General features: G+C 41.9%; 8 protein-coding genes and 1 long non-coding RNA gene across 21 annotated transcripts in view; 6 read left to right on the forward strand and 3 right to left on the reverse strand.

Annotated features, from left to right (window-relative positions):
- gbp (glycogen synthase kinase binding protein) overlaps positions 1-1,537 on the forward strand; it is a 2,137-nt gene extending 600 nt beyond the window's left edge. Inside the window, exon 1 of the mRNA XM_066683073.1 lies at positions 1-1,537. This exon is cut by the window's left edge and continues 600 nt beyond it. Coding sequence (XP_066539170.1) covers positions 1-96 — 96 coding nt within the window. The 3' untranslated portion in view covers positions 97-1,537.
- A 28,652-nt stretch (positions 1,538-30,189) lies between these two features.
- On the reverse strand, positions 30,190-47,156 carry kcnv1 (potassium voltage-gated channel modifier subfamily V member 1). Its single transcript, XM_066684033.1, has 3 exons — positions 47,012-47,156; positions 41,703-42,667; positions 30,190-30,739 (listed from the first exon to the last, which is right to left on the reverse strand). The coding sequence occupies exons 2-3, from the start codon at positions 42,643-42,645 to the stop codon at positions 30,225-30,227; spliced, it is 1,458 nt and encodes a 485-aa protein (XP_066540130.1). The 5' UTR covers positions 42,646-42,667; positions 47,012-47,156; the 3' UTR covers positions 30,190-30,224.
- A 5,314-nt stretch (positions 47,157-52,470) lies between these two features.
- Positions 52,471-63,028, forward strand: dek (DEK proto-oncogene). Of its 3 annotated transcripts, none has more exons than XM_066683091.1 (11): positions 52,471-52,530; positions 54,910-55,041; positions 55,148-55,359; positions 56,032-56,126; positions 56,443-56,563; positions 56,673-56,981; positions 58,729-58,851; positions 58,938-59,052; positions 59,425-59,570; positions 59,651-59,719; positions 62,221-63,028. In XM_066683091.1, the coding sequence occupies exons 1-11, from the start codon at positions 52,512-52,514 to the stop codon at positions 62,230-62,232; spliced, it is 1,353 nt and encodes a 450-aa protein (XP_066539188.1). In that variant the 5' UTR covers positions 52,471-52,511; the 3' UTR covers positions 62,233-63,028. The 3 variants fall into 3 exon arrangements, with proteins under 3 accessions (XP_066539188.1, XP_066539189.1, XP_066539190.1); XM_066683092.1 differs by lacking the exon at positions 52,471-52,530 and adding an exon at positions 53,833-53,973; XM_066683093.1 differs by lacking the exon at positions 52,471-52,530 and adding an exon at positions 54,061-54,184.
- Positions 63,029-64,641: 1,613 nt separating this feature from the next.
- On the forward strand, positions 64,642-75,467 carry aldh5a1 (aldehyde dehydrogenase 5 family, member A1 (succinate-semialdehyde dehydrogenase)). Its single transcript, XM_066682520.1, has 10 exons — positions 64,642-65,131; positions 65,657-65,740; positions 67,498-67,668; positions 67,781-67,897; positions 68,095-68,238; positions 68,572-68,715; positions 70,668-70,826; positions 70,941-71,104; positions 72,049-72,107; positions 72,821-75,467. Exons 1-10 carry the CDS (start codon positions 64,856-64,858, stop codon positions 73,030-73,032), a joined length of 1,530 nt encoding a protein of 509 aa, XP_066538617.1. The 5' UTR covers positions 64,642-64,855; the 3' UTR covers positions 73,033-75,467.
- Positions 75,468-75,505: 38 nt separating this feature from the next.
- kiaa0319 (KIAA0319 ortholog) lies at positions 75,506-97,478 on the reverse strand. Of its 3 annotated transcripts, none has more exons than XM_066682519.1 (22): positions 92,887-92,919; positions 92,266-92,445; positions 91,814-91,918; positions 89,464-90,146; positions 88,358-88,520; positions 87,724-87,819; positions 84,158-84,255; positions 83,974-84,061; positions 83,781-83,876; positions 83,304-83,436; positions 82,295-82,523; positions 81,737-81,860; positions 81,491-81,620; positions 81,087-81,235; positions 79,477-79,628; positions 79,250-79,388; positions 78,771-78,930; positions 77,684-77,820; positions 77,453-77,575; positions 77,264-77,345; positions 77,002-77,093; positions 75,506-76,448 (listed from the first exon to the last, which is right to left on the reverse strand). In XM_066682519.1, exons 3-22 carry the CDS (start codon positions 91,863-91,865, stop codon positions 76,276-76,278), a joined length of 3,099 nt encoding a protein of 1,032 aa, XP_066538616.1. In that variant the 5' UTR covers positions 91,866-91,918; positions 92,266-92,445; positions 92,887-92,919; the 3' UTR covers positions 75,506-76,275. The 3 variants fall into 3 exon arrangements, with proteins under 3 accessions (XP_066538616.1, XP_066538613.1, XP_066538615.1); XM_066682516.1 differs by having other exon boundaries at positions 87,724-87,822; XM_066682518.1 differs by lacking the exons at positions 92,266-92,445; positions 92,887-92,919 and adding an exon at positions 97,372-97,478 and having other exon boundaries at positions 87,724-87,822.
- Positions 96,873-99,703, forward strand: LOC136708048 (uncharacterized). Its single transcript, XM_066682309.1, has 6 exons — positions 96,873-96,893; positions 98,195-98,293; positions 98,528-98,572; positions 98,693-98,785; positions 99,115-99,403; positions 99,511-99,703. Exons 1-6 carry the CDS (start codon positions 96,873-96,875, stop codon positions 99,621-99,623), a joined length of 660 nt encoding a protein of 219 aa, XP_066538406.1. The 3' UTR covers positions 99,624-99,703.
- Positions 99,704-102,681: 2,978 nt separating this feature from the next.
- LOC136708760 (serine/threonine-protein kinase pim-1-like) lies at positions 102,682-109,334 on the forward strand. Of its 4 annotated transcripts, none has more exons than XM_066683538.1 (7): positions 102,682-102,772; positions 103,860-104,164; positions 104,604-104,714; positions 105,218-105,593; positions 107,284-107,460; positions 107,602-107,697; positions 107,897-109,334. In XM_066683538.1, exons 2-6 carry the CDS (start codon positions 104,096-104,098, stop codon positions 107,691-107,693), a joined length of 825 nt encoding a protein of 274 aa, XP_066539635.1. In that variant the 5' UTR covers positions 102,682-102,772; positions 103,860-104,095; the 3' UTR covers positions 107,694-107,697; positions 107,897-109,334. The 4 variants fall into 4 exon arrangements, 3 of the variants coding, with proteins under 3 accessions (XP_066539635.1, XP_066539634.1, XP_066539636.1); XM_066683537.1 differs by lacking the exon at positions 102,682-102,772 and adding an exon at positions 102,956-103,181; XR_010804379.1 differs by lacking the exons at positions 102,682-102,772; positions 107,602-107,697; positions 107,897-109,334 and adding exons at positions 102,956-103,181; positions 106,421-106,747 and having other exon boundaries at positions 107,284-107,394.
- On the reverse strand, positions 105,477-110,343 carry LOC136708761 (uncharacterized). Its single transcript, XR_010804380.1, has 3 exons — positions 110,241-110,343; positions 107,613-107,726; positions 105,477-105,559 (listed from the first exon to the last, which is right to left on the reverse strand). It is a non-coding gene; the product is annotated as an uncharacterized lncRNA (long non-coding RNA).
- On the forward strand, positions 109,810-120,988 carry LOC136708759 (uncharacterized). Of its 6 annotated transcripts, XM_066683535.1 has the most exons (7): positions 111,292-113,211; positions 113,508-113,604; positions 115,367-115,443; positions 116,700-117,686; positions 117,772-117,930; positions 118,476-118,568; positions 119,770-120,988. In XM_066683535.1, the coding sequence occupies exons 3-7, from the start codon at positions 115,411-115,413 to the stop codon at positions 120,091-120,093; spliced, it is 1,596 nt and encodes a 531-aa protein (XP_066539632.1). In that variant the 5' UTR covers positions 111,292-113,211; positions 113,508-113,604; positions 115,367-115,410; the 3' UTR covers positions 120,094-120,988. The 6 variants fall into 6 exon arrangements, with proteins under 6 accessions (XP_066539629.1, XP_066539633.1, XP_066539632.1 ...); XM_066683532.1 differs by lacking the exon at positions 111,292-113,211 and adding an exon at positions 109,810-111,279 and having other exon boundaries at positions 113,508-115,443; XM_066683536.1 differs by lacking the exons at positions 111,292-113,211; positions 113,508-113,604 and adding an exon at positions 109,810-111,279.
- Positions 120,989-121,896: the final 908 nt, after the last annotated feature.

The following is a 121,896-nucleotide window of genomic DNA, read 5'->3' on the forward strand; positions in this document are numbered from 1 at the left end:
CAGGAACTCATATTGTCTGGAAATCTGATCAAAGAAGCAGTCAGACGACTTCAGTTCTCGGAGTCGGAACACGACCTCTCCAAACAGATCGACTGATTTAGGAGAGCGTCCTCGCTGCTCTCCTGTTGGATTAAGCTGCCTGGCTCATTAATACAAATGGGGGGGGGGGTGTACGACGGCGTTAGCCGATGGCTAACGTGTTCACCAGCTAAGACTGTGACAGTGAAACGCTGTTTTTGTTTTCTGGAGGCTTGTAAAAAGAGAAAACGAACTGCTTTAAAAGGAAAACCAGTTTTTTTTGTATGGTGTCGGGTAGAAAAGGGACATTTGTATTTAGACCGTTGGACACCGCTTTGGGTTTTTTTTTTTCCGAAGATGTGGGGCGTTCTAAATCGCTTAAAAACATTAAGGCTCAGGTTAAAGATAATTACATTTCCACATTACTGGTCGACAGCATTTTAAATGACCAAAAACAGTGACCTGTAGTGTAAAATGTAAACACAACTCCATTTTGAAGCCGTTAGGCTCTAAAGAAAATGCTTAATGTTGCATCATGTTTTGAAAAAAAGAAAACACCGAGACAAAACCACTTAATTTCCAGAAAAACAACATGTAACTCTTATAATATCATAAGAGTGCACACGAGCAGCAATGTGGAATGTGAGAAAAGTTGGTATATATCCATATCGTGTTAATTTTGTGTCACGTTCATTAGGTTCCAACGGAAATGGTATCCTATGTGAAAATACATATTTCCTCAAGTTTAAATTACAGGCTCTTGTACTGGGAGTAGCGAGTACCTGTGGTAGTGATATGTGGGAATATATTTCTTAATACTAGGTCGCTATTTTAGTAGCCATAAAGCCGTTAAGCGTTTTAGAACGTCCCTTGAAATGTGAGTGAAATTCTGGGTCACCGCACGTTAAAACGTTAGCTCCGAGCAGTGTCCTCTCTGAATGAAACTGATAAAGAAGGACAAGAAAAGGGTTTGTCTTTAACTCCACACACTCAGCGTGGTCATTTTGTAGATTTGTAACAGTGTTACTGTCTAGAAGGTTGTATTACCAAACTTGTGGTGCAGTAGCAAGCCAGTTTTAACCGTCGTTTTGCCCTCAGTAGCGGAGTGTACAACGCTGGCTCACTATGGCGATGGGCCGTCAACTGGTACTTAACATTGGGTTATAGTCAGTCTTGCTGGGCGATGCTGTGTGTCTGTTGTCTTTCTGTGAACACCTCGAGGAATTTATTATTTTTTAAACACTTCATATGGACATTTTATTTCCTCCAACGGGATTTCATCGTGGAACTACACGGACACGCTTGGGGTATTTTTGAGCATAAGCCCAGCGTTTGTTATTTAAAGGCGGGGGACGTGGAGACTATCACAACAGAGACACTGGTGCTTTTAGGATTCCTGCGCGGAGTTCGCTTGTTTCTCTGCTTTTCACTCTGTACACCGTTTGTATGCTTCGTAACGAAGTATTTTTTTAACCGTCCTGATTTATTTTCAGGCTGTTTGGTGGCTACAATAAAACACGGTGTTTTTTTTTCATTGTGTCTTCTCGAGTCTGTTACATATCTCTGAAGCTGAGTGGTTTACAGCTATGGAGCCAAAGGGGAGGGGGGTGAGAGATTAGTCTCAAAATACTTTACCAATGCGTAAATGTTTCACTATTCACAAATGAATACATCCCACCCTGTGTCTCACTGAGGTAAAAATACAGTTAAATTCGTAAATACTTTTCTTTAAATTGGATATCAATTTTATGCGAAAATAAACACACTAGTTTAAATTTACATTGCATATATTTGTAAAGTCGAAGTCTTAAATTTAAAATGTATTTGTAAATTGTTAAATCTGCATTTGTGGATCAAGTCACCTGCGTGTTTTCCGTGATGTGTATTTGTTCATTTCCTCTCGCAGGTTTTTGGATTATGAGACATTTCCTTTCGTATTTCATTCATTCATTCATTGTCTGTAACCCATATCCAGTTCAGGGTCGCGGTGGGTCCAGAGCCTACCTGGAATCATTGGGCGCAAGGCGGGAATACACCCTAGAGGGGTCGCCAGTCCTTCATATGGCCACACAGACACAACACATCCACTCACACACTTCACACCTACGGACACTTTTGAGTCACCAATCCACCTACCAACGTTGGACTGTGGGAGGAAACCAGAGCACCCGAAGGAAACCCACGCAGACACAGAGAGAACACACCACACTCCTCACAGACAGTCACCCGGAGGAAACCCACGCAGACACAGGGAGAACACACCACACTCCTCACAGACAGTCACCCGGAGGAAACCCACGCAGACACAGGGAGAACACACCACACTCCTCACAGACTGTCAACCGGAGGAAACCCACGCAGACACAGGGAGAACACACCACACTCCTCACAGACAGTCACCCGGAGGAAACCCACGCTGACACAGGAAGAACACACCACACTCCTCACAGATGGTCACCCGGAGCGGGAATCGAACCCACAACCTCCAGGCCCCTGGAGCTGTGTGACTGTGACACTACCTGCTGCACCACCGTGCCACCCTTTTCGTATTTCACCTGATCCAAATGCAAATGCAGCCTCGTCCACAAATGTGGCCAGCAGGCGAACAAGCCACCGCTAGGGGGCACTGTTTTTTTTAGGACGTTTAATGTGGAAGTTCGAACAAAAAGCCCAAGTTCGCCCAAGCCGCTGATTTCAGCTTCATATCACAGACAGGAGCAGGTGATCACTGTAGAACACTTTTAGATAGACAGATAGATAGATACGTTATTGATCCCCAGGGGAAATTCAAGAAGGTTTGAAGGTTCCCCAAATTCAATGACGTTAAATCCAGAAGAACTTCCCTAATTTCGCTTCAGATTAAGGGTGTCAACAAAAATACTTTAATATCATCCCATATTTGGACGCTAAACGCCATGTTGTGTATTGGACTGATACGGGATGCGTTGTGTTCCGTATTTTTGAGATTGGAATGCACTTCTCGTTGGCCATCCTTATATTTAGCCAATCCGCAGCCAGTGTTAGCTGTCCATCATTTACTGCGGCAGCCAATGGAGCAACCGGTTAGTCCTGAAACACTGGGAAAACAAGTGTCTTGTTCGCCTGCTGGCCACAATTATGGATCAGGCTGCGTTTGTTATTGGGATCGGGTGAAATGTGAGAAGAAAGTCTCAAAATACAGAGAGGAGATGAACGAATACACGTCATGGAAAACACACGAGTGACTTGATCCACGAAGGCAAAGTTAACAAATTACAAATGTGCAACGTCAATGTAAAATCTATGAAAACCAAAAATATGTTTATCGAATTTAACTGTATTTGTACAAATTGCAGACCGCGAGACACCGATTGGGATGTATTCATTTGTGAACAGTGAAACATTTTTGTGATTTGTGGATTAACGTTTACGCATTTGTAAAGTATTTTGAGACTAATCTCTCTCCACAGGGTGAGGGGGGTGTACAACGAAGCAGAAGTTCTCGGTTAAACCAGAGAACTCAAGTCAAGCCTGTCCAACAGGAAATAATCAGAGGAATTTTCCTATTAGACCCAATATGTTTGATATCACTGTATGAGATGTAGGACGCAGCAGGTAGTGTCGCAGTCACACAGCTCCAGGGACCTGGAGGTTGTGAGTTCGATTCCCGCTCCGGGTTACTGTCTGTGAGGAGTGTGGTGTGTTCTCCCTGTGTCAGCGTGGGTTTCCTCCGGGTGACTGTGAGGAGTGTGGTGTGTTCTCTCTGTGTCTGTGTGGGTTTCCTCCTGGTGACTGTCTGTGAGGAGTGTGGTGTGTTCTCCCTGTGTCTGCGTGGGTTTCCTCCGGGTGCTCTGGTTTCCTCCCACAGTCCCAAAACACACGTTGGTAGGTGGATTGGCGACTCAAAAGTGTCTGTGTGTGTGTGTGTGTGTTTTCCTGTGAAGGACTGGCGCCCCCTCCAGGGTGTATTCCCACCTTGCGCCCAATGATTCCAGGTAGGGTCTGGACCCACCGCGACCCTGAACTGGATAAGGGTTACAGATAATGGACATTGCAGGTTTGAAATAAAATACCACATCCTTAAATCCAATCCTTCTAGGCACAACAGAACCAAGAGAAACCACATCAGTATTAAATACAAAACACTTGTATGACACCTGGTCATTTTAGAGTGTAAAAAAAGTTTATGTATGCACTGCAGATACTGTGAACCCTATGTTCCTACCACCAGCGCTTTATAAAAGACAAATCAGGGTTGATAAGTGTCTACAGTGAGCCATGTTTCACCAAACAACTGAAGACATTTAAAGGGAAATATCCCTTTAAAGGAATAATTATTTAATGAATGTTTTCATCACTGTGGTTGGAGTGAGTGTGGAGTTTGAATAATGCAGATTGGCACATGTTCACTTATCTTCAGCCTGTGTCCGGTATGTGCTGTGTAGGTAGGCCTTAAATATGAACAAGTGTTTGGATTCGCTCAAGTCATGCTCGGCAGATCCTGTGATCTGAAAATGTATGTGCAAAGCCTATCTGTGAAATAACGTGTTTGAAGATAAGAGGGGGTTGGTTTTGACACATGATCAGCACATGTACATGACCCAAGTTCACATGTTGCCAATGCTTGTCCATAAAAGAAAAAGCATCTGCTGTAACCTTCATGTTTTCAAAACTATCAGAATCTCACAGCTGGAAAATACAGATGATTTATGGCTAGTTCCGCTCCCTCTAACGTTCTGCTTTTACCTGTGGCTAATCAGTCGTTCTTACATAATTGATTAGTGCTTTAAAATGGTGGAACTAAAGTCTCAAAACAAACCCCAGGGGTGCAGTAAAAATCACATGTTCAGGTGCAGGTCTATTTTAGACTGTAGTCAGGATTCACTTTTGTTTTTTTTAAATTTCACATACAAAATGTCTTAACCCTAAAGTGATCCAGTAAACCACACAGACACTGGGAGGACACACCGGACTCTTCACAGACAGCCACCTGGAGCAGGGCCTGAGCCCACAACCCCAGGACCCTGTATAAAAAAGGATTGCAAACTGGCACATGCTTATAATCAACGATTGATCTTATTAAAGCTGGAAATGAAATGTGTGTTTAAAGCGTGAAAGCGGGGACAGTGTCACTCCTCATTAAAACTGAAAGTGAATACATTTAAACATTTGTGTTTATGAAAATGAAAAGTAAATATTTCAACAGGATGTTTTCTTTTTCACCAGCGTGATACAGTGACAGTTGAGCAGCAGCGCTCACACTCACTTCACACAAATATGAAGCTGGATGGATGTTTATAAAAACAAAAACATGCAAATTAGTGTTTGACAAGAGAATAATGTAAGAACAAGAGAGGTATCAGCACTGTCTCACTGCATCAGGGACGTGGAGTCCTGGGTTCTCTCTGTAGGTGGGTTTCATCCAGGGCCCTACAGTCTTCACCCACAGTCCAAAAACACACTGGTAAGTCCGTTATAAAAGCCCTGTCCTGGACTGGTGCTCTGTCCACAGGATAAAACACTTGCAGGTGTAGTAGTACTTTAAATGTCTACATATATATTTACTCTTTGGTTTAATCCAGAGTGGCATTTACCATTTTTCTAAATATAGGTTAATGTGTCATTATCTATACATTTCTACAAGGGACAGCAAATTTGTTATTTATTGGAAGTTGTTTTACATTGGAATGAAATTATTAAGGGCAGCACGGTGGCACAGCAGGTAGGTGTTGCAGTCACACAGCTCCAAGGACCTGGAGGTTGTGGGTTCAATTCCCGTTCCGGGTGACTGTCTGTGAGGAGTGTGGTGTGTTCTCCCTGTGTCTGCTTGGGTTTCCTCCGGGTGACTGTCTGTGAGGAGTGTGGTGTGTTCTCTGTGTTCGCGTGGGTTTCCTCCGGGTGACTGTAAGTGAGGAGTGTGGTGTGTTCTCTCTGTGTCTGCGTGGGTTTCCTCCGGGTGACTGTCTGTGAGGAGTGTGGTGTGTTCTCCCTGTGTCTGTGTGGGTTTCCTCCGGGTGCTCCAGTTTCCTCCCACAGTCCAAAACCACACTTTGGTAGGTGGATTGGCGACTCAAAAGTGTGTGTCTGTGTTGCCCTGTGAAGGACTGGTGCCCCCTCCAGGGTGTATTCCCCTCTTGCGCCCAATGATTCCAGGTAGGCTCTGGACCCACTGCGACCCTGAACTGGATAAGGGTTACAGATAATGAATGAATGAAATTGTTAAACCTTTAGGAAGTGCTTTGTAATTTTATATAGTAAATTCTTGGTTCTTCATATTTAATATGAGACTATGAGAGAGTGATACATCAGTCCCCGAGGTCCTAACATTCACATCTTAAACGCTATGAGGTATTCATTTATAAATGCTACAGAATACACAGCTAGTCCAAGGAAGATGTCCACACCTTGCTCAAGTTCAAGACCAGTTTCAGCTGTCCAAATATTACCTGAATTTACAGTTATAAGGGAAAGCTCCACAGTGCCATTAGCTTCATTTATGTGTTTTTTTTTTTTGGTTTTTTTTATTATATTATTACTATTTTTTTTTTGTATTTTTGCTCAGGCAAGCTCAGTGGGCATATGGATATTTGGAAAACCCAGTTTTGAGGCCTGTTCAGTAGAAATGTCCCTCAGCTCTTTTTTTTATTGCACACTTTTGGCTAAACTGAGAAATCATGTGTTATGGAAAGCCCTTCAGTTCTCCTGCTTCTTCCTTTTGAAACTCTTTGTGAAGGCGTTTCAAAAATACATTTAAGGCCAATAACTTCCCTAAAAACAAACATGTTTAGTGTAGAGTTTCATACAATTTTTCAGGCCCTTAGATGTCTGATTTTATTTTTTCCTGCTCTGAAATGTCCTCTAAAATGGGGGATATAGATTTAAACCACTCCCGACGCCTTGGTTTACATCTTGATGACCGAGCCATTGCAGATATTTTGACCACTCTGGACTTTTCTTTGAATTAATCCTGTCTTCTAGTCTGAAAGCGTTGATGTGAGCTGTCCAGAAGAGGGCAGTGTAACATAAACGCTCAACCGTCACGTACTGCTAGAGTAGGCACTGGCCTCGGGAACACAGCGCTACTGAGGTAAATATTCAGTGCTAACAGCACGTTGACGAATTTAGCACTGACTGCAGAACTGCTAGTGGGTGTGCCATCTCACACTTTAGCATTGTGTCCCATTGTCTTATTATATTTAACTCATTCATATAATTTATTTAAAAGTGACACACAGTTTCAGAAATACTTACTAAGAAAGTGAAAACGACGGGTCTAAATGGTTTAAAATACGTGTTTTATTGTCCTTTAAAAGATAAACATAGAACTGACTAATGTCTAAAAGCTAAAAAATGTCTTTTGGCCCAAACAGAGGGATCTCCACTGAGAGTGGACACTCACCCAGGTGTTGGTCAGGAGATGATCACATGCTGTGAGATTGTGAAAAGCAAAACCATAATTAATGAGAAAGAAAAAGGAGAATGGAGAAAGGTTAAATAACCTTGGGAACACACCCCACTCCTCACAGACAGTCACCCGACGGAAACCCACACAGACACAGGGAGAACACACCACACTCCTCATAGTCACCTGGAGGAAACCCACGCAGACACAGAGAGAACACACCAACTCCTCACAGACAGTCACCCGGAGGAAACCCACGCAGACACAGGGAGAACACACCACACTCCTCACAGACAGTCACCCGGAGTGGGAATCGAACCCACAACCTCCAGGTCCCTGGAACTGTGTGACTGCAACACTACCTGCTGCGCCACCGCCCCCTTGAAATATAAATAAGGGAAAAAAATTATTTTGAACTAATAGTGTCTGGTAAACAACATTTGAAGAACCAAACGGAAACAGAAGTCCTTATATGTGTATGGGGGAATAAGCTGCCATTTGGTTGTAATGGGATCCAACATTACACAGGAGTGATGTTCATACTGTCCCTGAAAACATAAAAATGTGAGCTCCATGAATGCTTTTCGTATGTCGCCCTAGACCTACCCAGGTTAATGTGTCTATACCTTAAACTGCTTTAATCACGAATGGAACCTGTTCTCTTTTAACCTGTAACGAGTTTCTTTTAAAGAAGTTTTATTGTTTTTTTTTCAAATCGAAAAAATCTCCAAAATACTGTTTAAAAATGTGCCCTATTCACCATTCCCTACATTGATATATAAATAACTACCGTGTGCACAGTTTTAGTGAAGCAGTGTTTGTGAAAGCAGTGACACAGGTTCGCTCCTCACTGTGCCACGCTGTGTTGCAAAAACAGCATAAATGTCATGAGAGGTTGTGTGAGAACAGTGAAACTTAACAAAGCAATGCATTGTGTGTATTCTGTGTCCACTTTTGATACCTACACTATGCATTGTGGGATTCCACTGAATAATCCACACCATGTATTTGGACACCACCAAATAAATTGAACTAAATAGTGGTCATTAAAATGAAAGATTCAGGGGAAAATCTTGTAGATTTCCACCTGACCCAGAGGTAGACAATCAGGCAAGACATGTTTGCTGTCGAAAGTTTCCCTCCTTGCTTCAAAACTTTTGTTTTTTCTTTTTTTGAAGTAATTCTGTGTGGTTTAAGGTTTAATGGTTGCCAGAAGCTCTGGAAGTTTTTGTGAAAATGATCTGGTGACTGCATGTTTACTTCTTGTGTTTTTTTCTTTAAAGGAAAAGTAATAGATGCAGTGCTAATTCTAAACAGTAAAACAGGGACACTAAGCTTGTCTTGTCTGACTGACTACATCTGAGGCAGGTTGAAAACATTGTAAGTTTGAGTTTTCCTTAAATAACTGTTTAATATCTTGACTAATTTGGGGCAGTTGTGGAACCAAACGTTCAATGAACCCAACTGGTAAGAGGATTTGGCTGTGTCCCTTCACATGGACAACTGGAGTGTCACTGAGCAAAGCACCTAACCCCCAAGTGCTCCCCGGGTGCTGGGATTGCTGCCCACCGCTCGGGGTCTGTGCATGCCAAATGCCTCTAGTGCACTAGTGTGTGTGTTCAATGGCACGTAAATTGGAGGCCAATTTTTTAGCATATATTGTAATGACAAATAAAACAAATTTAAATTATTTTGGCCGCTGTGCTTGCACACAAGGGAATTTGTTCTCCGCATTTAACCCAATCTGTGCAGCGAAACACACATTCTCAGAGCGGTGGGTGGCCCTAGCCATGGCGCCCAGGGAGCAGTTGGGGGTTAGGTACCTTGCTCAAGGGCACTTCAGTCATTACCTGCCTGCTCTGAAAATCGAAGCGCACTTGTTCAGTGTCACGGTGAATCCACATCTGCCAGGAGCACACCCTGCAGGGGGGCACCAGTCCAGCACAAGGCACCACACACTCACACATTCACTCACACCTATAAGCACTTTTGAGTCGCCAATCCACCTACCAACGTTTTTGGACTGTGGGAGGAAAACCATGCAGACACACGGAGAACACACCAAACTCCTCACAGATAGTCACGTGGAGGAAACCCACGCAGACACAGGGAGAACACACCACACTCCTCACAGACAGTCACCCGGAGGAAACCCACGCAGACACAGGGAGAACACACCACACTCCTCACAGACATTCACCCGGAGGAAACCCACGCAGACACAGGGAGAAAACACCAAACTCCTCACAGACAGTCACCCGGAGGAAACCCACGCAGACACAGGGAGAACACACCAAACTCCTCACAGACAGTCACCCGGAGGAAACCCACGCAGACACAGGGAGAACACACCACACTCCTCACAGACTGTGGAGCTTGAACCCAAAACCCCAGGACCCTAAAACAGTGTGAGAGCAACACTACCTGTCGTGCCACCTTGCCATCCACCATACACAACATGTTCAAACTATATAACTGCAGAACAACTTTAACTTGCTCTGGAGCAGCTGGACATGAGCTTAAATGTCACCATGCCCAATACCTAGAATCAGTTAATGAGGTAGAAAATGGCCCACAACCTCACACCTGTGGACAGTTTCACACACACAACTGTGGGCAACACTGGTCACACAGCCAATCCATCTACCAACATGCATTTTTGCACTGTGGAAGGAAGCAGAAGCAAACAGAAGGAACCCATGCAGACACAGGGCAAAAACACTAGTCTTCACTGACTTTTATGCATGAAGTCTTCACCAGACCATTGTCTCAGTACAGGCCTTTAGCCCAGCTGAGAAATCCTGGTGTAGCCCACAGAGCACTTTTTATAGTTTTGTTTCCATTCTGCTTCTCTGCAAACTATCTATAAAAATCACTGTATGTTCAAGTGATTTGATGCAGCTTGTGTTTTTGCTGCCTCTGTGAAAAGCTGCTGCCGCTGAAGATTTGTAGCCTGGAGCTCCAGTAGGAGTAGGAGCGGTAAACTTTTTCACACCCCCCTCACATTCCATGATGCCAAGGGCTGTTCCTTTAAATGTCACAAACAAGTAAGTCGCAATAATTTCATACACGAGTCTTACGTAAGTGTAGCGTTTTTTAAAATCTGTCCTACATTCTGACCTAAATCACAAAATAATGTTGATAAAAATAGTCGGGGATACAAGCTGTAGGAACGGAGCTGACGTTATTGTTCTGCGGGAGACGCTGTCCCTCTGTTACTTTCTTCTGAGGACAGATTTGTGATCATGCAGGATGCCGTCTTGATTCTGAAGTGTACGAAGATTGATGCTACAATTCAATGGGAGGTGGAGGAAGTCGTAGCCTAAAAGTTTGAGAAGGAAGTTTGGGATTAGAAGGTCACTGATTTTGATCCCCTACAACAACAGGAAAAATTGGGTAGGGGAGTAAACACTGTGCGTAAAATGGGGCTAATACCAACAGATGGACTACAATCTGTAATTGTAGAACTACAAATTGCACCTATATGGTCAGCGCCGCTGAGGAAATGGACATTGAGTGTATACACAAGGTGGTTTTAATGCTATGGCTGATCAGTGTACTGGACAACAGAGAGTAGCATGCTGAGCTCTAGATTTAGACCAGGATCCCCCTCAGGCTGTTTTCACTGCCAACAGTGCTCAGCACTCAGCTTGAAATTAGCTTGTGGCTTGATTTTGCCTAAAGCTGGAGCTTGCTATGACCAATTCTTTTAACCTTTCAGGGGGGTTTTGCAAATCACAGCTTTACATTTGTATGAAACAAATCAAAAATGAGTTTATATAGTGCTGCTTTTCTTAGTCGGATTCTTATAGGTGACTTACTACTCCCATCCCACTCTGAGATATTTCTGACAGCACTAAACTGAGAGATTTCTGAGTGGAATATAGTTGTGTAAGCACCGTCCTCGCCTAGACAACACATAAACACATGGTTGGCCGAGACTAATTAGTGGCCATTGTGTGATGTCTGTGGCTCTGATCAGATGGCCAGCTTGGGAGGGCACTCGAGAGTGCACCTGCAGGCCATACAAACACACAGGGCGCTAATGTGGCGCTAACAGACATGCTAATTAGCCTCAAACCCCAAGAACAATGCTGGATGAACCACTGAAGCAGGCATAATAGAACTCCCAGAGTATCTATTAATATTGCATTGTGGTATGTGGGTCCAGCTGCAGCACTCCAGCGCCACACCAGCGCATCAGAGACTTGTTAATTATCCACAGCACTGTCCTGCTTTACGGGGACCTGCTATGGATGGCAGGGAGATAGAGAGTGTGTCTGCAAAGTTTTGGCAAGGTGTTCAAACAACAGCAGGCTGTGAATAATTAGGTTGAATGTCAACCTCAGAGTTAAAGGATTGGAAGCTCTCAGAACAAGCTCTTCCCAGGGGAAGAAGACATTGTGTGCTTGATTTCCACACGTGTCTGTCTCTCTGCAGTCTGTACGTTTCTACGTTTGCCTTCTCCAGGCAAGGACTAGATACATCTTCATTCATTTCTTGCGAATCCATAGAACAAAGGAGCCCTATGACTCAGTGCAGCATTTTGGCAGATATGTTAAAGTTAGTCATATGGCCTCGTATCGAGTGTTGTGCAGGATTAGCAATTAGTGTCAGTAGTGGCTGCAGAGGCGTACATACTTAAACCAGCAAACACAGATAAATTCAGAGGGGATGGGGGTGGACGTGAGTCTATACCTTGGCATGTGTAGGTTCATTGAGGATTATGATTAATAGGAGCACCAAGCTTTCCAGTAGATAGTACAGTTTATGTGTAAATTAGCCCAGGTACAGTTAGCACCAGTGTATACACATACACTATGTTTCCCATTTTAAGAGTCCTATAAAATACAGGAGAAATTAACTTAAAGAAAACTGCTAATAAGTGCTGTTCTCTCTGGTTTGTTTACATTCAGAAGCTCTGTGTCTTTTAAGGTGGAATGGTATGTTTGAGGGGGAAAAAGGACTTGTTTGTTCAGGGTTGAAGTTTAACTTGTCTGTATTTTTTATTCACTATTTTAATTACCACAGAAACACATTTATAACTGGAATTGTTTAGTTTTATAGCACTTTCTATCTGTGTTTACTTTCATCTGATATGATAGGCTTTCTCTCTCTGTTCACGTCAGAGAAAAGGCATCTAGAGTTATTTAGACAATGAATAGACGTCAAAATGCTGAAAAGCTCTAACCAAGATAAGGATATTGCTTTATTCTGGCTTCAAAGGTGGGTAATACTGACTTATTTTTGCTGTTTCAGATCATTTAGGCTGGAATTGACTCTATATTCGGGCGAAGGCTAACTCATTTCATTTTTAATTAAAGTTTGTTTCTGATTAAAATTGTGAACGTAGCCTTTAAGGTTGCACTGAACTTAGGCACACATGACCTTGATGTAGTTCATTGGTTGTCCTTTTATGGACCGCATTTGGTAGGTACTAACCACTGTGGTTTTGGAAATGCTCTGACCAAAACATTGTATCCATCACAATTAGGTTTGTCAAAGTACATGCTCTGTACATGCTCAACTATTTCCTCTGCTTCCATCATCTCAATCTTTACCTGAAATTAATGATGCTTCACAGGCTTCTGCACAGGCCATGTATATTTTTTATGTTAAATAAACAAATTAAACAGTATTTATGCATTGTGTGCTTACTTTAATTTGGTTTCTTCTGAAATCTAGTATAGCATTTTTACTCATTATTTACAGCTTCAAAATCATTGTGATAGTTTACTGATATGTAATGGAGAAAAGAGCCTCTGTTGCAGCTTTTCCAGGGTCAGCACTGCAGAAACAACACTATGTAAATTTGGACGTTGGCAGAAAAGCTCAATACTGTTTGTTCCACTGCTTCTGAGACAAACACCGAAGGGTTTATACCCCTCTAGTCAAAACAGGAAACTCATTGATGGCTGAAATTAGAGATAGCCAATAACTAAAGGGAAATTTCATCAGACAACACCTTGTGGATAAACTTTTTGTTTTCATTCATTGTCTGTGACTGCTTATCCAGTTCATAGTCACGGTGGGTCAGGAGCCTACTCGGAGTCACTGGGTGCAATGTGAGAACACACCTTCACATATTCATTTACACTTATGGACACTTTTGAGTCACCACGTCATCTACCAACATGTGGGAGGAAACCTACACAGACACAGGGAAAACACACCAAACTCCTCACAGAGAGTCACCCGGAGCAGGGCTCAAAACCACAACCCAAGGCCCCTGGAGCTGTGTGACAGCAACTCTACCTGATGAACAAAATAATTTAAAATATATTCATTCATTCATTTATTATCTGTAAGCGCTTAACTGCTCACAGCCAGTCACCCGGAGGAAACCCACGCAGACACAGGGAGAACACACCAAACTCCTCACAGACAGTCACCCAGAGGAAACCCACGTAGACACAGGGAGAACACACCAAACTCCTCACAGACAGTCACCCGGAGGAAACCCACGCAGACACAGGGAGAACACAGCACACTCCTCACAGACAGTCACCCGGAGGAAACCCACACGGACACTGAGAAAACACACCACACTCCTCACAGACAGTCACCCGGAGGAAACCCACACTGACACAGGGAGAACACACCACACTCCTCACAGACAGTCACCCGGAGTAGGGCTCAAACCCACAACCCAAGGCCCCTGGAGCTGTGTGACAGCAACTCTACCTGATGAACAAAATAATTTAAAATATATTAATAAACAAAAACGTAGCTGAATTTCCTAGTTACAAAGAATCTCTGGATACTTTTGACCATAAAGAGTATCTTTAGTCAGTTTTATAAACATGATTAATGTTTGCTGGCCGCTGTCCCTTTGTGCTAGCACAAATATGAAAGCAACAGAGAAAGCTAAAGGCAGCATAAATCTCCAGTGGAGCTGTCAGGGGCAAACTGGCTCATTATAGGGTTTCTTTGTGGGTAATATCTTTAACCTAAGTCTGCTCTAAAATGGACTTCCAGTGAAGTCTTTCAAGGTCAGAGCAGCACAGAGGCCATGAAGGAACCAAGAAAAGCCAATAACCGCCCTTTGTTAGACACAGGTAGAAGACTGTGAGGGATACATGGTGGACGCTACCAATTTATTACAAAATGCTGCTTGTAAATTGGCATCGCTTGCTTCCATTTATTCAAGTCCAAAGGCCAGACAGTGCTGCCTTCCTTCCTCAGAGAATTGGGAAGGCTCCAGCCATCATCATGTAAAGGATAAGTGTGAAATATAGCCAAATTTACCCGGACCGTGCATTTAAAACCGGCTCTGAATGTGTGTGCCACTGAATCCCAATCAGGGGCTTAACCCAACGCTATTCATACAAGGGAAATTTCCTTTAGGACAGCAGCATGGCCCCCTGATGTTTGAAGTTGGAGATGAAAGCTTTTTCCATGTCATATGGGAAGCCGAGTCATAATTTAAACATGCCTGAGTTTCAGTTCAACAGGGGGAGACTAAACATTATCAAGAAAAAAAAGAAAATGCAGCCCTGAGAGCTATATGCACCACTAAGGAAGTGTAAAGCAGCTGGAGATGTTGAGGATATGCCGGGAGGAGGATGTTTATCTAAAGCAGTGGTATTCACTTAAAATGATTTGAAGTCCACGCACTAAAATTTCTTCAAAGCAAAAGTTTAAACTACACAAAGTGTAGTGTCATCTACATACATCAGTTAAAATCAACGATTTATATTGTTTTAACATTATTTATTTATTATTATTTTCCTAGTATAGGAAAGTCTAACAAACACCCTGAATTATATACAGCACTTAAACACACAGCTGTATTCAGCAGTTAACGCCTCCCAGCTGAAGGAACTTAAAGCGGAATAATAAAATAAATAAAATGTGCCTTTAAAAAAAAAATAAAAATTATCACAATGTGTGGCAAAAGGCTTTTAATGGCTACTTTTCCCTGGCTGCTTTTTTTATTTAAATATTTCTGATACTGATATTGCTTATTTTGGAGGAAGCTATGCTCTCCTCACTGTCATGTCCCTCTCACTCAGTGAACTGCCTGAGCAGGGCGAAGAAACAATTGATTGCCTTAATTCAGTGAGGCTACTGCCGTATTAACAACTTATCTGTGCACACTGTTTATTGCCATGACCATCCATCCATTCATTACCTGCAAGCGCTTATCCAGTTCAGGGTCACGATGGGTCCAGAGCCTACCTGGAATCATTGGGCCAATCCACCTACCAACATGTGTTTTTGGACCGCGGGAGGAAACCGAAGCACCCGGAGGAAACCCACGTGGACACAAGGAAAACACACCACACTCCTCACAGACAGTCACCCGGAGGAAACCCACGCAGACACAAGGAGAACACGCCACACTCCTCACAGATAATCACCCAGAGGAAACCCACGCAGACACAGGGAGAACACATCACAGACAGTCACCCGGAGGAAACCCACGCAGACACAGGGAGAACACACCACACTCCTCACAGACAGTCACCCGGAGGAAACCCACGCAGACACAGGGAGAACACACCACACTCCTCACAGACAGTCACCCGGAGGAAACCTACGCAGACACAGGGAGAACACACCACACTCCTCACAGACAGTCACCCGGAGGAAACCTACGCAAACACAGGGAGAACACACCACACTCCTCACAGACAGTCACCCGGAGCGTGACTCGAACCCACAACCTCCAGGTCCCTGGAGCTGTGTGACTGCGACACCTACCTGCTGCACCACCGTGCCGCCCTTTGCCATGACCAATAAAGAGTAAAAGATTATTATGAGTGTCTCCCAGTGAAGAGGATGGTTTAAGCCTCAAAAAATCTCCAAGGATCACAGCTGGAGAATATCAAACAGACACTACCTACACGACAAGACATTCTGGGAGGGTTTGGAAATAAAAGCTTCTCCTGTAAAAAAAATAAAAATAAAAAACAACACATTCAAGGACCTACAGTCTGCAAAACATTATTTAATGGTGGGAAGATTTTCTGTGGTGAGTTAAGAACAAATAACAGCTTTCTGGCGACAAACAATCATGGGGCAGACACACTGTGGTAAAGTATGGTGGTGGAAGTGTGATGTTTTGGGGCAAGGTTTAATCCAAAAACCCAATAAAACATGTCCAGATACATGGTAACATCAAGTACCAGCAGACTTTAAATCACCACATGATTCCCTCAACTAGGAAGATGAACCTGAGTTGTGGTTGGACCTTCCAGCTGCACAATTATCCAAAGGATACTTTCAAATCAACACAAAAATGGTTCATTTCCCACACAGAGTGAATTAAGGTTTTTTTGTGTTAGCTTTTGATATAAAACCCATTGAAAACCTGACAGATGAGTCCAGTAGCATGAGGCTTTTGAATCTGAAGGATCTGGAGAGTGTCTGTCTGAAGGAATGCTTTCAGATACCTGCTCATGTGTTCTTTGGTCCCATTAAGCTTTAAGAAGAGGAGAAGAAGACTCAGAGCTGTTGTCTTTGCAAAGGAAGGCTGCATAAAATATTCAAAGATGGCAAGTGTTGAGGGCACTCTAAATGATGTTTTTAGAAAAACTGTTACAAATCCAGCCCTAAAGGCTTTCTTTGCCTTGTATGCCCCAGCTGTTATTTTCTGGCACTTTGGACGTTAGCTTCTTTTCCCCACAGCACACTGTACTTTCCGCTCTCCTTTGAGGCAATCACCTGGCCTCCATTTTGACTTTGCTGCTGTCTTGATGCAAAGAAGCCAGAAGCCTTTTCACACCACTGTGGAGCAAATGAAGCAGAAAGAGTTCGCATGTACCCGACATACTTCTCAAAACGTGTGACAGAGGGCTGACAGTGCTGCATTCTCATGCCTCTCCTCAAAGGGCACCTCTGTTGTTTTGCCCCAGCCGAGTTCCTTTGACATCTCAAATGGCCTACAGACTTTTACATTAAAACTAGAGACGATGGCTAAATGAATATCAGGAGTCTGTATCCTTAAATCACAAAACTGTTTTGATTTGAGTACCTTGCCATTGTTAGAATGCTGCTGTAGCCTGTGATGAGGTCAGGGAATTGACCCCATCACCAAGACTGCGGAATATAAATTAAGGAATGTATGCTGGTATTATTATACCTTGTGTTTCAGGTCCTGTTCCTGTCTCTCAGGCGAATTTCCTGTCTCTCTTTGCGCTAGCCGAAGGGCCCACGGTGAAGTATAGAGGGGGGGCGGAGCTGGATCCAGGAACCTGTGAAAGGGGAAAAGCTTAAAAAACTATGTACGTAGATAAATACTCACCGGTGAAGTCGGAATAAGATGTGCTGGGGATATCTGTTAATGGTTATATTGTAGGGAGTAAATATCTTCCTGTAAGTAACTTTGTTACCCCCTTTGCCAGAGTTGGGTTAGTCCAATTAGGAGAGGGGTGGGGCTAAGTTACTAAAAGGAGGGGGATTTGGCTGCAGTAGCCAGTGAATGTAGATGGGACTGCGGTACAGACAAATTAGGTCTGTTTAGTTCTAACTTGCTGTTTTTAATTCTTTTCTTTTCTTTCCCGGTTCCTCTCTTATCGTGACGTCATCATGTGTGCTACGTTTGAATAAATTATCACGGAATGAGTTATTTTGAGTCCTGCCTGCTCCTTGCTGAGTGAACCCTCACTTCTTCAGCCGTGCCCTCCACACTTCAATCCAAACATCCTTCCACATAGCCCAATGTCCTCGGCCTTGGTGAGTCAGAAGTTAGAACGCTTTAGAAATGACTGCTGAGCAGGATCCTGTCGAAGGATTCAAGGTCTAAAACTTAAAAGAATCAAAAGAATTTCTGACTTTGATTCACTTAGATATTACCTTTTATTCAGTTATGGAACGTCATGTTTGACGATTTCCCTGAACTACACTAAACTAGATACAGGTTTAGATGGATGCTGCGCAGACAGTTTTAAAGTCAATTGTATGCCATTCTGTATTATATAACAGATTCAGATCAGTCTGACTGACTGAGCCAAGTTGGAAGCCAAAATACACAACACTTATTTATTCACTGTCTGTAATCGCTTATCCAGATATATCAGTCCATTACCGGGCAACACACAAGCTCACACCCATGGACACTTTTGAGTAGCCTATCCTCCTACCAAAGTGTGCTTTTGTGCTGTGGAATGAAACTGCTCCAACCCTGGACCCTGGAGCTTGGGTTATCAAAAGGCCCAAGGCCAGGCATTAGCTAGAGAGGTATAACACTCCTCTAGTATTGGCTGGAGCAGTGCCACTATTTTCTCTAGAGTGACTGAGCTCCACTAAATAACTGAGACAGTGCCAAAAATGCAGCTAGTTCTAACTCAATTAAAAAAATAAAACAACAAGAAAAATATCCAATACAATGAAAACCCCATACAATATAATTAAAACACCACACAGTACAAATAAAAACACACCCAATACAAACAAATTCACCCAATTTAATCAGGAACCCTGCAAAACACAACTAAAACCCCCACCCTATAAAACTCCAAACATTACCCCACTCAGTACAATCCAAACACCACCCAATGCCAATCAAAATCCACAGCCAGTACAACCAAAACTCCACCCTACACAACACAAACACCTCTTAAATACAAACAAAACCATACCCAACACAACGAAAATCCCATTCTACGCTTACAAACTCAGCTATGTTCAACCAAATTCCTAACAACATACAACCAATACCCTGCCCTATATGAGAGGTAATCCACATAGAGCAACAAAATTCCCACCATATACAATGGAAACACCACCCAGTAAAAGCAACACTCCATCAACTACAACCCAAATCCTGTCTAGTAAAAACAATAACCTGTATTATAACAGGGCGGCACGGTGGCGCAGCAGGTAGTGCCGCAGTCACACAGCTCCAGGGACCTCTAGGTTGTGGGTGACTGCTCCGGGTGACTGTATGTGAGGAGTGTGGTGTGCTCTCCCTGTGTCTGCGTGGGTTTCCTCCGGGTGACTGTCTGTGAGGAGTGTGGTGTGTTCTCTCTGTGTCTGTGTGGGTTTTCTCCAGGTGACTGTCTGTGAGGAGTGTGGTGTGTTCTCCCTGTGTCTGCGTGGGTTTCCTCCAGGTGACTGTCTGTGAGGAGTGTGGTGTGTTCTCCCTTTGTCTGTGTGGGTTTCCTCCGAGTGACTGTCTGTGAGGAGTGTGGTGTGTTCTCCCTGTGTCTGCGTGGGTTTCCTCCAGGTGACTGTCTGTGAGGAGTGTGGTGTGTTCTCCCTGTGTCTGTGTGGGTTTCCTCCGGGTGACTGTCTGTGAGGAGTGTGGTGTGTTCTCCCTGTGTCTGCGTGGGTTTCCTCCGGGTGACTGTCTGTGAGGAGTGTGGTGTGTTCTCCCTGTGTCTGCGTGGGTTTCCTCTGGGTGCTCCGGTTTCCTCCCACAGTCCAAAAACACACGTTGGTAGGTGGATTGGTGACTCAAAAGTGTTCCGTAGGTGTGAATGTGTGTGTGTGTGTGTGTGTGTTGCCCTGTGAAGGACTGGCGCCCCCTCCAGTGTGTATTCCTGCCTTGCGCCCAATGATTCCAGGTAGGCTCTGGACCCACCACGACCCTGAACTGGACAAGCGCTTACATAATGAATGAATGTATTATAACACTAAAACCACACACATTTCAACCAAACCTTTGCTGTAAACAACTAAAACTCCACCCAGCACAACAAAAATCCGGGCCAGGACAACAACCCCCCGTACACAGGCAAAACCCTGCCCAATAAAGTATGTCATTAACATACATGATTTATGGGCCAATCATGGCACACTATTAATCCCTGGATGAAACTAAGAGTTGATTTGCATATTACACACCACACTCTGACTTCAAAGTGACAACCTGGAGATGCTTTTGACCACCAGGTGAAAATGGATGTGGTACGAATCTCATTAGGAGGCAGTCCACACAGTAGATTCAAGACCTGACCAGCTGTAAGTGAGGTCACACTGTGTGAAAGGTGTGAATGATGCACTTCTGACCGTAACACTCTATAAACAGGCTGTCCTAGACTCAGCTGATGCTGGGAGAGTCTCTGGGCTCTACACTTTGCTGCGTGGCCCTTTGCCTCTCTGGCCTATTTGTGAGAGACCACCTTGTTTCACAGGTCGCTTTAGCACTCGTTTCTCACCTTCACTCACAGCAGTCTCTGGAGTAAGGAGAACAGCTTGAGCAATGCCCTTCACTTACCAGCGGGAGGAAATCCTTATATAAACGCAAAAGTAGGCCATGGTATAGACACTGACATACACTAAATTGCCAAATGTGTGTGGACAACTGCTCATCTAACACTTCATCTCCAATTAATGTTACTAATAGCGAGTTTGTTGCCACAGTACGAGATTCTACTTCAACACTGGGTCGAGAGGAAGGCTTCAACTCAATGTTGGAACATTTCTGTTCGTCTACAAGGATATGAATTAGGTCAAGTGCTGATGCTGATGATAAGTCCTAGTTCACAGATGAAAACTCCAGCATGTCTCAAAGATATTGAATCTTTGCACTGGGGGTGATTAATACTTCACCAATCCACATTGTCACTGAACATAACAACCGTAAGCTCATGGCCATCTGCTTCAGAACAGTGTCCCATTCGATTTCATGCTTTTCTAAAGAGATTATAAAAGCTGCGTGTGCACAATGGAAGTGCCTTAAAGGCGATGTTCATGAATTGAATCAAAAAACACTTTTTATAAAAGTTTCCTCACCACTGGCTGTTTTTTGCGTGCCCCAAACAAGTCTAATGTGTTTACGAAGCCCAGTGTCTATAAATGGCAAAAAAAAAACTGTCTCAGTCTGGTATGCTAGGCTTTTTCCTCTCTCTGCCCATGGCACAGAAAAGGCAATTAGAGTTTTTTAAACACTAAAGGAAACTTTTAAAAGCAGGAACTGAGATGAGTATATTGCTAGCCCATGTTGTTTTATATAGCGCCTTTCTAGATACCCAAGGACGCTTTACGATCTACGCTGCTCAGAACGTTCAATTCACACACACACTGGCGATAAGCAGCAGCCAAACGCACACAGCGTACTTTCGACCAGGAACGACCATCCACCTGGAGGACTGCATCGGGCACTAGGATTTCACCCAGGACAGAGCGCCAATCCATATCTGGGCACACACACATTCACACTCATTAACTCACAAACCAGGACAGTTATTACAGAAGCCAATTCACCTACCCTCCATGTTTTTTGGACTGTGGGAGGAAACCGGAGACTCTGGAGGAAACACGGGGAGAACATGGAAACTCCACCCAGATGGGACTTGAACCCAAGATCCCAGCGCTGGGAGGCGAACGTGCTAACCACCAAGCCACCGTGCCGCCTCTTGTTGTCTTGTTCTGGTTGACCAGAAGTCCTCTTTTACCCGGACATGTCCTCATTTTTAGACTTAAAAAAATGTCCGGGCGGAATTTCACAAACATTTTGTTTTTCTAGAACTTACATAGAATTTCAAAAAGTGTTTCGTTCACAAACTAGTCCCGCCCTCCTCTACTCCGTTTGGTTCGCTTGAGTGAGAAGGGGGCATGGTGAAGTAGCCTAAAATCTTCTGATTGGACGGTCTGACTGTAGAGCTACCGTTATTGGTCGATAACCTTCTCTGTAAACATTTAATTGGTCAGTCTGCACGTCAGTAGTCCTTGTTTACGTCAGGCAAAGCTCATGTACCTACCCTCATCTCAAGCAGCTATGCCGAAACGTAAATGTAAGTTCTCTAATGAATTAAAAAAGAAATTCCCCTGTTTTCCCATGCTAGCCCATGTTGTTTTTACTCTTGTTCCTGTTTTGTAGCGTTATATAGCGTTATTTGTTCCTCTTGTTTTGTTTGATTGTCTTTGCATGATTGTCTTTACGTGTACACCTCATTGTAAACAGCGTGTTTGGGATACTGAAAAGAGCTTTATAAATGCCATTTATTACTTTTATTATTTATTTACTCAGTACTTATCTTATCTTATGGCTTACTAAACAGGTACTTACCCTGTACTTACCCAGTAACTAGAGGGCTGTAATTTAGATTGTTACCGTATTCTTCCATAAACAGATATGTTTGCACACAACATCATCGTCAACTAGCCAATCAGGCTTCAGTGTGATCAGTCGCCACCTGTCAGTTTGACTGATATGCTAAACTACCAGTAGCGTATCACCATTTTAGTCCGTAGTGTAAAGGTAAACAAGGCAGTGGAAAAGAGAAACAAACCATGGACTTAAAAGAGTTCTTATATATTATTACTGTTATAGCATATATTCATATAAATATCATATCAAAAGTGTTGTGTTATAAAGATAAGATTAGAGTTAAGTCTAATTGAATTAAAATGTGTTTGGGTCACACAAGTGTCTGGTTTTTAAATGTCACAACCCTATTCCAAAGCCAGCCTCAGTGGATTTTGTTTTAGAGGTTCCCACTGGCTCTGCCACTGATGCCACAGTGTTTACACTGCTATGCTAATGCCATTATTAATCTGTGATTTGAGCTAACCATGATATCCATGTTGTGTGTGATACGTGACATCAGAAAAATGACAAGCTCAAAATCAGGTGGGTTTTATTTTAACATTTATGCAATAAATCAAACAATTTTAAACAAACTTCCACTGTCTTTGAAGTGAAATATTGTATAGCACTCTGTGGAGTGATTCCTCAACATTAGAGTGGGTGAGTGAGTGAGTGAGTGAGTGAGTGAGTGAATATAAGCCATTTCCATGAGGTGCTTCACGTCTAAATCCTGAGATTTGGTTTTATATAACATGCACTTTTAAAACAGTAGGACTCGGACACTCCTGTGTCTCTCTGAGACTGCTGTGTACTGACTTGCTGCTGCCCAGTTCCTCAGCAGTGTTCTGTTTAGAATAAGGTGGACTGGCCAGCCGGCTCGTCTTCCTGACATTATTCACCGTACGGTCAACACAGCTGCTGGCCTCGGGATGTGCCTGGGTGATTTAAAGGTTGCACACCGAAGACTTTGGCATGGGGAGGAAAACAGTGAGCTAAGTACTCCAAGGCTCTGCCACAACTAAAGAGCCCCTCCGTCTGGCACTGTGCCTCTGTTCTCTTTGGATGCAGTTGTTTACGTCTCATCGCAGTGTTGAAGAGTAAAGGTATGGTGCTTGTCATTTGGGGGCTTGGTGTCAGACTGTTATTGTTTGAAATGACAGGGGGAATACAATGAGCTGCTCTGTTTTATTTCTTATGGGGAAAAACAAAGCCATACGTTAGAGACTGCCAGCTCATTTAACTCCATTTTTCACCAGGCAAAGCCATTAAGAACAACTTCTTATTTACAATGGCAGCCAGGCAAAAGGCAAAGACATATACAACAAAAAGCAACAACTAGAGAAACCAACAAACAGAATTAAGACATCCACTGCTGAGATGAGGATGAGAAATGACATCAGTGAGCATCCACGTAACAGATACATTTATCAGCTAAAGAAGCAGCAGCAGAATTCCTTTGAAATAAAGTTGACCGATCTTATTGTTTTTTGAAGCGAGGTCCAGTCCTTGGCTGCAGCTGACTGCAAAGAGGACAGACCCAAAACTGTATTTGTTTTCAGGACTCTCAGCGTGATGAGCTGGGCAGAACGAGTGTTATGACTGGAGGGCAGAGACTGCAATAACTGACACAGATAAGGGGGAGGCCATGAACGCGTTAGCACAGGAATATGTCGATAAAGGTAGAGAGAGAGGCCTTTAAAATTAAAGAACACACGTTCTTCCTCTAAGCATGCTGTCTCTCTCTCTTTAATGGATAAATACATGCACCCCCAAACAAATGTACGAATGCATAGAGCCAAAAGCATCTAACTCTCTATCAGACATGCTCTTGGTATTTTCGGTGTTTCTGGTGCTTGGATGACAGGTTGGAGGATGCTGGTCAGCTGGGGAATAGATCAGGCCCTCATCTCCCTGTACATCAAACACATTCAGATGCATTCTATTTATAACTCGAAGCAGGGCGCACTGCCTGGCTCACCCTCATATGTTTGGGTTGCATCCGTAGATTGTGTTTTATGAATGTAAGCTGAAGAGCAGGACCGCAGAACGGGAACGAGGATTAGGAGGAAGGTTTGTTCTGTGTGTGTTGCTCGTGCCTTGCAATGGTAGTTCCAAATTCGTCCTATCATGTCTAGACATGCATAATGAAATAAATATGACAGTGAAATCTAGGGCAGTCTCCGAAATTTAAGCAGAGTGCTTTGCAACATTGGAGCAATTTTGGAGCAGGTTTATTTCACTGAAAATATCACAAAGAGATCTGGGTCCCCCTTTACATTCATTCATTCATCCATTATCTGTAAGCGCTTATCCAGTTCAGGGTCATGGTGGGCCCGGAGCCTACCTAGAATCAATCGAGGGACTCCAGTCCTTCACAGGGCGACACACACTCACACCTACGGAGACTTTTGAGTCACCAATCCACCTACCAACGTGTGTTTTTGGACTGTGGGAGGAAACCGGAGCACCCGGAGGAAACCCACGCAGACACAGGGAGAACACACCACACTCCACGCAGACACAGGGAGAACACACCACACTCCTCACAGAGAGTCACCCGGAGGAAACCCATGCGAACACAGGGAGAACACACCACACTCCTCACAGACGGTCACCCAGAGGAAACCCACACAGACACAGGGAGAACACACCAACTCCTCACAGACAGTCACCCGGAGGAAACCCACGCAGACACAGGGAGAACACATCAAGTCCTCACAGACGGTCACCTGGAGGAAACCCACGCAGACACAGGGAGAACACACCACACTCCTCACAGACAGTCACCCGGAGGAAACCCACACAGACACAGGGAGAACACACCACACTCCTCACAGACAGTCACCCGGAGGAAACCCACGCAGACACAGGGAGAACACACCACACTCCTCACAGACAGTCACCCAGAGCGGGACTCAAACCCACAACCTCCAGGTCCCTGGAGCTGTGTGATTGCGACACCTACCTACTCCACCACCTTGCCGCCATGAGTAAGTGAGGGAGTGAGTATATGTGTGTTCGTGATTAAGTGTGTGAGTCGATAATTGAGCACACAGTAAGTAAGGGAGTTGAGTGCATATATGTGTGTGAGTGAGTGAGTAAGTGAATGAGTGAGTGTATATGTATGCATGTGAGTGAGTATATATGTGAGTATGAGTGAATGAATATGTTTGAGTGGAGGGGTATTAGAGTGAGTGAATGAGTGAGTGACCTTGGACCTTGTCGTATTTAAAAAAATCCCTGTTTAAGTATAAAATTTGCAAAACAATGTATCTGACGTAAAACTGTTTGTAGGAGAACACAACTTGATATTTACAATGCAGTTCACCTCCTCTGTAGTCATCACAGAGCACAGCGCACAAACACCGTGTTTATGCAACCGTCTTGTAATTCACTCACTCACAGACGTATTCAACAGACCCTTCTAATACCGTCATGCTACAAAACCCAGCTATGAAGTCTCTATTTTGGATTCATCAGCCTTTAGCATTGAAACAGAATTTACTAAGGCCATATGTTCTTCTCTGCTTCTCAGCAGCTTTGTCACTGAGTTCAAATCTGGGAGAGCTTTAGTCTGCCTCCCTTAAATGTCCAGGGAATAAGTCGAGCAATCTGCAAAGAGGGGAAGCCAAACAACCATTTAAGGGCATCTCACTCATGGTATGATTGGAAACAAGAAATTCTTGGGAGCCTTTGGAATGGCTAAAATGGGAAGACTGTGAAGACAATGTCTTGGTGATGTAGGAAGCTGGATTGTTGGGATATTTTGATACGGCCAAAGACCATATTTACAGTGCCCGGGCACAGTGACCTCTGAGGTACTTGATATATTCAGAAAATAAAAACAAATCCACAGGACACGGATAAGGGGAGAAAAAAAAAAAACAGATTTAATTCCAAAATGGCTTCCCGTATTCTTTTTTCATAGTTATAAAAAATGTGGAAACATTTCTACAGATGTACCCTTCAAAAGGAAAGACAATATTATCAATAAATAAGAAAATACATCTCATACACAAACACAATAAGACTTTTTTGACTCACCTTTGTTCACATTACAGGGTTGAAGTGGCAGAAATCTGATTTTTTAAGAATCACATGAACAGATAGAAGCGTATCCAAACACAAGCTTTAGGGCAGTTTAGCCTGAAGCCCCGCCGCTAGCACACTGTGTGTTTCTATAAAATTAATTATCATTGTAGACCTGTTATTCCAATACAGCATTTCAGTGTGTTGCCCAAACAATTTCTTCCGATTTGATTGTGGTTAACTCCCTCTCATTGGTGAGGAGCTCTATCAAACAAAGCTACCAAGCTAGGTGGGTGTAAGCTAGCATGTGCTCCAAGAAAAGTGCACCTGCGTATCTTTTCATGCTAACTCAATGTCACTGGTCCACTCGTTTGGAGAGAACTTATGGCCAGTTCTGTCACAGCACACACATTGGCTAGCATCGTGCTAAGAACTGGAAGAGGAAGGGCCAGAGAAACCGAGGCTTTTCTGGACTCCTTTCTACTTTCCTTCAGAAAACATTTTTGGACTGGATAGTCAGTACACATGGGAGACCTATGGACAAATCAATGAGCAGCAAACTAACAAAAGCAATAGCAAAGAAGAAAGGTCTGATTCCCCGCACAAGCCTTCACTGTAAAAAAACCCACAAGCTGTATGAAAGAGAGTGAGAGGCTATAGTTACGGAGGAGTAGAGTTACTAAGCTCTTTTGGGGGACGATAAATAACAGTAGTTGTGGGCAGAGTGTTAAATGTAGTGTCTGTGTTGTCACGGTTACCACACGCCTAAACAGGAGGTGACCGTGAAAATGTGTGTGTGCCAAGGAAACACAGCTAGTTTTCAATGCATTTTCTGCATTATGTAATAATAAGGTAAAATTTTAAGCTACTTAATGATACACTCTTTAAAAGCACCACATGCTGTAGCAGAACCACATTTAATTCCCTCTTGAAAACCAATGTTTTAATAAGAGATATGTGAGGGCTATATATTTTTCAGATTCTGCTTAGCACCTTTACATTATGTGGAGGTCTTTAAACCCTTATTAAGGGCCATCAGACTTGTACATTTCATTTACAAATAGTTTGTTAAAGAAATATCTTTTAAGAAGTTCACTTTTTGGTGCTGTCCAAAAACACACATTTGTAGGTGGATATGCTACTCTGAAGTGTCCCAAGGTGTGAGTTTGTGAGTGAATGTGTGAGTGCGTGTCACCCTGCGAAGGACTGGCGGCCCCTCCAGGCTTTGTTCCCGCCTAACGCCCAATGATTCCGGGTAGGCTCCGGATCCACCGCGACCCTAAACTGGATAAGCGCTTACAGACGATGAATAAATGAATGAAAACTTGTTTGGTGCCAGTTTGTTTAAGCGTACAAACTGTTGCTTGACACACGTCATGTACACATGTCCATGTGTTTCAAAATGTCCAGAAGATTCTCAGCTCTCTGTGTAAAAAGGCCTTATATGACCCAGGGATCATTTAGTTTTAGAAATTCTTCATATCCCTTGTGAAAACATAACTTTACTCATGAGTGCCCATTGGTCAGTTTCACACAAAATGTAGTCGGACACACAAATCCACCAATTACACATGGCAAGAGGTAGACAAAATTGTGTATTTCAGTGCCTCTTCATAGCCCCATAATTCCAGATGTGAGTCATGTTTGATGCAGGCCAGACTCAGAAAATGTTTGGAAATATTTGAACCATTTTTCTGCACTGTTTTATCACAAGACATTAATAACCACTTCAATAAACACTTCATTTGGTGCACAAGTGCATTTGTAGGCTCCAGAGTGTTAATGTGAATCCTGGCCTGAGATATGTTCTTAAAATTAAGCCATTTTCATGTGCTCTAATTCATGCAAACAATGGACTCTGTGATAATCGTAATAATATTAGTGAGTTACTAAAAAAAATAAATAAATAAAAGTTGCTCATTAGTAAATTCACTGCATTTTAGACATCAAGCATCTAATTGAAATTGTAACTCACTCACTCGCTCAAACACATTTACCAAAATGCACCACATGGGGTGCTGTTCAGTGTTTTAAATCAATGACAGTGTCCTTGTTAAAAAAAAAAAAGTCAAATATAATATATCACAAGTCATCATTTTTTAATTTCTTTCACAACACTTGTGCCCTTCGGCTGAGTGCACACTTCAGTGCATGTGCTGATATCGCTGTCAACATCCACTGTCCGGGGCTGAAGTGTGTTCACACTAAAGTCACATATGGGTCACTTACAAGTGTGAACCATCAAAGCAGAAAGACTGGACCTAAGCACAAAGTCAGAACTGAGCACAAAGGCTTGTGATGCGATCATAGTCCAGTAATCATATTTCTGATATGTTCAAATACAGCTGTATGCAAAAGTCTGGAAACACTGGTCAAATGATATGTTGTGTTGGTTTTCTTATAAAAATAAGTTTAAGGATAATAAGACATTTTACCATCAATATGTGAAAAAAAAACATACGAGATGATTTTTTGTGTTAAATGGAGCTCACATTGCTTTGCAGTCCCTGAATGAACAAGTAGGTCACCCACACAGTGGTGGGCCATATTTAAATTCGATTTAGTACAGAATTTATGTAGCAAATTAAACCAGCCATAAACATTGGTGACCAGGAGCTCCAAAACATTTTGCATACACTGTATATCATCATGGTGGCTCAGCAGGTAGTGTCGCAGTCACACAGCTCCAGGGACCTGGAGGTTGTGGGTTTAAGTCCCGCTCCGGGTGACTGTCTGTGAGGAGTGTGGTGTGTTCTCCCTGTAAAAAAAATTTTACATTGCCACATTCCTATTGACCGTGACCCTGAAATGGATAAGACAATATGATGATGACAATGATGACAATTCTATTGGTTGAATCATCATGAAATTATCACACGATGTGAATGACAGCTTCTGTGTTCAAAAGATGCAGTAAACTAGTAAAGTACAATAGACAAAAATGGAGATACATGTGTTTAATTGGGGGTGGCACGGTGGCGCAGCAGGTAGTGTCGCAGTCACACAGCTCCGGGTGACTGTCTGTGAGGAGTTGGTGTGTTCTCCCTGTGTCTGCGTGGGTTTCCTCCGGGTGACTGTCTGTGAGGAGTGTGGTGTGTTCTCCCTGTGTCTGCGTGGGTTTCCTCCGGGTGACTGACTGTGAGGAGTGTGGTGTGTTCTCCCTGTGTCTGCGTGGGTTTCCTCCGGGTGACTGTCTGTGAGGAGTGTGGTGTGTTCTCCCTGTGTCTGCGTGGGTTTCCTCCGGGTGACTGTCTGTGAGGAGTGTGGTGTGTTCTCCCTGTGTCTGCGTGGGTTTCCTCTGGGTGACTGTCTGTGAGGAGTGTGGTGTGTTCTCCCTGTGTCCGCGTGGGTTTCCTCCGGGTGACTGTCTGTGAGGAGTGTGGTGTGTTCTCCCTGTGTCTGCGTGGGTTTCCTCTGGGTGACTGTCTATGAGGAGTGTGGTGTGTTCTCCCTGTGTCCGCGTGGGTTTCCTCCGGGTGCTCCGGTTTCCTCTCACAATCCAAAAACACACGTTGCAGGTGGATTGGCGACTTAAAAAGTGTCCGTAGGTGTGAGTGTGTGAGTGAATGTGTGTGTGTGTCTGTGTTGCCCTGTGAAGGACTGGCGCCCCCTCCAGGGTGTGTTCCCGCCTTGCGCCCAATGATTCCAGGTAGGCTCTGGTCCCACCGCGACCCTGAATTGGATAAGCAGTTACAGATAATGAATGAATGAATGAATGTGTTTAATTGGACAGCGACAATAGGTTTGTATGTTTGCTGTCCATCCATGCTCACTCCTTCCATCAGCTATCTTTTTTCTAAGGTGCATCCACATCCTCTACCACCACACGTCATCCCCAGCACTGCTGCGAGTGCTGGCTCTCTCTCGGCTCTGTAGCCTCAGCATTTCCAGCACGCTCCGGGCGTATGCGTCCCGCAGGTTCACTCCCACCGCTGCCGCATCAGCAGATGAGCTGCGAGTCAGCCGCTTCAGAGCCTCCCCGTGCCGCAGAGCCGCCTCCTTCATCTTCAGCGTCAGGTAGCAAGCAGAGAAGCGGTCGTTGATTATGGCGATGGGGAGAGCGAGGATGAGGATGCCTGAGAGGATGCAGATGAAGGCCATGACCTTGCCAACCGCTGTATCTGGACGGATGTCCCCGTAACCCACCGTGGTCATGGAGGTGGTGGCCCACCACCAGGCGCAGGGCACGGTGGTGAAGGTGGTCTCAGGCATGTCGTGCTCAATGGCATACTCCACTGTGGCAAAAATGGAGATGCCCACAGAGAGGAAGAGCATCAGCAGGCCCACCTCCTCATAGCACTGAGCGATGGTCATGCCCAAGGACTTCAGACCTGAGGAGATAAAAGAGCTAGGAGTCAACCTCAGGGTGTATTCTCAAACACACAGACAGTACAGATCACCATGCCCAGGGCCAAGAGCCTACCACAGGGGTATAAAGCCCATCAGGCACTGGGTTGCAGAGGAGAGTTTTTGTGAGCTCCATCCAATATATTTAAAATGACTTGGAGAGGCTTTTTTGATCCAGAACTAAGCCTCACAAATGCTCTCATTATGGAATTACAATCAAATCCTCACAGCAATGTGTATCTCAAGTAAATCTCAAGGGAGACAAGACCCCTCATTTTAGAAGATATCATGAATAAGCAAGTGTCCACAAACACATGACCATGTAGTGTATTCATTTAGGGGTACAGTGGCCCTGGAAGGACATTTCTTTGTTTGATTATGTATTTGTATAAGTTTCAAACGTTGAAATGTGCAGGTCTACACTTAAAAATTGTGTTTTTTTCAAGGGTTCTTAGTTCACTGGGGTGTAGTTCACCATTGTAATAAAAAAACACTTTTTATAAAATCCAGAAGATGTCTGTTTGTTTGCTCCAAACTGGCGTTATGTGTTTACAAAGCCCCTGTTTCTGTAAAAGAGTAAAAAAACCTATCTTGGTCCTATAGGTTAGTCTCTCTCTCTCTCTCTCTCTCTCTCTCTCTCTCTCTCTCTCTCTCTCTCTCTCTCTCTTTCTTTCTCTCTCTCCCTTTCTCCCTCTCTCTCTCTCTCTCTCTCTCTCTCTCTCTCTCCCTTTCTCTATCTCTGCTCATGGAAGAGGCATCTGGAGTTTATTTTAGACAACGGAGAGAACTCCAAATCGGATCACTTAATGTGGAAATGTTTCCAAACTCAGGAGGCTAACTTCACGGAAAGTGCCACAAAGCTAAACATCTCGAGTCACAAATGAGTTTCTGTGTTAATTCACACAGTGAATAAAAACTTACAAACAAGTTACACTTCATCCACGTACAAACAAGTCAGTTTTTTCCCCTCAAACACACCGTTCCACCTTAAAAGACGCTCAGCTTTGGAATGTAAACAACCAGAGAGTGCTGTGATTGCCCACATTCATGGCATTTCTTTTAAGTAAAGGTTTAACATTAGAACCCTAATATAGAACTAACTTGGCATTCTCCATCAATCTGAAGAACCTCTTCATGATGCAAAGAACCCTTTAAACATACAAATAGCTTATCAAGTGCTCGAGGTTCTACATAGAAGCATTTCCTTTAATAAGTAAAGCCTTGAAGAACCCTCATTTTTAAGAGTGTACCGTAACGGCAATTCCATTGGCTGACACTAGGCAGTGGTTGTTTGTTTGTTCATTGATTAATTTGTTCATTAATTAAATGTTCTGTAACCTCTTCATCCTGTCCAAGATTGTGGTGGGTCCAGAGCACCTGGAAGAAACCCACACAGACACAGGGAGAACACACCACACTCTTCACCCTGGAAGCTGTGTTGATGTGACACCACCTGCCCCACTGTGCTTTAGGTGTTTATATAACGATGAATAGAAAACACTGTAAGATTGTAACTGCGATCTGGCCCAGGTCACACAACAAAAGTAAAACTTCCTCAACACCGAGAGGTCAGTGGGGACGACGAACATGGTCCTGGAGCCTTGAAGAGAGAGAGATGATGCGAGGAGTGCCATGTCAAAAAATGAATGAAGGAGCGCATGGAATTACAAAGGTTATGAATCACTGCATAGAAGAAAATATCACAGCTGAGTCACAGAAACGCAAGCATAAACGCTACACAAACACCAGCAACCTGGAGGCCAAGGGAAAGCAGAGTCTGTTACAGAGCGGTAGCATTAACTGTGGGTTTAAGCACTGACATTAATACCGATCTGCAGCACTGCAGTAGGAGTGTTGCACCAGAGGAACACTCGAATGCGCATGCTGTAATAGTTGTGAAGTTTAAAACTCTGAGTGGAGGACATTTATAGATGTTCCTTGTAGTGGAGGAGAAGGTTTAGATTACACCCTCACAGAAATTGCCTGTATTGAGGCGTGAGGCTTGGGGCGAAGGTTTCTGAAGAAATGATTTAACACCATCTAAGAGATGTCAGTCTAAATATAGGCTCCATTGAACAGCTGTTATCATTTCACACTCTGAAAGGCAGCGACACCATGTGAATTCCTTCATTTGTCTTGTTTTCCGGCCTCGCTGAATACATTGACATTCTCCGGCGCATTCGGAAAAACAGCAGCTTTCCTGTTTAGACCTCGGTATATATTAAACTTCCCTTGCCGCATTAATATATAGTTTATACGACACTTTCCACCTTCCTGAAACATCCAAATGCAGAGGAGCGGCTGACCCAATTTTCCCTGCCTTAAGTCCCTCAGAGGGGTCTGCCAGCATTTTCACAGCAGATTCCACAGGTCCCATCAAGCCACCATGTCCGAAACGACATGACTGGTGATGCTAAGATCCTGCCCGAGTACATATATGCTAAGTATAAGTTTGTGGACACCACTTGGACCAATCTTCTCAGATTAAGAGTATGTTTGTATTCATTCCACTTCTTTTGCTGCAGTTACAGCTTCACTCAGTATGTTTTGGAAGACATTCCTGAGGATTTCATGAGACATAAGACATAAGAAAGTTAGTGATCTCAGTGATGTTGGATGATCACTATCGCTGCTCCATCTTGTTTTGAAGGTATCTGATGGAGCTTCGCCACTGCAGAGAGCACACACAGCTGTATAACTCCACAGTCCAATGCTGGCAGGCTGTATACTACTCTGGCCCACACTTGGCATTGAAAATGACCATAGTGTTATCTGCAGCAGCTCCAAGTGTTCCATAATTTAAATAAACATAGTTTTCTCCTACACAGTCCCAGAGTGATATAATTTTCACTTAATATTATTCTTTGACAGACTAGTCTTAATTTTTCTGACCTCACAACTGCTCCCATAACTACAGCAATGTTCCAATATCCCCCCTAAAAACTACAGGCTATTACTTCAACAATAAAACAACTGACACTGAAAAACATCCCTCTAGACTCCTCTCATAGACTCCTCCAGCTGTAGTCAGGCAGTGTGCTTTTTTTTTATTTGTTTATTTATTTTTTTGAGGGAGTGGCAGGGCTGGAAAAGTGGAGGAGGTATTTCTTTAACTTGACAAACACCTGGACATATAGTGTACATGAGTAGGGTACCTACATAGTGCACAGACTGGAGGCACAGTAAAAGCTAACAAAACCTTGATTCTACTTGATTTGTGAGGCTTCTCTTAAGTCTTGACAGCAGTGTTTGAATAAAGCACTGCCGAAAGACGAGCAGAAATATTGCCATGCAGCCGAGCACGCCAGCCTTAGGCCACCTCCATTCATTTTCACTTGGTGTGTGTTGCTCCGATCAGATTAGCCAGTGCTGGGGACAAACACCTTGGGTGTGAGGCGAGTGCAGGTTGCAGATGTGAGAGACACACGTTATTAAAATGGGATGGAAATAACAACCACACTTCTCCCTCAAAGGGTTATCGTTTCACTTGGTAATAAAATAACACATTCTGATATCCATTCACCAAACACGTCTCACAAAGGCTGCACATACATTTGTTTATCTGAGTCTGAGACTCAGTGAGAGAATGAGAAAATGGATTTTATTATACGCTGTATTAATTCACTCTGTCAAAACAGCTTTGGATGAAGGAGGGATGAAGAAATGCTGCGTAAAAAAGAAAGAAAGTGGATAAATAAAGAGCGGATTGCCGCACCGTCAAAGGACAGAATTATTCATTATGTACCTGCACCAACCTCACAGGCTTTCATCTTTGGAATTTCATTTGGGGATTTGTCACGGAAAGCAAGAAGACATCTCATGATCCTCTTTTTTTTTCTCTTAGACCTCAATGGATATGATATGCGCCGTGCCCCCTCTCCCCTCCCCCGGCCTCTGCTGTCTGCTCTGAAACATCATTTCTTTTAATTATTTACGTCTGTGCTGCATCTCCGGGCTGGATCCTTTATCTCCAAAATTCAAAAGATCAAAGCCAACCGCATTGTGAGCGGAGCATTTTTTCCTCCACGTCTATAGGACTCCTCCTCTCCAGTTCTGTTGTACAATGTCAAAATATGAATGGATGAATAAATTTACTCTCTCTCCCTCTCCCTCTCCCTCTCCCTCTCCGTCTCTCTCCAAAAATAGCCTCTGCCTCAGAAAGTTCATGAATTATGAGTTCTCCTAGACTCCGGGGTCTATTCTCTCCTTCGGAGATTGCACATGTCAACGGCACACTTTCTAATTAAAATTTTAAGTAGTGGCATTTTTATGGAGTCCATGCTGAACGATGGAGAAGGTCCTGTATGTGTTTACATGTGTTTTACATGTGTCTTCTGTTAAAACAAACTAGACATTTTCTCAGTGTCAGAAAAGACCTAACGTGAAGGTGCAGAAGACCCCCATAATCTTGGTGCCTGAAAGCATTCCTTAAATATGCTTCCAGTGAATCATTATTCAGAGAACCATTTTCATTCATGTGAAATGTGTTAAGACCAGAGTTATAAAAAATAGAAAGTTGTGAGTGACTGGGTGAGTGTGTGAAATTGTCCACAGGTGTGAGTGTGTGAGTGACTTGGTAAATGTGTGAAATTGTCCACAGACGAGTGTGTGAGTGACTGGGTGAGTGTGTGAAATTGTCCACAGACGAATGTGTGAGTGACAGGGTGAGTGTGTGAAATTGTCCACAGGTGTGAGTGTGAGAGTGACTTGGTGAGTGTGTGAAATTGTTCACAGACGAGTGTGTGAGTGACAGGGTGAGTGTGTGAAATTGTCCACTGGTGTGTGTGAGTGACTTGGTAAATGTGTGAAATTGTCCACAGATGAGTGTGTGAGTGACTGGGTTAGTGTGTGAAATTGTTCATAGACGAGTGTGTGAGTGACTGGATGAGTGTGTGAAATTGTCCACAGGTGTGAGTGACTGGGTGAGTGTGTGAAATTGTCCACAGGTGTGAGTGACTTGGTGAATGTGTGAAATTGTCCACAGACGAGTGTGTGAGTGACTGGGTGAGTGTGTGAAATTGTCCACAGGTGTGAGTGTGTGAGTGACTTGGTGAATGTGTGAATTTGTCCACAGACGAGTGTGTGAGTGACTGGGTGAGTGTGTGAAATTGTCCACAGGTGTGAGTGTGAGAGTGACTTGGTGAGTGTGTGAAATTGTTCACAGACGAGTGTGTGAGTGACAGGGTGAGTGTGTGAAATTGTCCACAGATGAGTGTGTGAGTGACAGGGTGAGTGTGTGAAATTGTCCACAGGTGTGAGTGTGAGAGTGACTTGGTGAGTGTGTGAAATTGTTCACAGACGAGTGTGTGAGTGACAGGGTGAGTGTGTGAAATTGTCCACTGGTGTGAGTGTGTGAGTGACTTGGTTAATGTGTGAAATTGTCCACAGATGAGTGTGTGAGTGACTGGGTTAGTGTGTGAAATTGTTCATAGACGAGTGTGTGAGTGACTGGGTTAGTGTGTGAAATTGTTCATAGACGAGTGTGTGAGTGACTGGGTGAGTGTGTGAAATTGTCCACAGGTGTGAGTGACTGGGTGAGTGTGTGAAATTGTCCACAGGTGTGAGTGACTTGGTGAATGTGTGAAATTGTCCACAGACGAGTGTGTGAGTGACTGGGTGAGTGTGTGAAATTGTCCACAGGTGTGAGTGTGTGAGTGACTTGGTGAATGTGTGAAATTGTCCACAGACGAGTGTGTGAGTGACTGGGTGAGCGTGTGAAATTGTCCACAGGTGTGAGTGTGTGAGTGACTGGGTGAGTGTGTGAAATTGTTCATAGACGAGTGTGTGAGTGACTGGGTTAGTGTGTGAAATTGTTCATAGACGAGTGTGTGAGTGACTGGGTGAGTGTGTGAAATTGTCCACAGGTGTGAGTGACTGGGTGAGTGTGTGAAATTGTCCACAGGTGTGAGTGTGAGAGTGACTTGGTGAGTGTGTGAAATTGTTTACAAACGAGTGTGTGAGTGACAGGGTGAGTGTGTGAAATTGTCCACTGGTGTGAGTGTGTGAGTGACTTGGTAAATGTATGAAATTGTCCACAGACGAGTGTGTGAGTGACGGGGTGAGTGTGTGAAATTGTTCACAGACGAGTGTGTGAGTGACTGGGTGAATGTGTGAAATTGTCTACAGACGAGTGTGTGAGTGACTGGGTGAGTGTGTGAAACTGTCCACAGACGATGGACTGGCACCCTGTTCAGACGAGTTGCTGACTTGTTCTGTTGTCTCTGTACCAAACAGCTGATGTGTGGCGAATGTACTGGTGTGTATCGTGTGCTGTTGACTCGTCCAGGTGGATGCCACACACTGATGGTGGTTAAGGCGACTCTTTAATGCTCCAAAGAGTGTAAAGCACCGTGAATGGCTAAAGCACTGTATAAGTGTAGGTATGTAAATATGTCATTTTGATGAACAGATGGGTTTAATTCATAGCAAGAGGGGTTTTAAATGAAAGTTCTAAAATGAAAGTTCTTTGAATGCCACAGAAAATACTATATTAGTTCCCTAAAGAGAGTGAATGTGGGTGTGAAGACTCTTTAAAACTTTGAAGAATGGCACTGTTTTTAAAGTGAGTACTTAAAAGAAATAAAGATAAAAATCAAAATAAAGAAAGTATACACTGATCACAAATTTGTTTAAACAAAATTCATTTGATTCGACTACACTCTACGGCCAAAGGTTTGTGGACAGAATTTGCTCCAAAATTTTAGAAGCATAGGAATAGGAAGCTATTAAATTTGAAATATAAAGAAAAAAAAATCACTTGTTCTGTGCATGTGCACATGATCTAGAGCCCACCAACCCCCACACACAAAGACAAATTAACGAAGACCCACCGCAAATTAACGAAGGCCCCCTCATCTCAAGTTGGGGAGAGTTTGTGTATAATCAGAATATGAAGAGAAACTATCCTTCAGGAAATGAAAAGAGGAAAAACAGCACTCTTCTCGAGGTTGGATTGATAATAAATAAAAGTCTACGTACACTGCCGTGTGAATATATTTAGAGGTGGTGTGCACTGCGCAGCTGCTCTCCATGACCTTGTGCCACAGTGTCATGAACCAAACTTTGAAGCTGAAAAGTGAACATGTGTTTTATACGGTCTAGTACTCGTTTAAACTTCCCCTAACACACCAGTACAGTCTAAAAGTTTACTATTTCATACCACCTTAACAAATGCTGTAGTTGTTTCCAAGTGTTGAGTTCTTCAAAATTTCAATTCCACATTAAATGCTGCCGCTATATACACACAATCACACTAACACCGTAAACAGTGAAGCAGTTACAGGCGCCTGGACAAAACTACTGCATCATTTAAGGTGACAAAACCTGCAAGCTTGAAAATAAACAGCTATGTTTGCTTCTTTTTCTTCTGTTCCACCTTAAGGACTGCAGCTGTTACTTAATCAGACAAAGGCATGGGCTGGGTGGGGAGTGGCCAACAACAGCTTATTTGCATAAAAGTGACAGAAAAAAGTGACTTAAACAGCTCATTCTGAAAGGGACTGAAACGGGCAAGAATAGAGCTGGTGATATCTCTTTATGTGTGAGAGTGATTTTGTGCAAAGAACGTGTTTTGTGAACATGTTTTGTATGTCCCATAAACCTATTCTAACTTGTTTAAAAAGAGGTAAAATATGTCCCCTTTAAGTCTTTTGTTTTATTGAGCTCACGTTCCTGTTTTCCTCCTTATTGCTTTGTCTAAGTTTTGTTTGTAAGTTAGCTCTTTGTTTAAGCTCCTTTATCCCTGTGTGTAACGTGTCTAGTTTTGTGTTCTGTTTTGTATTGCTTCCTGCTTGTGCTACGCTTGTCATATGACTGTCCCGCTGTCTTGTGTCTGCTTCCTGCTTGTTCCCCGGTCATGTGAAACCCTTCCCTTGTGTTTCTAGTGTCACAGGTCTTAATTACTCCCCAGTGTTTCTTGTTTGAGTTGTCTGCTTATAGCCCATGTTAGTGTTTCCTGTTTCTGGGTCATTGTGTGTTTGCAGTCTGTGCTTCTTGTCTATGTTTCAAAGTCTTGCTGTGTTATATCTTGTTCTATGTTTAAAGCTTCTTGTTTAGTGTACAGCCTTGTTTAACATTTAGTCTTACTCTGTGTTTAGCCCCTTTGTTCTGTATAGTCCTTGTTTAGTGTTTAGATTTCTTGGTTTGGTGCTCAGCTTTCTTGGTTAGGTGTTCAGCTTTCTTGGTTTAGTGTTCAGCTTTCTTGGTTAGGTGTTCAGCTTTCTTGGTTCAGTGTTCAGCTTTCTTGGTTTGGTGTTCAGCTTTCTTGGTTAGGTGTTCAGCTTTCAGTGCTCAGCTTTCTTGGTTCAGTGTTCAGCTTTCTTGGTTCAGTGTTCAGCTTTCAGTGTTCAGCTTTCAGTGCTCAGCTTTCTTGGTTTGGTGCTCAGCTTTCTTGGTTTGGTGCTCAGCTTTCTTGGTTTGGTGCTCAGCTTTCTTGGTTTAGTGTTCAGCTTTCAGTGTTCAGCTTTCAGTGTTCAGCTTTCTTGGTTAGGTGCTCAGCTTTCTTGGTTTGGTGCTCAGCTTTCTTGGTTTGGTGCTCAGTTTTCTTGGTTTGGTGCTCAGCTTTCTTGGTTTAGTGTTCAGCTTTGTGTTCAACTTTCTTGGTTTGGTGCTCAACTTTTTTGGTTCAGTGCTCAGCTTTCAGTGCTCAGCTTTCAGTGCTCAGCTTTCTTGGTTCAGTGTTCAGCTTTCAGTGTTCAGCTTTCTTGGTTTGGTGCTCAGCTTTCTTGGTTTGGTGCTCAGCTTTCTTGGTTTGGTGCTCAGCTTTCTTGGTTTGGTGCTCAGCTTTCAGTGTTCAGCTTTCTTGGTTTGGTGTTTAGCCCCCTAGCCTTTGTATTTTGCTCCCTAGCTTTTAGTTCTGTGTTTTATTAACATCTACTGCACTTGCCTCCATTTGTGTACTTTGTTCTTCTGACCCTACCAACCCCCACCCCCCCTTTGTACTGGTAGCATTACTTCCTCCTTACATGACTTGTACCTTGACATTTTCAGTAAGTTCTCTGAGTGTGTGATCAAAATCTGTTAAAAATGATTAATTATATTAAAGTGTTTACAACCTAATAAATAGCTATGTAATAAACTGATTTCAAACCATTTCTAAACCTTCATAAGTATAGTCTTATTTTACAGTGGTACTGCTGTGCTCGTATGATGAGTGTATTACAAAACAAAGCTGCTGAATTTGAGACTTGCCACCAACCCAACAAATCAGAACAGTGGCCTTATAGACAGAAACTAACCACTGATTTAGGGCTTCATTTGTATATTGTTAGCTCTTTTTGGCCCTTGGCCCACCATAAACATTTGGACACCAAATGTTGGTGGACATAAAAAGCTATTGTTTCCAACTGTACACTAACAGTGAGCACCAGCAACAAGGTGGGTGTATGTATTAAAGTGGACTGTAAGTGTACTTGGGTTTTAAAAACCCAGGCTCTCTACGGGGGCTGATACACTCCTTCCAACGCAGCTCTCACTATCATGCCTCTCTATCATTCAGTATCAGTGCTGCACTGAGAATGAGCCTCCAGCCCAATTATATCTGGAGTAGTAGTTAATCATAAATCAATGGGTGTGTCTCAGTACCCAGTGTGCTGCCTTGCTCCTTGCTGCCAACATAGGCAGCTGTGTAATGTAAATAACATTTGAACAAAAACTGTTTCACTCTAGTTAAACAACGACTAAGTCAGTGATCATGCCCACCTCCTGCTGACCTTACTAGGCTAATAATGTTCAACAGGAGGACTGTTACTGCTAAGTCCACACTAGTTAGCTACTTAGTTGGCTGGTAATGAAAAGAGTTGATGGTATCACATCATACAAAACATTCCTATACCAAATCTCCAAGGAGGAGGATTTTATTGAGCAGTGGAGAGAACATTGCTAGAAGTGAGAGAGAGAGACCATTTTAAAGCCAGTTGATATGGAAAACAAAACAGGGATATGCCAAATCATGGTGTACAAAAATAAATAAATGTTAAAAAGTGAAAATAGTGAAAAGAGCAGAACAAGTGCTTTTTATTTTAACTTTTTTTTTCCATTGTGTTCAAGTTGCTGAAGGTTATCACCTTTGTTACATTTATGACAAATGAAGATATGTGATCATATAAATAGCAAATACATTTGGACTTAATCTGTGCCAATGTTTGCACTGGCAAATGTTTTATGGGTGTTACCAAAGGTCCACAAAACACCTGATTTCTGACTCCTATAAGATGGACCTATGGCTGAGGTGAGGCCGCCAGACATTTGGGCCTTACATTCATTGCTATCTCGGCTGTTTTTGACAAGGACAGGGGGCAAGGGATATGCAAGGAGCAGACCAAAACCAAAAATACTTCTTATCTGGCCAGATAAGTTAAACCTGACATTGAAGATTATCCAATAGCTTGTTTCTGGTTAGCACTGTTAGCATTACTAGTTGATATCAGTGTATTATGTGATATTTTACGCATCCAAACATAATGTGCATAGGAGTGAAAGAATGAGGCACAAGTAGAAGTGCTAATAAACTGTACAACACCACTTTTACACACTGTTATCTTAGATTCTGAACTCAGGGCTGGTGAGGTTCTTCCAATTTACGAGTTGGAATCTGACTTGTGGGGTGTTCAAGTTTAACTTTCACCTGGAAATTGAAAATTCTGACATCCAAGTTCAAATGGAACACAGCATTAGCTTCTGCCAAATGGTGCCTCTGTGGTCCACAATGCAGGTTTTCTTTATTTAGCCAGATAACTGAAGCCTAAAGTCGAGCTTGTCCAATAGGAAAAGAGGCATTTCTATCAGACAATCCTCAGCTTTGGGCTTAGAGTTATCTATTTAAATGTAAAATCTTTCTTTATGGAATACCCCCCAGATCAGATCTAAACCTTCAGAATATTTTTGTTTATATCCTAATCGTTTAATTTTGCTGCCATTTTGTGAAATGTGTTTCAGCTGTCCTGTTACCTGTAGAATGTCGTCCGAGTTTCAGCATTCGGAGAGACCTCATTAGTCGCAGGACTTGGACAACTCGCCCCACGTTCTCCAGCTCCGTGGACCCTCCGTGCAGATTCTCCACGGCAAGGGTCACGTAAAAAGGCAGGATGGCCAGCAGGTCGATGATGTTCACCACACTTCTGCTGAACTTGCACTTGTCCTTCACACACATGAATCTGAGCAGCAGTTCCCCTGTGAACCACACAATGCAGATGTACTCAAGGACATCTAGGACGGGTGCACCAAGGACAGTGAAGTCCAGCGAGATCAGGGCCATGTTCACAATGGACACCACCACAAAGAACATGGACAAGGTCCCAAACGTCTTTGCCGCCTTCGAGGAGTCCGGCTTCTCCATGAGGTCCCAGAGACGCTGTCGGAGGTCCTGGCACAACACTCCAGCAAAGTCCTCCTCCTCGCTGTCCGTCATCTCTGCATCCTTATGGATATCAAGAGATTCCTTCATCTCTTTCCGGCGGTAGTACTTGTCCCTGCAGCAGTTGTGTATGCGGAGCTCGTCGATGCCCCAGTACTCGATCTCTTGCAGGAAGGAGACCACACAGAGTTCCTCTCGGACGTGCAGATGGCCCGTCTTGTAGAAGTTCATGATATACTGGAAGGTCTGTGAGTTGCGATCAAAAAAGAACTCGTTTTCCAGAAAGTCTGCATCATCACACAGGTCTAATGCGGAATCCCGTGTGGACAGGGCCAGCTTGCCCAGTCTCGTCTCTGGGTGGGAGGCCAGCAGTTCCTGGGAGAGAATATAACGGCTCCCTCCCACGTTAATGATGAAGAAGTCCAGTGGATTCTCGCTTGGTGGGGGAGGTTCGCTGAAGAACACACTGGAATCCAGGGACAAGACTGAGGCACTGTCCCCACAGAACTCCGCTGCACTTGATGCATCACTAATCATAGTGCTCTAAATTGAGTGGGACCTTGACAGAAAGAGCAAAAAATTAGTTCAGATTAGAGCAATAAATAATTCAGTGTATTTTTCTAATCTCAATTTGTGACAAAAAAATTTTATGGAAATATTAATTAATTAATATTAATTAATTAGCGTTTAGTGCGGCATGGTGGTGCAGCAGGTAGTGTCGCAGTCACACAGCTCCATGGATCTGGAGGTTGTGGGCTCGATTCCCACTCCGCGTGACTGTCTGTGAGGAGTGTGGTGTGTTCTCCCTGTGTCTGCGTGGGTTTCCTCCGGGTGACTGTCTGTGAGGAGTGTGGTGTGTTCTCCCTGTGTCTGTGTGGGTTTCCTCCGGGTGATTGTCTGTGAGGAGTGTGGCGTGTTCTCCCTGTGTCTGCGTGGGTTTCCTCCGGGTGACTGTCTGTGAGGAGTGTGGCGTGTTCTCCCTGTGTCTGCGTGGGTTTCCTCCGGGTGACTGTCTGTGAGGAGTGTGGCGTGTTCTCCCTGTGTCTGCGTGGGTTTCCTCCGGGTGACTGTCTGTGAGGAGTGTGGTGTGTTCTCCCTGTGTCTGCGTGGGTTTCCTCCGGGTGACTGTCTGTGAGGAGTGTGGCGTGTTCTCCCTGTGTCTGTGTGGGTTTCCTCCGGGTGACTGTCTGTGAGGAGTGTGGCGTGTTCTCCCTGTGTCTGCGTGGGTTTCCTCCAGGTGACTGTCTGTGAGGAGTGTGGTGTGTTCTCCCTGTGTCTGCGTGGGTTTCCTCCGGGTGCTCCAGTTTCCTCCCATGGTCCAAAAACACACGTTGGTAGGTGGATAGGTGACTCAAAAGTGTCTGTAGGTGTAAGTGTGTGAGTGAATGTGTGTGTTGCCCTGTGAAGGACTGGCGCCCCCTCCAGGGTGTGTTCCCGCCTTGCGCCCAGTGATTCCAGGTAGGCTCTGGACCCACCACGACCCTGAACTGGATAAAGGTTACAGATAATGAATGAATGAATATTTAGCATTTGTTTTATTTCTCTCTCCTTATATCTTGTATACAAACATATTTGTTTTTGTTTTTCAGTTTTTGTTGATGTGTGCTGTCATGATGTGTGATTGTTTGTCATGTATGTTATGTTTAGGACCCCAGGAAGAACAGCTGTTATTGCGATAGCAGATAATGAGGATCCAAATACAAACAAACAAACAAACAAATAAATAGGAAACAATTTTAATGTCATCAGTTCGTGTGCACGCCATAACAATGAAGCCGCTATAAATCAACTATTTATCAGCTCCACTGACCATAGAGGAGCACTTTGTGGTTCTATAATTACCAGCTGTAGTTCTTCAGTTTTTCTGCATACTTTGTTAACCCACTTTCACCCTGTTCTTCAGTCATCAGGACCCCCACAGAGCAGGTATGATTTTAGTGGTGAATCATTGTCAGCGCTGCAGTGGCACTGATGCAGTGGTGGTGTGTTAGTGTGTGTTGCACTGATACGAGTGGATCAGACACTCGTTTTTTAACACTGTGTCCACACACTGTCCACTCTGTTAGTCCACTTTGTAGATATAAAATCAGAGATAGTAGCTCATCTGTTTTGTGTCATCAGTGGACACAGGACGCTTTCGGCTGGATTGTTTTAGCTGGTGGACCATTCATTTAAAAACTCCAGCAGCACTGCTGTGTCTGATCCACACGTACCAGCACAACACACACTAACACACCACCACCACATCAGTGTCTCTGCAGCGCTGAGAATGATCCACCACCTAAATCATACCTGCTCTGTGGGAGTCCTGATCATTGTAGAACAGGGTGAAAGGAGACTAAAAGTCTATAGTCTGTAATTGTAGAACTAAAAATGCACATATATTGTCAGTGGAGCTGATAAAATGGAAATGGGTGTAGAAACAAGGAGGTGGCTTTAATGTTGTGGCTGATAAGTGGATTACATACAGTGTAGAAAGAGTGCTTGGAAAGCTTGCATTTTTACTACACTGGTGAAAGTTTCTCCTCAATGAATGAGTAAAGTCCCTAAATACTTCCTGTTCCATCAGCGCTGACCGATCACACATCAGACGCAAAGGGAAAGAGACCAAGCCTCTGGCAGTGTCCTACTTCTCCAAAGCTGCTCATGGTGATTTAAATATTTTAGCTGGACTGTTTTATTAATTGGTGTAATGATACTATTCTTGTAATCATTAATTCTCTTTGGTAAGTTCCTCTCTATAATATTGTCATGGTCGTAATTTTAAGGCCTACATTTTTAATCAGATCTCACGAAGGAGCATTAAAGGGTCCGAGGGCAAATCCCAGTGCGGTGGAGAGGCACATGGACGTGCTGAAAGCTCCTGCAATAAATGTGTGAAGTAAAGTAGATGTTTTCATATGTTTATCACCACTATTTTCTCTTGGCGTGAGAATCAGGCTTGGGATCAGAAGGGAGGCAGTTCAATCACTTCAATTGGCAGGAAAAGTGGGGTAGATTTGGAAAGAACAGTGCTTTCTCCAGCCATAACATTCATGCCTGAAGTGCCTTTGAGCACAGCACCTAACCAGTGTGTCCCAGTGTATTACGACAGTGTGTCCCACTGCTCCGTGTATGTGTGTGTTCACCGTCCCTTAAATGTATGATTCAGTTCAGTTCCCCCAAGGGAATCAATAAAATATAACTCCTCCTTCTTGAGTAGAACCATCTCCCAGCATCAGACTCTCAGTTCTAAGTAGCTCTAATTATTATACATCTATTTTCAGAGTCTCTTTGTCTATTTTTAAGACATTATTTGAAGTAAGACTGGGCATATTAATAAATTCAGTGCTGAAACAGTGGAAAGGTTCCATGAATAATACATAATACACCCACGTTTCATAGTGTAACGTAAACCAAGAATGAATTTAATGTGTATATCACATAGAGGCAGTTTGACACAGGTGTAAATGAGGATGAATCAGCAGGTGAGAAAGCTGGGGACGACACAAATAATTAAAAAAATAAATAAATAAAATGGAGAAAATGAAGCTGAGTGGTCGGTTAAAAAATAAGCCGCACATTCAAATGATACGTTAAAATGAAAGCTCCAATCCTGCACAGCTACACTCTGAGGCAAAAATATTGGCCAATTTGATAAGGTGATTTTTAATTTTCTGAATGTGTCCTTTAATGGCCCTTCACCTGTGCCCTTTTTTTTCTTCAACTAAATTTATATATTCCATTTACTTTTTAATTTTTCCTCCAAAACTTAAAATAAGAGAAAAGTTATGAATTGTCTTGTTTATCCCTGCCCTTTTCTGTCTTTAACCAATCTTCCGTGTGGGTGCGGACCCCTGTGGATAGATTGGCGTCCTCAACGCTAAACGTAACCACCCAATTAGTCAGTTTGGCTCAATCTGGTAATCAGATCACATCAATGCAGCTTTATTTGAATGAAACTCAAGAGGGAGATAAAACCGCGCTGAGATGTGTGTAATGTCTGTAACCATCTTGTCTTTATTGTGTGATTAAATATTGCCTAAACCCAACAGACGAAGCAGACTGTTGACATCTTGATTGTATTCACTGTTCTGCCTTAAATGGGACTGAAACTGCTTGTTTGGGGTGGAATGGAAATTGGCAAATATGATGCTAATCAGCTAGCAACACATTCACAAACACATCTGTGTTTATTCTACAGACATAAAGAACGAATTGAAAAGACAGACTCCGATTCTAACTCCAGCTGACTGATTTTCCAGTTAACGAATATGCATATTGCTATAGTCCAAATATGTGATGTCATAGGTCATGCCAAGCAAAGTGTAATTCCTAAATGATGGCTAGGGGGCAGTATACAACAGAAATGATAAACTCTGATGTCATCTTAAGCACTCTGCAGTGCCCTATAAATGGACTGAAGCAATAATCATATATGTCACAATCATATAACACTGAGTACAAAGGAAAAATAGTGTGCTGATCCTTTACTCACTAAAACAGGCAATTTTTCTTCACTTTCGAACACAATATTTTATATTTATTTGCTCACAATCGCAAACATGAAAGTGGTGTGTACCTAAACATTTGCCCATGCCATTTTAGAATTACATTAATGTTTATATAAAAACTACTTCATATTTTATCAAAGTGTTTTAAATGTAAAGTCTGTATTTACTTAATAATATTTTTTTTACCAATAAACCAGTATAACATGATTTTAACAGGGGGTGCCTAAACTTTGGAATAGAGGTGTATCTGAAACAAAGCAGGTAGTTTTATATAAATCATACACATCAACAAATAACATGCATTTTCTAGCAGTGACGGAGCATGATAAATGTACAGGAGCTTAAAGCCATCATCACAGTAATGCGCTCTGTGTCCAACAGTGCAATCAGTTTCATAAAGCGGAGCCTACTTCATGAGATAGTGGTGGTCGAGGAAAAAGCATGAAGATCAGAGTTCACACTCCACTGTGCAGTTCCCTTCTCTGTGTCAATCCTGAAGATATCTCCTCTTCGTCGTGTGATAATGACGAAGCTATAGTCCACGGCATGCTGAAGTCTGAGTTGTCTGCTGAGAAGAGAAGAGAAGAGAAGAGAAGAGAAGAGAAGAGAAGAGAAGGAAATTTAAAGAAAAGTGTGTAGAGTAGATTAGAGAAGACAAAAGCCAAGAAGGGAAAGGAGGAGGCTAAAGAGAACAGGAGAGTAGGGACGAAAAGAGAAAAGAACAGAAGAGAGGAAGAGAGAAGCATGGAACAGAAAAGTATGGAGGGTGTGAGGAAAGATGAGTGGAACAGAAGAGAAGAGGAAGCTGGAAGAGAGTAGAGATAAGGAGAGGAGGGAAGACTAGAGAAGAGTAGATGAGAGGCGGGAACAGTGGAGCAGTGGAGAGAAGTGGAGTAGAGAAGAGAAGATGACTGTTGCTGAACTCGTGCCGTTTCTGAGCACTGAGCAGCCCTTGAGCGCCTTCTGAAAAGATCTGCACGCCACCAGCCAATCAGAGAGCTCCCTTGCTGCTAGGCAACAAACTCACACAACGCAGGAGGGTCAAACTACACTGAACGGGATCTGGGTCTTTCGGAGCATCACTGGGTAATAGGTGAATATGTTTTGGACTGCACATCTATTGTGCACCACACCTTGAAGAGGGTCTCTAGCCCACCATTTTAACACGATCATTTTGTGTGGATTTGGATTTAGATGCTAACAAGCAGGCAGAGAAAAGACTGGCATATGCTCACTTCAAGACACATGAACCTGCCACTGCTTCTTTTTGAACTGCCACTAATATGTCATAGGACAAGCTTGTCAGTGTTGCCCAGAGGTGTTACGTCACCTAAAGAGACACCTACGATGTGTGAGGTGGGTGGGAGAGGCAGTCCAGCCCACTAGGAGAGAGAGGTCAGTTACACTGCCTTGGACTCCTGTTACTTTCCTTTTGGGAAATTGTGCTTTTTATAACAATAAACCTGATCTCCATGTTTCGGCACTCACCATCCATTCTCTCAGCACTTCTGACCATATAAATACACTCTGTAGTCCTACAATTACAGACTGTAGTCCGTCTGTTGCACTGCATACCTTGTTAACCCCTTTTCACTATGTTCTTCAATGTCAGGATCATGGGCGGTTCCTTCATTAGGGCGATGGGGTGAGGCATCGCCAAAATAGAAAGGAATTTTGTTTTCTCCTTGTACCACAGTCGTAACCTACAGATCTGTATTAACCAATCTCTGTCAGTTTGTCCCGTCTGTGAGTGTCACTGTCCAATCAAATATGCGTCTCTATGGGTTTCGGAAGTGGCTGCCTTGATATGCTTTCATCATACACAGATGGCCCCTCATCTATTCCCTACATTGCTCACTATGTAGTGAAGTATGCTGTAATTATTTGGCACCGATTAATTTTGGGCACAATGGATAACCAGAGCAGAGCCTTGTAGAGAGAGCAGCTAGTGATGTGGTTAATATGGCTACCGTTAACTTCACAATACTCTATATTCTAGATATCTTGCATCTAAAATAAAATGTTATCTGAAGAGTGAAAAATGTATAGAATTTTATATGAGTAATGATAAAGATGGTCTCATCAAAATAGTTGTGAGGGCGAATAAAAAACATTTTATTTGTTTATGAACACAGTTGATTTTTCAGTCGCTGTAACTTTATTTGAATAGATACTGTGCAGTGTGTAGATTAAGAGAAACTTTATGTTTTAAGCTTTATGAATCTAGCAGTTACTGGTGGTATTTCTGTATGAGGTGACCACAAAAATAAAACTCTTTCGTGTTAGATGACATGTCAGTGTCAAATTACTTTCCCAGTTAATTTGTATAATGCAGTGTGCCAGTTGTCTAGATGGCTGGTTTATCATTTACCCAATCAACAAGCCGTCATTGCAAACATCATTACCCCCCCCCCCCCCACCCCCCAAGGAAGAGATTCAGCCACAGCAGATATCCAGCCAAATGTCTGATCCACACATACACACCACCATGTTAGTTTCACTACCGCACTGAGACTGATCCACCACCCAAATCATACCTGCTCTATGGTGGTCCTGACCATTGACATACAGGGAGAGAGAGTGCTAACAATAAGTATGCAGAGCAACAGATGAACTACAGTGTGTAATTGTAGATTGTAGTACTGCAGAATGTTCCCATATGCTCAGAGGAGCTGAGAGAAATATACTGGCGAATCAGTGTATGTGAGTTAGTTCATTAGGTGCTTTGCAAGCAACTAAAAATGTATTTTAGACATTTGTATATTAGGTTAGGCTCATTACTTTTTACAGCTTATTTCTGAAGTAAATAACAATCCTCACCAGATCATTGTCTTTTCAGGGTAGTCTGTCACCTTATGGTGCCTTAGCGTCTGTATAATAAGGATATTGCAGAGCACTGGGATTTTATTAGAAAGAAGACAGAGAACCAAGTACATTTGAGGAAAGTTGATCACCAGCAAGAGATACTGCCACCTGCTGTTCATCTGGAAGTTCTTTTTCTGTTTCACCTTGGTGTGGAGCAGTGTGCTTTTCAGAGGAGTCACTTTACTGATGTTTTTTAAAGGTCTACTGGCTCTATCCTTCCTCTTTTTTTTGGGATATGCTATGGTTTCTTTTTAGCTACTCCCCATTGTCCCAGGCTCCAGGACTAGGGTTAGTCCTGAGTTCATGAATGTATTAAAACAAAAAATCAGATGTTTTCCCATTATTTGATAGTTCTCAGATCTGTTTGCATGCTCAGAACTGATCTAATGTGTTTACAAACCACCTCTGTCAGTAAATGGCTAAAAAACTGCCTCGATCTGGTATGCTAGGATGTTTCTCTCGGCTCACGCCTGTGAAAGTGTATCTGGAGTCTTTAGACGACAGAGAGAACTCCAAATGCTGAAAAACAGAAGCTGAGATGAAGATATTACTCTATTCCTGCTCCACAGGTGGGTAATATTGACTTATGTTTGCTGTTTTCAATTATTTAAGGTGGAAATGTTTCCAAATTTGAGAAACGGCTGACTGCATTACTGCAAAATGCTGCAAAAAAAACCAACTCAAGTTACAAATGAGTTTCTGTGGTAATTCAAGCAGTGAATAAAAAACCCTAGCTTACTTATTTTTGTCTGACCTATGAAGGTAGATTAGATTAAGATTATTTATTATTGCTGCTGTGGCATTGTCTTTAACTACATTTTAAGAAAAAATGTATTCCAAATTTTGATACAGGTAGTTTGAAATGTGTTCACTAGGCATTTTTACTTTCAACGTGACTGATCAAATAGTCAGTTTTGATTAAGGAGTCTATACAGTTACACACTGCACAACATTGTTTGTGTAAAACATGAATGTAATGAAATTATGCAAAATAATCCAAAATATGGCATTAACCAGGTGTCCACAACAGAAAACGCATTTATAGACACACTAAGTATCCCCCTTAGATATTGTTTAACAACAGCATTGCAGTGGCAGTGTCAGAAGGTGAAGAAAACAGCACATTTGGTCTAAATGCACTTTATTAAGCAGACAGTGACATAATGGCCTTTAGGCTCAAGAAAGCCCTAAGTCTTCAAGAAAAAACACCACAACAAAGTAAACCCCACACACCTATAAATACATCAACACTGACCCCTTCTCTTTCTTACGCCGGGTATTTATCACTCTTTTCTCTCTCACTCCAGCTCTTCTATATCACTCTTTTTTCTAACTCCAGCTCTTCTATATCACTATTTTCTAACTCATTTCAGCTCTGCTTTATCACTCTTTTCTCTCTCGCTCCAGGTCTGCTTTATCACTCTTTTGTCTCACTCCAGCTCCTTCTTGATCTTTTATCTCACTCCAGCTCTTCTATATCACTTTTCCCTCACTCATTCCAGCTCTTCTATATCACTCTTTTCTCGCTCATTTCAGTTCTTCTATATCACCCTTTTATGTCTCACACCAGCTCTGCATTATCATTTTTTTCACTCACTCCATCTCTTCCATGATTTTCTCTCTCGCTCCAACCCTTCTATATCACTCTTTTCTCTCACTCCAGCTCTTCTATATCACTCTTTTCTGTCACGCTTGAGCTCTTCTATATCACTCTTTTCTGTCTCACTGCAGCTCTGCTTTATCACTCTTTTGTCTCATTCCAGCTCCTTCTCGATCTTTTTTCTCTCACTCCAGCTCTTCTCTATCACTCTTTTGTCTCACTCCAGCTCTGCTTTATCACTCTTTTCTGTCTCACTCCAGCTCTTGTATATCACTATTTTCCGTCTCACTCCAGCTCTGCTTTATCAATCTTTTCTGTCTCACTCCAGCTCTTGTATATCACTCTTTTCCGTCTCACTCCAGCTCTGCTTTATCATTCTTTTTCTCACTCCAGCTCTTATATATCACTCTTTTCTCGCTCATTCCAGCTCTTCTATATCACTCTTTTATGTTTCACTCCGGCTCTGCTTTATGACTTTTTCCATGATTCTTTCCTCTCTCACTCCAGCTCTTCTTTATCACTCTTTTCTGTCACGCTTGAGCTCTTCTATATCACTCTTTTCTGTCTCACTGCAGCTCTGCTTTATCACTCTTTTGTCTCATTCCAGCTCCTTCTCGATCTTTTTTCTCTCACTCCAGCTCTTCTCTATCACTCTTTTGTCTCACTCCAGCTCTGCTTTATCACTCTTTTCTGTCTCACTCCAGCTCTTGTATATCACTATTTTCCGTCTCACTCCAGCTCTGCTTTATCAATCTTTTCTGTCTCACTCCAGCTCTTGTATATCACTCTTTTCCGTCTCACTCCAGCTCTGCTTTATCATTCTTTTACTCACTCCAGCTCTTATATATCACTCTTTTCTCGCTCATTCCAGCTCTTCTATATCACTCTTTTCTCGCTCATTCCAGCTCTTCTATATCACTCTTTTATGTTTCACTCCGGCTCTGCTTTATGACTTTTTTCCATGATTCTTTCCTCTCTCACTCCAGCTCTTCTCTATCACTCTTTTGTCTCACTCCAGCTCTGCTTTATCACTCTTTTCTCTCTCACTCCAGCTCTTGTATATCACTATTTTCCGTCTCACTCCAGCTCTGCTTTATCACACTTTTCTGTCTCACTCCAGCTCTTGTATATCACTCTTTTCCGTCTCACTCCAGCTCTGCTTTATCATTCTTTTTCTCACTCCAGCTCTTATATATCACTCTTTTCTCGCTCATTCCAGCTCTTCTATATCACTCTTTTATGTTTCACTCCGGCTCTGCTTTATGACTTTTTCCATGATTCTTTCCTCTCTCACTCCAGCTCTTCTTTATCAGTCTTTTTTTGTCTCACTCCAGCTCATCTTCAATCTACTTTCTGGCGCGTTTTATACTCGTTTGAGTGTGAGAGGTTTGTCCGAGTCACGTGACCACACACCCACACTTTTCAAACGCCATGTTCCACAGTGGATGGTGAGAGTCCCACACAGTGAGTATCTGGTGGCTTTTTAAACAGCGCTTTATATGAACACTTTTTGCATACAGTGTGCGAATGGCACTTCTCCTTTAATTGCTTTAGCTGGTCTGTGGCCTTTATTTGCATCTGTGCCCAGTCTGCGCTGTGAAGCAGTGTTTGTTTTGGTTCGTCCTGAGGGCGGGACATTTCATTCCACTGTTCAGTGAAGTGAATCAGAATCGACTTTGAAACCGATTCCAATGGATTTGCATCGATGTAGTCACACACGAGTCACAGAGCGGTAAAGAGTATTCTTATACAGTTTATATAACCAGCTGCACTGACCATATAGATGCACTTCTGCAGTTACAGAGTTTAATCCACCTGTTGCTCTGCATACTTTGATAGACAAAGCTCACCCTGTTCTTACATGGTCAGGACCCCCACAGGACCACTGCAGAGCAGGCACTATTTGGATGAAGAAAAATTCTTACTGTGTGTTGCAGTTGTACAAGTGGATCAGACACAGCAGTGTTGCTGGAGATTTTTTTTTACACCTCAGTGCCACTGTTGGACTGAGAATAGTCCACCAACCAGAAATATCCAGCCAAAAGCATCCTGTGTTTACTGACTAGAGGTGGACTAACACCAACTGTGCAGCAACAGATGGGCTACTCTCTCTAACTATACATATATAGACTGGACTTGTAGCTGTGTCTAACAGAATGCACAGTGAGTGAACATAGTTAATAAAAGCTCAAGGAATGCTGCTGTGTCTGATCCACTCACACCAGGTCATAACACCACCACCACATGTCATTACGGTGCTGAGAATAATCCACCCCACAAATCATACCTGGGGGGTATTCCATAAATCAGAATTTGAAGTAGAAACACCTTTATTTGTTCTCATTAGAGAAATAGCTTCTCTGCTTTTGACCCATCCGTGGCAGTGAACACACAAACACAAATTAGTCAGCAATTTCTCAAAAACCCAACTGGGTCAAAGGGGCTGCCAACCACCTTGGTGCCAAGGGAGCAGTTTGGGGGCACTTCAGGGGCATTTCAGCTGTGATTTTGTATTCTCTTGTTTGTCCTGGGAATTGAACAGGTGTCCCTCTGGCTTCAAGCTTGTTTCTTTAAGCTGAAGGCCTGGCTACCCCTCATTTCTTGGTTAGCACTTATAAATACTTCCCTTATTTCAGGAGTTATCTATCTAAACAAAGAAACCCTGCTTTATGAAATACCCCACTGAACAGGGTTTATCAGCTCAATTTTAAAAATGTTTCAATAACGAACACTGTGTAGAATAGAGTCAGGCTTCAGAGTCGACACTACTCTCGAACGCCTGGGCTGGGAGAGTCGACTCTTTGTTGTGTTCGACTCGCAGCGTCAGTCCTGTAGCAGCGTTAGCCCCGTTAGCTGTTAGAGCCGCTGGAGCCTTCACTTGGAGCCTCGGAAATTCACAGTGCAGTGGTAAATATTGACATTTAACATGTTGCTCTGGAGCAGAGGAGGGTGGGTTGTTGTTAGACTTTGTTTAATGGCGTTGTGGCCTCGTTCAATCCGACAGCGCTGAAGGTAGCAGCGGAAAGCCAGAGTCTCAGCTACTGGCGCCAAATTAGTTTGAACTGAGGAGGAAAGAGGCTAAGGCTAACCTTAAGAATAGAGACACAGAACAGAGAGAGTAAGGTTTAAAATGCAGACCCGTGTTAAAGAGTAGACTTGTTGAACTGTGGTTCACTTGAAATGTTTTAGTGTTTGAGTGTGTTGGCGTAATAAAGTCAGCGAACTGAACTTAAGTCAGTTCTAACTTTACGTTACTGAGCTTAGTCTAACTGACGTTAATTTCACTTGTCTGTAAAAGAGAGTATGTGCTCTGAGCTTTATTTAAGAGCTGGGTCTTAAGTTTAAACAGACTTTGTTGGCTTAATGTTATTTAAGAAACAGGATAGTACACTATTCTATAGCACAGTACACTGTGGACCTGTTTAAAGGTGCAATATGTGTTTTTATTTAATTTGCTAACTTATGAATTAACTGTCAATATGAAGAACACGATTAAAACCGCCATTTTAAGCAACAACATCAACGCAAGTGCATTCTTCAGGCAAGGTTTGGGTGGAAATAGATATGGGGACAAATGGCACCTTTATAGGTTTTTGTGTTCTGAAAAATAGGTTAGGACCAACGGTCTTTTAAACCTTATTCCTTGAATTAGTAAGAAATATCATGTTTTCTGACTATCAATAAACACAAGTTAGGAACTCAGATTCCACTGTATTTATTTGTTTGACACTTTCATATCGCTGATGCTTAGCCTTTAAAGATGTCCCTACATATATACCCTGAAATGAATGAACTGTTATAGTTGTTTAACGATATGTCCTTTGGATTTGCACCCACCTTTAGAAGCACGTCGTTTGAGCCTGAGAGACCCTACAGACGTTAAAATGGAGTCACAAGAGGAGCACGCAAAAGAAGAAGTCAATGATGGATCAGATAAAGAAGAGTCACTGGAAGATACATCCAAGAGCAGAACATGTATGTTACGCTTTAGAGTTGCATTTCATTTGCATATGATTTGTTTGTCATAATAAGTGAAAATTAGTTTATAAAGTTTGTTTTTGTAATGATTTGTTTCTCGCAGACCAAGACGAAATTGTTGAAGGAAAAAGAGAGAGGAAATCAGTCCAAAGACTTGATATGCAGGGAGCTAAACCAAAAGAAAAGCTCAAAATTGAGAGTATAGGACAAGGGGACAAGCTGGGAGACATTCCCCGTGTCAATCACGCCATTGGACGGCTCAAAGCTCCGCTGCTGAAACCTCTTCACAAGATTCTCTATGATCGCCCAGGGGCTGTAAGCATTTTTTTTTAATATGGGGAAATATGTACAGGGGTTGGACAATGAAAGTGAAACACCTGGTTTTAGATCACAATTTATTAGTATGATGTAGTGCCTCCTTTTGCGGCCAATACAGCGTCAGTTCGTCTTGGGAATGACATACACAAGTCCTGCACAGTGGTCAGAGGGATTTGAAGCCATTCTTCTTACAGGATAGTGGCCAGGTCTCTACGTGATGCTGGTGGAGGAAAACGTTTCCTGACTCGCTCCTCCAAAACACCCCAAAGTGGCTCAATAATATTTAGATCTGGTGACTGTGCAGGCCATGGGAGATGTTCAACTTCACTTTCATGTTCATCAAACCAGTCTTTCACCAGTCTCGCTGTGTGTATTGGTGCATTGTCGTCCTGATACACGGCACCGCCTTCAGGATACAATGTTTGAACCATTGGATGCACATGGTCTTACTGGTGCAATGTGTAATTAATGAAGATTGTCCACCAGGCTGCTCCAATTTAGCCATGAAACCTCCCACACTACAATGACAGTTGTTTCAGTTTCATTGTCCAACCCCCGTATATACCTCAGCAGTACCTACTATTAGTAGGAATCATAATCTAATCATAAGACACCTGTAATTTCATGTCCTTGTAAATTGTTTCCTGGATTTTTTTCAAAACTTTACAGGCAGCTTCACTCCGGAAAAACCTTCGATTATTTAATGGCTTCCAATTTGAGATGGACAGTGACTCTTACCACAAAAAGAAGGAAAAAATGACAAGGTAGTGGCACTCACCTATGTGCTTTCTTAAAATGTGTCCTTACGTATCATTGCTGTCCAATGAATAACCTATTGGTCCATTCCTTGTGAACTTTTCACAATGTGAAGAACGTGCTGTGCTCAAATGAGGAGGTAAACTAAAAAACAAACAAAAAAAAAAAGGCGAAAATGGAGATGCGTGTTTTCCATCGGATTGTGACGATATGCAGCTTATGAAAGAAATGAATGACAACACTGTGAAATAAATATTATTATTGAACCCTGTTAGAAGTCAAGCAATGAATGAATGAATGAATAAATGAATGACTGTCTGTTAGGCTCCACAATGTGGAACTGAGAACCATGTGCCAAATTCTGGATCTTGAGAGGAGTGGAAATCAAGGTGTTCTGGTTGACAGGATAATGCACTTTCTCATTAAACCAACAAACTCGGGCAAGGTGAGTTACTTTACTTTCCCATTTTTAAAAAAAGTAAACATACATTTGTTTAACATCAAGAAAACTATAAAAGTGCATTTTATAAGTTTTACGTTACTCTTTGTCTTAGCCAGTCATTCTGAAAAAGAAAAAAAAGAAGAAAACTACGAAGGATGCCAAAAGAGAGAAGAAATCTACATCCAGGAGCAAGAAACAACAGCCAGAAAGCAGAAAGTCCAAAGCAATTGTTACAGATTTAAGTAGCGATGAGGAGGATGATGATGATGACGAAGGAAAAGTTCAAAATAAAGACGAAAGCACATCAGTATTAGTCAGTGAAGAACATAGTGATGTGGACAGCTCTGAAGAAGAAGAAGAAGAGGTCAAAGAGAAAGACTCAGGTTCTGATGATGCTTCAGAAGAGAGTGATAGTGAAGAGGTAAGTGAAACATTGCTCATTGTTGAGATAAGGCGCATCCAGGAAGGAAAGTCATTTACATACAGAATTTCCTGCAAAAATATGAACGTAACTATGGGACCTGTACAAATACAGTGGGTTTGTTACTAATTAATAATGAAGCCATCAAAGGCTAAAATATATTTCTGACAAATATTACAAATTAAATTGTAAGGGGTTTCTATAATTTAAGGTCTAGTCCTGTTTGGAAATCAGATCATAATTTGAACACTGGATATAGTCGTTTTTTTGTGGGTGTTTTGTACATAGCACAGAATATTCTTGCCTCAAAATGGTATGTTCAGATATAGAACTGAAATATTCCCATTTTAAAGTTTGGAAATTTGGAAAAAGAAAGATAATAAATGGTGTGTGTGTGTGAGGTGTTAAAATAACAGTTTAATAAAAAAATTAAAACCAAATAGCAGGATCCACACTGAAGTCTAATGTGGTGGAGAGCTGAGGTTCCCTATAAAAGTTCACTATATTGTGAGTGATATAAGGAATAGACTCTTATTTTGTGGTTGTTTTGTACACAGAACAGAATTTGCTTGCCTCTAAATGGTATACTCAGTTATAGAAATTAAATATTCACATTTTAAATGAAAATATTCTTCAGAGTTTTGGTTATAAAATTGCAGTTCTTGTGATCAAACACATTTACGGCCTGCTGCTCGTGGTTTTGGAAGTAGAGAGGTAGATTATAATTGGCAGATTGGGGTTTGATGATAATCAGGAAAGAATATATATAGCTGCTTGGAAGAGTTGACTTCAACAAAGAGCAGGATGATTGGTCTGGGGAAATGTATTTAGTTAAGAATATTCTAGCACTGGTAAAAATAAACAACATCTTCTATAACAATTACAATTTCTCCATATTCAGGATATTAATAGTCTGTTATATTGTGTCTTTAATGAGACTGTCAGATTTTTGAGACACTTTGAAAATAAAGAGGTAATATCCGCGGAAGGAAGCTAAACGTTTAGTTTTTCCACGGTATGGAAGTTGTGTTCGTATTTCGCCATTTAGCAGCGACAGAATGCAACTACCGCACCATTTAAGGTGAAAGAGGAAATACTAATGAATCGACTACTTATCTTTTGTATCCCGGATGTGTACTGTGAATTTTTTAACTCGTATTTTGGCACCTGAATTCGGTCTATCGAATTTGAGCAACTTCAAAATATATTGCTTGAATTTTTTTATCTGAATTTATTAACCTTGAATAATAACAGTGAAAAGGTGTTCTTGAAAATTAACGAGTTCAGTTCAAGAGCAGTTATATTCAGATGCATAATTGCGAAATATTTCAAAGTCTGACGAGACAGATTTGCTTCCATACATGGGTCCGTGTACCGATGTATTTGCATCGTTTAAGTCAAAACCGGATATCCGGTTATTTGTTACACCCCTACTGTTCATCCACTTTGGTTGGTTCATGCAAATGTGTGCCCAGAGGACTGAGGATTATCCGTTACCAAAAGGAAGGGATTATGCATCTGCATCATGCATGAAAATAAATATAGTATCTGTGATCTAAAATTGTCAGTTTAGAATTGTTGATGAGTCAAAAAAGAACTGTATTTTCACTTCTGGAATAAGTCGCCAAATTTCATGAGTATTAACAATTAATAAAAGAAAATTATTACTTTCTACTTACAGAATGGTTATTGATATGCAGTTGTGCAGTGCAACTTTTAACGACTTGTCTTTTGAAATTACACACAGAATAAACCGAGTAGTAAAAAGAAATTCACCCCCAAGAAGGCAGTGAAGAAGGTTGAAGACACCTCTGACCAGTCGCTCTCAGATGATGATGACGACTCTGCAGATGAATTTGTTTCAAAAAAGGTTGAATGAAATGTATGCCTTTTCAAATAGGGTTAAGAAAATGTACTATGTCTTTGTGTTAATGAATGATTTTATTCTCTCTCAAGACTAAAAAGAAACCTACTGTGCAGAAAAAAACAGCGCCCAAACCTGTTTCTAAATCCAAGAAAGCTGACAGCAGTAGTAGCAACAGGAAAAGAAATACAGCCAGCAAAAGCAAAGGTAAGAATACTCCACTTGTTTTATGACGTTATTTATGTCTCTAAATAATAGTGTTGTAGATGTAAGGTCACTTTCAGAGCTGAATGAATACATAAAAGGGATCACAGAACATGCCCAAGTTTTTGTTGCATTAGTTAAGATTACAAGGTTTGAGCACAGTGTTTTTTATCAAATGGTCTGTAATGGAAGTGTAACTCATTCTCATGCAGCTTTAATTTAACCCTGCTTTTAGACGAACAGCAAAATTCAGTACCGTGACGGTATAGATATTAACATATAAATGAGATTTAAGATCTAATATGAATAGCTACGGAGACAGAATAAAGTGATTTTAACTGGCAATGTCATTTATTTTTTCCCTTCTTTATTCAGTGAAGAGTGACAGTTCTGATGATGATGTGCCACTAATAAAGATGACCAAAAAGCCACCGAACAATGAGCAGTTACAAGATGCCATTAAAGGTTTACTGAAGAGTGCAAACCTGGAGGTAGTGACAATGAAGAAGATTTGCCAACAGGTAAGGTGTGTGTGTGTGACCAAGATTGTTTAAGACCCATGAATTAATGCAGTGTATATTCCTTTATTTTTTTCTTTTAGGTTTATGATCTGTATCCTGAATTTGATTTGACTGACAAAAAAGATTTTATCAAAGACACAGTGAAAGAGGTGAGAATTTATGGAGATTAAGAACTGCATAAAAATTGCTTGTCGTCTTGTTAATTATATTTTTTGAAAAAATACTGCTTTTCAATTTTTTTTGTTTGTTGTAAAATGTTTCTAGTTAATGATACCTATTGTACCTTAAAGGCTAAGCACCACTTAATGGACCTCCATGAATATTTCACATTATTGTAGTTACTGACAGATATAAGTATGAATTAAAATGAAAATAGCAGCTTAATTTGCTTTAAAACTGACAATTTTATTAAATTGACGGAAAAACCCGAGCTCGCTACGGAAATTCTTGAACACAACCGTGACGTCACTGGTGGACAACAGCTGAACAACGCCGCAGTAAAACACCGTTATGACTGACTGTTATGACAGTATCTAGCTAAATAACCAACATTATTCATGACAATAGCCTAGCAATAAGCTAAACTCAAATGTAGAGGTACCGTTATTCTTGTAAATGTGATCGAAGTCGAACTCGAATTCCTCCGACACTATAAACCTCCGTAATGCAGCTACGTAGCCGAGTATAATCTGAGCACCGAGTTTAGCGAGTCAAGCTAACGTTAACTAACACCAACTAAAACAGGCGAAGTGAGTGTTCTTACCCTGTTTACCTCCATGTTACAGAGGCTCTTGAACACCTTTCGTTGGTGTCCTTACATGCCCATATTGTTGGAAAAGCGCCAGTGAAATGAGCTACAGATAACGGAGTGAGCGGATGGTCCTTTCCAAAGTGCCCGTTTAAAGTGGACAAATTTAGTCCATTTTCTGGATATTTTGGGATCTTTGGGCCATTTGTGCACAGATGTCCCACTGTACATTGAATGATTGCAGCCAAAAACAACACACCTTTTCGTCATTTTGCATTAAATTAAGTGCAGCTTCTAGAGTTGTTGTCCACCATCTACATCACAGGCAAGACGCCTATTAGAGTTTCCCAACACCGTTTGGGGGGGGGACAACGGTCTTTTAAACCTTATTCCTTCAATTAGTAAGAAATAACATGTTTTCTGACTATCAATAAACACAAGTTAGGAACTCAAATTCCACTGTATTTATTTGTTTGACACTTTCGTATCGCTGGTGCTTAGCCTTTAATGTGTTAGTAATTTTAAAGAGGCATTGTGTGCGCCCTCAGCTACAGAGGCACCATGGAGAGATTATGATTTTAAAGTTAGTTTAAAGTGGTACCTATTGTTTTCTCCCTTCTGTGTGTTAGAGAAGTGGTTCTCAAGCTGTGGTATGCCAGATGACTGATGTTTAGAATTTCTAAACGCTTATTTCCCATACGTTTGTGTTCTCGTGAATATATAATTATGTTTAAATTATTCAGTTGGACAAAGTTTTTGTCCAGGTATTTTTATTTTCTGTCATTTTTTAGTAATTATTTTAGAATATTTTTCGGCAAAGCAAGCAAATTTCAAGGGGGAAAAAGAAAAGCAAAAAATATTTAAAATTCCGTCAAGATTTTGCCTTACACTCCAGGAACAGAGGAAGAACCAGGGGCTGATGTTTCTGTGGTAAGACTCATAGGTGCTACTTGGAGGCTTTGGTTTGATAATGGTTCATACTTGGTCTAAACAGTTTGAGAACCACTGTATTAGAGGATTTTTGATCTTACAGAAGCTCTTTCAAGCAGCAGTACAGCTCATCTTTTAAAAATGTTGGTTTCTTACTGTGGCACGTCCAAACTTCTGTGCATTTGTGTTCCTACACAGCATAAATGGTTAAAATAGCAATTAACAAATAACTGTGGAATCCACACTGAAGTCTGAGGCGGTTGGAGCTGAGGTTCTCTATAAAGGTGCAGAGGTGATTGTGAGCTTAGGGAGCTTGAGAGTTCTTAGACAGCTGCCTTTTTCTGACAATGCATAATAAGCCGACTATGAGTTAGGACATGGGGTGGCACGGTGGTGCAGCAGGTAGATGTCGCAGTCACACAGCTCCATGGACCTGGAGGTTGTGGGTTCGATTCCCGCTCCGGGTGACTGTCTGTGAAGAGTGTGGTGTGTTTTCCCTGTGTCCGTGTGGGTTTCCTCAGGGTCCGTGTGGGTTTCCTCAGGGTGCTCCGGTTTCCTCCCACAGTCCAAAAACACACGTTGGTAGGTGGATTGGCGGCTCAAAATGTTTCCGTAGGTGTGAGTGAATGTGTGTGTGTTGCCCTGTGAAGGACTGGCGCCCCCTCCAGGGTGTATTCCCGCCTTGCGCCCAATGATTCCAGGTAGGCTCTGGACCCACCGCGACCCTGAACTGGATAAGCGTTACAGATAATGAATTAGTGAGTTAGGACATACCCATAGATTAGTTAACTAACTGCATATGTGGCCGTCACACTCCATTTAAATGCTTCTGTTGGTTGAACGTGAAGCCCATTCATTTTTGTTTTTCGAGAGCACACAACAGTGAAATGGGATTAACCTTACTTCAGGAATGTAGTCTTCTGATTGTTGGGATCATGTCTCTCAAAGTTGACCTTTTCTCGTTTTCTGCAGTTAATATCCTAAAGGACGGGGGGGGAGAGAGGTGCCATTTTTGAAGAACACAGTGTTGAAACACGGAAGGGCATGTTTTCTTTTTTCATGAAAGCATCTTTTTCATTTTGTCTTTTTATTTTTACTTTGATACAGAACTCTCAAATGGCTTTGCATTCTTTTTGTAGTTTTACATTTGAGAATACATGTATAGTTTTGTATGGTACATGCACTAATATTAGGGCATGTCTAGACTACATAGTTTTACATGTAGACTCTCTAAATAATGAATGTTGTAAAATTTTGCCTTTTTAAACTTCTTATTTGATGGTGGGTTTAAAGGATCGTTTGTACAGGTTTTTCTGATTTTCAGTAATTTTCCCAAATTACATTAGTGTTCGGTTTATATTTTCCAGTTATTTATTGGGTTTCTTGGTAAAACAGTGTGGTCCCACTCGTTATATTTTGTATATGTTTGACTGTGTGCTTTGTGTCTTTTTCTATTTTCTGTTTATTTCTTTTTCTTAGTGTATTATGAATACAATTCTCTTGGCTCTGCAAGCTGCTTTTCCAAACCCAAAAGAGAAATTTAACTCATCATACATTAAGATACCAGTTTATATATATACACACTTTTTTTTCCCTCTTCACTAGCTGACCAAACATATATTGTAATAACCCGCTGTCTACTGACAATGTTGAGTTCTAAATTACATTAGCTTTCTCAGCATTATAATTCAGAGACGCACCTGACTCCTTTTTCAGTCAGGAAATGCACTGTGTAAAAAAATAAATAAATTTAAAAAAACAACAAAAAAATGTAACTGAATCAGTATAATAAAACATTTTATTACTCTTAACTGTGTGCCTTGGTGATTATATACAAACAAATGGTCTGGAGGTGTAATATAAAGGAGCACACGATATTGACGGGTTTTCCTTAAAGTTCATTGTCAAAATGTGTATCACTTTAAACACAACCTGTTAGGATTAATACTACAAAGCATTTAGGAATTTGATGCAACATATTTTACTGATTGAAATAACATCAAAGAATACAGGAGGTCCTCGTGTTACGTCAGTCCCGAGTTACAATGTTTCGTGGTTACGACACATCCCCCATTTACTGTATAAAGCCTTGTTTCGACTTAAGAGGTTTTGCGTCGTAAACGTCGTAACGCGAACTTCGTGTTTGGTGTGCGCGGCGGAAGAATACACGGCTCGGGACCTAGGAGGATATGTGTTAGGATAAGTGCTTACAGTATGTTATTTACGTACAGTATGTAAACAAGGAACGTCCCTGGACGTTCAAAATAGGTCTAAAAGTAGTCTGTCCGTCAAGGACATATTTTAAACGTAAATGGACGTCCAAAATCCATCTTAATAAGTTAGTTAAGTGGTGACTAATCGATAACGTCAGTGGACGTCAAAAATGCGTTTTATACAAGTAATTTATTTCGGGACCAATTAATAACGTCAATGGACGTCTAATAGTCGTCTTTTCAATGTCTGTGTTTGGACGTCTTTTCAACTTTCATTTTCAACCTTAAGAGAACGCTGATTAGACGGCAGTCACTACGTTATTACAACGTTGAATCAACAGCTAAATGTTTACTGGTATGGATGTTCCGACTTACACGCGTTGTAGGAACGAATCAACGTCGTAAGTCGAGGACCCCCTGTATATATAAACCTTAGTTTAATACTGAGCTGTTGAATTGTGTATTTAACTTGTACAACACAAAGCTCAAATATTTGTATGGATTTTAATGTTTAATGACCTTTTATATATTGAATATTTTCTACACTCTTAGAAAAAAGGGTACAATAGAGGTACATTATTGATTAATAAAGGTACTGTTAAAGTGCAGTAGTGTTCTCTAAAGGTACAGTATATTCTCTTCCACAGTAGGAGAGGTAAATATTTGTGATCTTTCATTATAGGACTGTGTAAAATATGTCCTTAATGTGGAATGGTGGTATGAAATCAACAATTTTAAAATCTACAATTAGAATAATGTATAATTATGTTCCCTTGAGGGTACTATCAATATAGCTTTTAAATAAATAGTGGAAATCATACAACAGGAGCAATATCCATTTACGAGGGAAAACAAAAACAATTTTGTTTACACCTTATGGTGCCTGTACTATTATCCAAAGACAAAAAAAAAAAAAAAAGATCTGCTGACTCCATAAAATGGTGACAAACAGATATACAGAGAAACACGCAACAGACGGCACTATTTTAGACCGAACCTGGCCCTGACATCATGACACCGCTGGAGTCGAGACGAGAATCAATTGAGCCGATTCTAAGAGTCAACTCTAGGATTCATACCTATATTTAATGCTTCAGTACATGATGGATGAGTCTAATGGCAACACAGCCACGTTTTTGTGTACTTTATTCTCAGAACTATTGTGTATACTAGAGTGTAACTGTAAGTGTGGAATGGATCCCAAATCTTTGGACCTGACTGTCAAATCCCGAACGTATGGATTTACAGAGTCGACTCCTTGGAATCGAGTCCCTGCTCTAACGTTATTGCTTTCACTCTGGTATTCGGGCCAATGTACGGTGCTGCTCCGCGGCCTAATGCGACTTCTCCACGGTGTGTAGTTTATAACCCAACGGACCTCGGCGTGTTCAGTAATGGTAAGCTGCTGTCTTTCCGGTGGTCTGCGGCTCCTACGCGGTGTAAACAGGATGTTGTCCCGCCGCTACTCATTGGACGTATCCGGAGACCTGCTCCGATCCCAGGCCTTCATTAACGGCCGCTGGGTCTCTGCCCCGGACTCGTTCGCGGTGCTAGACCCGGCTACAGGAGCGGAGTTGTGCAGCGTCTCAGACTGCAGTGTTCCGCAGGCTCAGGAGGCCGTGACTGCCGCGTATACCGCCTTTCAGACATGGAAGACTCACACAGCGAAGGTGAGAGACTGAATCTTTAATAATTCCCTACTCCCTGCTTAGTGAAAGTGATGAAATCCCTCAGAATGAGATGGCGTGCACCTGTCTTTTCACATATGGGTCTACTGTATAGACCTACTATGGTTTGTTTTGGTTCAGGAGCCTTTATTTCAATGCTTGAGTACAGCACTACATGGTGAATAGAGAGCGTTGTATATTCAGCAGGTAAATGGACTTTCTCCTTATTATATGCAACAACCTGAGCCCCAGTCTCTCTCCTTCTGCTCTAATCACCTGTAAACAGTAAAGTCCTTAAACTGAACCATGTCCACAGCCTACAAATCATTACAGTTAATCCCCATGCCAAGGATCAAAGTCGGGGTGGAGATCACAGATCATATTCCTTGTACCTGATTCATGTCCTGGTGTTTCCTTGCATCACACACCTGTGAAATTAGCCCCTCCCAACCCACTTTGTTCCTGTTGTTGTTGTCGAGGCAGAGATCCTAACAGTGCATCTGATATTTGCTTTCTCACCCGTTTCAGGAAAGAAGCGTTCTGCTGAGGAAATGGTTTGATCTGGTCAATCACCACAAGGAGGATCTAGCCAAGATCATTACAGCGGAGTGTGTGAGTCCTGTTTTTCACAGTGGCTTATATAATATACATTTTTATATAGTTTGATCAGACAGACATCTGTAGTAAGGTTAAAGATTTTAAACTGATTGTGAACTCTTTGGTCCAGAATTGCACAGATGTATTGTTTTATATCCTTGCCCTGGTCTATGTTACTCCACGATTTGATCACGGAGGGCCCCAGACCATTCCTTGGACATTCAGACAATTCTGTCCATTCAAACTCCGATCTAAAATGCAACAAATTATACAAGATCTAAAGGGTCAGACTATTTAATGGATTCACTGTAGTTTGAATAGTTCTGCAGCTTTGGCTTTTAAAATCTCTTGCATTTCATCTTTGGCATGCTGAATCTATGGCCACAACTCAGAATGAATTGGATGGTTTTTGATAAATACACATTTAAACTTACTTTCTGGGAAAATGGAAACAGATACATAGGACAGCTAAAGAAGAACAGTAATTTTTCTTACCACAAATAATGTTGCTTTCTATCATATGTTCATATATTCTATCACCTGCTCTACTTGACTCTATGTGGTTCTACTCTGCGGTATTCACTTGGTCCCTGGTTGGTTTTCCACTATTAAAAATGCCCCCTACCTCAAAGTCTAGCCAGTGGCTTTGTAACTTTCTAACGGGATTTGGAAACCACAACAGCAGCTGCGGGTAACGTTAAGCGTGGTTTACTCATTGTGTATCGAGTGTTATGTTGTTGTTTGGGACTGAACACAGCTCCGTGCCCCAGTTGAGATCAGTAGAGTTTTTTTATTTATTGTTTCTCCATCGAGCGGCACGGTGGTGCAGCCGGTAGTGTCACAGTCACAGGGTTGTGGGTTCGAGTCCCGCTCTGGGTGACTGTGTTGTGTGTTCTCCCTGTGTCTGTGTGGGTTTCCTCTGGGTGCTCCGGTTTCCTCTCACAGTCCAAAAACACACGTTGGTAGGTGGATTGACGCCTCAAAAGTGTCCGTAGGTGTGAGTGTGTGTGTCTGTCTGTGTTGCCCTGTGAAGGACTAGCGCCCCCTCCAGGGTGTATTCCCGCCTTGCGCCCAGTGATTCCAGGTAGGCTCTGGACCCACCGCGACCCTGAACTGGATAAGGGTTACAGATAATGAATGAATAAATGTTTCTCCATCTGACTCTCACTGGATTCTTTAGTCAGCCACTTATTCAAGAAGCATTTGACCCTCTTCAAAGCTCCTGGTGTCGTTTTTAAGAGCTGATGTTTTGAGTCGGATAAAAACAAATGTGGTCGCTGCTGTAGCCTGGAGATTTTAAAAAAGGCTGGTTTGTGCTGGAGGTCTGCATTTCTCAGTGAAGTCTCTCTTACCAATCCGTGCTCTACGATGGTAACACATCACGTTTAGGCCCTACATGACTTGGTTGGAACCGCGTGCGTTCAGGTACTAAAAAAGTACCCGCTTCCAGGGACCAGGTACCAGATATGCCTGGTGGAAATGAAAAAGAGCCTGAGCTGAGTCGAGTAGGGACATGTAGCGGAAAAGCACCATATTAAAATTAATAAGAAGTGAGATGTTGGACAAAGAAACATGTGAGACTTGTGTATATCTCACAGAGAGCTCACTATTTCATATAAGTATAATTTTTTTTTATCTGTGATGAACTGGTGCCCTGTCCAGCCCCCAATGATTCTGCAGAGGCTCTGGACCAACTTCAGCCCTGGTCCTTTTGATGCTGTTACAGAAGATGACTGAAGATGAGTGAATTCCTTTACACTACACACTTATAGGGGAAGCCCATGAAGGAGTCTATAGGTGAGATTGCCTACTCTGCGTCCTTTCTGGAGTGGTTCTCAGAGGAGGCCCGGCGTGTCTACGGGGACATCGTTTCTCCAGCTGCTAAGGACCGCAAGATACTACTGATCAAGCAACCAGTGGGCGTGGCTTCTGTCATCACCCCAGTGAGTAGCTCCTCCTACAACTTCATAAAGTAACAATTTACTGGTTAAAGCTGTTTAAATGTTTTGTTAAAATGTCCAAATGTCTAAGAGACTCATGTTGATCCATTGACAGTGGAACTTTCCCAGTGCCATGATAACCAGGAAGGTGGGTGCGGCTCTGGCAGCAGGATGCACTGTGGTGGTGAAGCCAGCTGAGGACACGCCTCTATCTGCTTTAGCGCTTGCAGAGGTCCGGTCTAACAGTTTCTTGTCTGTTTTGTCAGTGGTGTGTGTACTGATAAATCTAGGGGCCTGTCACTGAGCAGGATTTCTTGCTTAGCTAACTTAGGCTAAGGCTTTTGTCAGAAGCCCTGTATAAGCTAAGCTTGTTTTGTGAGAGAGTTTGCAGTGTGTATCAGTCTTAACCTGGAGCGTTTGGGTCCACAGCTGGCAGCTCAGGCTGGGATTCCTCCTGGAGTTTTTAACGTGGTGCCCTGCTCCAGGGAGAAAGCCCCAGCTGTGGGTGAGGTACTCTGCACTGACCCTTTAGTGGCCAAAATCTCCTTCACCGGGTCTACAGCTACTGGCAAGGTATTAACATTCATCCACACAACTGGAGATACGAAGGATGCACATGCAGTATATGCATCTTATGTTGGGTATTAATTAGTCATGATTAAATTTTTCTTCACTTTGAGACAACAGTAATACTGACACTGAGATTCTGCACTTTTAAAATCTCTTGCCCAGTGTTGGGGACAGTGTTCTGTTGACCATACAGTCAGTGTGTTCAGAGACTACAGTACAAATTGCACTTTATAGAATATATGGAAAATTGAATCTAGGATTTCATAAGAATTTTTTGCCAATTTCTTTGTAATCTATGACATGTAATGGTCCTTTCCTGTTTTGCAATCTTTGCAGGCACTTCTGAAACATGCTGCTGGAACAGTCAAGAAGGTCTCGATGGAACTCGGAGGACACGCCCCTTTTATCGTCTTTGACAGCGCAGACGTAGACAAAGCTGTAGCTGGAGCTATGGCCTCCAAATTCAGAAACTCGGGCCAAGTAAGACTCAAGCTTTAGAATTTAACAAGTTGTTCTTGTCACTTTATTTTCAAAGTCACCATAAAAATGATATTGAAACGCCTTTAACTTCCTTTATTTGGCATATAGCTGAGTGAAGCAGGATTACTGAGTGAAAGGTGATATGGATTTGACCGAATCAGAAGTCCAATTCAACAGCTTCAATTTTATTTGGCTCCATTTTGGAGAACTCTTAAGACGTACACTTTTATAAAATTTTAAGGTGTTTTTTTTTTAAAGGCATCTTTCTTACCTGCCTTCAAATGAGGCGCCATCTGTGAACACTGAGGGACTGCTGTATCTGTAACATACAGTCATTCCATATTCACTGAAATTCTAGAATTATCTCAAACATTTGTACATTATACCAACTTCTTTAAAATGTAAAAATGTAGCCCCCGGGATCATAGCCATGGTGTTTTAGGGAAAGGGTCCACTCCTGGTAGTTACCAGGTAGTCTGTGAGGAGTGTGGTGTGTTCTCTCTGTGTCTGCGTGGGTTTCCTCCGGGAGACTGTCTGTGAGGAGTGTGGTGTGTTCTCCCTGTGTCTGTGTGGGTTTCCTCCGGGTGACTGTCTGTGAGGAATGTGGTGTGTTCTCCCTGTGTCTGTGTGGGTTTCCTCCGGGTGACTGTCTGTGAGGAGTGTGGTGTGTTCTCCCTGTGTCTGCGTGGGTTTCCTCCGGGAGACTGTCTGTGAGGAGTGTGGTGTGTTCTCCCTGTGTCTGCGTGGGTTTCCTCCGGGTGACTGTCTGTGAGGAGTGTGGTGTGTTCTTCCTGTGTCTGCGTGGGTTTCCTCCGGGTGACTGTCTGTGAGGAGTGTGGTGTGTTCTCCCTGTGTCTGCGTGGGTTTCCTCCGGGTGACTGTCTGTGAGGAGTGTGGTGTGTTCTCCCTATGTCTGCGTGGGTTTCCTCCGGGTGACTGTCTGTGAGGAGTGTGGTGTGTTCTCCCTGTGTCTGTGTGGGTTTCCTCCGGGTGACTGTCTGTGAGGAGCGTGGTGTGTTCTCCCTGTGTCTGCGTGGGTTTCCTCCAGGTGACTGTCTGTGAGGAGTGTGGTGTGTTCTCCCTGTGTCTGTGTGGGTTTCCTCCGGGTGACTGTCTGTGAGGAGTTTGGTGTGTTCTCCCTGTGTCTGTGTGGGTTTCCTCAGGGTGACTGTCTGTGAGGAGTGTGGTGTGTTCTCCCTGTGTCTGCGTGGGTTTCCTCCGGGTGACTGTCTGTGAGGAGTGTGGTGTGCTCTCCCTGTGTCCGTGTGGGTTTCCTCCGGGTGACTGTCTGTGAGGAGTGTGGTGTGTTCTCCCTGTGTCTGTGTGGGTTTCCTCCGGGTGACTGTCTGTGAGGAGTGTGGTGTGCTCTCCCTGTGTCCGTGTGGGTTTCCTCCGGGTGACTGTCTGTGAGGAGTGTGGTGTGTTCTCCCTGTGTCTGTGTGGGTTTCCTCCGGGTGACTGTCTGTGAGGAGTGTGGTGTGTTCTCCCTGTGTCTGCGTGGGTTTCTTCTGGGTGACTGTCTGTGAGGAGTGTGGTGTGTTCTCCCTGTGTCTGTGTGGGTTTCCTCCGGGTGCTCCGGTTTCCTCCCACAGTCCAAAAACACATGTTGGTAGGTGGATTGGTGACTCAAAAGTGTCCGTAGGTGTGACTGTGTGTGTTGCCCTGTGAAGGACTGGCGCCCCCTCCAGGGTGTATTCCTGACTTGCTCCCAGTGATTCCGGGTGGGTTCTGGACCCACTGCAACCCTGAACTGGACAAGCGCTTACAGACAGTGAATGAATGTTTTCAGCAGCTTAGTTTTAGTATAAATCTTTTATGAACTGCGGATAGACAGTACCTTTTTACAGTATGAAACTTTTACAATGTTTCCATCCTACGTAAAGTTTTCTTTTTTCAGTGGAGATTTTAAGATGTACCTGATGTTTTCTTCTGGTCTCTGCTGTGTGCTGTAGACCTGTGTTTGTTCCAACCGCTTTTTGGTTCAAAGTGGGATCCATGATGTATTTCTGGAGAAATTGGGGAAGGCAATGGATGCGGAGCTGCGAGTGGGTCACGGCTTTGAGCCCACCACCACACAGGGCCCTCTCATCAACACTCGAGCTGCTGAGAAGGTACCTTGCCCATGTATCCCATGTAACCTACAGACAGAAGACAACTTTAAACTCCCTTGCCTTTTAAGAGCAGAAAAATCATGGCAGTGAGTTAAAGGACGTTGTTTCTCTCAGGTGGAGCGTCAGGTTACAGATGCTGTGTCTCAGGGAGCTGTACTGGTGAAGGGTGGGAAGAGGCTGGAAGGGTCTTTCATGCAGCCCACTCTGCTGTCCAACGTCAGCGCCGACATGCTCTGTATGCAGGAGGAGACATTTGGACCTCTCATTCCCATTCTCAAGTGAGTGTACCAGCGTATGGTGCAGCTGTTTAATGTTGTTGTGGTGGATCCCACCAAATAACATCACATTGTGGATTTCATCAGATTCAGCCAGACACAGACAAACGACCAATTTTATAACAATAGCTATTAAAAAATAATTAATTTCAAACCCACCTTGCGAAGGACTGACAGGGTGTGTTCCTGCCTTGCACCCAGTGATTCCGGGATTATAATGAATGAATCATTGTAAACATGGGGTCTACCCGTGTAGAGGGCCTGCTCTGGGGAGCAAAACAGGGTTCATTCAGAGACAAAACAATATGATACTTCACTTCATAAAAGAAAATAAAACTAAAACTAATTAATTTCACAATTAATCACAGAGGTTTTTTTAAGGCTCAGAGCGCCCTTAAACGGTCAAAAGACCCTTGACCCCCAACTGCTCCCAGGGCGCAAACTTGGCTGTCGTGAGTGTGTGAGTGTGTGTGTGTTCAATTCCTGGATCACTAATGTGCTCGTGTGTGTTCACTGCCATTGATGGGTTATATGCAAAGCCCAAATATTATTGGACAGCTGACATTTCATGTTCATATTTTGTGCGTTTTACATGACTTTCATATGTGTCCATATATGTGCAATTTAATAAATATCGTTTTATGAATTTAACACATTAGGAGAAAGGATAGTATATAACATGTGGTCTGTGTAAAAGGTTTCACACCTTATATTTATTAATTTTTAAAATTAATATTAAAAATTCTGTTTTTTTTCCGTTATATTTAAATTTGCGAGTAAACAGTAAACATGCACAAAACCTGAACAAAATGTAACCAGAATTATTTGAAATTTGCTGCTGTATGATGTTCATTTATAGTGACAGACTTGCTTTGACCAGTTTGTTTTAAAGTGTATGATTAAAATTGTGGTCAGAATTGATGCTTGGTTGTGTTTTCTTTATTCAGGTTCAATACAGAGAAGGAGGCCCTTGCCATTGCTAATGCGTCTCAGGTTGGATTAGCAGGTTGGTCCAGCTGCAATCCTCCATTTCCTCCAGTGATATTTTATTCAAATGATCAAACAGCTGTTACATTTACTCCTTATGGCCTGGCCCTATAAGAGCTTCTGTATTAAGCATACTTCAAACATGGCCGCCCTTAAAATAGAGCACTCGCTCAATGGAGCACAAACTGATTCAAAAGTAGAACTATTTTTGTAAAGAAATTTGATTCATCAATAAATGGGAGATACACTTTAGAAAAAAAGGTATTACAAAAAAAGCATAAAATCATACTTGAGGTTCCCGAGTGGCCCGGAGGTCAGAGAAATGGCAGCATCACCTTGAGATCGCCAGTTCAATCCCTTTATCAGAGTTTAAACAAACGCTGGAGCCCAGTTGCCCTTACTCCCTCTGGGTAGGTGGGATGCCCCCCTCCCTTCCCCTCCCCTCCCCTCATCACATAGGATGGTGCTTGAATGTGGGCACATGGGGCTGTCCAGTGATGGAACATTAGCAGCAGTGAAAAAAGTTTCTAGAATCTTTTCTATGAAAAGATTTCCCTTTTAGCTAAAGACATATACAAATATTATAATTATCGTTTATTAATTTGTCTATTCATATTGTTGTAATCCCCGCGACCCTAAATTGGATAAGCGGTTACAGATAATGGATGGATGGATGGATGGATGGATATTGTTGTAATGGCTAATAACGGTCAGTGTTTTCTCTGTTATCAGGCTACTTCTACTCTCAAGACCTCAGTCAGATCTGGCGTGTGGCGGAGCAGCTGGAGGTGGGGATGGTAGGGGTGAACGAAGGTCTCATCTCCACTGCAGAGGCGCCTTTTGGAGGAGTTAAGCAGTCGGGGCTGGGCAGAGAGGGGTCCAAATACGGCGTTGATGAGTACCTGGAGCTGAAGTACGTGTGTATGGGCGGGCTGACACTCTAAGAGTGAAACTGTGAAACTGGGAAAGTGATGATAAAAGCACATTCGTTTAGAGTGCACTGTGAATCAGATGTGTCCATTTAATTCAGACTGAACTGGAAGCAGATTACAGGGACTGATTAGAGAGATTTCATGTAGGGGAGTGTACAAATCGTCATCCAGGTCTATTGTTTCTTATTTCAGTTACTTAAAGCCAGTCTGTCCAGTCTTATCTAAAATAAGAAGCAGAAGTAGGATCAGTTTCTGATTATTTGGACTAAAGCCTGTGGGCACATCTCTCCTCTGGGAAACTTTGAACACCCCAACCCTGAACTGATGATGTGCAGCACATAACAGTGGTAACACATATATGTTTTTTACATGCAGTATGTTTTTTTGTTTTTCATTCTGAGACCAAGATTCACTTTGATTTAAATTCTTTATTACATTTGTTTGTAAAAGTCTAATCTGAAACTATAATAGTTTCTCAAATAGATAAGAGTCTTTAGTATTAATGGCCTATTATTCTACTACAGCAAACAAACCTCTTTCATTCTGATGGGGTAACTTTTTACTCTTCAAGATGCCTTGTTTAAAAAATATTGAGGGGTTTTTAAGGTAAAAAAATCAAGTTCTACAAGACTCCTGAGGCTGAAACTGGAACTACGACAGTCCATTTTATTCATTCATTATCTGTAACCGCTTATCCAGTTCAGGGTCGCTGTCAGTCCATTTTAAGAAGTGTTTAATAGTAGGCAAGAAATGTGTAATACAAGTCAGAGGTACAGTATAAAACTGATCAAACTGAGGTTATTTACAGGTCTTACAAAATATTCCACAGTAGTTAGTAATAATTATTTTTGAAATATATTTACTACTGTACTCAGAAACAGATTAAACATTTTACTTGTGCTGCTGGATGTTTCTCCAAGTTTATAGTTGCCAAAATGTTGTCCTTAAAGTGCCAATGTCCGGTAAAATGACCCCCTTGTGTGTATTTTAATAATTATGATGCATTACCATGTTCTTTATTCAATTTTAGTCTATTACACATATGATCCATTAACAAATAAGCCATTGACAAGGTAGAAAGGTATGCTTACTTTTTAATGGAAAAAAGATCCTGGATACATATGCAAATCATCTGTAAATAAAACCACAATTTTCGACTTTACCAATAGTTTACTGTGTAATGTATTTGCTATTATTACAGACAAAGCAGCACTGAGGAGCTGCAGCAGAAACACATGACCAGACACTTAAGATTTCGCTGTTTCAAATTAGAACCATAGATTGCTTTTGTTTATTTGGTCTGAACAGGAGTACTAATAACTAATGTACAAAGTACCCTTTCAACATTGATCAGCCATAACATTAGACACCTCGCTTCTATCAGCTTCACAGACCATGCACTTCTACAATTAAATGATTGCAGCGGTGGATCACTCTCAGCGCTGCAGTGACGTTGCCATGGTTGTGGTGTTTTAGTGCGTCTTGTACTGGTACGAGTGGATCAGACACAGCAGTGCTGCTGGAGTTTTAAACACCTCAATGTCACTGCAGGACTGAGAATCCAATCAACCGCTGCTTGTGGTCAGTGTCCACTGATGGACTAGAGGACGACCAACACAAACTGCAGCGTACAGATGAGCTATGGTCTCTAACTTTACATCTACAAGGTGGACCAATGACGTAGATGTCTAATCACAGTCCACTCTAATAAAACGGAGGATTGATGACTTTTTAAGAGTGACAGGGCGCTAACAACTGTTCACTGATGAACTACAGTCTGTAGCTGTAACTAGAAAAAAAGGTGGAGTTAATGTTATGGCTGATCAGTGGGAGTCTGAGAATATCTTCAGATGTTCCAGATTCTGAGTACTAGGCTACTTGTTGGTTATGTGTTGATGGAAGCAACCACCGCCATGTTTTTAACAATTTAATCATCTATATTCACTAACTGCCCTCAACTGAATTTTTGAAGCTCCACCCATCTCCATCCTTTTAGGTGGAAGTTGAGTTGTCTTTTGTTTTGTAAAACACAACTGTATTGTAGAGCCATCTCAAATCTAAAATAAAAAAGGCTCCTTATTGCATATTAATGTCAGTGTTTACACTATTAAACAACTCTGGCAAACAGCTCAGTTGAAACATTAAATGCAGACATTTGCACTTTAAATAAACACTTGTTCAATTGTGTGTTCAATTAGAAATATTTAAAAAAAAAAAGTTCACTCACATTCAAATATCCAAGAACAGAAATATGACATGTTTCTTCTGCCCAAATGTCTTGTTTATTCTTAAAGCTGTACTTTGTAAGACTTGTCTGTGAAACTTAAAATATTAGGCAAATGTCTGCTTAAATACAGCGAGATGCCCTCTGACCCTAACCCCAGCGCTCAGGTCAGATTTGCTGGGAGTTCCTCAGACATCTTTACACATTAACATCACATGCACAATCTCACAAAAAAGGTGCTCCTCCTCCAAGGACTGTCTATCTGATTGAAGTTAGGGGGGGTGTGGCTTACAGTGCTGATCAGTACAGCACGGAAAGTGAGTGAACGTAGGCACGGAGTGAGCAAATGAAAGGAGGCTTGTTTGAAATATTCATCTCATTTTTTTCTTTCTTATGATTAAAATATTTCAGTTTAAAAAATGTATCAATTTTGGAAAAAAAAATATAACTCCCATCACTGTTCTCCCTGAATTCTCCTTCAACATGAACATGATCACAATCATTAAAATAATCTCCTCTGAGACATGGAACGTGGCAAACAAAGAAACAAAATGTTTTTTCCATAGGTTTCTTGAAATTATAAATTTCAGCCAGAGAGGTCCCCAGTTTCCCAAAGTCACCAGTGCACCATTTCAAGTGCTTTAACGATTGAAAGGAATCAGTGAATTATCTAATGGTGGATTGTCATATTTTTTTGACCAAGGGCAATAAGTGTCAAAAAGCAGGTATCACTTTTAGGATGCATTTAAAAGCCCAAATGTGTTTAAATAATAAAAAAAAAAAATAACAATCCAAATAAAGTTTTTGGCTGTGACCCACTGGCTGTTGATGCTTATTAATAGGCGAGGGTAAAATCAACAGTAAAATAGCAGCCAGAATACAGTAGCGTGTGTATAGTACACAAAACTATTTACATTCAGAAAGACCTCAGATCAGTCAGTACATTCAGCCAGTCTGTGTAAACTCTCTGTTCCCTGATCTGACTCCACAGCACATCCGTTAAATAAACATTTCATCCGCAGAGAGGAGTCTCAGCCTTCCACAGGGCGCAGGCTGTAGGCGTCCCCGTTGCTCATCGCTCCGTTCATTTGGTTTCTGGCCCTGTCCGTCCTCTCGTAACTGAAGATGGTGTCCTGCTCGCTGTCGAATTCTGACTCTGACATCATCAGGCTGGAGTTGTGCTCGGTGCTCCTGTGCTTGATGTCTGAAAGCGACGACGAATTTAGAAACTCATGGAAATTGCTTGTAACAACAAAAAGTTCCACTAGGGGAGCTCTTTAGTGCTTTGCATCAACCTTACTTTGTGCTTTTGTTTGTTTTATATTTAAATGTGAAGCACCTCACTGAACACATTTAGGAAATGCACTACAGGAGGTCCTCGAGTTACGATGTTTCGTGGTAATGACACATCTCCCATTTACTGTATAAAGCCGTGTTTCGACTTAAGTGGTTTTGCGTCGTAAACATCGTAACGCGAACTTCGTGTTTGGTGTGCGTGGTGGAAGAATACAAGGTTACACGGCTCGGGACTGTGTTAGGATAGGATAAGTGCTTACAGTATGTTATTTACGTACAGTATGTACGTATGTTCCGACTTACACCGAAAATCTGTTTACGACGCGACGTAGGAACGAATCAACGTCGTAAGTCGAGGACCCCCTGTATATAGAAAATTTATTTAATGCTTTGCATTAAAACCGGTGTGTCCTTGTCGTTTTTGCATGTTTTCTTAATTAACCAGATTCTCATTGACTCACTGTATTTTGGTCTCAGTTCCATTCTCTCCTGCTCGTCCACGTTGTCCAGTATCGTGTACTTGGTTTTCTTTCTCACTTTTGTACGTCTCCCTCTGAACACAGCGGAACAAGTATCACTCAAAAAAATAGAGATAAACATAGTTGGCTTCCCTTAAATTTAACTTCACATTTCACTAACAGACAAGGGCTTTTGGGCCAAATGTTAAAATAATTAACAATACTTTGCTGTGTTTTTTTCACAAAGGGAGGTATGATTAATTACCTTTTACACCAGGCCCAGCTTGTAGACACGACAAAAATGACCACCACGATGCAGCAGATTGAGACATACAGCATACTCCAGTCTGCAGGAGAGAGGGCCCAAAACATGACTGTTAGTGATTTATATGACTCAGTATACTACAAATCAAGGCATTGGAGATGTAATTTAATTTGATGAAGAGCCACTAACCACAATTGCTCTCACTGTCATCAAAGAAGCGACGAAAGGGGTTCTCCATCCACAGAGGATCACAGGAACAGCTTCTAGTGATGGGGTCGCACTGACCACGGCCGGAACACAGCAGCAAACACACTGGTCAGGTTTGACACAACAGAGCACAACAAAGGGGATTCGTGAGTAGGCGATACACTGAGGTTTAGGCTGAATGAGACACGCTTTCATTTCAGGGAAGTCACTCACTGACTGTGTCCACTCTGAGGACCTTGAAGAGCAGGAAATCTGTTTTCTCCTTCAGCAGCTGATACCTCAGAAGACGGGCCAGTTTCGGGCCAGGGATCGTCCCGTCAGGACCCTGAACTGAGAATCTGAGCACTGTGCTGTAAACACACACACATTGGTGTGATTTAAACTGTAATCCCAGTCAAAACAGTTAGAGTTCAAACCATTCATTTTTTTTTTACCTACAGTTGTGAGATTCATTTTTACAGCACTGTCCTAAAATCAGAGATGGAGGTGGTTTCCTACCCTTCTCCAAAGGTTACATAGTGCAGTTTCTGCAGTGCTGAGCCTGGACTAGCAAAGTCAGAGTCTATTCTCCCTATTAGAGGTCAGCGGAGCATCTCAATGATTTTAAAGCTGTATTTTTAAGGTAAAAATACTAACAGTGTTCTTCGGCAAAGCTATCAGTGCTATGTTTTTCCACTCTGCTCTTCTGTCCCTTAAAGCATCACCAGTGTTACAATGTTCCCTTTTACAGAAACACTAACATTCACAAAAGCAACAAACCAAACACAACCTCATGCAGTGGAAGACTTTTAAAAGACTTTTTTCTTAATAAAGTGTGACACACTCAGATCTAAAGATACTAGATTCCTCAATTCTCAGGAAACCTGTCACTGTGGTGATACCCTCCAGTGTCCATATTCTTTTAGATGGGGAATGTAATTGTACCACATTCTATATTAATTGTAGATTTTTTAGTTGTTTATTCAAACGGTCCATTTCATCTCTATTTAATTTACTCTATAAAATTTACAAAAAAGAGTACAGTGGAACCTCTACCTACGAACATGATCCGTTCCGTGACCCGGTTCGTAAGTGGAAAAGTTTGTTTCTCGAGTCAATTTTCCCCATTTAAATTAATGGCAATGCAATTAATGCGCCCCATACCGCCCCACTCACTGTCCTCTCTATTAGTCTGTGACTATAGAACTACACTTGTGTTGCTCGTGGAGCTGATAAAACGGACAGGGAGGAAGTCATCTTTAATGTTATAGCTGAGTGGAGTAGGTAAAAATAAATAAAACAAATACAGTATGCACATTACCTGATGTCTGACTGACCATGTAGACCTTTAAGAGCAATGTCTGTGTCCAGCACATGCAGCAGTGCAGCCAACTGTCTCACTACAGTGTCCTTCTGCTGCTGACTGACCTGAGCTACAGTTACCTGCAGCTCCAACTCCACCTCCTCCCGCTCCCGCAGGTCTGTATACACACACACACACACACACAGCACTATACCTGTTTACCCTCATCTATCACAGCCAAAATATTAAACTAATAAATACTACTAACATTGTGTGTAAAAAATTAAAAACAGTCATTTATTACATAAAAGCATCTTGCAACCTGTCTTTTACCTGTAGATTCAAACCCAGTGTTCAATTCTGATATGACATCACAACCACGATTAACGCTCAAACGCTACAGTCTTTACATCTAGATTTCCATACACAGACTGCTGGGATCTTCTGCCATACTACAAGTGTTGCCATATGTAAACAGACAATAAGAAAGACCCTACCAGGACGCACTTCCACAGTAGCTGTTGCAGTGCTGGAGTGGCCAAGGGGTTCAGTAACTCGCAGCTGGAAGAGATAAGTGCCCTCCACTAGATTGGCCAAATAGAGAGAGGCCTGGCGGTCTGAACCATAGAGAACATCCTGCTTCCAGAAGTGAGACAAAGGGAGAAGGAAATATCAGGGAATGGTGGCTAAACTTAGAAATGAAGGTTTTCAGAAGAGCACTCACCCCCGCAGCTGGGCTCTGCTCATCTCTGACCCAGAGGAAGGACACGTTAGCAGAACTGCAGTTGGACACAGAGCCCCTCAGCACCAGAGAGTTGTTTGGTAAAGTGAGTGTGTGGCTGCCACTGGCGTGGGCTATTAGCTGAAGACTATTAGCTGTGGGAAAGGTAAATATGATATTTATATATGATATCACAAGGATTCAGCCAGACATTAATAAGCTACTAAAGAAGACAGTCAGTGGATCTTTAAACTTAATTAATGCCCCCCCTTCTTCAGATTTTTATTCAGATATTAAATGAAATGAAATAATATAATTTAGTTCAATTCTATACATATTTTGGTGCATCAAATGATACATATGATAAATTGGAAGGTTAATAATCATAATACTTGATTAAGTTGTTTTTGTTGTTCTTTACAATGCTAATAAAATGCTAATGTTAAAGGCTAAGCACCAGCTCTATAAAAGTGTTAAACAAATAAATCCAGTGGAATCTGAGTTCCTAACTTGTGTTTATTGAGAGTCAGAAAACATGTTATTTCTTACTAATTGAAGGAATAAGGTTTAAAAGACCGTTGGTCCCCCCTTCCAACGGTGTTCGGAAACTCTAATAGGCGTCTTGCCTGTGACGTAGATGGTGGACAACACTCTAGAAGCTGCACTTAATTTAATGCAAAATGACGAAAAGGTGTGTTGTTTTTGGCTGCAATCATTCAATGTACAGTGGGACATCTGTGCACAAATGGCCCAAAGATCCCAAAATATCCAGAAAATGGACTAAATTTGTCAACTTTAAACGGGCACTTTGGAAAGGACCATCCGCTCACTCCGTTATCTGTAGCTCATTTCACTGGCGCTTTTCCAACAATATGGGCATGTAAGGACACCAACGAAAGGTGTTCAAGAGCCTCTGTAACATGGAGGTAAACAGGGTAAGGACACTCACTTCGCCTGTTTTAGTTGGTGTTAGTTAACGTTAGCTTGACTCGCTAAACTCGGTGGCTCAGATTATACTCGGCTACGTAGCTGCATTACGGAGGTTTATAGTGTCGGATGAATTCGAGTTCGACTTCGATCACATTTACAAGAATAACGGTACCTCTACATTTGAGTTTAGCTTATTGCTAGGCTATTGTCATGAATAATGTTGGTTATTTAGCTAGATACTGTCATAACAGTCAGTCATAACGGTGTTTTACCGCGGCGTTGTTCAGCTGTTGTCCACCAGTGACGTGGACTCCAGAATTTCCGTAGCGAACTCGGGTTTTTCCGTCAATTTAATACAATTGTCGGTTTTAAAGCAAATTAAGCAGCTATTTTCATTTTAATTCATACTTATATATGTCAGTAACTACAATAATGTGAAATATTCATGGAGGTCCATTAAGTGGTGCTTAGCCTTTAAAAGTCAGCTGACAGTTAATTAATGATTGTTTACACTTGGCCGATCTTTTAAAACCTGTAAAAAGGGCTAAACATGTGCTGATAAATCTGATTAAAACAGGAGCTAAGACACGATGAATATAGGCAAGAAAAAGAGAAAGAAAATTAAATCTATGAGCTCCACACAGAGTGAAAAACATGATGCACAGCTCTATGCTTGCTCTCACCCTCTTTGACTGTGACGGTGAGCACAGCGCTGTCTGCTGCCCCCTGCTGGTCCTGCACAGTCAGCTTAAACCCGTGACTCCCAGCTCGGAGGCCCGTCACCATGGCAACGGCTTTGTCTGCATCCTTTATCTTTGAGCCAGGAGGGCCACTTCTCAATCAGACACGTGAACAAAAAAAAAACAATCGTCACACGTAATAAGTGAAGAAGAACAAAGAAGCTATTTCCAAACTTACTGCAGCATTTCGGTACGAGAGAAATGATACTGTTTCTACATATAGACATTGAAAAATACCATCAGTCACTTGTAGTGAAACAGTGACTGCACACAGCCAACAGGATAAGAGCAATACAGTGTGTGGGGCAAAGAATTTCGCCACTAGCCATCCAAGACAAGGATGATACCTGAGGATTTCCCACTGATAGCTGGTGATGGCCTGGTCATCTGAGCTGCCTGTGGCGTTCAGTGTGATGCTGCTGGAAGGGAGAAGCAGCTGTCTGTCTGGTCCTGCTACAGCCACAGGAGCTCTGTTCGCTGTAACAAAACAGTCTGAGTTAAATATTCATATATTATTTATATTCAATCTCTACACCACCAGCATCCTTTTACACGATGTGCTCATTTCATGAACAAGGAGCTGACATATTTACCTGGCAACACAGTGACTGAGGCAGTGTCTGAATCCTGTTGGCCACTGGAGTCAGTGACAGTCAGCTGGAAAGTGTACTGACCCTCCTGGAGGTCAGACAGTTGTAGAGATGGAGACCTTCTACCCTAATATGACCAAAAGAGGAATAAAATCATGGCAAATATTTAGTTATAGGTGTTTCATAAGTTCTCTATCTGTTCATCTGTTATCTAATATACGCTGCTAAATATGAATTGCTGTATCTCAGCATGTCACTGAAGATGATACAGAGCAGTTTATAGTCATTTTCTCACCAAAAAATACCAAAAACCATGTATAAATATATATACGTATAGTGATTTTTTTTGTTTTTTGTTCTAAAAGCGCAGCTCACTTGAGATAAAGAGTCAAACGTCTGTGTAGTCTTGAATTAAACAGTTTATACTATATAGACTGGGTGCCCCAGACGAAGGAGGCCATGTTTAAAACATTTAGATACAACCTGGCCACTAGGTGTCAGTGTAAATGTTGTACGTTTCATAACAGGAATAATAACAATTTAAAAAAACCTGATTGTCACCTGCATGGTTGCTGCTTTGGCTGAGCTGCTGGGATGAATACTCCACAAGTAGCTGGTGATGGCGTGGTCATCTGTGCTCTGATTGGCCCACAGTGTCAGGTGGTTTTGGGGGAGGATAATGACCTGGTCAGTGCCTGCTCTAGCCACCGGGGGATCATCTTTTGGAGTGCTGATCGTCACTGTGGCAGTGGTGGAGTCGGTCAGCCCTTCAGAATCCATCACTGTCAGCCTGAATCAAGAGCACACTAATCAGGGCAGAACACTGAGGGCCTGCCAGCTAATCAGGCCAAACCAAATTAAACCTCTCTCAAAGGAAAGTCATCTACCAGAGAGTGAGGACATGGGTTTAAACAGCTGAGAGAGAGTGGAGTGTGGAAGAGGGCTTAAAAGATAGCAGGAAACCACAAAATGGCATGTTAAAGACAGTCATTTTTATTTATTTTTGTTGAATTACTATGTGGCAACACGGTGGCGCAGAACCTGGAGGTTGTGGGTTGGAGTCCCGCTCCGGGTGACTGTCTGTGAAGAGTGTGGTGTGTTCTCCCTGTGTCTGCGTGGGTTTCCTCCGGGTGACTGTCTGTGAGGAGTGTGGTGTGTTCTCCCTGTGTCTGAGTGGGTTTCCTCCGGGTGACTGTCTGTGAGGAGTGTGGTGTGTTCTCCGTGTCTGCGTGGGTTTCCTCCGGGTGACTGTCTGTGAGGAGTGTGGTGTGTTCTCCCTGTGTCTGCGTGGGTTTCCTCCGGGTGACTGTCTGTGAGGAGTTTGGTGTGTTCTCCCTGTGTCTGAGTGGGTTTCCTCCGGGTTCCTCCCACATTGGTAGGTGGACCGGTGACTCAAAAGTGTCAGTAGGTGTGTGTGTGTGTGTGTGTCACCCTGTGAAAGAGTGGCGCCCCCTGCAGGATGTATTCCTGCCTTGCGCCCATTGATTCCGGATAGGCTCCGGACCCACCACGAACCTGAACTGGATAAGCGCTTACAGACAATAAATGAATGAACGAATAGTGTTCATACCTGAAGGTGTATTCTCCAGGAGAGAAGTTCTGCAGGCGGAGTACAGGTGTGTCCACAGCCTCTTCGCTTTTCCACGGAGGCCCATCCACCTGCTCCCACAGGTAACTCACTACCCCTTTATCATCTGAGCTCTCTGGAAAGACAATAAAGGTGTACCAAAGTATCAGTAACAGCTTCTTCGCTTCACTTGTCTTTATTCTAGTGATATTTAGGCTATCCTCACTTTTAAAAAAAGGCAAAAAATACTTTAATTAACAATAACAAAACATTTCTTTGGATGCTAAAAAATACGTCATATTTCCTCTTCTGTTAGCACTCTCCTCCAAGCGTGTTGAGCTATCCAGTGATGTAGTGTTTCTGTACACTACTAACTGCCCTGTTTTGTTGTCTTAAGGTACCGATTGCTTGTGTTGACTAGTACTAGAGTTGACTAGAGTCCTGAATCTTTCAGTAAATTAACTAGAAAGAGGAACCTACGACTGCCATTAATGAAGATGACAGACACAGCAGAGACAGCCACATCCTGGTGCTTGGGCAGAGCGACGGACTTGGGAGGAATATTCAGGATCAGTTCTGCAAAATGAGAGAAGTTAAGATGTGCGGAACTGAGCTCACTTTATGTGTAAATGAGGTAGTAAAAGTACATGGAAATAAAACAATACAACGTTACCAGGCTTCACTGTGAAGTTTACAACTCTTTCCCCATGGGCCCCGTCCCCTGTCACACTCACTCTGACGATATAAACACCTGCCGACATCTGGAGAACACCAAGGACATGTAGAGTATATGAGAAAACTTTCCTGTATGGTGTGGTTTGACTGAAATGCTGCAAACAAGTCCAGAGAGAACTTACCTCGTTGATTTTCACGGTCCTGCTGTGTTCTCCTTCCATCTTTCCCTGCTGTCCGTTCGGTGAGCTGATAAAGCTCCATTCGTATGTGTAAGGTCTCACTGGGAGTAAATACGAGGGAAATAATATTATGCATTATGCCTTCAGACGTGTTACAAATGAATTATTAGGGCATTAAAAAGAACAATAACACTCTCCTTCAACTTATAAAACCATTACAATGTCACTAGGGGATGTTTTCCCAGACAGGGATTAAGCCTAGTCCTTGAATACACTTCATTTTGAATTGTAATGTTCCAGTGAAAGAAAGATAGAGTCCAGGACTGGGATAAATCCTTTTCTGGAAATCCAGCTCTTAGGCTAATAAAATAATTTTATACATAACTGCCCTTGAGGGGACCCACTCTGTGAAGAATAAACATTATTTCTGAGATTACAAAGCAGAGTTGCACCTAATTAAAAGATAATAACACATTTTCATTAATATTCTTTAAAAAAAATACGTATTGTTCCATTAGGTTTGATTTCTGCTGAAAAAGAGAAAACAAGTACAGCACCAGTCAAATGTTTAGACACGCCAACTTCGAGAGGATTCCCTTTGTTTTGGGGCATTTTCCACACGTTGTGAATGTACAGTAACAGTCAGAAGTTTGGACATCCCTTTCTTTTTCTTTGTTTTTTTTATTACTTTATACATTGTAAATGAATGTGGGAGACGTTAAAACTATGAAGGAACACACATTGAATTATGTAGTGAACAAGGAAGTGTTAAACAAACTATTCATTCATTATCTGTAACCCATATCCAGTTCAGGGTCGCGGTGGGTCAAGAGCCTACCTGGAATCATTGGGCGCAAGGCGGGAATACACCCTGGAGGGGGCGCCAGTCCTTCACAGGGCAACACACACACACGCATTCACTCACACACTCACACCTACGGACACTTTTAAGTCGCCAATCCACCTACCAACATCTGTTTTTGGACTGTGGGAGGAAACCGGAGCACCCGGAAGAAAACCACGCAGACACAGGGAGAACACACCACACTCCTCACAGACAGTCACCCGGAGGAAAACCACGCAGACACAGGGAGAACACACCACACTCCTCACAGACAGTCACCCAGAGAAAACCCACACAGACACAGGGAGAACACACCACACTCCTCACAGACAGTCACCCGGAGGAAACCCACGCAGACACAGGGAGAACACACCAACTCCTCACAGACAGTCACCCGGAGTGGGAATCGAACCCACAACCTCCAGGCCCCTGGAGCTGTGTGACTGCGACACACAGGGACCTGCTCCAGGGACCTGGAGGTTGTGGGTTGGATTCCCACTCCGGGTGACTGTCTGTTAGGAGTTGGTGTGTTCTCCCTGTGTCTGCGTGGGTTTCCTCCGGGTGACTGTCTGTGAGGAGTGTGGTGTGTTCTCCCTGTGTCTACGTGGTTTTCCTCCGGGTGACTGTCTGTGAGGAGTTGGTGTGTTCTCCCTGTGTCTGCGTGGGTTTCCTCCGGGTGACTGTCTGTGAGGAGTTGGTGTGTTCTCCCTGTGTCTGTGTGGGTTTTCTCTGGGTGACTGTCTGTGAGGAGTGTGGTGTGTTCTCCCTGTGTCTGTGTGGGTTTCCTCTGGGTGACTGTCTGTGAGGAGTGTGGTGTGTTCTCTCTGTGTCTGTGTCGGTTTCCTCCGGGTGCTCCGGTTTCCTCCCACAGTCCAAAAACACACGTTGGTAGGTGGATTGGCGATTCCAGGTAGGCTCTGGACCCACCGTGACCCTGAATTGGATAAGCGCTTACAAATAATGGATGGATGGAGATTCTTCAAAGTAGCCCCTTTTGCTTTGACAACAGCTTTGCACACTCTCAGCGTTCTCACAGTCAACTTCATGAGGTCTTCACCTGGAACGGTTTTCAGTGAACAGTTGTGGCCTCATCAAGAGTTAATTTGTAGAACTGTTTGACTTCTTTATGTGTTTGAGACCATAACATGGGTAGGGGCTGGGTAGGAGTGAGTATGAATGAATGACTGAGTATGTATGCATGTGAGTGAATGACTGAGTGAGTAAGTATATGAGTGAATGACTGAGTGAGTAAGTATATGAGTGAATGACTGAGTGAGTATGTATGTGAGCGAATGACTGAGTATGTATGTGAGTGAATGATTGTGAGTATGCATGTGAGTGAATGACTGAGTGAGTATGTATGTGAGTGAATGACTGAGTGAGTATGCATGAGAGTGAATGACTGAGTGAGTATGCATGTGAGTGAATGACTGAGTGAGTATGCATGTGAGTGAATGACTGAGTGAGTATGCATGAGAGTGAATGACTGAGTGAGTATGCATGAGAATAAATGACTGAGCGAGTATGCATGTGAGTGAATGACTGAGTGAGTATGCACGTGAGTGAATGACTGAGTGAATATGCACGTGAGTGAATGACTGAGTGAGTATGCATGTGAGAGAATGCATGTGAGTGAATGACTGAGTGAGTATGCATGAGAGTGAATGACTGAGTGAGTATGCATGAGAGTGAATGACTGAGTGAGTATGCATGAGAGTGAATGACTGAGTGAGTATGTATGTGAGTGAATGACTGAGTGAGTATGTATGTGAGTGAATGACTGAGTGAGTATGCATGCGAGTGAATGACTGAGTATGTATGAGTGAGTGACTGAGTATGTATGAGTGACTGAGTGAGTATGCATGAGAGTGAATGACTGAGTATGTATGAGTGAGTGACTGAGTATGTATGAGTGAGTGACTGAGTGAGTATGCATGAGAGTGAATGACTGAGTGAGTATGCATGAGAGTGAATGACTGAGTGAGTATGCATGCGAGTGAATGACTGAGTGAGTATGAGTGAGTGACTGAGTATGTATGAGTGAGTGACTGAGTGAGTATGCATGAGAGAGAGTGACTGAGTGAGTATGCATGAGAGTGAATGACTGAGTGAGTATGCATGAGAGTGAATGACTAAGTGAGTATGCATGAGAGTGAATGACTGAGTGAGTATGCACGTAAGTGAATGACTGAGTGAGTATTCACGTGAGTGAATGACTGAGTTAGTATGCACGTGAGTGAATGACTGAGTGAGTATGCATGTGAGTGAATGACTGAGTGAGTATGCATGAGAATGAATGACTGAGCGAGTATGCATGTGAGTGAATGACTGAATGAGTATATATGTGAGTGAATGACTGAGTGAGTATGCATGAGAGTGAATGACTGAGTGAGTATGCATGAGAGTGAATGACTGAGTGAGTATGCATGTGAGTGAATGACTGAGTGAGTATGTATGAGAGTGAATGACTGAGTGAGTATGTATGTGAGTGAATGACTGAATGAGTATATATGTGAGTAAATGACTGAGTGAGTATGCATGAGAGTGAATGACTGAGTGAGTATGTATGGGAGTGAATGACTGAGTGAGTATGTATGTGAGTGAATGACTGAATGAGTATATATGTGAGTGAATGACTGAGTGAGTATGTATGTGAGGGAGTTAGTAAGTTTCAAGCCATTTCCATGAGGTGCTTTGCATGTCACAGTGTTCTTTTTCAGCCTACCTCTTTCAGTCTCTGTACTGACTGAGGCAGTCAGTTCTACTGTGCTCTCTGGGAGTATTACTTCATCAATGTTTCCCACAGACACTTCTAGGGTTGCTGCTGATTGAGATAAAGATGGTGCATTAGTCAAAAAGCTTTAGGTGTTCAAAGAAATACACAGGCATTTCAGGTAGGAACGCACAATGCAAAGAACACGACATATAGCTGTACTACTTCTACATATTTCAGTTTCATCACACGCACCACTCTCAGTCAGAGCACAGAAAGGTCGGCACATTCTGTAATCGTAAAGTTATAAAACTACTTTCATGATAACTGGACACGATAAACGAAGTGGACATCACACAACATGTTTTTATTTACAATGGCAGCCTGAAATTGAATGCACGGAAACCAAGTAAGGCATGGGAATGGAATAGTTAACAGAAAGGGATAGTATAGCATTTTGTATAGCTTTTATTTTACATTCTGCTTGGTCTGACACAAAATGAAGTGGATGATAATTACGGTAAAAAATGGATGTGGTTCGTTTGAATAAAGATGATCTAATGGCAGGTACAGGCCTAGAAACCCACACAGACCTATCTGAGCGTGCGGCTTAGCTCTGCTCTAAACGTTGTCTGTATTGTTTCACCTGGCTGTGCAGAGGTGGGCTGGATTGTGGTGCTTGTGTCAGGCTGAACAGAGGGAGCAGAGCCACTGATTGGGCTGAAGTTGGATGGATCTGCACTGAAAAGCTGCAGAATGGAAGTTGGCTCCATGTTTGTGAAGGAGGTGTTGAACTGGTTGTCCTCCTCCTGAAACAGAGAGAGCTCTTCACGTTTAAACTTGCCTTTGTCAGATCGTTTCAACCGCACAAAGCCAAAGCTCACTCTGATTCGATAACTTGTAATATTAGTGATCAACTCTGGGACAAATATCGAGCCGATGTTATCTCTAACGACATCATAAAGGGCCGGAAAGCTACTGTGTTTCCTGATGAGGCCAGCTAATTCCAACATGGTCCCTCTCTGTGAGGAGTTTGGTGTGTTCTCCCTGTGTCTGCATCACTAAAAAGTTAAAGTCTCATAAGTTTAAGAATAAATTAAGAATATTTAGAAGCTTAGAGTGATGTATCACACATCCAGCAATGTTCTGCCCAAACCAGACATTCCTTAAATGATTTCCCTCTGCCAAGACTTCAAGCCTGGTCTCCCATTTGAGTAGAACTATAAACGTTTGTTTTTGGGAATTACACAGACGTTGTACCCCCTGATACCCTGCATTTACAGGTGGTGATGATGGTAGTTTGTTCTGACGTAAATATTGTACAGAACTGATGAAGGGGTATTCAGTTATGGCTTTGATATCCATGTATTTAGGAGGGCAAATCCAGCACTGGGAGCTTGGACAGTGTGTGAGAATGGAGTGGGAGAATGTTCCGGATATTCACCTGTATGCACTGCACAGGCACTGTGCCACTCCTAAAACACGTGTTCCATCTCTTGCTGCCTGAGGCAGACAATCTCTTGCTGTGGCAGTATTTACATTTAAATAGAAGAAATTATGTGTAGTATTTGTTGACAAAGACATGCAAAAGTACATGTACTGAATGTTTTCCTGTGTGACCACCAGGCGACTTTAGCCTTATCACATTGTAATCATGAATTAAGACTTAACTTAGAATAAAAATACCAACAATGAAGCTTCTGTATGAATTGCTTAAATTGTAAACTGAACAATAATGGACATAATGCTTACCCTAATTGTGGGCAGAGTGGCTGAGGTCCTCCATGAAGACTTTGCTGTACTGGGAGATGTTATGCTTCCATTTGTTGCTGCCGGAGGGGAGCTAGGTGTGACCTGGATGCCCTCAGTTGTGTCTGGCTGAGAGAGTTTGCCTGTACCTCCTTCTGACTCTGACAGGTTAAATCCATCTCTTTCTTGCAAAGCAGGCCAATCGAGTAGTCCAGGACTTTCTTCATGTTCCACTTTTGAGCTGGATTTCTCCTCACGCATGGCATCATACTCCATTGCAGAATTATCCAGATCCTGAATCCCCCCTAACAATGCCAGGTCCTTCAGAGGGTCCTCCGGGCCTCTGTGTCTGGGCAGTGGACGCCAGTGACTGGGGAAAGGCTCGCCCCGTACCAGGGACTGTAGCACCAGTGTCTGTGGAGGTCCACGTTGCAGAAAGGCCAGCAGGGACTCGGTGCCAGGCCTCTTTTTTGGCTGACAGTTCTCCTTTCTCTGGCAACTGAGAACATAGCAGCGTCTCTCAAAGAACCAGGCCAGGTCACAGCCTGGAAGATCGCAGCAGGCCGCAGCGCACTGGGTCAGCGTCAGCACCTCTGGGACCCGAAGGATGCTGCTGCTCCTCAGCTCCGGAGACACCACCGTCTCTGAATATGTCGCCCCCTGCCAGCACTGCCCTGCTACTACATCTACAGCACAAAAAATCTAATCATTTTACTGCCAGAAAAATAGCAAACAGCAATTATAAGAGACAATGTATTATGTTTACACGTTTTTGTAAAACTTGCAACAAATTTCTCTGTAGTCCCTGAATGGCATGTTTTATGATCCATGAGGAGGGTGCACCACATATGGGTAACCATGTTTAAAATTGGTTTAGTACAGACACATCTGACACATCCAGACCTCTAGGTGTCAGTAATATATTAGCTTTGTTTGTTAGTGAACAGTGAATCGTTAGCTTTGCTATGCTCATCAACTGTCTGTGTTTTGATTCATTCTTTAGTTATTTGTCAATCTACTGTGTTAAACTGCTTATTTATAAAGGCTAAGCACCACTTAATGGACCTCCATGAATATTTCACATTATTGTAGTTACTGACAGATATAAGTATGAATTAAAATGAAAATAGCAGCTTAATTTGCTTTAAAACTGACAATTTTATTAAATTGACGGAAAAACCCGAGCTCTCTACGGAAATTCTTGAACGCGACCGTGACCTCACTGGTGGACAACAGCTGAACAACGCCGCGGTAAAACACTGTTAAGACTGACTGTTATGACAGTATCTAGCTAAATAACCAACATTATTCATGACAATAGCCTAGCAATAAGCTAAACTCAAATTTAGAGGTACCGTTATTCTTGTAAATGTGATCAAAGTCGAACTCGAATTCATCCGACACTATAAACCTCCGTAATGCAGCTACGTAGCCGAGTATAATCTGAGACACCGAGTTTAGCGAGTCAAGCTAACGTTAACTAACACCAACTAAAACAGGCGAAGTGAGTGTTCTTACCCTGTTTACCTCCATGTTACAGAGGCTCTTGAACACCTTTCGTTGGTGTCCTTACATGCCCATATTGTTGGAAAAGCGCCAGTGAAATGAGCTACAGATAACGGAGTGAGCGGATGGTCCTTTCCAAAGTGCCCGTTTAAAGTGGACAAATTTAGTCCATTTTCTGGATATTTTGGGATCTTTGGGCCATTTGTTCACAGATGTCCCACTGTACATTGAATGATTGCAGCCAAAAACAACACACCTTTTCGTCATTTTGCATTAAATTAAGTGCAACTTCTAGAGTTGTTGTCCACCATCTACGTCGCAGGCACGTAGGGGGGGGGGGGACCAACGGTTTTTTAAACCGTATTCCTTCAATTAGTAAGAAATAACATGTTTTCTGACTATCAATAAACACAAGTTAGGAACACAAATCCCACTGTATTTATTTGTTTGACACTTTCATAGAGCTGCTGCTTAGCCTTTAAAGCATCTGACTGCCTTTTAAGTCATCTCTTACTTATAGTAATATTTGCTATGTAATTCCATATTACATGCAACAGATGTGTTGATTTATCAAAAAAAGCCACCCTAAACTACTAATCCGTGTGTAATTACACTAGGATTCATATTCAATTATGTTCTGAGTGATTCCCACTTGTGTGATTTACACCAGATGAGATTAAATCACTAAAGCGGTAGGGTTCACTGAATATACAATCTCAGAACCAACCAGAGCTAAACCTATTTTAAATTATAATTTATCCCTTTGGAATAATGCTAACTTTAAAAAGGCTCTCCTCTTAACAGCTCTAGCTTTACCATTTGCTAAATGTGGCTTAAAAGATCTTACCTCTCATGCTGTAAATTATCAGTGACAGCGAAAGGAGAGACACGAAGTTCATGATGCTCTGACAGCTTCTGAAAGCATCACCTTTTCAATGTGCCACTTCTAAAACTGTGAAAGAGAACAGCAGTTTTAATACAGCCCGCCACGAAGATGTGCAAAGTGCTCAGATTTACTGAGACCTTGACAGGCAGATTATATCGCAAGACATAGGTTTTCATAAAAAAAACCTGGGTGTATCCCAATTCCTACTAAGCTGCCTTATTAGTTACAGCCTACATAGACAGCTGTCTAAATATTCAGTGTGATAACGACATCCAGCCTCATAAGGGACATCATAGGGACACTATTAAAACAGCAGTAACATATCAAACCCTATCCAAAAGCAACACTACATTGTGTTTTTTACTTTAAAAATGCTTTTTACAACTTCAAAAATAATGTGATTATTCACCAACCTGTAACTCCAGGCAATCCTTGTTGCACCGGGCAGCTTTGAAAATTACGGTGTCATTTATTCAGTACATTGTCCCTTCACTTTTTGGCTTTGGGACCCACACAAACCACAAAGACAGTGACCCATATTGGCCTCAGCAAACCCACTTCAGGCAATCATGGAACATCTGAAAGATCATCTGCTGTGCTTGCAAATAAACAAGATAAGCTGTATACCTACCAAAAATGATTTAAAGTTATATCATATTAGGTCATTATTGTCATCGTTATTTCTCTCACTTAGGAATAGAATAAGGTGGAACACACAGGCAGAGGATTAAATCATTGTTATATGAGGCGACTGAAATGATTAAACAATACAGCCACCATTTTAATATGGAAAAGTAAACAGCGTGAAGTTGCTCCTCCTCGGAGCTCTCCAACAGACGCTGGAGGCCTAGGAGGGTTAATGCTGACACAGCAGCGACTGGAAAACGATTTTCAGGGCATCAGAAAGACATTTTCACTACCTACAGTCTATAAAAACACGGGTATTTAAAAACAGCGCGGACTACAGCGGGCGGCGGAGATACATTCATTTGAAAGGGTGTGATACAATATCAACAACAACAGCAGCATCTTACCGCGGAGTCTGAGGAGAGTCAACGGAGGAGAACCGCAGACTGAGAGGATGAGCAGAGGGAGGGAGGGTGTGGAGCAGAGAGAGAGAGAGAAACGCGGATGAATACGGCACACGCAAAGAAACAGCGACGCTGGAGCTCACGCGCATTCACGCCTAAAAATAACAAATACGATGCAATGCTTACTGCATCACAAATGCAATAAAAATACGTTAAAAACTACCCACAATCCAGTTTACAATTAAGCTGTTTATTATGATGCTTTTTGTGCAGATTATTCTACAGAAATGAGAGGCAAATCAAAATGGTTATCTTCATACTGAGGGACAAAAAATCAAAAGCTGATGGTGTGTGTGTGTGTGTTTGGGGGGGAGATGTTAGATGCAGGATGAGGGGTTCCCCTGCTCTCCACTCACATCCACTGTCTCTACTCACATCTGAAGGGGGTGGGGTGGGGTTAGTAGATTTTCTTGCATTATGAAACTAATTTATTGACAACTAGTTTCTGTTTTCAATTTCTGTTTCATTTTTTTACCCAGCCCTGCCTCCAACCCACCAGTTATTTCTAATTACTGTGATTAGCCAGGTCTCTGCCCATTAAATAGGGTTTCAAAGGAGGAAGAGCAAAAGCTTGTAATGAAAAACTAACTCCAACACAACAACGGCTCAACACACTCGAAGGAGAATATTAATTACTCGTTCCATGCAACCTAAAAGAAGACTGCTTTAGCACGATTCTGATCAATGCCAGCTAATTTGTTATTAGTGTTTATTATGTTGATTTTTTTAATTATAAATTATAATGTTATACCATACTACATGAAGCACTTACAGATGGAAAAAATCTGTATTCATTCATTGTCTGAAGCCGCTTATCCAATTCAGGGTCGCGGTGGGGCCGAAGCCTACATGCAATGACTGGACACAAGGCGGGAACACACACTGTAGGGGGCGCCAGTCCTTCACACGGCGACACACACTCACACATTTTTGAGTCGCCAATCCACCTACCAACATGTGTTTTTTGGACCATAGGAGGAAACCGGAGCACTCGGAGGAAACCCACACGGAGAGAACACACCAAACTCCTCACAGACAGTCACCCAGAGCGGGACTCGAACCCATAACCTCCAGAAGCGACTGCTGCCCCTGAGTGTCAGATATCTGTAATGTAAATCCAGTCAAACAATTTAATGTTAAAATGGTTTGCCATAAGTATTAAATTAAAGATAGTCAGACGAAAGCTCTTTAATGTTCAAACAGCTTGCCAGCGGAATTTTTTTTTTCATTTTTATTTATAATATATGGACGCAGGAACACCTGCAGTACGTATATATAACCACCAGACACTGCTTCAATATCGCAAACAGGTAATATACAATATCAGCGATGACCTCCAGGAGACGCTGCGGAACCTCCGCTTGCTACGGTGGCCAGGCCCTGAAGCCTCGACGTTTCCTGACGCCGGTGGCCGGGGAAGGAGACGACGCAAGCGGTGTGAGAGGAGACAGAAGCGCGGCAAGCGAGGGGGGATCCATGCTAGGCTAAGAGCTAACCCGAGCCGGCAGGCTATCCTTTCTCTCTTTCTCTCCAATGTCTGCTCGCTGGATAACAAACGGGACTATATCAAACTTCAGCGAACTGCACGGCGAGAATACAGAGACTGATGTGTTTTTGTTTTTACGGAGACATGGCTCAGCGACAGTATTCCCACGCCGCCATTCAGCTAGATGGGCTAGCTGCGTTTCGAGCCGACGGAGACCCAGCGCTATGCGGTAAGACGCGCGGTGGTGGATTATGTGTCTATATCAACACTGAAAGAACTCTGTGCTGGTCTCTGCTTATTGTTAATCGTTAGTGGAGTTTGTGGCTGTGAGATTGTGGCCTTTTTATGTACCTCGAGAATTCATCGTTATTTACATTATCGCAGTCTATATTCCTCCCGGTGCAAACAAAAAACAAGCGCTGTGAGAATTATACGAAGCCATAAGCGATTTCCAAAACACACACCCGGATGGACTGTTTATTGTTGCTGGAGATTTTAATCATGCAAATCTCAAGAAAGTGTTCCCTAAATTCCACCAGTATGTGAACTTTGCTACGAGAGGAGCAAACACTCTGGATCTTGTTTACACAAACGTTCCAGACGTGTACAGGGCAGAGCCCTGCCCCCACCTTCGACACTCAGATCACATGTCTGTTTTGCTAATTCCTGAATACAGACAGTCCTGGACCAGACAATATTCCTGGCAGAGTGCTCAGAGAATGTGCAGACCAGCTTGCTGATGTCTTCACTGATATCTTCAACATCTCACTTAGCAGCGCCGTTTTTCCAACATGCTTCAAGAACACCACCATCATCCCTGTGCCTAAGAATTATTCTGTGTCCTGCCTCAATGACTATCGTCCCGTTGCACTCACACCTGTCAACACAAAGTGCTTTGAGAGGCTCGTCATGAGGCACATCAAGACCCTACTTCCCCCCACACTGGACCCTCTACAGTTCGCGTATCGTCCTAACCGTTCAACGGACAATGCCATATCCACCACGCTCCACCTGCCACTCACCCACCTGGACAAGAAAGACACATATGCCCTACTGCTGTTCATAGACTTCAGCATTCAACACCATCATTCCTCAGCACCTGATCGGGAAGCTGAATATACTGGGCCTTAACACTTCTCTCTGCAACTGGATCCTGGACTTCCTGACTGGGAGACCTCAGTCAGTCCAGATCAGTAGGAACACCTCCAGCACCATCACACTGAACACTGGAGCCCCCCAGGGCTGTGTGCTCAGTCCACTGCTGTTCACACTGCTGACCCATGACTGTGCAGCAATGCACAGCTCAAATCATATCATCAAGTTTGCTGATGACACGACTGTGGTGGGTCTCATCAGTAAGAACGACGAGTCAGCATACAGAGAGGAGGTGCAGCGGCTAACTGACTGGTGTGAAGTCAACAACCTGTCTCTGAACGTGGACAAAACCAAAGAGATGGTTGTAGACTTCAGAAAAACAAGGGGTGAGCACTCGCCGCTGAACATCGACAACTCTGATGTGAAGATTGTCAAGAATACCAAATTCCTTGGTGTTCACCTAGCGGATGATCTCACCTGGTCTACTAACACCAGTAACATGCCCAGCAACGCCTCTACTTTCTGCGAAGGCTGAAGAAGGCTCATCTCCCACCTCCTATCCTCACCACTTTTTACAGAGGAGTCATCGAGAGCATCATGACCAGCTGCATCATTGTCTGGTTTGGGAACTGCACTGTGGCGGATCGCAAGTCCCTCCAGTGGATCGTAAGGACAGCTGAGAAGATTATCGGTGTGTCTCTTCCCTCCATCACAGACATCTACACCACTTGCTGCACCCGCAAAGCACTCAGCATTGTGGGAGAGCACACACACTCTTCAACCTACTGCCGTCTGGAAAAAGGTATCGAAGCATTCGAGCCCTCACATCCAGACTCCGTAACAGCTTCTTCCCACATGCTATCAGACTCCTGAACACTTAGAGACTGAGACTGGACTGAAGAAGCACACACACACACACACACACAACTTCACAAAACACTGGTTTGTTGGACTGAAAATGAGTGTACTGTTTACACATATCCTGTTTACATCATGGTTAAATCCAGTTACCGTTTACAGCACAAATACACTTTAAATTGCAGTGTCTCTCTCCCTCAGCCATGTCTTTTGCACTTTAATGTATATGCACTAGTTGCACTTTAATGTTGGGTATTGTTTTATGTAGCACCTTGGTCCTGGAGGAATGCTATTTCGTTTCACTGTGTACTGTAAACACTGTATACTGCTGATAATGACAATAAACTTCTTGAACTTGAACTTGAATGTGTGTTCTGAACTTTCTAGAAATGTAGATCTTTGTGCAATTGTTCAATCTGTTAGCAACGGTAACTAGGGGGTGTGGCTTACACCGTGTTCCACAAGTAGACCCGTGACCTCATAATCCAACATGAGCAACAGGAGAGCAGACGTAAGTAGAGTTAACTCCTGTAAAATAGTGTAGGCTACACTTTTTAATGAGAATATATAAGGTGTGATTTGATATAAGATATAAAACTTAATTTCACATGGGAACATATGAGCTAGCAGCTTTTGTTAAGGTGGAAAGGTCGGAATGGAGAACCTAATTAAAAGACTGTAGGTGTAGCTTGTGTACAGAAAATAGTATAATTATGAATGTCCTTAAATACTGTGAGTAATTAATATAAAGGGAATGTTTAGAGTGAAACACTAAGAAAAAGCCTTTAAACTGAATTAGTGATAGTTTGATACACATAGATTTTGAACATAATTATAATGAAGGGAAAGTAGTTTTTTAAATGTCAGTGATAGCATTTCTTATATATATTATGCGAGATTTATGAGAGGTTATAAATGTTTATGCGAGATTTAGACGTACCTATATTAGCTAGCTAGCTATGTACACTGTATTTAAAAAGCGCAGTTACCTTTGGCGACCGCTGTTTATGGTTCGGCACTTTCCGTCCCTGAGAGCAGGGAGACGGCGTCCCACTGTTGGCCACTGAGGGCAAAGTTAGAGGTCCGCTAGTGTTTGGCGTTTTCTGGGCGGACCGCTGGTGATTAAACAGAATTTTATATTTTAGTTATATCCTGTACAGGACAGTAATCTGAGTGGTCCGATGGTGGACCAGCAGTGGTCTACAGTCAGTGGGGTACCCGCCTTTTTATGCCAGTGGACCGTTATATTCTCGCTGTCTGAGATGTTTCAGTGAATGCTACGGAAAAACCCGAAGCAGTGGCGGGTCTTTATAAATACCGCCTAGCAACCATAGTGCCTTTTGATTGGTTACATTTGCACCAATAGTTTTTAAGGGCTTTGTTAGTGTAGGATGAAATGGTTTTCTATATATGCCTCTATGTATATTTTAGATGTCTTCTTTAATATTACATTACATTTGTAGTTTAATTTACATGTGTTATAATAATCACTGACATACTGATAATATATTATAATATTTAAGAGAAAGGTAGGCCTTACAGTGAACTGTTAGATATCTGAAACTTATTGCTAATATGTTTATCTCTAAGATATTTCTAATTACATATTGACCTGTATTTTTAAAATCACAAATGTAATTGATTTCTGAGGAAGCTCCAGCTGAAGATATCTGTGATTTGTCGGCGGTGAAACTTTCTGTTCAACTTTAAAGTCAACATTTCCTCCACTTGGACAGTAATGGGATATGAGAGTAGTGTATATTGTGTAGCAGCTGTATATTGTACATAGTTGTTATCTCCTCTTTTTTCCAGATGACGAAAATATCAGTCCGTAAGCGCAGCTTGCCCTACGCCCAGAACTCAACTTCTGGAGGTTCTGAAGAGTCCCTTGAAGTACCACTGGGAGAGTGTGTAAGTGTCCAAATACATTTCATCCTGAATTTGCTTCATTAGACTTGGATCTGGATTAAATATAAAGAGCTCATATTGCAGCAAATCTATTGTTTTTAACAGTTTTTTATCTCAGCTGTAATTTGTAAAAACATTGTATGGGTCTTACAAATGTAGTCTGAATCCAGTTCCAGGTTCAGGGATTAATGTGTTATATTTTATTTTATAATGTATTTATTCTATGTGCTTTCACAGGGGGTCCTGTCAGATGAAGTGGTGGACGGGATCAGAATTCTTGTGGTGAGGAAAGGAGACCTGTTCATTGTAATGATAATTAAGAAACAATTGAATGAGTAACTTACAGAGAAATCAAGTAAAATGAAGAATGTCCTGTGGCATGTTGTTTATTTGTGTGAGCAGATTCTAATGCCACCTGTCAGATTTGCCCTGTCTTCATCTGATGAAGAGAGTGGAGGCTCTGAGCACGAGGACAGCGAGTCTCTCTCTGAAGACGTGAGTTTACTGATTCCATTAAGATGAAGCAGAATCTTCATTATTATAATAACTGCAGATATTTAATACTCATATGTGTATGGACTGATCAAATGTCCACCAAATCACAGTTAAGCATGTAAGTATTTGTAATGTGTTAAAATAAAAAGCTAATATTGTGCAGATTCTCTTATCTTCACACGTTGATGTAGTTTGTGAAATATCTAAACCGTATCAGACCACACAATCTGGAAAGTAAACTGCATGGAGTTATGACTGTTTAAGGTGGTCTTAACATAGTTCCAGGTTCAGATAATATATATATATTCCTCTTTCCATACCTTTTATAGGGGACAGTGGCAGATGAGCAAGTCGCTGAGGTCCAGGAAGAGGAGGCACCATCTCCCTGTGGTGGTGCGAGCTCTGGGTTTCCAACCCCCTGCACCATCCTTACCGTGAAGTCAGTGACGGAGGAGACTGAGCTGGAGTCTTCACTCAGTCTGTCCTCCGCTCCTCTTCCAGTCAATGGCGAGGGAGATGTGCTGGATGGTGTGAGCTCTCAAGAGCTCCCATCCCCTGGACCCAGTGAGGACTCTTCCAGTGGAACAGGAGCAGCAGCAGAAGGAGAGACGGCAGCTGGTGAGTAACAGCTAAGAACATCAACTCAGTTCTCCACTACTGGCTTTAAAGAGCTGCCTTCACTGAGCGGAGATGTTACATACACAATCTTATTCTCTTCTCTAAAGGGAAGCCCAAGAGGAAGAACAGGGTTCGAGCGTTCTTCAAGCGGACGTGGAAGGCAATTAAAAAGTCCTTCACCTGCCGCTGCCGCTCGAATAAGATCGCCCCAGCTGAGTAACATCCCTGTCCTCCACATCCTCCACTATACTTTAATTAAACTCATTTATTTACAGTCCTCTTGTGGGTTTATTCTGCACTCACCTTGTGGTAAAGCGACTGTTCTGAGATTGACATGTCTGTTCAGAAATATTAAATAAATGTAGCTCATGTTTATCAGAACGCTGATCCAGGATAAGGTTGTGTCATTTTACAGCGCCGAGTTAGGATTGTATCGTCTGATTTTACTGATCAGTGTTCTTATAAACAATAGATTTGCTGCAATATGAGCTCTTTATATTTAATCCAGATCCAAGTCTAATGAAGCAAATTCAGGATGAAATGTATTTGGACACTTACACACTCTCCCAGTGGTACTTCAAGGAACTCTTCAGAACCTCCAGAAGTTGAGTTCTGGGCGTAGGGCAAGCTGCACTTATGGACTGATATTTTCGTCATCTGGAAAAAAGAGGAGATAACAACTATGTACAATATACAGCTGCTACACAATATACACTACTCTCATATCCCATTACTGTCCAAGTGGAGGAAATGTTGACTTTAAAGTTGAACAGAAAGTTTCACCGCCGACAAATCACAGATATCTTCAGCTGGAGCTTCCTCAGAAATCAATTACATTTGTGATTTTAAAAATACAGGTCAATATGTAATTAGAAATATCTTAGAGATAAACATATTAGCAATAAGTTTCAGATATCTAACAGTTCACTGTAAGGCCTACCTTACTCTTAAATATTATTATTACTATTTTGTGTCAATTAGAAGAGCCCCAACTTTAGACACTTTTAAATCAAGACTTAAAACACTCCTATTTGAGCAGCTACAGCTCAGTTTAAAATATTCTGCACTTTTCTGTAACGGCATTTTATTTCTTTTCATTTATTTTAAATTGTTTTAATCATTTTACTCTTTTTATGTAATTGTCTTATTGGAAATTTATGATTTTATTCTGCCTTTTAATTTAATTGTTTCTATTTCTGTAAAGCACTTTGAATTGGTTCTGTATGAAAGGTGCTCTATAAATGAACTTGCCTAGAATGTATCTTGTGAAGGGTCCAGCTATTGACTTACAGCTTTTTTTTATTTTATCAAGCTGCTTTCTGTTTTTGTTCCTAAACAAAAATAATTATTGAGAAAACAATAAGGACAGAGCACGTGTGAGTTGTGCAGTGTAAATGTGTTGAAGGCTGTATCAGTTTGGTAATTTCTTATTGTTGTAAGATAAGGTTGAGGCGATGATGTCTAGGGTTCTATGATGTGATTTATTTTATCATTTTTAATTTAACCTTTATTTTACCAGGGTAGTGATGTTGAGATCAAAAATCTCTTTTACAAGTGAGATCTGGCCCAGACACAAGACAGAACATAAACACACATCACACTCTAAACCACAACAAACAAAAATCCAACACACACACACACACACACACACAGAGATATTCATTAACAAGAACAAAGGTGTGTTTAAAAGTTACTTTACATTCATTCAAAGAAATAAACTGCTCTAAGCTCAAATATTTCTGAAGATAATTCCATGCCAAAGCTGCGCTGTAACTAAAAGCTGTCTTTCCAAATTCAATCTGAACTCCAGTGTTATATAATGAATGGAACGTAGTTAAACACAGACCTATTTACAGATAAAATGTAATGAAGCCTTACCCTTGACAGGATGAGGCTTGATTGTCCATGACTGGTGTCTAGACAGGAGCAACAATCAGACTGTCTGGTTTTTAAGGTCTAATCAAAAAGATCAAGAAGAATATTGTATTTTCATCATTTGGAGGAAATGTGAAATCAGACCAAGCTACAGGTGAATAACGTAACCCTACACTGTGTGTTTTAGACACCTGACTTCACAGCAACATCCTGTCTCTAGTCGTCTCTGTCTTTACCTCACGAAAACAAAAGTAAGATCATCATCCTGTTTTCTGAATAAAATAAAAAAACACTGGATACAACATTCAGAACAGAACAGAAAACTCAGTAAAACATGAAGGATGCCACATAACACCAGAGTTTCTTGAGTTTAAATGTGAATTACATTTGGCTTGTGATGAAATCACTTTTCTGAATTATTCTCTGATTGTGGCAGGACAGAATGCAAAATTATTTTGTTGCAGAAGAAAAATAAGCACAGTCTCATTAAACTATTTATTAAAAACTTTTATCCAAGCCCAAACATCCCCTACCTTCTGATGTGATATTTATGCACCTCATGCAGTCCATGTCCAATAGACATCTGCAGTGATGTTTAAGCTGCACTTCAAGCACTCACCTCCACTGTAAGCATCACATGCTCCACAGGAAACCACTTAAAAAACAGTCACAGTCCTCAGCATCTTTCAGAGCCTGGGTTTTGGCTGAAGCCTTAGAAAATATACACATAGTTTTAGGTTTACACAGGGGTCAGAGCTGAAGAAACAAAGGGGCAATTGTGAGGTGGTGAGAACTGCAGATATAGATTTACTACTCCATAATGTTCTACGATTGTCAGGAAACATAGGGATTTACTCCACTGTATTCACCATTCCTATTCACTCATAAGCAGCAGGACATCAGGGACAGTGGGGACATGTCCCCTTCATTTTCTGGTGGATGGTGGGTAATGGTGGATTTTAAAAAGGCTCAGCAAACACAGACATAAAATGTTTCATGAACATTTCAGTCCCAGCACTGACTTCTTTTTATTAATCACTCCTTTCCGATGACTCTGAAAGCCAGTTCTCTATAAAAGTATCTTCAAACTGCTTGCTATGTTTATTCTACCATCTGAGATTTCCAAATTGTTTTAAATTTAATGAAAATATTTACTACTTTAAACTACTAAATAACATAGACACAGACCGTAGAAGTTACCTCCAGGAGAAATTTTATTTCGTCTTTGAAACATATGCTGAATTACATTATTTATTACACAGCCTTAAACACTACTCTGACTGTGGGTCTATTACTCATTATTTCGGAGTTGATGACGTCAAGACACGACTTGGAACGTGACGTCACTGAGGTACCGTTGCTAAGAACAATTCCAAATTCAAACAAAGCGATTTTCTCTGAGCGAAACTGTGACTTTCTTTATCATTTTCTAAAATACTGTTTGACTGTTTTTACTTTTCTTCGGAGAGAAAATGAGGCGCCAGGAAGCAGCAGGTGAGTGAGAAGGCTCTACAGCGCCTTCTGCTGGAGAATGACCACAACACATTTCCAAAATACAGCGCTGTACCGCCGCCGGGGGGCACTGTTTCCCCGCGCTAGCAGCTGAGACTGGAGAACTGTTCCTAACCGGAGCTGTTTTCCTGCAGAAATATCTTCACAACGCTTGTGTCCCGCTGTAAAAACACAGTTTGTAACAAAGCTGCTTTCTGTACGAAATGAGCATCAGTGCTAGCGCTAGTAATCTGAATTTACACCAGTCCCACATTCGTGCTAATAGGTAGCTAATTTAGCTAGTGCTACCTGTTTACAAACTATCAGAATAAACACACTGGTTTGTTTTCATGCATTGTGGGGACACTACATAGACATATTCATTTCGCGGAAACGTAATTTTACTTGGTCCGTAAGTATTACCATCTTAGTCCTAACACCACACCTAATACTGACCTCAATATAACTTTTCCCTATCTTTAAAACACGGTTTAACTTAATTTTATTCTTGGAAAAGTCCTTGGAAAATTACACACAGCAACAATCCGGTTGAGTCCAAGGCTGGACCGTTATTTTTCCGTTACTCTGAGGGTAGGCCTCAATCAGTTTTCAGACGTTTTGCTTTTGTTCTTTAATAAACTTCCAGCGCTAATATCTACTTTATATTTTCACACATAATGTGTTCTGACCTTGTGTTTAAAAAAAACACTTTTTCTTATGCTCACAGAGACGTTATAAACATTACTTTGATACAGAACAGTTCAGGCATTCAGATATATTTAAATCTGAAGTGAATAAATGAACTAGAAATATATGACATTATTATGATATTAAAACAAATTTGTTTTGTATTTTGACATATTGTTGCATTATTTCCAAAATAAAAACCTTTCCAGAACAGGGCAGAAACATACTTAATATTTAATGCTTTTATTCCAAGTGATTTTGGAGCATTGGTCCGTGGGCTGTGAAATGTTGACCCAGTGTAAAGAGCAGCTGATGGGTTTAAATGATGTAGAGAATGGTTTTCTCTGGACTGCAGTGATATGTGAACTCACACCTTTATCCTCACTCCCTTCATTCTGTTTAGCCGTAGTCAGCACCGAGGGCAGTGTCCGAGCGAAGGAAGCGAGGAGGAAGTGGACACAGCCCAAGGTCAGAGCCCAGTGTCGGGCTGCGGCGAGATGCCACCTGAGACGGGTAGCTCTGTACGCCAGGGACGTGACAGAGGTCAGCAGGGGCTGTGTGGCACATGTGCCCCCTCCGGTGGACCCTCTCTTTCCCCTGGCACAGGCCACTTGCTTCATTGCATAGAATCACAGACGTATGGACAATGAAAGGACCATTCTGACCCCAGTGTCCCGTTTGGCCGGCCGACTAAACGGATTCACAAGTGTAAGAATGGGCTTTTTCTGTAAGAACAGTGTGGAGATGGTTTTAACTCTGTGACAGTGTTTGGGGCGAACCATGTTTCAGAACCATAGGCTTAATTTCTAGAGGAGGGGATTATTCTGATGCACTTTGGAGTGAGCCCTGAGACTAGATTTTATGTCCAGACACCTGCATCTCATATAAGAAGTAAGTTGAAGGTGCACCACACCACAATCTTCATAGAGAAGCATTGATAATAGAAAAGGATGGACTATCTGCACATGAGTCTGAAGTCACCATCTTCAGTGTCCAGTATTGGGCAGTGGGGAATGAAGCCCCTCATACGTTTTGAGCACCATCCAATGTCTTATAGATGAGCTAAAAAGATGTGTTTAAACCAGAACAAATCATCCAATGTGACCTCACTAGTGCTCTAGTGGCTGACGTATGGATTGTGTTTCAGCTCTTTTTGGGTGACTGTATAAGAAGGGCCCTCTGCTGGGCACTGGTGCGTTTGGCTCAGGTCGCCATCAAGTTCGTGTCCAAGGATGTAGCTGAGGAGGAACTGGATCTTGTGAGTTTTTTTCAGGATTATTTTGTTTATTTATATGTCACTGATTTTAAAACAAAACCTTGTATCTCCATTTTGATATAATTTTATAGCACTGAGTCAACAGTGATTATACACAGCTCCTAGAAGGTAAATCCAGCCAGGATCCAATCCACTTTCTAGTATCAGACTTTTCTGATCTCATTGATGATGTAGATAAGCTGTGGTGGACTGTGCTCAGTTAAAGAGGGACACCTTCCATTCTTCAAAACGTCTGCTTCATTCTCTCACTGAGATGTAAACACATGCTGAGTGATCTGATGTGACACTTACACACTCAGATTTCTTTACAGTGGTGACAACACCAATATATTTAATGACATTATATCCTTTTACATCCGTCACTCTGAAAGAGTTTATTTACACCTTAACAATGTCATTATACAGAAATTCTACAATTCTACAAATATTGTCCATAACTTTCTGTAACTTTCCTTGCTGCTCCTCACTGTCCTCCTCCTGTGCAGCCTGGATGGGGCCGTGTTCCTCTGGAGGTGGCCGTGATGACCCTGACCAACGAGGGTCCTGAGTGCTCCAATGTCCTGAAGCTGCTGGACTGGTTCAACCAGAAGTCGCGCTACATCATGGTCCTGGAGCGTCTAGAGCCCTGTCAGGATCTGAGCGCCTTCTGTGACGACCACGGCGGCCGTGTAGGTGAGTGTTTCACTAGGGTGGTGATGAAGCAGCTGCTGAACGCCCTGATCCACTGCCAGCGCCGTGGAGTCCTTCACCGGGACGTGAAGCCGGAGAATGTCCTGATTAACCCAGACTCCCTGGAGATCAGACTCATCGACTTTGGCTGCGGGGACCTGCTGCAGACGTCTGTCTATGAGTACTTTTCAGGTGACTGACCTCAGACTAACTTTACCTCAAACCCAATGTATCATTTTCTCAAGTTTAACCCTAAAAATTATGAATGTTTGTCAGTACTAAGTCAGCCATCTCTGCCTGTTCAGACTGCACTCTTATTGTTGGTCATACCCCTGTCAGCCAGTCCTTTTTTTATAAGAAATCTCTGTGTCCTGTTTGACGCCAAACTTTAGCTTTGTCCCACATATTAATATCTGACTTATCTGCATAATTCCATCGACAAGGTTTTGCTATACGCCATCCTCTGCTTTCCTTGAGATCGTAGTGCATGCCTTCATTACATCACGGCTAGATTACTGTATTTCTCTATCCTATGACTTACATTTTAACACACTTTTCCCTCTTCAGTACATTCACAATTCCACAGCCAGAGTCCTAGTACACACTGAGAAATCTGCCCACGTCACTGGCTTCCAGTTACAAAAGAAATCTATTAAATCCAGCTGTTGACATTTAAGGCCTTGCTCCGACCCAGTTGTTTCCTCACTCCTATTTCCCTACACCCTTTTTCACAAACTAAGATCTTCAGGTTCTGGTCTTTTAGCTATTCCTAGTTTTAGACTTTCTCCTCCGGGTGGCGCTCCTTGGAACTCCTTAGCCCCCTTCTTCTGCACTTTCCATCTTCTCAAAGTCAAAATCCTAACTTTTCTCTGAATATTTTAATTGTCTTTGATAGTTATTCATTCATGCTTTTATTAACAGTTTTTATTCACACTCATTTATAAAGAGTCCTTGGCTACGTGAAAGCCTCTATGTAAAGTGTAACATTCATTCATTCATTGTCTGTAACTGCTTATCAGGGTCGCGGTGGGTCCGGAGCGTACCTGGAATCACTGGTCGCAAGGTGGGAATACATCCAGGAGGGGGCACCAGTCCTTCACAGAGCGACACATACTCACACATTCACTCACACACTCATACCTATGGACACGTTTGAGTCGCCAGTCCATCTACATATGTGTGGTTTTGGACCGTGGGAGAAAGCCGGAGCACCCGGAGGAAACGCGGACACGGGGAGAACACACCTCACAGACAGTCACCCGCAGCGGGACTTGAACCCCCAACGCCGGGACCCCGGAGCTGTGTGACAGTGACACTACCTGCTGCACCACCATGACGCCCTAAGTGTAACATTATTATTATTATTATTATTATTATTTTTATGGTGTGTTTCTATCTGGAGTTTTGTTCATTTTTATGTGTACACAGTTGTTTCAATTGAAGTTACCCTCTCAGTTGTACACACACAGCTTGTAATCACCATAGAATAGCAATTACAGTAAAACTTAATGTTCTTGAGCAGCTGCACACGAGCCTAAGCACCTCCTGCCCAAAGCCAATCGCTGACTAGAGGAGTATAAATTGACCCTAAATCCACGAAGCAGCAGTTTTCATTTTGTTGTGTCTGATATGTAAATCTTTAAAAGCTGTAAAGCACTTAGACAGATGTCTCACTATTGGAACACATCAGCGTTTAAACACTGAAGTGTGGTCAGTAGCCAGACTGCTCATTTTATTCTTTAATCACTATAGTGGGCGCTCAGATTTGTGCTAAATTTACAGCTGTTTTTTACCCTTCCTCCTCAGCATTCTGACGAGCATTCCTGCTAAGAGATATGAAGGGAATAGTACAGTTGTGTATTTTGTGTCTTTGTGTCTCCAGGCACGCTGCAGTACGCTCCTCCTGAGTGGTTTCGGCACAGGTGCTATCTGGCAGAACCCGCCACTGTCTGGTCTGTGGGAGTCCTGCTGTTCCAGATGCTGTGTGGCTACCTGCCTTTCAGGGACATTCAGGGCATTTTACCGTCTCAACTGCGCTTCCCTGAAGGACTGTCCACAGGTAAGATTCTCCACCCACACACACACAAACAGACAGACAGATACACACATCCCCCTACACACACTTCAAGAACTAAATATTAATAAATAAAATAATTTAATTGGTCAGTTCTCATTGTTCTCATTGACTGTTGTGTAACAGAGTGTCGTCACCTGATTCAGTGGTGTCTGAGCGTTGAGGCAGCAGACCGTCCCGCTCTGGACCAGATCCTGCTCCACCCCTGGTTCCAGTGATCAGGTCAGTGCAGATCTCCCAGTGAGTTTCATCTTTAAAACAGTTTTAAAATGTGAAAATGTTTAGGAAAATACAAATCCATTCATATTTCACTGACGTTCATGTACTGGAGTAAAGGTAACTAGTTACTAAAAGGACTGAGTGAGATGTTATTACATCATGTCGTCACTGATCTAATGTTCAGCTGGTTTTCTTTGTTTAGGAACAGCTGAGCTGACAACATCATCTGCTGGAGGAACACCTCACCCCTTCACCCTCCTCCATTCCCTTTGGACACGACCCCATTATCCTTTCACATTTTGTACATAGCACACTGTAATATACTGTAAATAGTAGTTCATGTAAATAATAGGTTTTGTAAATAATAGTTTAGGTTAATTTACTCATACCCTGTGAAAATAGACTGATCAGTCAAAACATTACTGTGACCTCTTTATTTCTAAATTCGTGGTCCACTGCATCAGCTCCACTGACTAAATTAGTGCACTTTATAGTTCTACAGTTACAGTGTTTAGCTCTGCATACTTTTAATATTTAGCTCCCATTTCCATCTGTTCTTCAATGGTCAGGACCCCCAGAAAGCAGGTGTGTGGGCAGTGACATTGATATGACTGTGGTGTAAGGCCGATTTATACTTCTGCATTGACTCGTCCCAGAGCCTATGCCGTGGGCTTCGTAAGAGCCGTACACATTTATACTTATGCGCTGGTGTCTGCGTCTCTCTGCAGTTACACTGAGACTGCTGTCTGTGGTCTCACTAGTATGGAGAAGTTGTTCATGTTCCTGTACTTCTTCGGTTCAACATAAACAATGTCCATCTAACTGACCAATCACAGTTATTGCGGTCTGCGTCAAAACAATACCATTTCTGGAGAGGTGCGCATCAGGCTACTATGGAACGCCTTTTATTATGGAACATCTTTACGCTTACATTGATATCTGTGTTAACATGGAACTTTTGTACATCTTAAGACCATTGTATGTCATAAGATGAAAATGCCTTGTCACTTTTGGATGTTTAAAATTGGGTGCTTCCACACCATCGGCATCAGAGGTGGAAAATCCAAACACTGCAAAATACCCCCCCCATGCCATAGATTCAATGCAGAAGTATAAATTGGGCTTGTGGTTTAGTGTGGATCAGACACAGCGGTGCTGTTGGAGTTTTTAAACACTTCTATGTCAATGCTGGACCAGAAATACCACAAACTGTGCAGCAGTAGAAGAGCTACTGTCTCTGACTTTACGTCTACAAGGTGGGTATGTTTAATAGAGACGAGTGTTTGAAAACTCCAGCGCACACTCACCCACAGCCACCGTATCAGTGTCACTGCAGTGCTGTGGACAATCGGCCAACCAATTAATACCTGCTCTGTAGTGGTCCTCACCACTGGTGAAAATGGTCAAAGGGGGATTAAAAACGAAGAAGAACAACTGATTTACTAGTCTTTAATTACACAACCACAACGTTTATCTTAATGAGGAGTTGAGCTGACAAGATGGACAATGAATGCAGAAACGAGGTCATTGTGACTTGGCTGATCAAGGAAAGTAGTCAACATTAGAATTTATTAAACACATTTACTCAATTATTAACACATTAATAAAGTTTAGTAATTTAATAAAACTATTAAACACATTCACTAAACTATTAACTAAACTTATTCACTAAACTATGTTAAACATAATTACTAAATTATTTATTAATGCAGTTTATTCAACTATAAACATGTTCTATTTATTAAATACATTTACTAAACTATGAAATAAAAATGTGTTATTTAAACATATACTAATGTATTAAACATATTAAACACATTTAATGTAATTAAATATTACAGTACTAAATATATTTATTTAACAGTTAATCATTTTAAACTTAGACCTATTCATTAACTATATATTAAACATAATTACTATTTTTAGTTCTATTTATTTAACTATAAAATGAAACATTCATTAACTATTAATTAAAATTATGTATTAAACTAGTTGTGTACTGAAATATATATTACATCTATTTTTTAAATACATTTATTAAATGTTTAAAAAAGAGTTAAAAAAGTAATAAAACGTATTACACGACTAAGCTTACTGATTATACTATTAATTCAGTCTATTAATCATTAACTATTTTGAAGAGGAAAATGTTTGGTTTTGCTGATTGTATAAAGATGTAATCGCTGAGTGGGCAATCGGTAAGGATGCACAAATTAGAGAAATTCCACCAATTCTATTTATTCCGTCTCCCAATGTACATTTACTTCAACAGTTATGTACATGTGTGTGTGGGTGGTTCTAGAAAAACAAAATAATTTCTCTTAACACAATAATATTGAAAAACATTACTGAACACAATTAAGTACTAAATAGTGTTAGTAAGTAACCTAGTAATGCTCAATATCCTTATATAGCCTACATTAATCATTGACTTAACATTAGCAGACTTAGCATTAGCAACTAAATTCAAAGCAAAGTATCAGAACAAACATCCTACATACGCATCTCAGACATTTTACTGCAGTATGTGGAAAACAAATACTCACGACTCTTTGGACGCACACATTCACACACACCAAAGAGGATCACCAAGAAAAACTAAGAACTATTCCACCAGCACCCCAAATGTCTTCAATGCCTTCTCTCACATAACCAAAAAAACAACGGAAATTTCCAGTCACTTTTAATGTGATTTTTACCAGCTGGCCTCCAGGGGGCACTCCTCACACACTGACCACACATAGTTAAATGCTCTGATCTTCACAACAGCCGCCCCCAAATTTGTTAGGCAAATTTGAAGTTTTCTATTGCTGGTCTTCCTTAGGGACTGCTGGCAATCTAATGAGTCGACTAACAGGTCTGATGTAGGTGTGATCCTTTACACGAACTTCTGCTGTGCGGATGAATCCATCCGCTCCTGGGAAAACTTGAATGACTTCGCCAACAGGCCGAGAGGCTCTGGGAAGCTGGGGGTCAACTATCATCACCACTGTATTTGTTTGAAGGGGTGATGTTTCAGCCTGCCATTTAGACCGTGTCTGCAGCGTGGGCAGATAATGCCGAAGGAACTGTGCCCAGACGCGATCTGCTAACACTTGACACACTCTCCAAGATCGACGACCTAGCACCTCTGTGTCATGATACAAAACTTGTGATAGTGAGGGATCCAGCCGCCCCATCAATAAGAGATTGGGTGTGACTGGGTCAGGAGTGGCAACATCTGAAGACACATACCCTAATGGCTTAGAGTTCAGAATTCCTTCTATTTCTGTCAGTGTGGTACTCAGGACTTCTGATGTAACTAACTGAGAACCTAAACTGGCTTTAAGGGCAACCTTAATCGACCTTATCTCTCGCTCCCAAGCTCCTCCGAAGTGAGGAGCACAAGGTGGGTTGAAAGAAAACTGGATTTGTTGGGTTGCGAGTTGATCCTGTAAAGAGGGACACATGGCTCTAAAGGCTTCTTGCAGCTCCCGTTCCCCTCCCTTGAAGTTGGTTCCCTGATCAGAGAGCAACTCCATCGGTTTCCCACGTCGTGAGACAAATCTCCGTAGAGCCAAGAGGAAGGAATCAGTATTAATACTGGTAAGCACTTCAATGTGCACGGCTCTGGTTGTTAGGCATTTGAATAATAGACCCCAACATTTTTCAGTTTGACGCCCAACCTTCACTTGAAATGGACCAAAACAGTCCATTCCAGTAGAAAAAAAGGCTGGTTTATGCAGTCTAACCCGGGCTGAGGGGAGGTCTGACATCTTTGGCACAATTGGGTTAGCTCTCCATTTCTGACACTCGGCACACTGCCGTTGTTCTTTCTTTATAGCTTCTCGACCTCTGAAGATCCAATATTTCCTTCTTAGTTCTGCGAACAAGCGCTCAGCACCTGGATGCTTTAACTCCCTGTCTGTCTGCTGAATGAGCAATCTGGTGATAGGGTGTCTTGGGTCTAATACAACAGGGTGGATTGTATTCAGCTCAAGTTCACTGCATCTACGCAAGCGACCACCCACTCTGATCAGCTGCAGATCCTGATCAAACTCTGGTGCCAACGTTATCAGGCGACTATTATGAGGTAGTGCTATTCCAGTTGTAAAACACTGAACCTCTTTAGGAGAACTTTCCAGCTGTACAGTTCTTAGAAGCCTGAGTTCTGCTTCTTTAAAATGTTCCACTGTTGGGTTTCCATTTACTTCAGCTGCCGCCCCATGAATACGGTGAGCTGTCATAGTAACCAGGTCACTGAAATTATTATATTGTTGAGCATCTGGTATAACAAAATCAGGTGTTACTGTTGTCAGTAAACAGGTGGCAACTCTCCGTAACTCATCTAAATTATCATTGATGGATTCTATGACATTAGGTGGCCACTGATTTGGTGGTGTAGATAGAAATGAAGGACCACATGCCCATCGACTCTTCCTTGTCAAGCTGGCCAGCGACTTTCCCCTTGTAAGGTCATCAGCTGGATTTTCAGAAGATGTCACATACCGCCAGGCTTGCAAATAAGTCAACTCCTGTATCTCTGCAATGCGAGTAGAAAACCTTGTAGCGACAGGTGTCAGACTTGATCCATGTAAGGACAGTCGTAGAGTCTGTCCACATTATGACTCGATCGGTTGTCACAGTGAGCTCATTCTGTAGCACTCTAGCCAATTGTGCCCCAGTGACAGCGGCACACAACTCCAGACGTGGCATGGAAAGTTGTCGTTTGGGAGCCACTCTGGAGCGGGCTGTTAGAAAGGCCACCTCAATCTGTCCATGAGTGTCCTCTGTTCGAATGTATGCCACACTGCCATAAGCACTTTCTGAGGCATCACAGATGATGTGCACCTCCTGTTTACTGTCAGTATGATCTAATTCAGCCTTCACGTAACAGCGAGGTAAGCAGATACTGTCTAGATGCTGAAGTTCCTCTTCCCAGGTCTGCCAAACAGTCAGTAAATCTGCAGGAAGCAATGGGTCATCCCATTCCCTTTTTTTTTTTTTCCACAACTGTTGGACAATGATCTTGGCCCTTGTCGTGTATGGTATGAGGAATCCAAGGGGGTCATACAGGCTGGCCAAGACCCTGTATATATTTCTCATTGTGGTAGGATAGGACTTCAGCATCCGTGACTTATATCGCAATGTGTCTGTCAGGCACATCCAACGTAACCCCAATGCCGGCTCTTGAGGCTCCATGTCATTATGGTTCAACCACTGCTCATTGCTCTTTGATCTGCACTGTAAAACCTAACACTGTATGCATTTAAAAAATCAAGTCGACATTACTCATTTTTTTACAATTAGCAGACATCACTTAATCTTGGTAAGTAGTTTGTACTATCTCTTTGAATGACCATGTGTACTTGATGTTTCAAGAAAAAACAACTCAATAACCCAAGTTTTAGCTTTCTTGTTGGTCACGTGAACACACCCAGTCTCAGAACATTTCAAATGGCGGGCACGGATTCCAAAAGAGCTGTTCATGTTGGCTGATGGAGATGTGAATTTTCCTCACTTCCTTTCTCGTATTTAGTAAGCATTCCCATGTATAGTTGTATGTAAGTTTTTTTTCTGAAAACATATTCAAAAACTGCCTGTCAACAAATGTTAACAAACAGTTAAATCAGATAGCTAGCCGGATAAGTTCTATCTGTTGGAGCCTAACCTAGCTAGCGATAACTAAACAAGCGCTAAAGTGCTGCGGATAAATGGTTAAAAGGGTTTAATTTGACACGTAGCTAGCTAATTAAATCTACACCGCTCATGATTCCTCAAGACATTTGATATGTTTTTCTGAGTCGGTTTTTTCGTGTTCGCCCTTTTGATAGACTGTGCTCTGTTTCGTCTGATCCAACTGATTCATCATACCGCTGCTCATTCCCAATTTTCGGCGGGCTGCGAAGCTGAGGTCTCACGACGCACAAAGTAAGCCAAGCTAACCCTGGACTGCTAGATATTGACCATAGATATGTATTTGTGCCATCGTTTTAAGCCGCTTTAACGACAAACAAGACGTCTCATGCAAAAAACGCAAACTCTTTGACCCGTTCTTTCTTAACTGGAGCTGTAGTTTGCTAGTTACAGTTTGATGCTCCGTTCCATTTTATTCATTCATTTATATATGTTTATATATATATTATTCATTTATATGCTTCAATTACATTCGGGTGGCTTTAACCGCTTTTTTCAACCAGACTCATATAGTCTTTATATTCGTACGGCATTCCCATGTGGCTTTATAGGAAGGCAGACTGAACAGCTTGTTCGCTCACGTTTGTCTATCTTGCAGACTGAGAAAGGATGTTGTGGAAATGTAAATACTGTCAATTCAGCACTGAAAAAAGAGCACAGCTACTAAGGCATTTTCGCTTAAAACATGGGGGCTACACAAGAACTGTCCCCTTCCCCTGCCTTCATGATAAATGCATGTGCACATTTAAATCTGTGAATGCCCTTAGGACTCATTTATCTAGAGTCCACTCAAACTCTCGTGATAACCAAACTGAAAGTTCTAAGTTAAGTTTCAGTTGTCAGCTGTGTGAATTTACTGAGCCTTGCACTATGGCAGATTTTTTTTCTCACCTTCGCAGTATTCATCTAAGGGTTAATCAAAGAGTACAGTGTCCTTTTTCTGACTGCAGTTTCCAAACTACTGTGTATTCAACATTCAATGCTCATCAAAGTAAACAACACAGGACACACACTTGGAGAATGTTTAAGTCTGAAATAATTTCAGAAATTTCTCAAGATCATGCATATGATCTTGCACAAGAAGGAATGTCAGATGTAGACACTCTTGAGCTAGAGGACACTGAAGAATCCACAGTTACAGATCTTCGGGATCTAACAAGTCAGTTGGAGCATAATTTAGCATCTCTTTTTTTAAAGATGCAAACCATTCTTCATGTACCAGAGAAATCTGTGCAGGAAATAATTCAACAGCTTAATCAAATACATCAGTTGTCACAGCCCTTACTACATGACTCAATTAAGGGTATTCTCACAAAGTACTATGACACTATAAATGATTCAGTCATTAAAGCTGTAGTAAACACAGTTTCAGAGAGCAATGTCCTTTTGAAATTCTGTGGCACAGATGGTCCTTTATCTACCTCGAAAAGACGAGCATCATATGTTTTGAGAGAGTTTCCGATAGTAATGCCAGTGGAATATGTGGTTGATAAGGGCAGGAAATCTGTTGTGTATGTACCAGTACAGTCAATGCTGCAGAAGCTATTAAACAAGCAAGATGTTCTGGATAGTGTCCTATCAACTGAAATGAATTCCCTGTATGAATACCAGTCTGTCATGGATGGTTCTAGTTTCAGGGAAAATGACTTTTTCAAAACAGAAGAATTCAGAATTGCTTTTGGTCTTTACATTGATGATTTTGAAATTTCAAATCCACTAGGAACTTCAAAGAAAAAGCACAAAATGTGTGCAGTGTACTGGGTGATTGCAAACCTTCCTTCAAAGTACAGGTCCACGCTCCATACAATTCAGCTCGCTCTCTTGTGCAATACAGTTACAGTGAAAGAGCATGGTTATGCCAAAGTTTTGCAGCCACTTATCAAAGACCTGGTTTCATTAGAACAGCATGGTGTATATATTGAGAATTTGGGGAAAAGTGTCAGGGGGACAGTTTTATATGTTTCAGCTGATAACTTAGGAGCTCACTCTCTTGCAGGATTTCAAGAAAGCTTCACAGTACAGCGATTCTGCAGGTTCTGCATGGCAACAAGAAGTGAAGCCCAGAACAGAGAGGTGAGTACCAGAGACTTTGAACCTCGCACTATAGAAAATCACAATAAACATGTGGAAATGGTGAGGCTAGACCCTGCCTTGAGTCAACACTATGGTGTGAAAGGTGGATGCTCATTGACAGATAATTTGGAACATTTTCACTGCATCAATGGCTACCCTCCTGACATATTACATGATCTTTTGGAAGGAATTGTTCCTGTTGAGCTTTGTTTATGCATTTCAGACTTCATTGCCAAGAAGTATTTCACTTTAGATTTCCTTAACCAGGCAATCAAGTTATTTGCATATTCATTCACTGACAAAACTGACCAACCTCAGCAAATTGCTAAGAACTTTTCTAGCAAAGGGACAATTGGTGGAAATGGCCATGAAAATTGGACACTACTTAGGCTGCTACCACTTATCATTGGTCACAGTGTCCCTGAAGGAGACAGTGCCTGGGAAGTTCTAATGCTTCTCAAAGATATTGTGGAACTGTCTGTGGCACCAAGGCACACTGAGGATTCTGTTAATTTTTTGGAAAGTAAATTGTCTGAGCACAGAGAGGTGCTGCAAAGTACTTTCCCCAATTTTCACTTGCGACCTAAACACCATTTTGTGGAACATTATCCTGAACTGATTAGAGTGTTTGGTCCTCTTTCAGATGTGTGGACAATGCGTTTTGAGGGCAAGCATAAGGTATTAAAAAAGATAATTTGTGTCTCTCAAAATTACAAAAATGTTGCTCTTACATTGGCCACCAAACACCAAAAAATATTGGCTTTACATTTGGATTCCAGCTCATTTTTCCGACCCTGCATTGAGATGGACAAGGTTAGATCTGCGTTGGTCTCATCATATCCTGAGAATATACAGAACTCATTTGATGAAGTAGCTCCACAGACCCCTTCAGTTCTTGTTGCAAATTCTGTCTCTATTGATGGAATTAAATACAGTGCAGATATGATACTCTCTGCTGGTTCGTGTTCAGGGCTCCCTGAATTCAAACAGGTAACACAGATTGTTGCCATCAACACAGAGATCCTTTTTGTATGCAAAGCAATGACAGCATGGTACAGTGAACATTTCCGATCGTATGAAGTGTGCAATGATAGCTTCCCACCTCTGTGTGTTATTCGGAAATCAGAGTTAAATGATTTCTTTCCCCTGTCAGCTTACAGAGTAAAAGGAAAACTGATGGTGACACCAAAGCGATTTATTTTTTGCTGAAAGGGTAATCTTTTTATTTACTATTACTTTTATGTTTTTTCTACTAGATGGCTACAAATTCAAGAATGCTTATGAGAGTCATTGTCTCAGAAGCTGACATTAGGAAAGTAATTTTGCCTGCAAAACCAGCCTCAGTTGAAGAGTTAATATGCCAACTTCAAGAAACTCTGGTATTTGATTTTAATTTCACACTACAATTTGAGGATCCAGATTTCAATAACTCGTTGTGCAACCTGACCGACATATCAGAGCTTCCTGAAAAACCTACACTGAAAGTTATCCCTACACTACAGATACTGCCTATAGGTGCACCCATTGAGCAACTGAGTGATTCACTCAGCAATGCTGACACTGAGATACTTTCTAATTCTTCATCTCTTCAAAGAATAGGTCAATGGCCAGACGAGTTTGATGTCCCACTTTTCAGCGTCGATGTAGAATATAGGCTTCGACAGGGAAACTTGTCTCATCTCAAAGATGGTACTCTTCTGAAAGTCACTAAAGAGCTCAAGCACGAAATCTTGGAGAGAATAGCTGAAAGAATGTACACATTCAAAGCATATCCAGATGATGCAGAATATGATGAGGTTGCTGCTGCACTTGTAAAGAAACACCCATGTCTCACAGAGAGAGGTTCACGCAATGGTTGGAGTGGATGGAAAAACAGCCTCAAATTTAAGATGGGAAACTACAGGACCAAACGGCGGAAATCAGGAAGCCATGATGTTGCAGTCAATGGTGGAAAACGTGGAATGAATTTACCTGATGGAGAACCGTCAAGAAAGAATATAAAAAAGGCAAAAAAATGTGAGATAAATTTCTTGCCAGACTTCCCTGATGGTCGTGATCAAACTAGCCTTGAAGCTGCCCGCATTGTTTTGGTTGAAGAAATGCGGAAAAGAACTCCAAGTGTGATGACTGTAAAACACAACATGGATCTCTCTTTTGCCCTTCGCCGAAAAGAAGTGGTGGAGAAGAAACCTGCAATTTGCCAACTAGTGGAACGATGGCCTGCTCTTTTCCAAGAAAATCAGGTATGAATTTGTGACCAAATATTATTTTAAAGGGAATGATGTCTTTTGAGCACATTTTTGATTTTTTTCCTCTTCTCTCTATAAGGTTTACATGGAATTCACCAGAATTGCTGGGATTGATTTAAAGCAGAACTTTTATGCAGGTCTTGATCAACACAACTGTCGACTCCTTGAGGTTTTCAGGACCAAGAGGGGACTTACTGGACATATTCTGTCAAGGTTTCTACAGCAAGCCAATGTTCATGTATGTATTTTTCTTATTTAAGTAAACTTTTCTATTTTATAGTTTGTTGTATGATTATTAGCCACTATTAGGAGTCTATAAATTAGTAACTTACTATCTGTGTAAGAGATGCATTTTGTAAGTGCAGATACAGACTAATCATTTGGCTAGCATGCATGTCAAACACTTGTCACTGTTCAATCCCTTATCGTATGATGTGTACTGCTGATGGCCAAAGAAAAACATGCATTTCTAAAATGGAATCTTTATAGGAGAAGGTAAAGAAGGTCTATAATTTGAATAAAAATGAATATAAAAATTTTTCCAAGTAGTTTGGCAGCATTTCTAGTTGCCCATTTGCCCTAAATTATTTAAACAATGTAAAGAAGATTTCCTTTTTATAATTGTGCAAAAAAAAATCTCCTCCATTCAAAAACAGCAAGCCAGTATTGGTCCTGCATTAGGAAACTGAGCATTGATGAAAGGCAAAATGTGTTTCACAACTGATTTAGCAAGTGGGATATATACTGATATCTATTTATTACTGTTTTTATTTTCCCATCAAGATCTCAGAGCCAACAGTCCTGCGAACCCTAGCATTAAGAGGACTCCCTGTCATCCTTGGAGATAATACAGAAGATTTCTTCAAGACATGCTTTGTAAGTTAAGCTATATACACTATATTGCCAAAAGTATTTGCTCACCCATCTACTCTCTACACTCATTGCCCATTTTCTATGTTCCACTTACCATATAGCTGCACGTTGTAGTTTTACAATTACAGACTGTAGTCCATCTGTTTCTCTACATACTTTGTTAGTCCCCTTTACTCTGTTCTCTAATGGTCAGGACCCCCACAGGGCAGGTACTATTAGGGAGGTGGGTCATTCTCAGCACTGCAGTGACACTGACATGGTGGTGTGTTGTACTGGTGTGAGTGGAGTTATTGCTCCACCCTGTAGAAGTAAAGTCAGAGACAGTAGCTCGTCTAATGTTGCACAGTTTGTGTTAGTCATCCTCTAATCCTTCATCGGTGCTCACAGGATGCTGCCTACAGGATGACTGGACATTTTTGGTTGGTGGACTATTTTTACTCCAGCAGTGACACTGAGGTGTTTAAAAACTCCAGCAGCACTGCTGTGTCTGATCCACTCGCACCAGCACAACACACACTAACACACCACTGCAGTGTCACTGCAGTGCTAAGAATGACCCACCTCCCTAATAGTACCTGGTCTGTGGGGGTCCGGACCATTAGAGAACAGAGTAAAGGGGACTAACAAAGTATGTAGAGAAACAGATGGACTACAACGTGCAGCTATATGGTAAGTGGAACTGAGAAAATGGGCAATGAGTGTAGAATGTAGATGGGTGAGCAAATACTTTTGGCAATATAGTGTATTCTTATTTTGTAGCTGAAAATATAGTGAATGTTTAAGCAATTATATACAAGAGGAAGTGCTAAAAGGTAATTTTTTTGTTTACTAACATTCTGTGATCTAAAATATTTTATCAGGCATCCTACTGTTAAACAACACTATTTATATGCTAATAATAATAATAATCAAGGATCCATTTATAATTTCACAGTTATAAAGTTTATGAGCAACAGGCAGTACATTTGGGTATAAGTTATAAATTGCACTGTCAACTTTTTTTTGGAATATGCTGCAGGCCATGAATGGATGTTGGCCGGAGAAAAAATATCCATTCTGTTTGCAATGACATAGAAGAGTGAATTTTAGAAAGCTTTCTTTTTATTTGCATTTTCCATACAACACCACTTTTTCAGATTTGTTTTTGTAACATAATGCAGTGTGTTTGAATGACTGACATGTAATGTTTTGACATGTTTTTAAGGATGCTGATGATGAGCAGATGTTCAGCAGTATTGCTACTGGGATCCTCATTGTGGAGCGTGATGAAGGAGGGCATCATCCTCACTCCCTGTGCTTGAATCCATTGTCTGTGGGGATCATCCTTGAGGGTAAAGTTGTGATGGACAATCTTCATGACCTCCCACAAGCTATGTGCCTTTTGTTTGGGCTCACTTACGCATTACACCTTGACTACCCAAAGTGTATGAGCTACACATTTGAATTCATCCAGCGGGTGATATTAGGTTTAGGCCACAATAAACTAAAACCAAAATTGCAGTCTCTGTTAAATCAGCTCCTTCTCTAAAGCTGTTGATTGGTTAGTTTTTGGTCAGCAGATTTATCATTACTGATAATCCAGCTAGTGAGTTGTCTTTATTTTGGGTATTAAGAAACGGCTAATCTTTGAAAATAGTAAATAGGTTCTAATACATCACTGCTGTAACATGGAAAATAAATATTTTTATTTTTGCATCATTTAAACATAGTAGATGACACTGTAAGTAATCGAGGATGAAAGGACAAGTAGAAATGGTCAACAGTTGGAATATAACTTGTTATTTTAATTTCCATTCAAGGTTAACACCTTGGCATTTTGAGATTCAATGTTTTTATTGGGCAGTTACAAAATGAACATTGTCAACTTGGTGGTGTATTTGTGTTTTCTTTCCTCTCTCTTCTTGAAATGTTTGCATTAGTTCATGCACTAAAACAAAAAGCTTTTATTTCTTTATGAGTCAACAAGAAGCTTTATCAGCCATTGTAATTACTTGTTACATTGTTTAACAGTTTAACACAGGAAGTAATTCATGGAAAAATCTTTGTAATTTCATTGCAAACACTTCCTTAATATTGAAAGTTTTTGTCTGAGAGACTTGGTTTAAAAAAAACAAAAAAAACGTGTGTTTCTGTATCAGCACTGTCTTATTTTAAAGATTGTATGCACAGATGGAATGCCAGTTAAATGGTACAGTGCCTTTAATCTGTACCAAATTATCTTGTGGGTTATGTTTTGTTTGTACCAAAATTCATTTGTTTCAGTGTTCTTCACTGTGAAGTTTTAAATGAAGTGTGCAGTAAAACAAATGTTTCCGAGGTGTACATTCGCACTGCATGGAGCTTTGTGAAGTATTGTCAAAGTTTTGTCACTTTTTTTCAAACTGTTGTGTGAAACTGCCGCTCATTTTAATTAAAGTATAATTTGATACCATTATTGTTTGTAATTATGTTTATTTGGATTTATTCCAGTTGTAATATTAGTGAAACCGTAATTTAGAAAATGTTGGGTATAAAATTCATTCAATGTGCTTATCTTGATGAGTGACAATAACTTTTTATAATTATTGCAGTTAACTTAACTGAGCTAATTTAATCAGCTGTGCAGAAGTTATATTAACTTAAAAAGTTAAGTTAAAAGTACACAACATATTGAGTGTCAGGTACTTTGGATTGTCTAATGAACTTAAAGACATGTGTTAGTTGAACTCAATGCACTATTACAACTTACTGAAATAACCAAGTTTCGAAAACTTAATTCATTTGAGGCAACGAATTACCTCAAATTATTTGAGTAAACTTAACTTATTAGGGTTTACAGTGTGATCTCCTCAGGCAGGTGACATATAACCTCTGATCGGTTACTTGCCCATTGACGCAAGTCAAATCCTCTTTCACTCAAGACAGCCATCAATGTATCAACCATCATCCTGGCTTCACTCACAGAACGGAAACTCTGGAGCCAATTGTCGACGTAAAAATGTCTTTCCACCACCTGACTAATTTCTGCTCCATCTTGGCTGTGGTCACAAACATGCCGCTGAAGAGCGTAGATTGCACAGCATGGTGAGCACGTTGTCCCAAAGGGAAGGACTTGCCACTCGTAAATGTCAGGTTTGGAGTCTCTCTGTAAATCACGCCAGAGAAATCTCATAAGGGAGCGATCCTCAGGTAACAGCCGCACGTGGTGAAACATTCCTTTTATGTCACTGCTGATCGCAATTGAATGCTCCCTAAACCTTAGCAGTACACCAAGAAGAGAGGGCCCCAGATTTGGGCCAGTCAATAGCAGCTCATTTACATTCTGGTCCTTATAATTAAAGGAGCAATTGAA

Source organism: Hoplias malabaricus, chromosome 10 (genome assembly GCF_029633855.1).
Source record: "Hoplias malabaricus isolate fHopMal1 chromosome 10, fHopMal1.hap1, whole genome shotgun sequence".
In the NCBI taxonomy this organism is placed as follows: Eukaryota; Metazoa; Chordata; class Actinopteri; order Characiformes; family Erythrinidae; genus Hoplias; species Hoplias malabaricus.

What these genes read in the sequence shown, in the direction of transcription:
- kcnv1 (XM_066684033.1), bottom strand. Translation starts at nt 42,645, where the DNA reads ATGATTAGTGATGCATCAAGTGCAGCGGAGTTCTGTGGGGACAGTGCC. An exon ending in ACTCGGACGACATTCTACAG is followed by an intron (nt 30,740 to 41,702) that starts GTAACAGGACAG and finishes TTATCTCCTCAG; the next exon opens with GTCTGAAGTCCTTGGGCATG.
- dek (XM_066683091.1), top strand. An exon ending in ATGAATTTGTTTCAAAAAAG is followed by an intron (nt 58,852 to 58,937) that starts GTTGAATGAAAT and finishes TTCTCTCTCAAG; the next exon opens with ACTAAAAAGAAACCTACTGT. An exon ending in TGAAGAAGATTTGCCAACAG is followed by an intron (nt 59,571 to 59,650) that starts GTAAGGTGTGTG and finishes TTTTTCTTTTAG; the next exon opens with GTTTATGATCTGTATCCTGA.
- aldh5a1 (XM_066682520.1), top strand. Translation starts at nt 64,856, where the DNA reads ATGGTAAGCTGCTGTCTTTCCGGTGGTCTGCGGCTCCTACGCGGTGTA. An exon ending in GGAAGACTCACACAGCGAAG is followed by an intron (nt 65,132 to 65,656) that starts GTGAGAGACTGA and finishes CACCCGTTTCAG; the next exon opens with GAAAGAAGCGTTCTGCTGAG. An exon ending in GGTCTACAGCTACTGGCAAG is followed by an intron (nt 68,239 to 68,571) that starts GTATTAACATTC and finishes CAATCTTTGCAG; the next exon opens with GCACTTCTGAAACATGCTGC.
- kiaa0319 (XM_066682518.1), bottom strand. Translation starts at nt 91,865, where the DNA reads ATGAACTTCGTGTCTCTCCTTTCGCTGTCACTGATAATTTACAGCATG. An exon ending in GGACCGTGAAAATCAACGAG is followed by an intron (nt 84,062 to 84,157) that starts GTAAGTTCTCTC and finishes GGTGTTCTCCAG; the next exon opens with ATGTCGGCAGGTGTTTATAT. An exon ending in TATCAGTGGGAAATCCTCAG is followed by an intron (nt 81,236 to 81,490) that starts GTATCATCCTTG and finishes CTGATTGAGAAG; the next exon opens with TGGCCCTCCTGGCTCAAAGA.
- LOC136708048 (XM_066682309.1), top strand. Translation starts at nt 96,873, where the DNA reads ATGAGCAACAGGAGAGCAGAC. An exon ending in TGAGCAACAGGAGAGCAGAC is followed by an intron (nt 96,894 to 98,194) that starts GTAAGTAGAGTT and finishes TCTTTTTTCCAG; the next exon opens with ATGACGAAAATATCAGTCCG. An exon ending in GCGAGTCTCTCTCTGAAGAC is followed by an intron (nt 98,786 to 99,114) that starts GTGAGTTTACTG and finishes TACCTTTTATAG; the next exon opens with GGGACAGTGGCAGATGAGCA.
- LOC136708760 (XM_066683538.1), top strand. Translation starts at nt 104,096, where the DNA reads ATGGACAATGAAAGGACCATTCTGACCCCAGTGTCCCGTTTGGCCGGC. An exon ending in CTGAGGAGGAACTGGATCTT is followed by an intron (nt 104,715 to 105,217) that starts GTGAGTTTTTTT and finishes CCTCCTGTGCAG; the next exon opens with CCTGGATGGGGCCGTGTTCC. An exon ending in CCCTGAAGGACTGTCCACAG is followed by an intron (nt 107,461 to 107,601) that starts GTAAGATTCTCC and finishes GTTGTGTAACAG; the next exon opens with AGTGTCGTCACCTGATTCAG.
- LOC136708759 (XM_066683532.1), top strand. Translation starts at nt 113,980, where the DNA reads ATGTTGTGGAAATGTAAATACTGTCAATTCAGCACTGAAAAAAGAGCA. An exon ending in CTCTTTTCCAAGAAAATCAG is followed by an intron (nt 117,687 to 117,771) that starts GTATGAATTTGT and finishes TCTCTCTATAAG; the next exon opens with GTTTACATGGAATTCACCAG. An exon ending in ATTTCTTCAAGACATGCTTT is followed by an intron (nt 118,569 to 119,769) that starts GTAAGTTAAGCT and finishes CATGTTTTTAAG; the next exon opens with GATGCTGATGATGAGCAGAT.